We start from the raw sequence: 144,179 nt of genomic DNA, 5'->3' as shown, positions 1-144,179 counted from the left end.
ATGATGGCACATAGATTTTTGGCCTTTAGAGGTTTGCCGCATGAACTTCTGTGTAATAAAAAAAATTCACCAGTCAACCAGACAGCAACAGAAAATTGCCATGTGAAACTTGCCCAAGATAAACATCACTTAGAAATGTGCTCAAAAGATCTACAGAAGTGTTGGTTTTGTAACTATCTCTAGATAATTGTCCAATAAAAGAAGGGCTTACTCTCAAATGATACAAAGCTAAATTTATCATCACTGCTACGATAAATGGCAGTGATCACCGAAATTGACTTTGCAATAACTGGGACACCAAATGATGTGGAGTTGTTTCAGAAAGTTGAAGGGATGTTTTGCAAACAACAAATACTGCTAAAACCAGCAAATAAGTTAAATATATGTATTATTTGTTTTTGCATAATATGTTCCTGTACAAGTCCCTTTGGTGCTATTCCTGCAGTGTGGCAATGATGCTTTCTCTTGGATGAAGACTGCAGTGAATCCAGCTAGACTGGAGCACTGGTGTAAACGTTGGCTTAAGAAAAGGTTCTGAAAGCAGAATTCAGCCCACCGTGGATTGACACTGCATTTTGTTTGTCTGTTGGTTGTACTCAGGCATAATAAGTGTTTCTTACTTGGACTCCTGTTTTTTCTTTTTTCTTTTTAGCGGTTTTTAAGACCTTTAGCTGCAAGTTTTAATTCCTTATTGATTTTTATAAAGCTAATTTATAGTCTTCACAGAGGTAATGTTTAATTGCAGTTTACTTCATGCCTTTTGGCCGAACAGTCTGGGACAACTGAACCACATCATGATTTCTCCAGCAGTGGCTGGCCACAACTGCTGCAGGTAAAAGCTTTGATATACTGCAGTGAATGTTATTAATGTAATTACTACAAAGTCGCCATTGAGGGTAAAAACAAACAAACAAACAGATGCTTAATTTAGCTGGAATGATTTTGGTTCTTAATGATCAACTTCAACATTTGTTGAAGCATTTCTTTGCTGAAGGAGTAATAGTATCTCGCAGGATGACAATGTGTCTATCCAGAGGGAACAAAAAGGTCACAAATCAAAATGATGTGACTCATGCTGTGACCTCCATGGTTACCTGATCTCAATTAAATTAAACTTCTATTTCAAGATAGACATTTTCTGAAGCACTTTGTAGCACCAGTGATTGAAACAATGAATGAAGGAAAATACTTTTGGAAACAAATAGTAGTTCCAGGGAAGAGGCTTACTTAATCATTTGATTTTATTGCAGCAAATAAAGGAGGGAATTAAAAACTGATCAGAAAATGATGCATGGATTAAATAAATACATTCAAACTAATAAAAGGTTCAAATAAGTAAAATATACAGATACGACAGATTTTTTCTTCATCTGTTCCTATTTCCTTTTCTCTTTTTGTCTCTGAAAAATTCCACAACTTTCCGATGAGCTTTCAATGTTTGGTTTAAAGATGCTGCGGATGCGTTCCCATCTAATGGTCTGCTAAGCACGGTACCATTGGGGACTTGGTTCAACTGGGGGTTGCAACATTCTTTTAATCCACGTTTGCTTTCATACTGAAAAACAGACTAAAAACTTGTTCATTCCTGTTCTTGCTAGAAGTGGTGCTACATCAAGAATTACTGAAGGAGAAGACAAACAACAAGGAAGAAAACTCACTCATCTATTGGTTAATGCAGGACAACATCGGTTTCCACCACATGAAAGCACAACAGAGCTGCATCAAATCCTAGTGGTCTTGGGTTGACCACATTTTTATATTATCATATGCATATTTGGCTTTGTTTACCCACAAAGCCCTGCATTAAATACATATTTCTTTTGCATTGTCATTGACTTCATGTATTTGGTTAACTTGAAGGGAACTTAGACTTAAATCGCCTTCACAAATAAGCAAACTCCGGTTCGCTTCAAAACCGGGGTCTCATTTTACCTGGATGTTAACCCTGGTGCGGTTTGCTTGCAGTGTGAAAGCCAACGGACCATCCAGCTGCATCCAGTTCATGGTTTTAATCATCATCTAGAGAGTATTCTGGTGGCTTAGGAGTAGGCAAGTATTTGCCATGAGGTATGGGATGCAGTATAAATTAATTGTTTGTTTATTCTACTTCTTCTTTCTTTATTGAAATCCCTTGTGCAAGTGGGAGTCTAATGCTAAAATGACAATCAGTCCTATGACTGGTGTTGCTCCCTCCACACCATTAGATCTACCAAAGACATTAGTCTTCTTGTTCAGCCAATGATGCAAATAAAATGTACATGCAATGCAACAATAATGATTGGCCCAGGTCTTGTCTTGATCCCCTATTTTGCATACAAAATATAGATGGTAGGCCTTGCTGTTAAAGTAAGACCTACTACCTACCTACTGCTGTCATACTGCACGGTGAGATGCAAATGTACCTCCCCACAAATGTAGTAAAAATTATTTACATTTTTTAGAGTTTCAAGGCATCTAGGTTTCTGAGGAAAAATATATAATTTTCCTTGGAAATGCTACTTAGGTAAAGCCACATGTATAAGCCACCAGATGTAACTAGTTAGATCTGGCCAAAAAGATAAATATATAAACTTTCAAGTGGTGCCATTTTCATTGTTCTGCCATACTTTATCAAAAAGTATATTTGTGAAGAAGTCTAATATGTCTGCCTGTGTATAAATGATTAGAAATCCTTGTCATGAAAAATCTTGAAAACCTCAGCCATCTAGCATGTTTATCACCTGTTTTCTAAATCATTGAATGGGAATCTATGAGAATGAACACATTTTTACTCATTTCTAAGAGTTTGTAGACCAGTGTTATCAATGTATGTGTATGTGATTCATTTTGACATGTAATCAATATTTTCATTCCCCCAAATCTCTTGATATTGTATTATATAGTAGAGTATAATATTTTAATAACAGCTGTCATGAATTTTTAAGACATTAGCCCCTAGCACTTGCTAGCTGCATAAGGCTTTCTTGACTGTATTGTTTTGTTTGCTTACATTCTCTTAAGGGTCTTTTTCTGAATATGTCGACGGGATAATAACCATCATAAAACCCTACAGGGTATTTTTAAAGGAAGCTGTGAGTGTGGTGCAATGAAAAAGTGGGAGCAAAACTGTATTGATGGGTAGGTGGTTGAAACAGCATTACCTATCATGCTGTAGAATGGAGAGCTCTCAAAGCCATTTCTAATATTATATACCAACACCTCAATCCCCTCTTGGTTCTGAGCATCACTCTGATGTTCTTTCCTCGAGATACATCACAGGAAAGACAAGGGTGCTTTTAAAGAGTAATTTGCTGTGCAGTCTATATTTTTATTATTATTATGGTGCCTACCTGCAGCCTTCCTGGCCTTCTGCTTCTTTCATCCACACTGTCTTCTTATTTAGGATCCTGATAATAAGGGGAAGCTGGTCATAATCTGAAAGTGAACAAATATTTCTCATCTCCTGTATTAGTCATCTCGCTTTGAATGCAGCTCCTCCCTGTTAATCAACCTTGTTCATGCATGACGCTCCATCACTCAGCTGCCGCACTAAGATAGGATGTGTAGAAAATAGCCTCATTAAGTTTTACAACAGTCTCTATCTCTGGCAACCGATTCACTCACTTTGTTCCTTCTCCTTCATCAGAGGAAATGGCAAACTTCTCATCGAAGCAGCGAAAACTGCTTGGACAGAGTGTGTGGATTGTATGGGCTGTATTGAACCGTTCAACATACTGTACCTGTTTGAAAAGTTTTCAAATTCTGCATTTGATTCGAAGTTCAGTGTGGCGTTTCCGCCTTTCTGTCTGTGATAATCAGATGCAGCAGGTGGTGAGGAAACGTTCATCTCAGTAATCATCATCATTGACATGTGTTAATAGCTCATCAGGCTAGATTGTACTAATAATTGCTTTTGCGGATCATGATTGCATCTACTTCAGGGTCTTGCTGCCTAATAGGAATATGTTTAATTCCTGAGTCGTGCATTTATAAAAGCTGATCTCTGATAGATGATTGACGTGAAACCAAATACAGCGAAATATGTAATTGGTACTGATTTTGCAAATGGTTATGTAATTCTCTTTAGCTTTTTCACATTTATACACTATCACAACAGATGCAAGCTAAAATATTTCAATGCCCTACAGCTGTCGTTTGAGTTGTGTGATTTAGTGAATGTTGCTCCTAAATTTGAATTTGGCCTTCGGGCTGTTGTTTTTGGCTGGATCCCTGCAGCTATGAGCGTCACACACACCTGTTGTAGAGGAAGTGGAGAGGAGGTACAGTGTTGCCACATAACATCATTTTAATAATTCAAAATGAACCTTTTAGCTATTTTGTCTCCTCCCTCCAGAAAAGGGAGTTAGGGATGAACTGACTGGAGTTAAAGTATAGGTCGGAAGAATATGAATGAAATATTCACACATATAGTGCTGACTTTGGTTTGTAGCAGTTGACAATTTTAATCTGAAGCAACAAAATGATCCCAGTTGTGTTTGTCACCTTGTCTCTCTAAATAGACCCTTGGTTGATGCTGATGTATCTATTTCCGAAAACAGGATTTTGCTGACATTGGCAACCAAAGTAGCTGAATCTAACTGTGAGAATTGTGAGAACGCATTAAAATGGTCTCCTTTAAACCGAGAGTTTGCTTACCAGAGAGTGCTAATAAGAACAACTGTTAACAGTAAAATGTCCCCAGCAGTATGTATGCAGTCATTTAGGATTTAGATGAGAACTGTTATTAAAAAGCAAATAGCAAAATCTAGCAAATTTTTCTGTTGTTTCTAAAAGCAATGATGGTACCAGAAACAAATGATAGATTCCTGAACTTTTGGCAATGCGTTATGTTGATGATCTGATGTTATATGTATTTAGAAATTTGACCAGATGAAGGGTGCTGTTCCTGTGTCTGATCATCAACCCAAATCATCCTCCATCAAAAATAAACTAGGCCAACGTGGTTGTTTTAACAGCAAAAGCAATCATGTTCCTGATATTACTATTCCCTTGTTATGTGCATGTGATAGGATGACACTCATTTTAACCCAAACCATTTGTCTTTTTAACTGCATTAGGAACGAAAATTTAAATGTGCATTAATAACATGCAAAGTGTGTCAGAAAAGTTGTGCTATTTAAACATAACCCCATAACCACATGCTAACTGCAAACATTTGAGCTGGACATATGCACCTGGGAAAATCTATGCAAGCATCATGCTGCCATCTGTGGTGTTATCCATGGGTCAAGGGACTCCAAACATAGACAGAGGATACATTCTAATAAGTATTGCTGTGAAATGAGTTGATGATATCTGATTTTCAAATTCTTAGACATATGTGCACTTACGGTGCTTTATAGTTATCATAATACATGATTTGGATATTTGATAGGAATAAAGGGGCAATGACTTGAGAGAGGTCTGCTTTGTCTGATTTACTTTTCTAGTTATTTTTAAATTATGACAGCTGTGCTTAGAGTATAGTCAACCCATAATGTTTATTAAAACTAACATACAGTATATTGTTTAGATTTGTGATAGCTCTGAATGTGAGCTGCTCATCTAGTTAATAAGATACTCCAATTTCCATGCTTCAAAAAGTATAAAACTAACTTTTATTTATTTATTTATTTATTTATTTGTCCCTAATTTTGCAAATCAAATTAGATTTTACGTGTTTATTAAAAAGTGACTGGTTTGTTCCATGTTAAAACAGAACTAAAATTGTGTTTCCTGACTTTTTATCGATAGTTTACATCTTTTTATGCAGTAATGCTAAATATCTACATATTGTAATAAAAAAGAAAAATATATATTTGAGTTTAAAGCTGTGTTTTAAAAAAAATTGATCGATTTAAATCGATTCAACTTTAATTAATCCAATATCAATTAAAAAAAAAAAAATGGAGATAATTCTTTTTCTTCCAGCTCTTTTCCAGCAACAAGTGACCTTACTCATGTGTGACTCGGCAAGATCCAAGCATGTAAACACAACTTGTTGCCTGTGTTGCTTCTGTTCATAATCAGCTTCTATTGCTCTATAATGCCAAATTAAGATTTTTAAATTCACCTGAAAACTATTTTACAGCGTATTACCACTCACATTAACAGCTAATGCTAACACTGCGGACACCCCACACATTTAACAACAGGAAGTGACACACACTCGTGTAGTACTCTATTGTGCCCTGCCAAGTTACAATAGAAGTAATTTAAAGTCACATTTCCTGTAGAATAGGTTTACATGTTATCCTTTTATCAAAAAACTAAAAGGTCTAATGTTATTTATCTGATCTATCTTTGTGTCCACAGTGGTGAGCAAACACACTGTGCACTTGTTTTCAGTTGTAAAACTGTTACACAATACAGAAATACAAATATGCATCAGTTATATGTGAAATTAAGCATGTGTAACACAACATCAAGTTTCAGACTTATCTTGAGCTCAGCTGCCATTACTGTGACTCACAAAAAAAACTTTTGTAAAGCTCTCAGATAAGCTTGTGATATACTGTGCAAGAACTGAGGACTTCTTGTTATAGAGGCCATGTTTGAGAGTAAATTCAATAGATCTAGCCATAAATCTTGGTATCATTTTGGACTCTGAGCTAATTTTTAGAAAGCAGTAACCAAATCAGCATCTTTTCCCACCTGAAGAGTGAATTTAGAATAAGCACATGGGTTGCCTTATGTATGAAAAGTGCTTGATAAATAAATTTGCCTTGCCTTGCCTAAAGTTCTAATAAAGTAATCCCTAAACTGAGAAATAGATTTACCCCCAAAATAAAATAATTCCTGTTTAATACAGCAGTCTTACATAAAAGATTTAGCCTTATTGTTTTTATTGTAAATCATAAGAGCTCACTTTCAGCTGACACTGTAATCATACTACTTTACAATTTTATTTAATTTACGATAATCGCTAGGAACACAATTTCCTCAGCAACCTACTTTCTCAGTTCCTCAACAGCCTTTTATATTAGCAGCATCAGAAGCAAACTGTTCAAGTCCTCAGCCCATCTGCTTTCATTAAGACAGAGTGGTGCTCTCTCCTTCTACAGTAATTGACATGTGGGTGAGCAACGACTTACAGAGGAGAGTTTCACAGACAGGCCAGCTGAAGGGAGTATCAAGGGCTGATCAATATCGATAGCAAATAGCCCAAATTAGAGGAGCTGACGGCAGGGGTGGGGGGGTTCCTGTTTAACAGTCTGCAGGCGAAGACTGGGAGGCTTCGTTAGTAGCACTGGGAGTTTTAATAACACAGAATCAATGAGCTCTTCCCACAAACCTTTCATGGTGAAGTTATTAATTGGCAAATGAACAATGCAAAACTGTCAGTGCAGAGCTGTGGGCTTCCAGCAATTTAAACAGGGTTCATTTACCAAGATAGGAGAGATCCCTGCATGCTTTGTAATCATATTTTGTGGTACTTACTTTGCCAAGTTTTTTGCCCCCCCCCCCCCCCCCCCCCCCCCCCCCCCATTCTCTATGTTAATAATGTCCATGGATTTGAAGACGTGAAAAAATTCAATTCATGGTCTCCAGTGTAAAGTGTTTTGAAAAAAATATATCCAGCAGTATCTTGTTTGTGCTTTACTGGTGTAGAGGTTACAGAGTATGGGGGCTTTGTCCTCTGTTATCCTGTCAGCTCAGCATTACTCATCAAACAATGCAGAGTAATTTATCTGAAAATCTATTATCAAAATGAGTAGTCAGAACGCAGGCTCATAATTCAGTCGACACTTTATGGTGTTTGTTATTAGGAGCAGAGGGTGGGAACACATACAGATGCTAAAATATTACTGCTGGCAGAGTCACTAATAGAGCTTCTGGCCTGCAAAATAAATAATAAAAAGAAACACTGCTGTCATTTTCAAAGTATCCATCTAATTGTGAGGAAGAGTGACAAACTAAACAATCACCCAGCATACATGTAAATTTTGATTGGAGCTTATAATAGCTATTGCAGGGCTACTCAGTTTGGTCCTACAAAGGCCACAGTCCTTTGGGTTTTCAATGTTTCCCAAAACTCTCAAATGAATAATTGTGCAGAACTTCATAAGCTGTTGGAACCATTTAGTGTTGGACCAGGGACACACTGAAAACCAGTTTATTTTTGGCATGGCTGTCAAATTGGAAATAATTGTAAAATATTAAAAATGTTTTCTCTAAATTTATACAGTTGAAAAGTTAAATGTTTTTCAGGGCTTGTAATGAGTAGATTTTGCATTACATTATTAAAAAAAACTCACGTTTCATTTATATCTTTTGAATTAATAAAGTGTGTGGAGCTGTATTGCTCTTAAGAGACACTCTCCTCTCTTTGTGTTTTCCTTGTTTATTTATTTAGTTTTCCATGTGTTTACATGGAAAACTGTGCATACCACATGTGCTACAACACTTTGGCAGAGGCCATGTGGACATCAGCCAGCGACAGCTATAAGACTATAAGAAAACATATTTCTCTACAACAAATCTACAAATTTAGGCTATTGAAGATTGATTAATGATCCTGAGTGTGAGTATATTAATAACATACTATGGACAATGATTATTAAAAGCAGCCATGTTAATTAGATTTTTTTTTATCCTCTAATGAAAAGCAACAGTGAAAAAAACAGATTTTATAATACAACCACAAAAAAAATCCGATATTTGGTGAATCTTTACCCTTCTCTAATTTTTTTTATTGTACAACTGAATGAAAAACATGCTTTTTTAATTATTACCTAGAAAGTCAGCCTTTAAAATGTAATAATTTTTCAGGCAGAGCCCTAAAGTCACGGTGATATTACCTGATTGACATTTCCCACTTATTGACGCAATCATACTAACATCACTCGCCTCTATAGATAACTCTTTCCCCTCTTTGCTTTTGCTATATCTAAGTAACCAAAAGAGCATCATGTTCTTAGGTTGCTGGAGGTTCAGTTTTCAGGTACACAGATTTACTCAGTGGCCATGTACAGAATATTTCTGGCTTTTTATTTATTTATCTATTTTTTTTCTTATGCTTCAACTCTCCGTGTGGCATGCTTTGATGTCAATGTAGTGTGTAAACAAAGCAGGCACTTCTATAAATGGAGCAGACACTCCCATCTGGGTAATTTTACTGACCGATTACAGATCTGTTATCTCCTGTGAGTTGGCCATTAACATTACAGATGTTCTGAAATAGAAATTGCTTTGCAGTCTTTCTCCTGGCAGTCCAATCTGTTCAGAGAGGACTTAAGATCATTAAGTAAAGCAGTGCTGGAGTTGAGTGTTTGAGTTGTTGTGTGGTTGTGTTGCTTCGTTTCCTGACTGAGGTAGGGTACACCATCATGGTTGAACCCATTAATCTTCTTGAGGATGGTAATGACTGCAGCCTTACTGGCCTGAACTGTTTGGTGATTAAATAACTAAAAAAGGACTCTGCCTAAAGTTCATGGGGCTTATTAGAATCATAACATTGAGAACATAGGAACCAATGCTCTTCACGTTTCATGAACGCTGACACTTGGCATTTCGTCGGAGTGACATGTTCCAATCTGGAGAGAGTGCAGGTGTTGCATGAGAGCTGCTCAGATGGCAGCCGCGACCCTGTCAGCTGCTGCCGGAAGCCTGATGAACTAAACAGGCTGCAGGCCTCTTTTGTTCAGTTGATTTGTTGTTGGGAGTGGAAACCAACAGAGGAGAGATGGGGTTGTAACAGGAACAACTGAGTTCAAGTCCTGAGCTTAGAATAGAGTTTCAGCATGAATTAATGACACTCCGCTTGAGGTAGTATAATATAAATGGTTTTCTTGAGGGCAGAAAAGGTCACCACTCAAAAAAGTGGGCCAGCTGTTTGAGGTGAAACTACTTAAAGTGGTATTTTCCTGAGAGACATTGTCTTTTAATGCAATGTGAATGTTCAGATACTAAATGTAATTGCATTGGCAGATTTAAAATGACTCCTGTGTAACACAGATGGCTTAAAGGTCCCAGGAAATCTTTTCTGTGGGTTCCTGAGTGTTCTGCTTTCTAACATATACCAGCCATATTACATGTTTACATTTTTATTTGGTCTTAATTTTTTTAGCTATTGTCTCGATCAGATGTTTGGAAAGATCACAAAGCTCTTCATGTCTGCCGTCATTGTGAACTTCTTAAATTAAAACATTATAATACCAGGGTTTAAATGAACACATACTAACTCTGGGTTAAAATTCTGTTTGGCAAGCATAAATAAAAACTTCTATCAATGCATTTCCTCTGAACGCTATTCCATGATGTGTAATACATCCATTGGCTGCATGGTTACTTTACTGTGTGGTGTCAGTACCTACCAGAACACAGTGCAGATGAGTGAGGAGTGAAATATTCTTTAAACTTTTATATTTATGAACTTTTTTATTAACTGCAGGACAAAGCAAGTGGTGTGCAAATGCAAACACCAAGCTAAGGGAACTGAAAGTATCCAAACGCAAAGATTCAGAAAGGGGCTCTGAAGACTTTTCATTGTGTGTCAACTGAATTTGGATATGCTGGTTAAAAAAAACAAAACAAACAAAAAAAAACAAAAAAACAAAACAAAACAAAACAAAACAAAACAAAAAAAACAAACAAACAATTAAACCAATTAAAAAAAAAGTGATTAAATACACTGTGTTGCACTTAATTCAGCTTATTTTCCTTGAAAAAACATTTGGATAGTTGACAACCTGATTGGCTGGTAAGTTCAGTAATCTACCAGCCAAGCTGGCTGGTGACACTTAAAAACAGTCCTGTGTATTAGCCTAAAAAGATAATTTTATTTTAAAAATAAATGAGTCGTGTAATAGAAAGGTTGTCTATACCAGAGCCAGTAAGAAAATATGAAATTATTTACAATATAGAACAACAAAGTAATGTTATTGCTGTTTAAATCAGGATACTTTAAAAGAAATACTTATATTGCTTTGGACAGTTCAGGGGTGAGAACTCAATCATGATCACAAGCTGTGGATTGTGACCAAAAGAAAGAATGAGTTTCCTCTGCAGGTGGTTGGGCTCTTCCTTAGAGATAGGGTTGGGAGCTCAGTCATTTGAAAGGGGCTGAGAGTAGAGTTGCTGCTCCTCTGCATCGAGGAGTGCCAGATGAGGTGCTTCAAGCATCTGGTAGCGATGCCTACTGGAGGCCTTCTTGATAAGGTGTTATGGGCACATCCCATTGTGAGGAGATTCAGGACACAGTGAAGAGACTTTGTCTCTTAGCTGGCCTGGGAATACCTCGGGAATGCCTCTGGATCCTTTTGGATGAGCTGGAAGAAGTGGCCAGGGACAGGAGAGTCTGGGCTTCTCAGCTTAGACTGCCACCCCAGAGACCTGTCCCCTTTTTTTACAGAATGAATTACAAAATAGTATTATCCACACCTGTAGGTTTTATAAGGTCCATATTCACAATCAATTTCTGTTGCTCTGTGTACTTTTTTAACAAATGACTTTTCATTCTAATAGAAATTATACCATTTCTTTCAAAGTCTGGTTGTCTAAATTAGCTATAACAACACACTTTTCCTTAAAGCAGTGTTAAACTTCACACTCACTCAAAATGACACAAACATTCACACCTTTGAAAAGAAAAAAGAATTTGTATTTTCTTCTCTGCTTTAGGTAAATTAGCAGCTTCACTGGAGCAGTTAGGGCCAGTAATATGTTGGTCAAGGGTGCTTCGATGATAACCACAGAGGAAGAGGTGAGAGTGTCTTACGTTGCTCTTTATTTTGTTTTCAAGGCACTGTGAGAATTTAAATGTACAACAGTAGCTGTCTGTAACTTCCTGCCTCTTCTTGATTTATTAGAGAATGTTTGTGACACAAACAAACAACAGATACATCAAAAGCACATTGTTTTTTTTTCTTGTTTTGTTTAAGACTGTGTGAGCATGCAAAAAAAGCAATGCTACCCTTCAAGCTATTTACAGAAACACTTGAACAATGAAATTCTCTCAGAGCTGCAATGAAACAAAACAGTTTCTAACACATTGATCATCAGCTAAGTTTAAAACAAATCAAAATTCTGTTGAAAGTTTCACTATTGTGCAATTTTTCACTTCTTTTTGTAGCAAGGCCTTGATTGTCTCGCTCTCCATCTTGTCAGAAAGGTTTACAGCAGCAGAGCTGACAGCAAGTGTAAGAAGTGCCACTAAAGCTGTCAATTGAGTGAGAGAAAATACAGCAGCCTGCCAGTTATTGTTCATGTTTTAAACTGCTCTGCAAATGCACACACCTAATTCAGGCCTATTCTACTTTCAGTTGAAGTAAAAAAAAAAGATAATTTCTGAAAGGGTCTTAGGGGTGTTCAAATAAAATTGTGCCTTGGAAATGTTTTGATAGGCAGCCTAATCAACAAAAAATGATTTCAGTGTCTAAAAATGAGATCATTTCAGTCTAAGACATATTGGCCTGATGAACTGCATGAATCTGCATTCACTGGTGTTGATTTGATTAAAATATTTTTTTTATTTTCCAATGGAGTGTCACTGTGTGCGATTTCCACAGATTCTGTGATGGTACAGGAGGCAGACTGGTCAAATGCACACTGATTTTTTTTCCTATTATGAAACTAGCTTGAAACTAGCTTTTTGGGGAACCAGTTTATTATTATTATTATTATTATTATTATTATTATTATTATTATTATTATTATTATTATTATTCTATTGTTTTCCATCTTGCACATTTGCAGACACATTCTAAATGAAGGCTAAATCTGTGCTCACATTCTAAGCAATCATTTTTTTCTATGAATGTGGGCAGCGCAAACAAGTTCAGCCCAACACACTTGTTGGGAGTGGGAATTTATTTCTTGCTAGGTTCACTGTTGCTACAGTTCTGAATAATCATATTCAAAATGTTAAAAAGTTAAATTTTAAGAAGACCTGAAACCCAAGAGGACACCTCAGGTCAGATGGAAACAAGAACTAAACCAGCTTTATAATCAGATCTATTCATTCTCCTCACTATTTGCTTTCAGCACGTCTTTTCTTCCAACTTTGCCTTTTCAATATCAACATCAGGAGCTACATAGAATGATCAATCCTATTGTTTTTCTGGAGAACAGAGGCACATGAAAAATGAAAACTGCTGTACCTGGTCATAAATCTGTGCAGACATTTGTCTCAAATCAATTCCTGTTCACAGCTCATCCAACACTGCCCCCATATTACCAGTTATTCCCATCTCAGCCTTTTATAATAGTGGGTGTTAGATTATAGTATGAGAGCACAGGGGACATGTGGGAAGTTGCCACAAAGCTCAAGTTAGGAAGATATTAAAGAAGACAAGTGAGAACCTATCTCACTCTCAAATGGTTCATGTAAGACAAATAATAACAGTCTATCTATAAAACCATCTGTAAATGTCACTTAAAGGAAAAAAAAATCTTTCTGCTTTGGATATTAATGTTTTTATCTTTAACCTGCCTCGCCAAAGGTAAATCTGAGGCACTGACTCTATCAGTATTTAAGCCAGATGGTTAATAATATGTTGTGTGATTTACAGTTGAATCTAAACTCTAATATGTCCGATATTAAATGACATAGTTACAGTTTTATTTAATTATAATCTTGCATCACATTTATGTGAGGATCCCTATTCTTCAGTCACCAAATCTTTATGATAAATATTTATAAGAATTCCTTTTCTTCTTCTTCTTCTTCTTCTTCTTCTTCTTCTTTTTCTTCTTCTTCTTTTTCTTCTTATTATGAGAATGCTGTTATGTGTCTGAAGGTGCAACATGAATGACCAAATGAGCTGCTGTTTTGCTGTTAATGCACAATTCAGTTTAGCTCAGCACCACTGAATGATCCCCATTTAAAGACAATTAGATTTAAACTACAGTGCCTGTTTCAGAGTAGAACTTTAGCACCTGCCACCTTCTGGTAAAAGATGAACATAGCTGATATTTTTTAGACATAATATTGATAAATTTGTATTTTTGGTGAAAATGAAAATGTCATTTTAGTTGGCTGATAGATCCTCCTGTTCTAACCTCTAAGACTTTTACAGTAAATGGATCTGCAGAAGACCAGGCGATAATAATAGTAAAGCTCTTTTTTTCCTCTTCAGCTGATGTCACAGTCTTACACAGATGGTAAAGTATTTTATGTGGACCATATATATATATGTATATATATATACATATATATATATATGATGAGAGACAAGGGAACACGTGACATACCAGCTCAGACGTCGCCCGGTCAAACAAGGTCTGCATCAGGTGCTGGGGAACCAGAGTACCCTGGTGAGAAATAGGCTACTGGAACAAGACGGAAATGGACGAGAGGCGAGAACAAGGCTCTATTGGAACGCTACTACTCCAGTAACCCTAGTCAGAGGGGTTACATGTGGGAAATATGAAATCTTCTAAACCCACAATCAACACTCACTGCCAAACAACTAATAGCTCAAAGTTCCAACATCCACAGACGGCAACTGCCATCACAGCTTGAGATTAACGAGATGCAACACAAATGCTACGGTAAAGGGGAGCCAGGACACCAGGTCAAGGGGGAGTTAACAACAACTCCCCATCCAGACATTGGGTACGAAGTCCCAATAACCACAATTACGCTGTGCAAGGCAACGACTGACCTAAGAGATAAGATCATGGAAAAAATTAACATCAGGCAACCCCGACGCCAATTACAGAGGCTGAGTGGAGCACCATCGGAAAGTCTCCTGGAAGATGTGAATGCAGCTTTGAGAAAGATTCCTACAATGACCATCACTGAAACCAATGAGCTGATCTACACCTCAGCAGCAGTGATCCTTGGGGTGCTTGGCTATCAACCAAAGAGCAACGATAAAGATAGATATCCACCATGGAAGAGGAGGTTGGAGGCTAAAATCAAGGCAGCTTGGACTGAAGTGAGCCAACTATCAGAGCTCCAGAAAGGTGCAATGAATAAACAGGCACCCAGGAGGTACAGCCAGATGCCCATACCTGAAGCACTATAATATAATATAATATAATATAATATAATATAATATAATATAATATAATATAATATATTTTTTAAAGGTTTTATTGCAATACATCATACCATATGTCACTGATTCGCTTCTGTCTTTTTTTCTTCTTAATGTGTTGAACCAAAGATTAAATCCATAACATAGATCGTTTTGCAGGCAGGCCAAGGCTTTTGTTTGTTCAAGGAGATTTAATCAAACCATATAAAAATAAACTAGAAAATAAAAACTAATAAAATAAACTAACATTTTTTTTTATTTCTATCTCCACATAGCTTTTAAAAGTGTCAACCATTACCCCTACTGCACTATGACCAAAAGCAATACAGAAGGAAACATCTGTGATGATAACCACTGCTTTCTGTGAGCTTATTTTAGAGCTATAAGACTGTGTTTATGGGTGCCCAGTAGGGCTTAAAATTAGCACCTGCCCACCTTCCATGGTTAAAAAATAATTGTTGTGAGAAGTTACCAAGCAAATTGGAACCTGAGGAATGACTTACATTAAATATATATCTGCAATATACTAGGTGTTGAGGGCTGAGTAGATGCCAGTACTTTTAAATCAGTATTTCCCAGACTTACACATTAGTCCACAGGATCTGCATCAACCTGATGGCTTCAGAGAATGATTACATCACAGTGGTGCATGAATATCAAATTGGGCTGAGACCACTTTGTTAAACTATATATGCTGTTATCTGAAATTAATCAGCACCCCTCGAGTCACTCAAAATGGAGAATTCATCGCAGTCACAGTTTGAAAGTGTAATGAAATTTATTAGATCTAAAATGGCTATGACCATGCAAGAATAATACCAGTTATTGAGGTTTTTTTTGCTCATCTCAAAGGATAGAAATGACTTTCCCTGCTCACACAGACATTTTCTTTTAATTTGCTGCTGTGCCACAAGCTTTGATGTACAATGTGATTACCTAATATTTCCCAGTGGCCTCTTGGTGAATTCAGTACATTCAGGAAATTTGGAATGGTTCCATAATAATAATAATAATAATAATACATTTTATTTATGAAGCACGTTACATTTGTGAAACAGAGCTCAAAGTGCTACACAACATAGAAAAAAAGAAAACACACAAAATCTTAAATATTAAGAACAATTACTTAATTGCAAGAACAATTAATTAAAAAAGACCATTGAAAATATATTAAAATCCAGACATATATATGCTACTGATTCAGTAGCATGTTCATTGCACAATGTTCAGTGCGTTGCCACCAGTACTTTAAGTGGAATAAAATAAGTGGTGGTACTCCCTTAATGAACATGGGAGATACTTATATGTAAATGTATAAATTGATCTTTAGATCAATAGTTTTATTGCACAGAATTGACAAAGAACAAACTAACAAAGCAAGTTCTAAATCAAATATACATTTGCCAAATTCAAAGTGCCATGCAGACACTTTCATTTACTTCAAGCCTCATGGCATTAAAATGGACATCAAAAATAGAACTGAAAGGTAAATACATAAAGTAAAAGCTCCTTAAAAACATAAAGAAGTGATAAGTCCCATTTAGACTTATTTAGCTTATTAACAGGCTTATTTAACAGTGTATTACTATTAGAGTTTTTCTGAAATATATATTTTTTTTGCATTATGCCTGGACCATGCCACTTTAGCAATATTAGCTTATCTTTTATCTGAAAATAATCTTCAAAAACTCAAAATGCTGACCAGCCACACAATGAGTGTCTGCTTAAACATGTTGAATATCAAATTGGTAATCAGATAATACGAATTGTAATACAGAAACGTGTGAAATGCAAAATGTCATCAGGCCTGAACTTGTGGAGTCTACTGTAGGGCAACAAAAACAAGCAGAATAAGAATAAGAATAAGAATAAGAATAAGAATAAGCCAGTTATTCTGTGAGCAAAACTTGATCCTTTGACCAACAGTCTGGTCACTTCTTATCTTGTCTTATGTTATTGTTTATGTCTCTTTCAGTGGTGACGTCTACAGGAACAGAGGTTTGTGTAGGAGCAGGCTAACCACTGGATGCTCTAATGCTAGCTTGCAGCATCCGACCTTCATTGTCTGGTGTTGTAAATGACTGTTCTCTCTGACTCTGCTCCAGTAAGTGTCCTCTTTGAGCCCTTTTGGAGCCAGGCTTACATTACAGCCGTGATCATTTTTCTTCCGCTTTTCCTCTCTCATCCAAAGCACATCCACTTGAATATAAACACAGAAGCGAGTGAACAACGTGAAGTGTGGCGTGAAGTCGTACAGCAAGCATCAAAACAATAGATTTCTTTTGAGGTGACTTTTTTTTTTTAAATCAACAAATACTAGCTGTAAACTGTGGTGAGGTCAGAAGAGGGTATACTGACTGCTGAGGAAAGTCGATAAAAGTCCTGGTATGCACTATACTATAGTACCGGTACTGTGTACCGGTGGATACCGGCCCATTTAAAGCAATGGTTGCCATAGATGGATTAAAATGTTAAAAAGGGCGTCAAGACAGCAAGTGGTGGTTTTCAGAAGGCCAATGATCTCATCCAGGTTTGTAGAACTGATTGGAGAAAAGCGTGTCAAGGTGTTCATGTCTCTGATTGGACACAGGGACATATGTCCTGCCCCTGGCATGGAAGCACTGACTGACTACCTGATTTTCTAAATTTTGTCAGTAAAGAAAGAAGCAAACTCATTACAGGCACGGTTGGATAGAAGTTCTGGTATTACTGACACAGGAGGATTAGTTAGCCTGTTAACAGTAACAAACAAGGCATGAGCATTATTGCTGTTCTTAGCAATGATGTCAGAAAAGAAAGATTGTCTTGTATTTCTAAACTCCAGTTTATAAATCCTCAGTCTCACTTTATAGATGTCATAGTGAACCTGCAACTTTGTTCTCCCCAACCTGTGTTCAGCTTTTCGACATTCTTGTTTTTCAGCTCTTACCAGTGTGGCATTTTTCCATGGAGCTTTCTTTTTGGGAGCGATCACTTTAACCTTAATGGTGCCTATCAAGGTGTCCTCTGTTGTGCGTCTTTTCTCTGACATGCTTGTAATTTTACCATTGAAATGATCCACAAGCTCATCAACTAAAAGCCAGGGGATGCGGGGTGATGGAAAGAAAGCTTGTATAAACATTTCAGTGGAATTTTCATTAATATACTGTTTCTTGATAACCTCTGTTTGGGCTTTTTGTTGACAGTAACAGCACTCTCAAAGAAAACACAGGAATAATCAGACAGAGCAACATCCATCACCACAATCTTGGAAATATTCAGACCTTTACAGATGATCAGATCCAGACAGTGTCCTCTGTTTAGCAATTTACTCTAGTAAATCTGATAGGTTGTTAGGTGGACTTTGGCTCCTGAAATATCCACAACCGGAGATTTAGGTGGAAAAGTGGCATACAGGCAATGCCAGCATCCTCTCCCCATTACGTAACAATTGGTTACAACCTGCAAGTATGAAGTCAGCATACTTACTTTCAGTCTCTATCTCATATATAGGATAGAGTTAAAAATGCTTTTTTTGGGGGTTGGGATTTACTGAAAGCAATAATCTTAATAGTTAAATTTCATAAGATACAGGCGACGGAAAGATTGCGAGTTCATTGCATAGGCAAGGCAAGGCAAGGCAAGTTTATTTGTATAGCATATTTTATGTACAAGACAATTCAAAGTACATAAAACATTAAAAGCCTTGCGGCAGAGTGCAGGACGCATTAATAATGACAATGAAAACAAACTTTAAAAAGAAATTAAAAAGACTTAAATAAAAACAAACAAAAAAAAAATCAAATAAAATAGATAAAATACTAGAAATAAAGTTCCAGTGTGAGCAATTAACAATTGTTTTGATAAAAGGTGGCAAATAAAAAAGGTTTTAACCCTGATTTTAAACAGCTGTGTTTCATAGGACCTGCAGTTTTCTTTGAGTTTGTTCCACATATGAGGAGCAACAAAGCTGAACACTGTGTTAAAGTTGATTCTTTCGTTGGAAGCTCGAGAACAAAAAGACAAGAGAGAATCTTTTTATATTCAACCAAGATTTATTCTAATTCGTGTCACAGGTAAAGCAATGCAGCGCTGGGCTCAAAGGACTGATTCTCCTGCTGCGCCTCGAACACTGGATGCGATCACATTTTATCATCTATGAGGCCAGGAGACTGCCTCGAACAATGGGATGGGTTGACATGCAACCGATTGTAATCGGCCAGTTATCATAGACGTAAACAGGCCACCCACTGCTCATGCAATAGATTTGGATGTGCTGTTCATTGTGTGTGAATGTTGAACTGAGGTGTGTATCTAATGCAACAGACCTGACTGACTTGCCATGTTTAGTTAGCCCTAGGGATGTGCAATGTCACCTCTCTGGCGGGGAAGAAGCCTGAGCTGGTGCGCGAGATTGAACGGTTCCGGCTAGATATAGTTGGACTCACCCCGACGCACAGCTCAGGCTCTGGAACCACTGTCCTTGAGAGGGGCTGGACCCTCTTCCATTCTGGAGTTGCTCCCGGTGAGAGGTGCCAAGCAGGTGTGAGCATGCTCATTGCCCCCCGACTTGGCGCCTGTATGTTGGGGTTTACCGTAAGGGTAGCCTCCCTATGCCTTCGGGTCGGGAGATGGGTCCTGACTGTTGTTTGTGCTTATGCACCAAATAGCAGTTCAGAGTACCCACCCTTTTTGGAGTCCTTGGAGGGGGTGTTGGAGAGCACTCCTTCCGGGGACTCCCTGATTCTGCTGGGGGATTTCGATGCTCACGTGGGCAATGACAGCGAGACCTGGAGGGGCGTGATTGGGAGGAACGGCCCCCCTAATCTGAATCCGAGTGGTGTTTTGTTGTTGGACTTCTGTGCTCTCTGCTCGTCATGGACTGCCCATAACAAACACCTTGTTCAGACATAAGAATGCCCACATGTGCGCTTGGCACCAGGACACTCTAGGCTGCAGTTCGATGATTGACTTTGTAGTTGTGTTGTCGGACTTGCGGCCACATGTTCTGGACACTCGGGTGAGGAGAGGGGCAGAGCTGTCAACTGATCCCCACCTGGTGGTGAGTTGGCTCAGATGGTGGGGGAGGATGCTGGTCAGGCCTGGCAGACCCAAATGTGTTGTGAGGGTCTGCTGGGAACATCTGGCAGAGTTCCCTGTCAGAAAGAGTTTCAACTCCCATCTCCAGCAGAGCTTCAACCATGACCCGGGCGAGGCAGGGGACATTGAGTCCGAATGGGCTGTAGAGTGCTCTCTCCCGGTCTGCAATAGGGTCCTGCCCCAAGTGGAGGAGTTCACAAATCTCGGGGTCTTGTTCACGAGTGAGGAATGGATGGAGTGGGAGATTGACAGGCGGATCGGTGCGGCGTCTGCAGTGATGGGGACTCTGCATCGGTCTGTCATGGTGAAGAAGGAGCTGAGCCAAAAGGCAAAGCTCTCCATTTACCGGTCGATCTACGTTCCTACCCTCACCTATGGCCACGATCTGTGGGTAGTGACCGAAAGAACAAGATCGCAAATACAAGTGGCCGAAATGAGTTTTCCCTACAGGGTGGCCGGGCTCTCCCTTAGAGATAGGGTGAGAAGCCCAGTGATCCAGGAGGGGCTCAGAGTAGAGCTGCTGCTCCTCTACAGCGAGAGGAGCCAGATAAGGTGGCTCGGGCATCTGGTTAGGATGCCTCCTGCACGCCTCCCTGGTGAGGTGTTCCGGGCACGTCCCACCGGAAAGAGGTCCCAGGGAAGACATAGGACATGCTGGATGGACTACATCTCTTGGCTGGCCTGGGAACGCCTTGGGATCCCTCCGGATGAGCTGGTGAATGTGGCCAGTGAATGTGAGAGGGAAGTCTGGGTTTTCCTGCTTAGGCAGCTGCCCCCACGACCCGACTCCGGATGAGCAGAAGAAAATGGATGGATGGATGGATGGATGGATGGATGGATGGATGGATAAACTAACAGCAGGATTTCAATGTCAATTCTTTTCCAGACAAAAAACCAGTGTAAAGACCTGAGGACTGGAGTAATATGATCCACTTTCTTTCATAATGTACATATTGAAGCTCAGTCTTCCTACTTTTGTTTTAATCTTTCCATTTGAGAAGGTTTGTTCCAAAAGCTGAAAATTGTGTCAAAGGCAAAAAGTTGAATCAAAGCTCTTTAGTGACTCATGATCATTTGGTTTTCCATGGCATCGTTTTGTGAACAGTCAGCATTAATAAGGTCCCTCTCTCAGTTTCATTGTTCTTACAGTTATGCTACAGCGGTGCTTGCATGTTATTTGAGATTTCAGTACATTTGTGATGCGTCTAGTTGAGATGAAAAAAAATCTTTGATCTATAAGTCTTTTTAATGGATTTATAATTTAGATTATATAGCTTTAAAAAGGCCACTGTTACCCATGCTAATTATCCACAGTAATAACAGTTAAGTTCTGAAATATTTTAAATGTAATTTTAAGCCATGTAGAATCTAACAAAGTGGAGAGGAGTTTGGAGGCTCTGGTTGTGCTTCTGTTAGTTTCCTCCTTGAGTCAAATTTTCAGTCTAATCTATCCTCTTGCCCTCAGATGGCAATGTGAAATATTAATCTTTATTAGCTCTGTCACAGACTGTCAGGGCATGTTTCCATCCTATTGCCTACTTTCAGCACACAAGTAAAGCTTAAACTGAATAGGTGGGGAGGAATAGTATCATTTTATATTGTCTTTCAACCTGAGAGGATTTATGTTTTTACTGTGGAATGTATTTTGGGGCCAGATAAGAGGAACCCATTATATTTGAGAGCAGACAAAGCAAAAATAATTTGTCAAACATTAAAATCACTAACCTTAATAAAGATCTTTGTTGTCAACGAATTTTGGAATGGGAATTTTCTCTGTGCTCAGTCTGTATGAGTATAGAGTATCAAGATCAAACACTTATAGGCTTTGTAATTTGTTCAGGCTGCTGAGCATATATATTCTTGTTCTTCTTCTTATTATTATCATTTCCTTTTTTTTTTTTTAACTGATCTTGCCTACACCTGATAATCATCTCATTGCTCTCTATCCACCTTGTGTGCAAATCTATTTTCCATTACTTTTTTCTTTCTGAGAAGATAAGCTGTTTCACATTAGTTTGGACTATAGCATCTGTATGTGGGCAGTCATTGGTTTGATCTGGGACAATGACGAGACAGTGTTTAGGGGGTAGGTGGATAACATCACAGAAATATCACCTGAAACTCAACACAAAAACAAAAAAAAAGAGATTTTCAAGGACTTCAGGAGGAAGAAACAGCTACTGATAACACCATTAATATTTAAGGGTGTGGAAGTGGAACGGCCGGGTTTTTTCTTTTAAATACCTGAGGGTCCACATTTCTGAGAATGACAAATGGACCACTAGCATATCCTTAATTTCAAGGAAAGCACAGAAGAAACTTTTTTTTGCTAAGAGCCTTGAGAAAGACAAACATAAATAACAAGCTACTGGTGTCCTTCTGTTGATGTGCCATAGAGAGTGTGCTCACGTATGCTATCACAGTCTGGTATGGAAGGTTTTCAGTTGAAAACAGGAAATCTTTACGGGACATCATAAGAACAGCGGAAAAAATCATTAATATTCAGCTTCCCACCCTAGAGCAGATTTTTCACTGCCGATGCATCAAAAGGGCACACAGCATCATGAAGGACTCCTCTCATCCTGGTCACCACTTGTTTATACTGCTGCCCTCCGGACGACTCCACCAAACAATTAAACAAGAACCACTAGATTGAAAATAGCTTTTGTCCCACAGCAGTCACAATACTGAACAGCACAGAGTTTTTACAACATTATTTGCAGTTTTTTTCTTCACTATATGTTTTAGATTTGTGCAGCTTGTGTTTTAAACGTTTATTCAATGTGATAGAGGTATTTCATCCTTACATCTTTTCTTTTCTTTTCTTTTCTTTTCTTTTCTTTTCTTTTCTTTTCTTCTTTTCTTTTCTTTTTTTTTTATAAAAAAATGATCATACTGCACATGCATGTCCTAAAAACAATCTGTATGTGAATATTGCACTGTTTGTTATATTGCTAAGGCTTTTTTTTCTAAACCTGAATGTTTTTTGGTTTTAATCTGTTAATTTCTCTGCACAATTTTTTTTATATATATAAGGGTTAAGGGGTTAAAACTCTTTTTAAAAACTGGGTTAAAACTGTTTTTTATTTTTAATATTTACCATATGAAAAATATAAAGAAACTTCCTAACTTTTTTTTTTTTTTTTACTTTATATAGAATGTAGTTGTCCTTTAAAAGCCGTTTCTCCATTTTTGTCAGGCTGTCGTCGTAAAAATCATTCACTCACGTGCTATAAAGCATTTCGGGTTTTGGGATTAACAAAATGATCCATTTGACTACAATTACACCAGAAAAATATATTTTACATAAAACCTTTTTCATTAAGGTGGAAAGTGAATTTAGTCCAAAGTAAGTTAGCTTCATATGAGTAGGTTTATTCTTTTTATGTGTGCCCGCTCTATCCCAACATGATAAATGCCCTCTAATGGGATTTGAAACAGTGCTGCAGCAGCTGAGATTGCAATAAAATCGTTCATGACCAATATAAAAAAACTAACAAAAACAACTTTTTTTTTATTTTTTGGGAAGACACACACACAGACTATTAGTGTAACCCCTTACATTTGATTGATTATAAAAAAAAATGGTTTGAACTTTCTGATCTGGACTAAAACGATGTCCACATTAAAATAAATAAATGGAAACAAGCTCATTTAATTATCAGTAATGCTGAGGGTGGTGTTGGTGAAAATTGTTTTTAGGTGTGCAGTGGAAATACACATTTTGCTATGGTCACAGCTTCTGCATCAACCTGCTGGACATGTTTTCAGCAGCTGTTTATGGACAGCAGGAAAATGAAGATCTATCTGTAAAGTCAGACACAAGGCGATGGTTTTGCCAGCTCATATGTAATACTAATACCTTCTTAGTGAATTTATAATATACAGACCATCTCTGACTCTGGAAGACATGTTTCTCTAAAGAAAAGCACAATTTAAAATCATGGTCCTTTGTTCAGATAATCTGTTTCAATATTATCCTCTGATTACACAGCACAGTTCAGTTGAGGAACAGGGTCACAAGGGACCAGAGAGAACAGGTGGATCTAATTGTCTTAATCGCATCCTGTAGCATCCCAGCAACAATAACAATGACTCAGCTTTAGTGTTCACAATATTCTTTCTTTATGTGACTTTACTTTTTAATGGGTTTTGTCCATTTCTAAAATACACATTTATTAATTTAATTTTTCATTTTTTTCACTACACATGATTACATTTTTTATGATGTAATTTAAGTGTCCCAGTATGCTAGCAAGCCAGCCTTCTCAATACCAGGAAATTTGAGTCAGATTTGCTATGAAACAGAGCCTTGATAAATTTATTAGGTCTCATCAAGAAAGGCATATTTTCTGAATGTTCTGCCATTGTGCATTATTAGATAGTTACTAAAAATGTTCTCTCCCTTAAGATTAAGATACAACATTGGCACAAAATAAATAAGTAAAAAAGAAAAAAAGAAACTTCCCAAGACTTCACCCAACTTTTAAAAAACAATGTGGCACAATTTGTAGTCACAATATTAATCAGTGTTAATGCTCATTTGCTCATTCTTCTATGGAAGATAGTTCAAGCTCAGTCAAACTGAATGGAGAGCATCTGTGAACAGCAATTTAAGTCTTTCCACTCCACAGATTGTTAGATGGCTTTGGTCTGGAGTTTGACTGGGTCATTTCAACACATCAATATGCTTTGATCTAAACTGTTCTATTGTACCTCTGTCTGTATGTTCAAGGTCATTGTCCTGCTGAAAGGTGAACCTCAACCCCAGTCCCAATAACTTTGCAGTGTGTAACAGGTTCTCCTCCAGGTTTGCCCAGTATTTCTTTCCATCATTCCTCCTATTAATGTGGTAGTAGGCAGATCTGTTCTGGTCTACAGGTGGTGGTGGTGGTGGTGGCAGACTGGATCCTTGTCTGGCTAGCGCCACATTGGGGCTGCTGGTACTGGGGCTGGGGTTTGTCTCCAGCCAGATTTATATCCTTCCTCTTCACAAAAAAACATTAGAAATATCTGACTTTCTCTTAATTCTTATCTTCCTACAGAACATCACAGTTGTTACAGGATGTTTACAGGATATAGAAGGGTTTTAAAATCTATTCTGTGAAGATTTTAAAACTAGTGTGATGTGTTCAGATGTTATAGTCCTTGTTAAAACTCTAGCAGTATCTAGAGATTTTGGGCCCCATGAAAAGAAACTGAAGTGGGCCCCCCTCTGAAAATTGTGATAGTGTAATACATCCAATTAGAAATTTTAATGCTATTTTGACCATCAAAATAGCATTAAAAAAAATTTAATTAACAGAAATTAAAAGAAAAACATGACAGGCTACTTGGTAGCGGAAGCACTAAAAATATAATAAAATTGATTTAGATTCAGTTATTTGCTGCAAGACGGATACTTTATAGTTAAAAACCCATCTATCTTTTTTTATATACTTAAACAATTAATTATATCATTATTACAAAACAAATTAGAAATGCACACCTTAAATACAAAATAACCACTTCCATGAAAATGAAATGCATTTATAATCTGTGGAGAAACAAATCAAATCTCAGCTAAAACACCATCAAAAACAAAATGGCCACTCATTTTCTATGATTTATTGTATTGCAAGCATTATCATCAGTAAATCAGAAGTAAATGGTAAAATAAATTAAGTAGGCGCAGAAACAGAAAATAGCAGGACCTCACATGGTTTATTGTATTATATGAACTGAATGTAAAATGGTCATTTTACATTCAGTTCAGAGATTTACAACCACTGTTTGGCATTGTTTGGAGCCACAGTTCCATTCACAATCACTGGCCCTTGCTCAGCCTTTTTCACCAAGAGCCCAACGTGAAGCTTTCTCCCTGGAAAGATCACTTATCAAGTCCTGAAGTCCAGCTTTCTATTCTATCCAGCTGTTCTATTATATAATATCTCTGGCAGCATCTGCTTCGGCTGCTTTTGGGCCTGTGATTTGTTTTTAGCAGAGCAGCTTGCTAATCGTTTGCCAGCCTTGATTATTTGATTAAAACAACAGTGAAATTAATAAAATCCAGAGTTTTCTTCAGAAATATGAACTAATGTGGGAGCAAAGTGTGCTAGCTTATATGAACAAAGTTTACAAGAGACAACAACTTTCCATCAGACCCACCTCGCCTATGAAAGAACTGGGTGACTACTGTTCACTGTAAGGGAAATATAGAGGAGGGGGGGGGGGGGGGGGTGTTCAGAAATGTTTCCAATAAACTATAAACTTAGTGATAACAATGCATTGTAACTAAAATGTTTGCGTGATTGTAAGTTTATCATTGAGTATTACATAATTTTGTTAGTATTACATTGCAATGAGGGCCCTTCTGTGCCCCTGTCAGTCACGGGCCCCTAGAATCCTTTTTCTTTACCCCCCTTTTTTGGTGCCCCACCATGGATGACTCCTCTTGGTCTTTCGGGGAGACTAAACTTTTAATTCTTTTGATGTTTCTGAGCTGGGAAAAAGCTGTCTTAGTGACAGCTTTGATTTGGTTGCTGAAAGTCAGGTTTGAGTCTATCAACACTCCAAGGTTACGAATTTGGTCGGTGATTTTAAGAACCCTCCTCTCTTTGCTACCAAAACAGAATAATCTCAGTTTTGTCTTCATTTAACTGTAGAAAATTCTCCCTCATCCAGGTTTTTATTTGCTTCAGACACTGACAAAAGAAGTCTGTTGGGCTGCAGTCGTCTGGTGACAGAGACACAACAAGTTGTGTATCATCTGCACAACTTTGATAATTAAAGCTGTAGTTCTGTAATATTTGACCCAAAGGGAACATATACAAGTTAAACAGAAGAGCTCTAAAGGCTGACCCCTGGGGGACTCCACAAGTCACGGCCACTGGCTCGGTTTCTTTGCTAACAAACTAACTCCAGCCTTCTAAATAGGACCTGAACCAGTAAAGGACTGCTCCAGAAAGTCCAACCCAGTTTTCCAGGCTTTGCAACAGGATTCTGTGATCTACAGTATCAAACGTAGCACTGAGAGCCAGCAGAACTAGGACTGATACTTCAACAGAATCAGCATTCAACCTAACCAGTATCTAAAAACTAATTTACCCTGTAAGCAAATTAGCAGTGCTTTGTAGCTTTATGCTAATATTAGGTTATTAGCCTTAAATAACATTCTTAATTGTACTTGCACAGGGACAAAAACTCTTCTAGAAATATGTCAATATTTTTAAAGCATTACTAGTTAGAAAACTACTTTAAAATTTAAACTACACTTCAAACTAGTGTAGTTGGACTGGTCATCCATGCAGGTCTAGAAATATGTTTTTGTGGCATCTGGAGTGTCCAATTAGATTTCAGATGTGGTCAGTGCCACCCTGACCACCCCTCTAGCTACGCCCATGTAAGTGACTTCTGAAGGCAATTGGTTGCTCAGAATTTTACAAAACCTTATCAGAGTACAGGGGGCTGAATGCAAATGCATGCCACATTTTCATTCATAAAAATAAAAAATAATAAATAAATAAAACCATGTAAGATTTTCACATCAGTTAGCTCTATCCTATTGCATAAAATTTCAATATAGTACACATTAGTTTGTGTTTGTAATGTAACAAAATGTGCAAATGTTCAAGGGGCATGAATACTTTTTCAAGACACTGTAGATATAGCTCTATAGAGAGAGGTAGAGAGCTTGTAATATAACATTATTTTGTATTTTAAATATTTTATGTTGTTATATTTAAATGCATTAATTCTGAAGTATACTTTTCTACACTGTCACTACACTGATGTCTTTAATTATGGAGTTTTTTATGCTCTGCTTGTAATGATATGAAGGAGCTTGTATGAGCTTGTATGGTTAAATTTGAATTTAAATTAAAATGTTTAATTCTTTCATTGCACATTTACTGGCTGGCTATTTAAGGTGGATCTCATCTTATTTTTAGCATGGGGGACTGAGTCTGCCCTAGCATGCAATCTCTGGGAGTTGAAAGGTCCTGCTGCAGAGGTTGCCAATCTATTACAGAGCTAATACATACAGGCACACAAACACCTTTACTCTCACATGCCTACAGGCAATTTTGAGTTTTTTTTTCTTTTTTTTTCACCTGAGCTGCATCTCTTTGGACTGTGGGATAAAACCAGAACATACAGAAAACATAAAATCCCAGGTCTAGGTATTACTGTTGAAATCCAGTTGACTTCCTGTAATTCTTGGTTCTTCTTGTTCTTTAGATAATTGCACTTTTCTGTTGTGTTTTATTTATTCATTAATTTTTTTTATTAATTATGCATTTTAATCTCTATAGCTAAATGAAAAATATGATCATTTTTTATCTAAAATATCAACAAAATATGGGAATTCCAGACAACACTTTTACACGTGGCAATGCATTTATTCACAGCCACCTACTGCAGCTATATCCATGCAATTCAGATGTCTGTGCATACCAAGAAATTAAAATGAAGAACAAAGCTCAATTTCATTCAAAATGCATACTGAAACGTAATTCCCTGCTCTGATGCATTTCATTATCTATTCAGCATGTGTGTTGTGGGTAAGTGGGATGCAGAGATGGTTCTATCCAAATAATCACTGTTTTTGTTTTTTACACTTTCTCCTCAAAACTATTTTGTGTTTCCGTGACAAAGCATTTCTTTAGGCTTAAAGATAATAGTGTTCAGTGACATTCAGTGGCAACAGCATGCATTTCTTTTCTAATCCTGTGTGAAGTTTTCATATTCAAAGTGTTTAGAGGAGTAAATGCTAGCAGAAGCAGGTCCAGAGGGATGGCCAGAAGTGGGGGCAGCTGAGTTAGACCACTGTGATTGTGATGCAAGAGGACTAAAGTGTGACACAAAATAACCACAAAGTGTTACAAAGCAGGCAAAGACAAAGACATACATGATCACAAAGATCCAAAAAAAACAACACAACAAAACCAGCTAAAAATCAACAAGTAGGTCCAAAACAATAAAAAATGACAAGGGAATAACATTTGAAACAAAATAAACAGAAATTCCAAACATTTCTTCCATCTGCCCTGATGAGAAATGTGAAGTTGTAAGCCAACAAATCAGACGAGCTCGAAGTGCTAACATGGACATAGAAGAAATAGAAAGAATGCAGTATTTACGTATTTTACCTACAAGCAGATGTAGACAACAAAAAAAGGATGAGATTGTGCTGTGCTTTTCAACTTAAGACGTCACAGTAAAATAAAAAGATCGAATCAAACTGTTAGCAGTGACTTTCCGCACATATTATCTTTCCAGAATCCAAACAAAGAAGTCTAGCTTTGTGCTGGGGACTGATCTATAATACTAATAAATCAAAGGATAAAATGGTAAATGGTCCCTATTTATATAGCGCTTTACTGTACCTGGGATGATACCCAAAGAGCTTTACATTATACATCACATTCACCCATTCACACACTGATGGCGGAAGCTGCCATGCAAGGCGCTCGACCACGACCCATCAGGAGCAATTAGGGGTTCGGTGTCTTGCCCAAGGACATCTCGACATGAACTCAACTTGGCCTAGGATCGAACCGGCAACCCTTGGGTTACAAGACGACCGCTCTACCTTGCTGAGCCACGCCGCCCCGGATAAGAATTAATAAATATTAGAACTTGCTAAAACATTGTTTCCCATCATGGAATAAATACCATATTTAATTCTCATTTGTAATAATTTTATGTGCCCCTCTGTTTGTGTTGCTTTTAAATCACAAGGTATTTCAAATTTTGGCTGATTGCACTTACAAAAAAAAGCTACTGTAATGCATCTGGCAATCATTCCTTACACGGAACAAATACTGTTACTATTAGCAAACACTTCATTAATGCCAATGTAATAGGGGTGTGAATTTAAATGTGAGTACATATTTTTTACCAGTTCAGCAACAGGCTTCAAACCCCATCCTAATCTGCATCAATGAGAAACACAGAAACACAAATCTAACAGTGTGAATCTCTCTCTCTACATATATAACAGCTACATCACATCTGCTATAAATAGAAAGTGTCTCTTTATTGTTACTTTGTGCAGACGCTCCATTCATGTTCATCAGCTTTATTTTTAATCTCCTACTGATGTTGAAGTGCAGACACACAATGATATTTGGATTCATATGTTAAAATCATAGAAGCAAAACAGAAACATTGTGTTTGTGAGGAATGTGTGAAAGCTTCTCCTATGAAAATATGCCACTTCATTCTTTTTTAAATTTAAACAGACACCACATTGGACATGATAATAAATATCTTCTTCCTAAAAATAGATAATAAAATATTCACATAATCATAAATAGGTTTTAGGATAGTATAATGTATATAATGTAATATAGTGTTATAAATGCATTTCTTCAAAATGAAAAGGGTTTTAGGTGCCTGTGTTTACAATTCATAAATAATTTAAATTCTTGCTTAGTTTCTTAGACAACTGCAGTATGCATCACTGCCTCATCCAAGAAAAAAGAAGTACCTCAGGAAGCAGAGAGGTGCTCCCTGGTAAAAGAAAAATAAAATATAATTGCAAAGTAGAAGATTACATGACATCCCTCTACGGACATTGTTGCTGTGACAATTCCCTGCTTTGTGAGGAGTACAAGGTGTGACAGAATAAAATCTTACTTTGTGCAACATTATTACTCAAGATCTTGTAGTGACTCTAAATACAAGTGCAATACATTGTTAAAAAATGCAGTGAACTCCTGCACAGAATGAAAAGTCTTGTGCTTAAAATGTTTTTAAGTGATTTGTTCCCTCAAATAATACAGGCTTCAATGAAATCTTGATTATAGAAAACTACTTTTTAAATTCTGTGTTTGTGATGCTTTATGAACATTTTAATCAGTTCACATCCTAATGAGACATTTTAAAACCTCCATTGCTTTAATTCATGTTACATTCTTTGCTGCTTTCCTGGTTGACTGTGTTCTCTTTTATCTTTATTTATTTTATATTTTATTTATATTTTGGCATACTACCACTAACTGAATAGTGAGAAAAAATTGGCGGGAATATGTAAATATATAAATCGGTACTTGTAGATTGCCTTATTGCCAATGTGCAGGAAAAACAAACAGGCTAATTATTTATGAAGCTCAGTAATGGATTTTTTTACCAGTACACCCACACATATTAAAGAGGATAATGTCCTAAAGAGCCTAGCATTAATTCAAAGTATAGATTGATTTTAAATGTTTGTTTGTATGAAAAAAGCTTCATATTTGCTAAAAAACAAAAAACAAACAAACAAACAAACAAAAAAACAAAACAAAAACAAACAACAACATTATGAACATAGATTCTAGTTTATTTTTCTTATCTATTATCAATAGATTTAGTCAATAGTCAATTATTTGCAGTAGTGATGGTCTCACATGCCAAAAAGGATAATAAAATTCCTTAAATTTAACAGTAAACTAGTTCTTTATTTATTTATTTATTTTACTTTAATTCTGGATGAAAATAAATATGTGGACTGTGTAAAATGAAATAATAGATTTTAAATTAAATTTGTATGATGTGAGTGAATCAAATAAGCAAGGCTCAATGAATATAGAGCAGTATTGATCTGAAGTGAATTATTTACTGCCACAAAGATATACCCACGAGGTTTAGAGCAGATTATCGCAATATTACTTTCCAAAACCTTCAGTTCATGTGGAGTTACCCCTCATATGGTAAGCTTAGTCCTTTTGAAACATTACAAATCCTATCCATCCCTTCTTAGCTTAGGATGTTTCTGATGTCTCATGCCCTCTGCAGTCAGCTATAGATCCAGTCACCTAGCAAAGGGAAACCATTCTAATATAGTACTCTAATTTCTGCCAGTGTTTTAATGCCACATTCCTTTCTGCTTACCTTGCAAAGCAGTTTGATTCTCATGAGGTTGAGCAGTCACAAGACAATCCATCTCATTCAAGTGATCCATTAGTGGTCAAAACACAAAAGTAAAAAGCAATCAGCATCCATCCCTATCAGCTATACTCCAGGTGGAAGGGCGGATGGAGAAAGTTTCCTCATGATGGTGATACTGTAGGTTCTTCATCAAAATGTTTAATAGATAATTAAACAAGATGACCTCATCTGTCAACCCATGTGTTTAAGCTAAGTATTTAACAGTAAACATGTATAAAGAAAGAATGAATATCACAAGTCCCATAACAGAAAGAAAATATGTAATTCTTAAGAATTGGGGTGGTTGAAATGACCTTATCCCAGTCTCCCTCTGCAAATGAGTGGGTGGTCATGTGTGGGTTAAATTCACAGACACACTCTTTATTATCTCCCACAGCTCTGTGTTTGTCTTCCTCAAGCTTGAGTCCTCACAAGATGCTCCTACAGTTTTTGCAGTATGGTGCTGATCATTGTTTATGTTGGAAGAAGCTGTTACTGTTACTGTTTTTTACTGCTATGGTCCAGCTCAATTCCCATCTTAAGACAGAAGGAACTAAAGATTTTGCACATGCAGATGCGCTTACTAGTTCTATATCATTATAGATTAACTCTTTGTGGTCCTGCTCTATCATTTAGAGTTATTTTTTCAGTGATTATAACTCATTTTTTTAAAAACATTTGTCAAATGTTGTCAAATTTGTACCAAAACTATTTTGACCATATATCATTATTATTATCTCAACCGTATGTTTCCAAAGGAAAACAAAATATGCAAGTAAACATTTTTCTCTTCCTTTTTTCTTAGTATGAACTTTAAGGGGTAAACCCACCCAGCTCTTTATAATGTAAATATACAGAATTCAATCAAACTGCAACTTTAAATGAATCTGCACATTACTTGTCTGTAGTGGGATGAATATACACATACTTTTTACACTATATCATGTGACTTTTGTAAATGATACAAGTACTTCCACCACTGCTGAGTGTTATTATCACGGTCTAAGCTATCACCCAATACTAGTTTATCTTTGTAGTTAGTTGCAGTAAGCCCTGTTTATCCCTTTTGTATAGGCTAGTTACGGTAAGCTCAATCCATTCTTAGCTTGGCTTACCCTTTTCCTAATCTGTCTCTCCTTGACCATTTCAGTATCACTGTGTGCCTGTGACAAGCTTCAAAGATGCCAAAGGATGCTCTGACATATACCCATTACTGAAGGATTAAGAGATGTTGTGCATCAACTGCACAACATCTATTTGCTCGTAATTGGCTCTACCAGCCTTAAAGGTAGACTAAGCCATTATTTCCGGTTACTGTTTGTAAACACAGCAGTCAGCGCCCTGTCCTCTGCAGTTCAGCTAACAAGAGTCAGGTGGAACGGTAGTGGCGCCTGATGGACAAGCATCAAAGCAAAAGTTTAAATGAGGGAAATGTAACCTTATTCGTCTGATCTTTCGGAGTGGAAACATTCAACAGCACCTATTAACATGTTCACACCTCCACACACTGGACAGAGAGCAAGAAGGAGAAATATTTAGTATTGTAAATATGCTGAAAGACAATACACTGATACAGCTTTTTGTGTGTTGAAGAGTGCTATTACCTATGATTTCAGTGGTTAGCAAATTCATAAAAGCAACAAGAGGGACATAATGAAAGTCTAAAGGGTTTTATCTTTCAGAAGAAGACATTTTTTTTCTTTCATTTATTCAGCGTCCTCACGTTTGTATTCTACTATGATCAGATGAATCTCTGTTTGGCTGAAAAAAACAAAAAAAAAACAGGAAAAGAACAGTGGATCTAAGAAGAGAGGAAGAGACAGGTTGGCTCATTATCGCCAGAAGCAAAAGTTCTGTGAAACAAAAGTCATGTGGTCTGTGTGGGCACATGTCTCCTGTTTTCTAGTGTATGCAGACTCTTTGATTTGCGCTCACTTTTATATCTTAATGAGCCATTCAGCCTCTCCTGTACCACATGTAGTGTGCTTAGCAGTTCCTCCTTCCTTCACTGGCAGCGGTGTTGACTGCTGGTCCTTGTGACCTGCCTCTGAACATCACTCATTTGAAGGATCATTCACTTGCTCTGCTTGGCGATCACTGGGGTTTTGGTCTTGAGCTGCTGTGCTGCGTATTAATGAGTGGGTTCTGGGTCTCTTTGGCTTCAGAAACATCCATCAGCATAAAGCTACTTTAACAAGAGTGAAGAGTTCCAGTCCATCAACAGAGGTGCTCATAGATCATAGGCTTCACCCCCCTTTGGTAAATAAATGATAAATATAACCACAATGCTCTTTCTTAGGCAATCAGTCATTTTCTGTGGCTACATCTGAATATGAAATGCTGTGAATGAAGTACTTGGATCATTTAGGTAAGTTAGGTGGAGCTAGTTAGATTATCTTAGGGTTGAGTTTGGGTTTGCCGTTTCGTTTTTGCTTGGTGGCTGGTTTAGGAAAAGATTGTGGTTAGGTTTAAACTTCACATTGATAAACACTTCATATCTTGGTGTGAAAATACACCATGTATTTTAAACCTTACTCTAACGACCTGCCTAGGGCACTTATGGAGGAAAATTTTGCGTAGGACAGATTCATTAGTAGTGCCTCAAAAAACAAAAAGAAAAATGAAGAAAAATTGAAGCGTTTTTATATATTAAAAAGGCTTAAAAAGGCATAAAAAAAAAAAGTTATAGTTTTAAATTACAAAATGGTCCAATGGCAGACGTCTCTTCTCAGGCTCAGTGACCTCACTCATAGTAATGTTGTTCCTTTTTTTTTTGTTTGTTTGTTTTCTTCTTCTTCTTCTTTTTCCATTTATGGAACAGAAATTCCTTTGCAATCACTTACATTTGAATAAATTAATAACTGAAGTATAGGATTCTAAAATATCCAAATCTATAATGTAGACTATATTCATAACAAAAGTACAATTGGATTTAAATTCTCTATTATTTGTATTGTTGCATAGTTTACATATTTAGTACATTTTTGTTTCCATTTTGCAATCTATACCTGTCAAACATTGTAAACTGTTATTTTGTAATAACAATTGGATTGGATAATTGGATAATAATTGGATTTTTACAATATTGTTTGAGTTTAGCTGGAAGATTAGTTCTCTTTTTTTCTTTTCCCATTTTTCATGCAATTTGTTTTATTTGTTCTTCATATCTTACATGCCCTTATGTGTCTTTATTCACTTTATTCTCAGAATCAGACAAGTATAATAACTTCCAAACTGTGATTAGTGTTAGTAACACCTGCTTTCCACAAAGTATAGATTTATTATTTTAGAAATTGCAGGCTAATTCTTTTCACCTGAAGTTATTAAATGATTTCTTCACCCTCCAAAGCAGCTCTATGAACTCAGTCTATTAATTAAACCAGCTATTGGAGCTTTGATCTTAGGAGTTGATATCATGTTTGAGCCGGCTGCAGATGCTCTACTCTTAGTCCATCACCCATATCCAATTAGAGACTGAATTTGTCAAGAACAGGCGAACTTTAGTGTTTCCTCCTTTCAAATACTGTAACTCGTTGATGTAGAGCTCTGCAGACAGCTGATTAATCCATTCTGCTTGAGATGGAGGATCTCCTAGGCTGAACTTTTTTGAAAGATAACAGGAAGGGTACTTATGTGTAAAAAGCAACTTATCTTTCAGTGAACACTTCATATCACACACTTTCTTTCTTTTAGTGGTTTATGTTCCCTTGTGTGGCCACAACTGAACATGATCTAATAGGTTTTAACAATATCCCTTTTCCAGAGAAGAAAGATCATGACAAAATCTGTCTAAGGATTAGATACTTTGTTTCCCAAAACAAATTTAATTAAGCTCGCCCTAAACCTTTTATCAGTGCATTGCATTCTGTGTTTTATTTATTTTATTGCAAGTTAACTGAGAAAAGGAAACAGCAATTTGTTGTTTGTTGTGGACTGTTAGTTCATAATAGAGAATTCATCTCAAAGAAAAAGATACAGATAGGCAGTATTTATGCTAAAGCTTTGTCGCTTCTTAAAAATGTGCATTCGATTCTGCAAACCACTGCAAAGCAGCCCACCCAAAATTTTCCATGCCAGTCTCTATCTATAAATAGTTGAGAGTTGCTTTAGTGTCTTGATCCAGACCAACATGTCCCACATGAACTTTATTTACTGCTTGTCTTGTGTTAATTAATTGAATATAATGACTCTCCTAGATCAGTCTCTCATGTTTTTGTTTATCCCTAAAACGATTTTTAGTATAGTAAAATGAAGATTTTGAAGGTCTAACAAATTTCGCCGAAGCTACTAAATCATTATTAATATTTGAATTTTAATCAGTGACTTAGTGATTTTAATCAGGTCTGTGCTTCCAGCATGCAAAGATAAAAGGAGGAATTCGGGGTGGAGTCTGTGTAATGTCTGCCTTAATTCCTCTGTTGTTCAGTAAAAACAACAAATCAAAGCTGACACCTTCCACAGTCTCTCCCGCTCATTTCCCTCCAGGCTGGCCAAACTAGCAAACTGCAATGGAAAGGCAGAAAAAGAAGCACTACAAACAAGCTATTGATAACTGTGGTGAATCGGGCAAAGTACACCTATATGGTCAATTCTCTGTTGCACTTTACAGGGAAGTAGTTATGAGTAGTTCCAGATGGTTTACAATAAATGAGAGGCTGCTTGTTGATGGACTCCCTTCTGTCTTAGACCTATTTCTCTGAGGAATTACCAGATGAAGAAGTAAAATTTGTGAGATACGTTTAAAAAGCTTAACGTGCAAAGTCGTCCAATGCACTTTTTTAAATGGCCTGCATTATCTGTTTTTATTGACTTGCAATATTTTCTTTTAAACAAAGCAACACTGACTTCACCTTTATTGTGATGTTTTTATCTTTTGTGATGCTTGAGAATCGAATAGTAAATGCAGTAAATGCTTAAGGTTTGTGCAAAAAATGTATGTCTGTATTTGTCATATTTTAGCATCGGAAATATCATCTCTACACTCAATATGTTTAAATGATGCTTTACAAAACAAAACAAAGATGTCCAATGCACCATTCAGCATGGTACCAATTTGCCATCAAATAGACTTTTTCTTTTTTTTTGTGTGTGTGTGTGTGTATTTCATTGGTGTAATGGGTCAGCCACAAAAAGCTCAATAATAATAAACCTCAGCTTCACTACATGGGTGCATATATATTTATTTAACTTATTGAAAAAAGTAAGGGAAAGTGCATTTGGTTGATTATATCTCTCACCTTTAATGTTACAAATTCATGTTGTATTATATATTGTTGGAAAGCCTGATTATTCATCTTTACAGGTATAACTTGTAAAAATTGTGCATCAGTGGGATGAATTGAATAGCTAAACCAGTGGGTGGTGGCCCCAAAATATGTGCCAAAAAACACTGCAATATTCTCCTGTTTTGAGATTTAAGTGCTGCTAGATGTGTTGAAGTCCAATATAAATAGTACCTGACTGGCACATAATGTAGCATTTCTCAATCCTTGTCCTCAGGACCCACTGCACTGCTTGTATTAGAGGTCACCCTACATTGACACACCTGAATGAAATTAATGGCTCATTAACAGACTTGTAAAGGATCTGCTGATGAAGTTCGCTCATCTAAATCAGGTGTGTTGGAATAAGAACACAACATGCAGGGCAGTGGGACCTGAGTAGACACAGCTTCAATAAATAAGTAATTGATTAGCATGTAGGATTACTTCGGGCTTGTATTTCAAATAGAAAATGTCAAACTAGCTTACAACATTCACCACTCAGCTAACTTATAATAAAAATAAATCATTTTCTAAATTTATTTATGTTTTTTCCAAATATTTGGGGGGTGGGGTGGGGGTGTGTAATGCTAAAGTAACAAAAAAGAGCGCTAGATGTCAGCTGATAATGATTTATTGATTATTTGTCATGTTGACGCCTCAATAATGAATGATTGCCGATACCCAAAAAGTAATAAAACACTGCAACAGACCATCTTCTAGTTGCAGCTCAATGTAAATACTGGCTCTGCATCTGTTCAGGGATGTCTAAACTTGGTCCTATTGTAGACACAGGAGCTGATAATTTCTTCCCCATCTGAGTCTCCCTCATTCATTTGCTGGAGTATAGCCAAAGCTTATTCTGCATTCATTCTAATGCTTCTGTTAATTTTTTTCTTATCATGTTTTGTTATGCAATGTTAGTTTGTCTGTCTGTTTGCCACATAACTCAAAAAAACAGGGATGAATTTTAATAACATTTTTGGGAATAAAACAATAAGGAACAAGTGATTACATTTTGGGGGTCATCCAGATCACCGTCTGCATCCAGGAATTTTTGCCATTATAGCTTCTAACCACTCAGATAATACCCAATATAAATAAATAAATAAATAACACAAGATGACATCATGACAGATGTTAAAATCCAATATTATTTGACCTGGATCATGTTGATATTTTGGAACTGGTGATCCAGAAGATTAGAAGTATAAGGGGTACTGGGTGGGCTACTGGGGTTTTACTTAGTAACCCTATGGCTTAGTGGAGGTCTGCGCTCTCTGAGTGTTTCTAGTGTATTATGCTACAGCAGGAAAACAGATTCAACAAAATACAAGAGTCTGCAGAAGTTGTTTTTACAATTCATTCTTCCTCCAAGAGTATTTCTACTCTATTAAAGGTCTTGGCCCAGACCCTTCCCAGCCAATCCTTGCTAGTGCTGAGTGTGTGGACAGTGCATGCATGAAAACAGTGTGAAGTAGTCTAAACTAACTCTCACCACAATAAGACTGCAGCTAGTTAGACTAGACCCTAAACTAACCTTCGTCTGGAGTCAGACTGGGTCCTGCAGAGTCTTCATAAACAAACTTTGAGCGGTATCTGTCTCGGATTACTCTCTAATTAAACTTAGCCTTTGCATTAATATGAATCATAGCAATGATATAAAGATAATGTAAAAATGATCAGCACATACATTTTCCTAACAATAAAATCCCATCCCTGTACCAGTAGTGGATCAGTCTAGCATGTACAACATGCCCTAGCTAACTCCACGTGTTTTCAATGAGGTTAATGTCTGAACTCAAAACAAGCCATTCCATCCTTTCCACCCCCAAATTCTGTAGGTACTCTGTTGGTGATCCTGTCTCTGTTGGTGATCCTGGAGGATGGAGTTGGCTCTCAGAATGTGTAGATATGGGATTGCCATTGGCTCCAGAATCTAATAATTAAGTGCCAGTCATACATATATGACTTGAACACACTTGGCAGCACATGAATCTCAAAACAAGAATGTATACCAACAGGAGGATATTGCAGAGAATTTTGGAACATATTTTGGAGGCATTACCCACTGTTTGAGCTATTTTGTTCATCCCACAGAAATACAATCTATCTAGATTTATCAAGCTTTCCAACAATCAATAATACAATACAGTATTAATGGGGGAGAAATTATCAAATAAACACAAATATCCTTACTTTTTCTGCTAAGTTAATATTGAGCTATTTCCACAAGAAACATGTATTAATTTGAGTTAAAATCTAATTGAATTGAATTTGATTTAATTTAAAAAAATGGTATCTTACTTCAAATCCTGTTTCTAACATGCTACATTCTCCTAAACTGTACAGTACTCATAGCCCAAGTAAATGCAATTTTTAAAATAAAATATAAATAAATAAATAAAATGTGTGCAAGCTTTACCACAAAATATAGTCATTCTCACATCTCTGCAATAAGGACTGAGATGAATTTGCTAGGCAAGTAAGTTTCAGTTTTCCATGAATGTGTGTCTTCAGCAAAAGAATAAAGTTCACATCAACCCTACCTAAGTCAGCAATGTGTGAGAACTCTTGTTCAGGAGCTACAGATTTGACTTGTCCGACTGCAAAACAAATGTTTTCCATTAACCTCTAAAATGGGAATTCCAAACATACCTGTGACTAAAAAAACCATGAAAGGTGCAGTCATTTCTGTATCTTTGCAGAGCTGCAGCATTGATGTCTCAATGTTCTCAGCTTTGTTTTGTTTTAACCAAACTATAAATATGAACTATAAATGTTGGCTTCTGTCAAGTGTATATTCTTCTCACAAATATCTCATTTCTTATCCATTTAATAAGTTCTTTACTCACAGAAGAGAAACGTTTTTAAACTGAACATGCAAAACCAGCAGGATGATCCAGAATATACAAGGTAGGTTATTAAGAAGCTTAATTCATCACTCAGTGCTGCTGTCATTACTACATTAATCACATTAAAAAGTGTGACAAGGTTTGCATGGAGAATCAAAATGAGCCTGACAAGCATGACCAACTTGAAAGGAAAAGAGGTGTTTTTAGGGGAGGGTTCACATTAATGCATCATTTGCATCTGTACAAGTCCACCAGATTTGGAAAGAAATTTTTAGCCTTTGTAAAATAATGAGCTGCAAGATGGTTCAGGGTTTGCTGAAAAAAAAGAAAAAAAAGACATGACTTCTTAAACAAAACAAACAAACAAAAAAAAAGAAAAAAAACAAGGTGTAGGAACATATTTAATTTGTGGCATGTTTGATATAATTAGATAGCAGCATAAATTTATTAAGTTTAATGGGGGTTTTCCAAGATGGAGCATTCATGTGGAACACAGTCTCACAAAACACATCTGGAGCTTATATACAGTACATGTGGGATCTAAAGGATTGTTAAATCTCTATTTTAATGTGTTTCTTTTTTCTCATCAGAAACTTTTCATGACCATTTCATAGGTTATTTTCATGACAGCATTGACCCTCTGCCTAGTTTTAAAGCAGCTGTTGCTCCCATTTCGGCCCCTGTCCTCACCAAAAAACAAAAAAAAATTCACTACTGTAAAAGTGCATCCGAGCTGGAATGTCCACCCAAACATAATAAGCAATAATGAGTTATACTGTAAAATATGTTGTAAAAAGTATTTACCTGATGGGCTTTGTATGAACCTCTTTGGTGAGGGCTTGAATGCAACAAATGTCCATTTATATACAAATTCTGCACTAAAGCTTTAATGCCTGCTTCACTCCTAAAACATAGCACGTGCAAACTGTGATGATTTTTATTTGGTACCCATGATAACAGTGCTGACTGGCTGCATGAAACACATATCTGAACTACAGTATAATGGAGCCATGCTGTAGCTAGAAAACATCTAAGGTTTGGCATAGTGCATATTTTTTACCCATGAAGTAATTATCATATCGATTTCATTTCAGCAACAATACATTTTTCATATAGTTTCAGTGTAAAGAACATACTGTATGTCACAGTTATTAGATACAGCTATGATGGGGCTTGTTGATGATTTATATTTAATTTTGGCAACAGAAAATGTGTATGTATCTGCTTCTTGAGTCACGTCGTTCATCCATACACAGAACTCTATGTATTTAAGCCCATTAGCAAAGAGACATTGTGTTAAAAGTCCTGCACCAAACCAGAAAGGTTGTTTGTGTGAATGTGCAGCAACTCGTCAAAGTACAAGACTGCACTAAAGACTATTCTTAACAGTCAACTAATATTTGTTAGTCAGCAAAAGAGTTATGTTTCACAATGAGGGATGCAGATTGAATGTTTACAGCACTGTTTCAGTCTATAGCTGAAGCAACAGACTCAAGCAGACGTTGTCAGTGGCAACAAAACGAAGGGAGACGCGGCATTATTTCACTTCACTGGACAACAAAGTTATTGCACATTATGTGGGATGAAGCCAGCTTACCATGGATCTACCAAATGAGGACTCACTTACAGAAGCAGAGATCAGCAATGCTCGACTATTATTCTTTAATTGTTATCGAGGTGAAGAGTTCATTTTCTTGCTAGCTTGAGATAACAAGGACCATTTTCTCATAATAACTGGATAATTTATCTTGTTATCTCGAGAAAATTAAGCTTGTTTTCTTCAAATTTGCTTATTTTATTTATTTATGTAGCACATTTAAACAACTTCAGTTGACCAAAGTGCTTCACAATACCAACTGTAGTCAATAAATACATAAAACACAAATAAAAAATAAAAATGTTGAAATAAAATCATAATTTTTATTTATAATTTTTCCTAGCAATTGAAGGCCAGGAAGAAGACATGGGTTTTCAGTCTAGACTTAAACTGACCTACAGAATGAGAGGAGCTGACAGACAGAGGGAGGCTGTTCTACAGTCTGAGTGAGGCCATGAAGAAGGCTCTATCCCCTCTATTTTAGCCTGGCTTTAAGGACAATCAACAGGAGCTGGTTAGCTGACCTCAAGACTCTGGGTGGAGTGTAGGGCTGCAACAACTCATTCAAATAAGATGGACCCTTAGTGTGCAAACACTTAAAAACAATCAATAAAACCTTAAATTTGACACAAAAACAGACAGGAAGCCAATGTAAGGGAGATATGTTCATGCCTCTTAGTTTAAGTCAGTAGGCAGGTTGCAGCATTTTTTATGCTCTGTAGATCCAACCCAACATACAAAACATTACAATAATACCAGACGCAAAGTTACAAATACGTGGATTGCTCTTTCAAAATCAGCCCGAAAAAGATAGGATTTGATTATCTTGAAATAAGAAGATGATTAAGGTGGGCTCAAAAAGTATTTCTGTGTTACACCTGATTTCATTGATCAAAATAGACCCATGACAGCTGATGGGAGGGGCTACGGTCATGGTTTATATATGTAATTCTGTGAAAGAGTGATTGGTAAAACTAATATTCAGACACGTCATAATTTGTCAAACCTGATAGAAGTACAATCAGATGTATTGATCATTGATGGATGTTCCTTAATCAGATGTTGGCTTGCATCCGTTGCTAGAAACCAGCACTGCGCCCAATAGGGCACAACCACAATCAATAAAATCCAAAATCATTTTTTATTTTAGTGTACATATTTAATTTTTTCTTATTTTTATAATCCTTATATAATAACAACAAGTTTTCTGGGGAAAAGCTGTGTGGAGTTTGCATGTTGTCCCTGTCTTTGCATGGGTTCTCTTCTGGCTTCCTCCCACAGTCCAAAGACATGCATGCTAGGCTCATTTAAGTCTGTAAATTCAAGCAAGGAATAAGTGTGAGTTTCTCTGTGTTGGTTCTGTGATGGTCTAGGAACAGCTCCAGTTCCTATCTGACCCTGCATTTGAATAATCGGTTATCTCGAGAAAAGAAAGTTTGTTTTCTCAAGGTAACGAGATAAATTATCTCGTAATCACTAACTAAACCATCACAAAAATGTTGCACTTCAGGAGCAAAAAGACTAGATGGAAAGACAAAACATGACTGGTCTAAATGCTCGAGTTCTGAGGGTATGTAGCTCTCCTGATACTGCATGTGCCTCATATATGCAGTTGGCCGTGGTTGGAGCCCTGGTCTGAGGCCTTTTCCTGCATGACACCCCTCTCTGTCTTAAATCCCTTTTTCTGATTTTTGTTTTTTCTTTTAAATCTTGTGAATGGGAAGAGCACAAATGAATTATCACATCATTACTAATCAATTTTAAAAGTCATTTAAATGTCCGTTCATGTTACAATTTATGACTTCATGGCATTGTATAACCATGCCATTTCTGCTACATTCCATGTAGTTCATTTGCATGTTGCACTTTTTGAATGTCATCTAGAGGGCCTTTAGGAAACGAACCTAAAGGGTAAAGTAGCTTGACAGAAATCCATACATTAGTCATAATAAAGATACTGAGTGTATACCATATGTGCACCCTTAACTTTATTTCACAGTACTTTGTCTGAAAGCAGATAACATAGTATTAAGAAATTAAATAATAATAATAATAATGATAATAATAATAATAATAATAATAATAATAATAACATTTTGTGCTCTTATTTGTTTTGATGCACTCAAATAACAACTGTTGATCTTTCTAAAGGTTTTATCAACACTTTAAACTATTATTAGACACAGAAGTGCTACAATATGCAGTATAAAAACATGTTGCTAAGTAGCTAAATGAACTAGAACCCTGACAGCTCTCAGAAGATACAGAAATGCTCTTATAAAAATAACAAATGGAGACGCAAGAACAGTATCAACATTGGAAATGAAATAAAAGGAAATTTACTCTTGTACACAAATTCGAAAATCTTAAGGCGGTTAACATATTAAGTGAGACAATCCAGTTAACACTGAACATGGTGCTTACATAAGACATTCACATCAGGCTCATGAATGTTTCATTTCACATTAATGAATAATAAAAGTGTCACGACACACATGCATGAGATGGACAATATTATGACAAAAAACAAAAACACAAATAAATACCTGCAATTATAGTTTACTTAAAGAACATTTTCATCTGCTCAGCTCACAATCAGACCCCAGACTGAGCTGTATATATATATATCACTACTTTTCTGTCCTTCTTTCGTGTTGTCTGATTAATAAGCATAACAGAATGTCAGTTCTACCACTGGTGGAGAAATAGTTAAAGTTTCTTAAAAAAAAAAAAAAAAAAAAAAAAACTGCAACTGAAAACATAATGTTTATCCTAGTTTAACAGTAGAAAATTTAGAAATATTTCAGCTGAAGCATCCTCTATATGTCACGTTATGATTGCTTCTCCAACCAGCACAGTTTGTTTTATTTGAATGTAATGAATTTTTACATTTGTCTGATTTGGAAAGGTTAAGGAATCAAGTGGAGCTGAAACAGATGAAATATTAGTGATGTACGTGAAGTATGTGAATAGAGTTTTATAAAAGTGGCAGACAAACACAAAAGGTTTTTGTGGAGCAATGTGGAAAGTTCAGCACCTCAAAATAATAAACAAATGCCATATTTCCACATTTGGAAAAATTTTCTCCTTGGCTCTCCTTGATGGGATGTTGTGTCCTCTTCTTCAGCACTGCTTAGTGGTCCAGACTGGAGAACTGGTGCCACCAACTTTTATCTTTAAGAAAAAAAACACTTATCATAACAGTAATTAAAAGAAGTGTGCATTATTTTCTTTCCAGCTTTTCAGATTTGATAAAAATCTAAGCGAAAGACCAGTTGCTATACTTAGAATTGATTGTATATTTCCTCCAGATTTATTCTTTATATTTGCAATAATGACTTAAAAATGACTGATGTCAAGTAAAAGTGTGTGACAAAAAAGATGTGTTTTTTAATAAACCCAAATCCTACTTAAACAATACATCTTTACATTGTTACAATTATTTTGATTAGTAACAGATTAGATATTTATCACTCATTCGTAAATATGTGATGAATCATCATGAGCCTGGTTGGAATAAAGTATATAAACATCTTAAAAAGGAAACAAAATCATCAATTATTATATATAATAAAAAAAAAAGAAAAAGTATCATGATATACAAATTCACAGCCAGTAAGTCAGAGGATTCAGTTTCACATTCTCAAATTTTACTCTAGTAATGTTGATATTCGCCTGGTAATAAGCTTTCATAATATACAAAAAGACTGAGCAGCCTAAGCAGATAAAAATAACATTAAACCTCTCAGCAAGCAACAAGGCCCATCTGAATAACAAACTACTTTCCTCCATTTATTGATTCACCAAGTATGCAATATAATACACTGGAAGAAATATTGAAGCAAGATAAAAAACCAAAAACACAGTCGGTAATAGCATGAAATAAATATTTCCTTGAAAATATACATAAAAGCTGCCATAGACATGTCAGAAGATGTATCTGTTTACATTCATCCATCGGGCTCCCCTGCAGGGCTGAGCAGCTGTCTGTGTACTGAAGCAACAAGTGACAAAGTACAGCTGCCTTCCCTTTGAAGTACTAGTGATTAATAATAGGCTTCCATATATTATCCTGATACTATACTTTTCATATATATATATATATATATATATATATATATATATATATATTAGGGAATTTCTAATAGAATAAAAACTACATGGACTTCCTGTTGTATATTAATACGACCTCCCCAGGCTGTGCAGGAGTATTGTAAACATTTCACCATTTTTTTTTTTTTTTTTTTGTTTTTGTTTTTGTTTTCTACTTTGGTACTAAAAATACAAATGTTGGTTGGTGAAACCGATGAAAGAGACGCTTATCACACCCTGAACTATACTGCACTTTTGCCAGCAGGAAGTGTGTCAGGATCCATCCATTGAATACTGCACAGTGGGATTCAGGGCACTACAAACTGAATCCATCTGAATCATGTAAAAGCTTTTAAAAAAGAAAAAAAAATTTTAAAAACAAACAAACAAACCAAAAAAATTAATAAAATAAAAAAAAAGAACAGGCGGTAATGGTAGAAATGACTAAATGCTCCCACAGGTTTACAGTAAGACTTGCTGTTCTTTAGTAACCAAGATAATCTCAAAGAACAGCGCTCCATTTAATAAACCTGATTCATCCACTAATACTTCACCATTTACACAGCAAACATTTCAAATATAGAAACCCATATCTGTACAATTTTGAATTAAATATATGCAAGGAGGGAAGAAAAGTGTTCTGTTATAATGGGTCCAGATAGTTCTTCAAAAAATATTGAGGTTTCAGTATCTTCATATTGTAGTTTCATATTACACAACAGCAAATCCACTATCACAGGACTTGGCCATGCGATACGCAAAAACCTATTATCCATTTTAACATATTTATTATTAATTTGTAATACCTTTTTTTCCTGATGATTTTTTTACATAAAATGACAAATTTAAAGAATCTTCACCCATTTTCTTCCCAGTCAAAATAGAATGTGACACACGTGAATGAGTTGTTGAATATGATTTGGAAGAATCCACTAATTCAGTTGCCAGATGAGGTTCCTGTGTCACTTCTGCAACGTCGGGTCCACTTTAAAAACAGCTAAATGAGTTAAGATTTATGTTGGGCTGAAACTCCTTTCCAGTAGTCTAAAATATCATGCAGGTCCTCATCCTTTGCAAACTGGACTTTCTTACGCAGAGCATGCCCCGCAGCCATGTACTCCTCATCTTTATGCCGTTTCCGGTGGAGTTTGAATCTCTCCCAGATGCTGTGTGAAGGTTTGCAGTAGTATTCAGGACTGGAGGAGTAGCTTAGATTGTGGTACTGAGATGGCATCTGGGAATATGCTAAGTCTCTGGAGCGGGAGTGAGTAAGGGGCTCCAACAACTTGTGGCTGTCAGGTCCTTCAAGCTCCTCTATCTGAGCATCGGGATATGAGTGCCGGTGGTCACTGTACTGGCGGATTTTCTCTGCCTCAGCCCTCAGGATGGCAGCAGCGGGTGTTACAGTGAGGATGGTCTCTCGACTTGGGGAAGTTTTCTCTATGTACTTGGATTCAGAGCGATAAGGCCTTGGGCTTCGCATAGGCCCCCCTGTGGCAGTACTGGGCCTCTTTGGCGAGACATCAGCCGTTCGATGCCTCTGCAGGGAGTGGTGGTAGCTGTCCTTATACACTGGGGTTAGAAGGCCAGATTTACTCTGCGGGTGCTCTGATATCAGCACAAGCTGGGGCTCTGCAGTGGACACTGCTCCAGATTTCCCCCCTTGAAAAGATGTAGATTCTGTCTTTAGAGCATCTATACAATTGTTAATTATCTGATTCACTTTATCCACCTCTTTTGCAATTGTGGAAATCTCTGCCACTGATCCCTGACTGTTCCCAGCCATACCCATACCCATACCCATGCTCATGCCCATGCCCATATCACACTCCCTGCGCTCATGATGGTCCATACTTCGCACATCCATGTAATTTCCCTTAATCATTTTTGGAGTATCACTTATCTCCTGAAATTTGTACTGCTCCATTTCACCTGGTAAGTATGGCATGCGAGCCATGCTGTCCCCAGCCAACAACTGCTTCTGAGACATTCGAGATATAGTCCCACCTTCTAGTTCCTGTCCATACTTAAGTTCCATTATATTTTTCTTCAGACTGCCTGATTTTTTGTGCTTTTCATCTTGTTGACGCTTTCTTCGCAAGCAGTAGTAAACAATCCCCAGAAAAATCACCATGCCAAAGAGGCATCCTAAAATTGTCATAATGTAGTGAGTAGCAGTTGCATTGTTCACATTTCTGTCTTTTCCGTTCCGAGGGCCAGTGGAGATTGTCAGACAAGTATGATTGTGTCGAAGAGAATTACGTATTGAAGCAACACAATATGTGTAGTTGGTTTGGGGTTTAAGGTTTTTTAGCTCAATGTCCTCCTGTATGTCTTTCAGGTTTTGGATATCTGTGAAAAAGCTATTGTTGTAAAGAACCAGGATGTACATTTTCTTGAAGGGATGGGGAATCTGAACTGAGATGGTGGCACCTGTGTTTGTTACTTGCTTCACTTTCATCAAAGGGGCTACTTGGACGTCGTTTTCAGTTGTACTGATTGTAATGTCTTCTGGTTCTGTGCCTGAGGGACAGTCTTCCATCCCACATAGAGTTGAGTCAGGTGGTAGTGTTGTAGATTCTATCGAAATGGGGATAAATGGGGTCACGTAGTCATCAGTACAGACAGTAGTAAGCATGTGAAGCGCATTTCGATAAATTGGATTATTAGGGTTCTGGCTCAGTAAACTATAACCCGATACGCCAGGTGGGGAGTCGCAGACCATTCGCTCATTCGTCCGGTTTGGGAAAACTGAGAGCCATTTCACAAATCCTAGCAACTCACATGAGCAGTTAAAAGGGTTTGTGTACAGCTCGCAAGTTGTAAGTTTGGTTAAACTGGTAAATGTGGATCCGTCTAACTGCTGGATTCGGTTCATGGAGAGATCAATGTTCTCTATGTTGGGGCATTCCCAAAAGGCATTAGGTGTCACAGTCTCAATCAGGTTTGCCTGGAGGTAGAGGTACTGCAGCTTTCCTAAACCCCGGAGGATCCCCTCTGTTAGGTTCCGCAACTTGTTGAAGCCCATCTGAAGGACTTGTAAGTTAAACTGAGCAGAAAAGGCCCCGTCCTCTATGTATGAGATTTCATTCTTGGTCAAGTTCAGGTAGGTCAAGTTGGCAAAGCGACTAAGAGCAGAATAGTGGATACTTTTGATTTTGTTCTCATTCAAACGAAGGTCCACAATGGTGCTGTTTATATGCTGTGGGATGGCCTCATAAGGTGGTTGGTTTTGGCTACAAATAGCAAGCCATACAAAGCCCTTTTCACCCTCAATTAACCAGCAGTCGCCACTGACTCGACGGATTTGAGTCAAATATACAATGGCTACAGACCAAAACAAGGCACTCATCACCATGCCTAAGCTGCAGGCCATTGGTGCTTCTCTGAAAGTCATGAGCTGGGCCAAAAAATGATAGGTAGGTGATACCACTGTTGTTTCAGTACCTCTTACACAAACCTGTCAGAGAATCAGCTGGGTATTCAACTGCTCTCAGAGCCAGAAACAGTCCTTTAATATGTCCCCTCTTCATTGATGCATGGATGATGATGGATAATGTCCCCATGTACAAATCTGAAAAATGCTGGGTTTCTTTCTTTAGTTTCTTTTATTGTGATTTGCCTGCATTGAACTTCTTGCAGTGTCCAAAAAGAGATGTCACTATCTTAGCTTGACTTGTGCTTGTTTCCTCAGAGGCTACCATCATTAAATGGTTTCAACTTGGTGATTCTGCCAGTTCCCTCCTTCCTCTGTCTCTTGCATGTGCACAGATGAATAACCTGGAACATAGAGAGAAGAGCACAAAGCTGACATTAAGCCCACTTCATCAAACTTCAAAAACATATTTATGTTGCATGTGTTAGTACTAAAATGTTATACTCCAACAGAGGATACATGTTTACTCAAGCCCTCCTTGTTTGTCCTCTACCAATTATTTTGTACACAGTTTAAGAGGTGTTTGCAGCCCCTGTGGCAGACTGCTATTAAAGGAAACTGTTGGCCAATTACCACTTGACAGGCTGAGAAAAGCAGGGTCCCTGTTTTCACACCATTAACCTGAGGACTGTCAGACAGGAAGCCAATGTTAAGAAGCTACATTAAATCACACATTCAGCACCATGTAAAGTGACAACTTGGATCAATCTATTTAGCATTTTCCTCAAAAATCCTTTATGCGTAAAGTAAAATCTTTTTGAGAACTGGATTATATAAATGATGGGAATCATTGACAAGGTGCTGTTTTGTCATGAATTTGACCAAAATCATCTAAAATGATGTCCACACTAACGCACTAAAGCTACTAGAACTGTTACAGTGTGATAAAATCCAGTAAAACTGATGAAAAGTTAACAAATAAAACATTCATTTTGTTTTCAGTGTTTATTTTATTTTATTAATTTTTTTGGTATGATTTTTTTATTTTTAGGTAGAAAAAAAAAAAAAAAAATGAGAGAACGCCACACAAGTGTGTGGGCACCCCGAGGTATTGACTTACAATCAATGAAAAATCCAGTAATGCACAATTCTAAGCTTTGTAAACGTTCTCAACACTGTGCACCAACAATGAAACAATGAGCTACTATAAACTCTTCTAAGCTGCTGCATTAAAATAACACAGCAAGCTTGAGTAAGATAATGTTGGGTAAGAAATGCAAGTAATGGTAATTAAAAGGAAAAGTGGGGGTTTAAAATGAACATGAAAACATTTCTATAATGTCAGTAAAAGTAATATATTTTTTATTTATTTATTCTGAAATTCTATAATCTTTTAAATGTATTATCCTTATAAGATAATATCGTATAAAATTGTGTTTGAAGCAGTTAAACAAGTAGCACATAAATGGCTTTTTGAGGACTTTTACATGTGGTTTGTCAGTTTTCTTTTACGTTAGAAGCTCCTTTAGAACCACAAGATACTTGACTATCAATTACATGTAGGAAAGAAAATAAATTAACAGTACATAAATGTTCACAGCCTCCATCTGTAATAAAAGCTGCATTCAACTGTCGTTTTCCAGAGCATTAGAATTAGCTTGACAGAATGCTTACATTTGTGATATCTCCTTAAAATAAGCTAATAGTAGTTTGCTGAGTTACTACTGAGATTGAAAAAAATAGCAAATATTTCTTAAGAGGACTTTCATGTTATTTGGAAAGTTTAGATTTTAAACCATTACTGATAAAGTAATGGAAGGTTATTTGGACAAAGCAGGCATTTATTCTGCCACAACTTTCAGCATTCAGCTGCTAGCTTGCAAGGTAACGGACGCACCACATACAAACCCATACCTATAGAGTATCTATATCTAAAACACACACACACCTACACACACAAACACACACAAACACAACACAACATAACTGATGTAAAAGAGTATAGTAGCCTCAAAGCCTGACACAGACCAGAAAAATCTTGCTAGCTTAAATTGGATATTAGTTGCTGATATTACAATGAGGATCTTGTACAACTTTTACAGTCAAACACCAGCACGTACGTAAAGGTGTGTTGTATTGCTGACATATTTTGTGTTTAATTTGTAATCAGTGTTTAATTGCTGTTAAGTGTAGATACTCAACCACACAGAGCTCAGGCAACAGTGATTCTGTATTACATTCCCATTCCCTCATTATCTCAGCCTTCATTACAGCATTAAACTGCTGGAGGGTCAGTGTTCTGCTGCTGACAGGAAAATGAAAAATGCTGCCTGCTGCACAGGTATGCAGTTGTGACTGAAAGACTGCAATCACCATTAACAACATGTTATTTCAAGTAATCTACTAAAATGATGTTAACAAGCAGCAAATAGGTGTTTGTGCTTAATTACAGACTGAGTTATGTTTTTATAGAAATGGGATTGCTTATCTGCAATGTTGTCAGATGAACAATTTCATTCATAGGTATCTAGATGTTTCCCAATGCCTCTACATAATGCATTTTATTAAGTCTAAACTCAGTTTATAAGACTAGTTAGATGATTTCTGATTGCTGATTGAACTGATTGCTTTCTTTTACTCTTTAGAACTTGTTAGTGATCATTTTAATTAAAGTATCAAATGTAGCCTAAATAAATTATCTTAATTAAAATGCTGTTTGTACTTTGTTTAAGAAGTTAATAGAATACAGACAAGCTTAGGGGACATAAGAAGCTAATTTTGCACATTAAAGGACATGCCTCTTTAAAACAGAGATAATCACACTGCTGAAAGAGAGTAAATGTGACACATCATGACAAAGGGAATACACTTCAAACTGAAACCAGAGATGCCACCAAGGATCTAAAGACCATTCATGTTGTTGTTTGACCTTTGTGTGAGTTTATCAAATTACAGTAACATTAATATTGTAGTTAAGCTGGTCACATTCAGGGGTAGGTACAGGTTCACGTCTACATTTGATCATAATCCTTAATTTAACATATTTGTCTGTTATTAGGATCAGCTGGTGACCACAAGTAGCTCTGAGAACCAGTTTTCCTGATAGCAGGATAGTTCCTGATTCCTCACAGATGAGCCTTTTGCTCTGGGTCACTCTGCAACCCTAAAAAACTGCCCCCTACAAATTTTAGACAAACATGCATTCAAGTGCTGTTAATTTGATTTGGCAGTTTTTTTTTCCCTGATTGCATATAGAATAGAATAGAATAGAATAGAATAGAATAGAATAGAATAGAATAGAATAGAATAGAATATATGTATAATTGCATATCACAATATTTTTTATTTTCTTTATTTATTTATTTTTTTTATTTTATTTTTATGTGTATATATTTTGTAGATTGTTTGACTATGTCTAAGTTGTAGATAGGTGTCTGGAGTGGATGGTATGCATACCAAGCTCTGGACAGTAACACCAGAGATCAGTTCTGCTTTCTTAGCTGTGTTGTAAGATTTAAGCATTAAAATCCACATCTTAAGGTCAGAGGCAGAGAATGGTTAGACAGTATTGGCTGTGTTAGTCTTTAAATAAGATCACATCTTGGCTGTGGTGATTGCACTACAACGGTTTTTACCCATGCAGTAGGAGATAGATGCTGAAATGTATATCATACATATTTCATATGCTGCTGTTGGCATCCTGTGCCTAGTGCTCACCACTTAGCTGTGTGACATCCCTTTTGGTCCACACATTTTATGTTCAGCTGATCTTAAAATTTAAACAAAAATCTACAGGACACAAGATCTTTATGCAGCAAGCTACAGTATATGTTACAACTAGGAGAAATACATCCTTAGCCAAGACCCTTGGCAAATCCTACAATATTAAGAAACTTAATGGGGCATTTGGTCCAGCTCCCGACCAAAGCTCATGAGAGCTGCCCAGGTGCTTTTTAAATATCCATGCTGAGATGTAAACAAAATGGATAATTGGATAATTCATGAACTTCAGAATAACAGATAAAATTAGAGTAATTCTGCCACATGCTATCAGTTATCAGGCGTACCAGCTCTGAATTGTGCCCAACAGCAAACAGGCACAGTATGCTGATAAACTGATGCTTGAACATTGATATTGTAATCTGAGGCTTTGTGTGTTTTACATAGATTTGAGTTGGGCCAAATGGTGAAACTGTTTGCCCATCCAGTGCCTATAGAGTTGCGTTTTTGTGCTCAATATTTCAGAAGCCTACAATAAATAATGTAAATGTTTACACTATCAACTCTTTTTCTGTTTCTACTCTTTAAATTGCTGGAAATTAATGTGGCAAGCTGGCTTGTAGTTATACAAGTAAAATATGCTGAATGAATTCAGATATCTTCTTGATGCCAGTAAGTATGACAGTTTTATCTGCTTCACATCTGTGATCTAGTTTCATGCTTAATGGTTACTGTCCATAGGTCAATTGTTCAAATGCAAATTTTCATGAATGCAAACAGTCTTTCTGTCAAAGCACTACGTAATTACCTTCAATGATACTTCGATAATCAAGTAAAAGCACTGGTCAGCTTTTCAAGTACAGATAGAGTGCAGGAATAAATGCTGTGGTGAGCACTGCAACAGAATGCCAAAGGCTGTCATTACAAAACCACCTTCATGATGACAAAAGAGCAGTGGCACAGGAACACTGAAGAAAAAGAACATTCTCAAAGCCCCTAGGAAGAGTGAGGTTGCAAATCAAATGTTCCATGAAATGAATATGAAAAATACCATGCCAGAGAAAATCAAGCCAAGCAAGAGATCTTTTCAAGAAAAAAAAAAAAAAAAACTTGTTGTGCTATTATTCCTTAGTCTATGACCTTTATTGCAAATACTGCTCAGCAGAGACTGAATTCATCTGACCTAACCTCCGCCCGCTCAGCGTGGTACTAGTTTTAGATGTTTTTAGCCATTAAATGGATGTTTAAGTTAAACCCTAGAAGTCCCCCCTAATTTAAAATGCATTGGCTGTGTTACGTTAGTCCACACTGACTCACTGTGTGATTCACTGCTTCACCACTGAAGCTGTTACACAAGTTAGAGCTAGACTAGTTCCTGTTATGGGAGTAAATACAAATGCACGAAGATGCCACCGCTGATAGGTAGAACTATTACATTTGGGTGGGAAAACACAGACTTTTTAATATTTTATAACATTTAACCCCTGCACTTGGGTCTCAATAAAGCCACAGCAAATGCCAACAAAAACAGCACCTGCGGTGTTAAGTTGTTAAGGGATAAACAAAGCAGCCAGCTACATTAAAATTAATTTCCAGAGCGTCAGTTTCATGCAAATTACTCCATCTTGTATTTTCAGATCTTAAATTAACCTAAGGCAGTCAGTTTGCATGTTTCCTTGTGAAAAGCTTAGGTCTATTTGTGACTGTACGACCACTTTCCATGAAAGTAGCAATCTGTACAGCCCAGTACTAGGCCTTATGCAGCAGGCCAGAACACCTAAGGCATTAGAGCTGAGCATATATCTCTATCAGACACTGGCAGCTAATCCACAAACTCTGCCATTTAGGCTTTATGCGCCGGGTAATGAAAGCTTTTCTTTTTCTTTTTCCCCTTATGTGGATAACCTATTGAAACCCTGCTCTTGAAGAAGGATTCAAACATAGCTTTGTAAATGTATGTTTCAGTCCTTCATAGCCCGTTCATACTGCACTTCTACTCGACCAGTCATTAAGCCCATGAAAAATTTTCATGAAAACTTTAATTAAAAAACTGCAAATGCAGAAAAATTGAGGTCTACCTTACTTCAAATGAGTTTTGGCATCATGTGACGCATCTAAATTTAAAGAAAGAATTTAACTTTTACTAATGTGTCGAGTCAAACGTGACATGGCAGGTAAAACATCATAGAAGGGGGTTGAAGTGGGTGTAGTGATGGTGACAGTACAAGAAATACTGTGAGGCACAACTTGTGCACTTTTAAACATCAAGAATAAGAGTTTCCCTCTCACTCAGACCCCCAGGAGTGCTGCTCCACCACAAGAGCCAAAGCCTCAAGGTAAACTTTGACAGATCCTCTAGAACACCATGTGGAGAAAACAGATAGAAAATTCTGCTTATTCTTCCTAACAAAGACTTTAGTGTATGCAAACCAACAGTGCTCCACCTCAGCCCCCTTTCTGGCTATCTCCACCTGTCAGTCCCCTCCTGTTTTTTGTCATCACATCTATCCAAAGACCTCACTGTGCATACTAAATCACTATTCTTCTGTTCAGTCGCCAAGTGTCTACAAAAGCATTATATCAAAGAATCTGTTTTCACACTTTAAGGCTCTGCTGTTTCTTGTCTCTGCCTTGGCTTCCTATCTAGTGCTTTGTGGTGGTGAAGGTGTCTCAATCTCTTAGGATCATCCTCATCCATACCAATGACTGCCCTTTATTTGATGTCATTGAAAATGCATGCACTTCTAACTTGGAACGAAAAAAAGCTAGCGATGGGAAACTAGAATAGGAGAATCAATTGAGTTGAAATGGAAGTACTTCTCTTGGGGAAGGAAAACATTGTGCTCGTAGAGGTGCTGAATTGTTTTTGGAAATTGGGAGAGCAAGGTCACACAGGTTTGGGTTAAATTACTGGATATTAAATGTGTACATTAATTACTCTGAAAATATTATTTGGATAATGATTGATGCCTCTGTCCTTATTGAATTATAGAATTAAGACAAATGTGCAGCACCCTTCATAGTTTGTTCCTGACACATATTAGATTTTGTATATATGCATGACATTTAAGGGGGTTTCCACTTTACATGATCTCACTTATCTTACAAGTGAGGTATTTGTTACTTCAAAGCACAGGATTCACTGGTTTCTGGACTGAGGCCTTTTCTTCACTCACAATAACCAGATTCCATCTTTCTTTGGTGAGTGTCAGAGCCAGAGGAAGCTTCCAGTACAAGATTTCTTAAATACGACTTGCAAAGGTTAACATAATGATAAGATAGTCAATTACATGATATAAATTATACATGCAGCAATGAGGTCATGTATTGAGTCTCAAAATATGAACGATGACCAACTAATTACATTGGACTTTTTAGATACCTTAGTGTCACAATTCTACTGTAAGGACTGTAAGTTTGCCTCTATCTCTTAGTCTTGTCACTTCCCAGTAAACAGTAAAAGGAAAATCTTTCCATGTCTGACACAGTATGCCTCCCAGCTCTTGGTAAAGGCTTTGGTTATTTCTCCCACTGACCAAAGTTATGTTCTTTTAGCAGGTTGGCTGGCGTGCAGAACAAAACATCAGCAGATGGTCTAGAATGAAGCGACACATGGATTGACCAAAAAGGGTATGTCATGCCGCTTCTCATCAACTTCCATCAGCCACCCACTTTAATCAAATTCAAGTTACTCAGAGCAACTGTGGGGTCTGCACTTACATATCTGAACTAATCAAAACAAGCTCATGCTTGTTCTCATTTGTTGTTCCCCGCTGGTGAAATGAACCACAAAATGTTATCAGAACGAGACAAGTCTCTGCTCTCGGGCTTCAAGAATCTCTGATAGAGGTATTACTTTTCTTAACATCGCAGATACACCAGTATGTCTAAACTGTACTTAGCACATGTGATTACACTGAGATTGTTGCTGTACTGAAGTTTGAAAATTGTTCCTCACATGTAAATAACTGGGATAAAATCATGTGGTTAATATAGTAAATGTAAAGCTTGGTCAGTAGATAGCTAAATACGACAACATTTCTAATAAAGTGAGGTAGTTATTTGTATATTTGTAACAATCTGAGTAGTCATCATACAAATACACACATCATTGATTATTTTAAGAAAAAGAAATGTGCAGATGGAAAGAGGATTGATGATTTTCTTCTTAAGACAAATAGTTAAGTGAACACAATTAACATCCCATGTCTTAAAGCAGGATTTGTTATCTATAACTACTTTGTGCTTGAGACCTATAATATTACTGTTGGATTAAAAATAGTAATCAAAAAAGAATATAGTTAAACTTTCATTTCCATGATATTCCCATGTAATCCATCCCTCAAGGTGCATTAATATTTAGAAGGGACATGATAATCCTACTGCTACCAATTAGTACTTGTCTCCCCTAATTAACTCTAAATTACCATCAGGATAATAAGTATTGCTGAGGTGCTGGTTTATCTCAATTAATGCTGATGACACATTAGTCCTAAATGTCAAATAACAAACCCTTTTTGGATAATTAAGACCATGAGAGCAAAGGTTGACTGATACATATATGTCATCAGGCACTCTGAATTTAAACTCTTTCTTGGTCTGTTTTTACCCACTTTCTACTTGGTATTCCACACAGGTGTAATACTTTGTAAAACTTTAAATGACTTACTGCCCAGTCATATCTCTTATATTCTCGATATCTCTCTTTATTGTTCTTTAGTGTATCAAGAGTCCTTTAGTGGGCTCATGACCTAGTGTGATTCAAGCTTAGACGAGAGTCCAAAAATCTCATTACAAACTAAAAGCTCTTCTTTGGCTGACACCTCTTATAAAGATGATAAGCTATGGAGAATGGTGTGGACTCACTGCACTGATGGAAACAGATCACTGAAACCTGTTAGCCATAAACCAGAAAGCAAAGAGTCCGTCCAACACAGTTCCCTACAGCTACTTAACATGTGTGCTGTGATCTCTGCACTGTCGCTTTAAAGAATAACATTCAATAATAAAAACCAAAGCAGTTTAACTCTACAGGCTGCATTCTGAGCAGAGGAAAAACAACTGGAATATAGAAAGCATTTATCAAAGAGACAGGAGCAAAGCAGAGTTTAATTTAATTCCGTATATTTGAGAGTAAGATACAACTTCGAATAACACCTGAAGGTTTAAATGCAATTTTCCAGGCCATCAACTGACCATCAACATGCCACGTTGTTTTGCCCTCTGAGCCAAAGCGTCTGCCAGCAATGACTCTAGCTGCTGACTCATGACATATTGAGCTAAAGTTGGAACTGCTGCACAGCCCCAAGCATGATGGAAAGTTGTGGAAAATTCATAGTCTGGCAGGATTTAAATGAGCTGCGAACAATGTGAAAGCATTAATACCTTTATAGTCTTAATATCTGATCTTTAGTGATATGATAAAGTTCACACATGCTGAAGAAATCAGCGATAAGACAGCCATCCTTATCTTTGTCAATTACCTTGCCATGCTCAGCCAAGGTTTCTCCACCAATTAACCTTCAGAAAAAGACTGGAGCTAATTCAATTACAGTGGACAGCAGAACTGTGTTTCTGACTGACAGCTCAACCTGCGTTGGTGTCCTGATTGACAGCTGTGAACAGTAGCGTTCCCTGTGCTGAATGTTTATATCTGTCTGCCCCAGTAGGACTATCTGACACATTTAGGAAGAGGACATTATCACTTTGAGATTAGCTCCACAAAGGCAATGTGAGACAAGTTTAACCCACATAGTCAGACAATGTAGGTGAACAGACACAGTAAGAAGAATTGGCTTGCTTTCCTGACAAGTTCACTTAACCTTTTTACCCAGGTTTAATCTGCTAAACTGACTTTTTTAAAAACATGTTTTCAGTCTTTTAACAAAGGCTTGGTGGCATACACCCGGTAGTCCGGTTAAATAAATAAATTTCTCTGAGAATGCTTAATTTAAACAGGTGGTGGTCAGTGACAGTAAAAAAAGACCATCACCGACAGATTCATTAAACAGATGTTATATCCTGTTACATAAATATGTGTGTTTACAGCAGGGCTAAGGTAGATCAGCTGATGATTATCTGGCTTGGTGGAAGTAAGGTCTTCATATTCCTCCCCAAACCTATGGACTATACATAATTTTAAAACAGCCTATTACAACTAGACAAGGTGACAAGAGGTAAAATCAGTTCTTGCTAGTAGGGATGTTTGAAAAGTCCAGCTTGTGTTGCAGTTTGATCAATCTACAATGAGTACAGGAGTGAAAGGGAACACCAGGATGGCAAATGGAAACAACTTCCTTGTGTGATAGTTTTGCTACTAAAATTAAGCTGTCTTTTACCTTGAAAAGAAAAATTATTGTTTCTGACAGGGCAAATTTGCTTAGGCTTAATAAGGGGTGAAAGATGCAACAGAGGGCTTGTGCTTGGCCATCAGTGGAGTGAAAGGTATACTGGTCCACTGCTGAAAGTGTAGACTTGAAGGTCATCTCGACAGGACATGACTGGTGCACTACTAGGAGGGCTTTTGTTGTAGTTAGTTTAGAGGATGCAATAGATAAATGCTTTAAATCTTGATGCACATCAATGCAGAGTAACACACAAATGTTTAATTAGAATTAGCATTTGTTTAACCCTTAAAACTCTGCTAGATTGCTGGCGTCCCCAAACACTGTTGTTTATATTGTCAACAGTTTCTTAGGAATGCTTGTGTGTAACTCTATATGGTAAATCCACAATGAATATTTTAATGCATGCATAATAAACTTATTTTGTGGTTAAAAAACATTACGAAGTGATGTCATTCATCATTCACATTTGATGTACACGTGTCATGCCAAGTTATTATTTAGACCACAATATTCCCAAATTACAAAGAAGTCATACAAGGATAATACACATTCATCCATCCATTTTCTGCCGCCTATCTGGAGTCGGGTGCTTAGGTAGCTACCTATGCAGCGAAACCCAGACTTCCCTTTCCCTGGCCACATTCACCAGCTCATCCGGAGGGATCCCGAGGCGTTCCCAGGCCAGCCGAGAGATGTAGTCCATCCAGCGTGTCCTGGGTCTTCCTCGGGGCCTCTTTCTGGTGGGATGTGCCCGGAACACTTCACCAGGGAGGCGTCCAGGAGGCATCCTAACCAGATGCCCGAGACACCTTATCTGGCTCCTCTCGATGTGGAGGAGCAGCGGCTCTACTCTGAGCCCCTCCTGGATCACCAAGCTTCTCACCCTATCTCTAAGGGAGAGCCCGGCCACCCTGTGGAGAAAACTCATTTTGGCCACTTGTATTTGCGATCTTGTTCTTTCAGTCACTACCCACAGCTCGTGACCATAGGTGAGGGTAGGAACGTAGATCGACCGGTAATTCGAGAGCTTTGCCTTTTGGCTCAGCTCCTTCTTCACCACGACAGACGATGCAGAGTCCGCATCACTGCAGACGTGGCACCGATCCGCCTGTTGCAGACCTGGAGAGAGCACTGCACACTTTTCTGGCTAATGACCATGGTCTCGCACTTGGTGGTGCTGATTCTCATCCCAGCCGCTTCACACTCGGCTGTGAATCGCTCAATCCTGAGGCCACTGAACCGGATCCCCTCAACACCTCGGCTGTGCCTAGAAATTCTGTCCATAAAAGTTATGAACAGAATTGGTGACAAAGGGCAGCCTTGGCGGAGTCCAACCCGCACTGGAAACGATTCTGATTTACTGCTGGCAATGCGGACCAAGCTCTGACACCGGTTGTACAGGGACCTGACAGTTCGTACAAGTGGGTCCGGCACTCCATACTCCCAGAGTACCCCCCCCACAAGAGTCAATAGGGGACACGGTCGAATGCCTTCTCCAAGTCCACAAAGCACATGTAGATTGGTTGGGCAAACTCCCATGACCCCTCAAAGACCCTGAAGAGGGTGTAGAGCTGGTCCACTGTTCCACGACCAGGAAGAAAACCACACTGCTCCTCCTCAATCCGAGGTTCGGCTATCCGACGGACCCTCCTCTCCAGCACCCCTGAATAGACCTTACCGGGGAGGCTGAGGAGTGTGATCCCCCTGTAGTTAGAGCACACCCTCCGGTCCCCCTTTTTGAAGAGGGGGACCACCACCCCAGTCTGCCAGTCCAAGGGAACTGTCCCAGATGTCCACGTGATGCTGCAGAGGCATGTCAGCCAAGACAGCCCTACAGCATCTAGAGCCCTAAGGAAATCTGGGCGAACCTCATCCACCCCCAGGGCCTTGCCACAGAGGAGCTTTTTAACCACCTCAGTGACCTCAGCCCCAGAGATATGAGAGAGCCAGCACCATCCACCGCAGACTCTGCTTCCTCTTTGGAAGACATGTTGGTGGAATGGAGAAGGTCTTCGAAGTATTCCCTCCACCGCCTCACAACGTCCCGAGTCAAGGTCAGCAGCCCCCCATCCCCACTGTACACAGTGTTGACGGAGCACTGCTTTCCCCTCCTGAGTCGCCGGATGGTGGACCAGAATCTCCTCGAAGCCATTCGGAAGTCATTTTCCATGGCCTCTCCAAACTCCTCCCATGCCTGAGTTTTTGCCCTAGCGAGCGCCGAAGCTGCGCTCTGCTTAGCCCGCCGATACCCATCAGCTGCCTCTGGAGTCCCACAGGCCAAAAAGGCCCGATAGGACTCCTTCTTCAGCTTGACGGCATCCCTTACTGCCCAACGAGTTCGGGGGTTACTGCCACGACAGGCACCGACGACCTTACGGCCACAGCTGTGGCTGGCCGCCTTGACAATAAAGGCATGGAACACAGCCCATTCAGACTCAACGTCCCCCGCCTCACCCGGGACATTGTTGAAGCTCTGCTGGAGATGGGAGTTGAAACTCTTTCTGACAGGACACTCTGCCAGGCCTGACTAGCATCTTCCCCCACCATCTGGGCCAAGTCACCACCAGGTGGAGATCAGTTGACAGCTCTGCTCCTCTCTTCACCCGAGTGTCCAGAACATGCGGCCGCAAGTCCAAGACACAACTAGTCGATCATCGAACTGCAGCCTAGAGTGTCCAGGTGCCAAGTGCACATGTGGGCACTCTTATGTCTGAACACGGTGTTCGCTATGGACAGTCCATGACGAGCACAGAAGTCCAACAACAAAACACCACTCGGATTTAGATTAGGGGGGCCATTCCTCCCAATCACGCCCATTCAGGTCTCGCTGTCATTGCCCACGTGAGCATTTAAGTCCCCCAGCAGAAGCAGGGAGTCCCCGGAGGGAGTGCTTTGCAACACCCCCTCCAAGGACTCCAAAAAGGGTGGGTATTCTGAACTGCTATTTGGTGCATAAGCACAAACAATAGTCAGGACTTGTCCCCCCACCCGAAGGGAGGCTACTCTTTCATCCACCGGGGTAAACCCCAACATACAGGAGCCAAGTCAGGGGGCAATGAGCATGCCCACACCTGCTCGGCACCTCTCACCGGGATCAACTTCAGAATGGAAGAGGGTCCAGCCCCTCTTAAGGACAGTGGTTCCAGAGCCTAAGCTGTGCTTCAAGGTGAGTCCAACTATATCTAGCCGGAACCGTTCAACCTCGCGCACCAGCTCAGGCTCTTTCCCCTCCAGAGAGGCGACATTCCACGTCCCTAGAGCTAGCTTTTGCAGCCGAGGATCAGACTACCAGGGTCCCCGCCTCTGGAAGCCTCCCAGCTCACACTGCACCCAACCCCTATGGCCCCTCCTGCAGGCGGTGAGCCCACGGGAGGGGAGGCCCATGTCACCTTTTCGGGCTGAGCTCAACCGGGCCCCATGGGCAAAGGCCCGGCCACCAAGCACTCGCCTCCATGCCCCACCTCCAGGCCTGGCTCCAGATGGGGGCCCCGGTGACCCAAATCCGGCAAGGGAAACCTTGGTCCTTGCTTTCTCCTCATCATAGGGGTGATTTGAGCCGCACTTCATCTGGTCCCTCCCCTAGACACCTGTTTGTCATGGGTGACCCTACCAGGGGCATGAGCCCCTGACAACATAGCCGCTAGGATCGTCAGGACGCACAAACTCCTCCACCACGATAAGGTGGTGGCTAAATAAATATAACACCTTGTCTTTCATCCTCATTATCTTTTAGACACTTCTTGTAAAAAAAAAAAAAAAAAACATAGATATAATCAATAAATGTCATCTGTGCTATAACCTGCTTAGGAGATGAGGAGATGAGGCATAGCCAATTATCGTTGTACGACAAAGTCGAAGATGATGTGACCAGATATTTTACAAAGTGGGTGGATGCTTTATGTCATGTGATTATTGACCAGTGGACTTGAATTTTTACTCTCCACTGCAGAAATGACTGAATTCACTCAGGCTTTCCACCACAGCACACTGTATGCTCTTGAATAAATGCATATTTCTGCTCATGGTGCAAGTTTGAGAGAGACTGTAAAATAGTGATAAAGTGAAATACAAGCTGACATAATTTGTAGCCTTTAAAAGTGGGCATTGTTTCATCAGTAATGTCTGCTAATCACTGTCAAAGAGGGGGAAATGCTGAATACAAAAATATATATAAAAGCAGAGAATAGAAATAAATTTTACTATAGATGGGGCAGAACTTCAATCCTTTTGAAACTTGGGTGCAAGACATTAAAGTGTCATGTAGAAAGAAATCAGAAAAAAATGTGTATTTCTGAGTTTCATGATATTAAGCATAAAAAGAACATTAGAGGAAAGATGACAAATGTAACTCATTACGATCAAAGAATTCAGCTGTGTTTAGAGTATGAAGCCTATATGCATCTCTACGAAGCAAACCAGCCTATTCTCTCTTTAAGTTTGCCACCGCTGACATGAGAGGCACCTGATTCAGTTTTATGTTGCTACAAGATTCACGACTGACATATTTTACATAAAAGCAATGTTATTCAATTCAAATGAAAGAGATGAACATTATTACAAAGATTAAGAAAACATGTATAACCCTATACTGATGCTAACAGCATCCTCACTAGTAAATGTAGGCCTGTAAATTTCAGTTTTTCTGTGTAAAATGGCCCTGACTTCAGTAAGCTGTTACAGATATCATATCTGGGGACATATCTGTGCACTATCCTAAAACCTGTTCAAGTACTTTATTGGGGAGCTGGATGTGATATGACAATTGTTATAACAAGCAAATTGTTAAGCTTAAACCTCCACAGCATGTGCAGAGTATGAGCTTGCAAAAGCATAGCTCTGAAAGCTATCCACAATTGAACATTGAACTGACTGCCAGCTACAAGCTAGTAACCAAAATATGAAATGTTCTCATTAATGTTTCATTCCACAACCTTTACTAGTTTCTATTTTTGTAAAGCAACAGCCTCAATCTAACAGGGGCTAAAACATATAGGAGCAGATTTGTGCTGCTTGCTACTTAAGATGGATTTCAGGTGTTATTTATGTAATATAATCATCATTTTGATGTGCTTGTTGAAAGTGTAGTTGTTGAACATTAATGATTTTTTTCCTGTTAATTCTGTACCTTAAGATATTTTTTATGTTATCATTTTATTCATAAATGAAACAAAGTTCCAGAGTATTACAGTCAGCTATTATGGTTACTCCTTTAATCACTTTGATGGTGTTGTTGAAGGTTAATTACAAACTAAATATAGTGGCTACAAATAAATGTCGACCTTGCACGCTTGATGACAACTGATGTATCACCAACACATAGTTTTCACATTGTATATTAATAACTCCTGAAGCTACTGTAGGTTTTCAAAATGTCCCGGACAAGTGATTCTTTGTGGACCCTAAACTGTAGTCCTGACAAATAACCACCCAAGTTGGACAAATACTGATTCTAATCTTTAATCATTTTAAAATGCAATTATCAGTTTTATTGTCCCCTTCCACAAGAAACAAAGCAGCCCAATAGTAATGAAAAACACATCAGTTCTGAAACTATGGGGTCACTTCATTTTAAACAGAATAGTCCAACACAGCAGGGTATGATAGGAGATGCAGAAAATATCTTTTTTTTTTCAAGCTCCTGGTGAGTGATGGGAAAGGATAGGGTATTTAACAGACCCTGTGAGCTCATAAGATGAAAACTTGCAAATGGTTTATCGAACAATGCTGTGACAGTTTTCTCATTTGAGAACCATGCTGTCTTATATCCTGGAGTCTTTTTGTCTTTCAGACTAAAGAAAACAAACAAAAACTAAATAAATAAAATAAAATAAAAGTCTCAAGACTTAAAATGCCATGAGAAGCCTACAAATCAGATAGTTTTCATTTCACTATTTTATTAACAGTGAGTCATGTGGCATTACCACATAAGTGGAAGATAAGGTCACACGATTACATGTTAGTGTCTCTAACGGCTTTTATGATATTTTTGTTTCTTACATTATTAATTGTCATGAAATTTATGATTAGTCCAGAGCTTAAAAGTCAGAGCAAATTGGCTAAAGTCTTAGAAAAAGAAAACAAATGGAAAACATTGCTTTTTAAATGAAAGCAGAAAAGCAGATGGTCTGAGATCTCCTTTAAAGGTAAGTGGCCTCTGCATTCAAATCCTATTCTGTAGGTGTTAAACTAAATCCTCACTTAACTCCTCTTTTTCTACGTGTACCCTCGATGGAATTTGTGCTTGAAGGCTTTATGTTGTCAGGTGGTCTGTCACTCTCATTTACCTGGAACGCAATATCTTAGAAACCTCTAGACAGTTTTATTGGTTGTAGCTTAACTACAGTTGATTTGCAAATGGCAACATTTCCCCATAAATGGACCAACATGGATATAATATAGCTGCAACTTGATTGCTTGACAGATTTGTACAGCCTGAGTCTAAATTTAAAGCAGAATGCACATTAAACATATAGTTTTTGTATGTTTTGATTTCGTTTCATTGCCTAAAGTCCGACTGAGACAAGAGGCTTTGTTTCCTGCTGCCTGACTGAATGAATGGCATTTAATAAGAGGGAAGAATTGAGGTGTCATGATATTAGAGAAGTATCCTGTCATAGAGAGAAAGGTGCCACAGCGTTTTATCAGTGGTGTGGAAAAAAGTCATTAGAGAGTCTGTAATGAATGGCTGACAGCTGTCTGTCAAAACTGCCTTGCCATGTTTGAACTTTTATTCATTTTCTCCATGATTGCCTTTTCATTGCAAAGTTGCTGCCTGGTTTCCTGTGCATGTCTTTACTAAGAAAATACAGAATTTAATCAAAGTAAATAAGATGAAATATAGAAAATTAGCAGAGACTTTCTTTTTGGCTCTTGTTAGTCACTGGCGTCCCATTTTTATTCTAATTACAGTATGTGCTTATATGTATGTAGTTACAAAGGGTGATGCAATATTCTGCACATGATCAACAGAATGTGAATTAAATCTGTTTTAATAACTTGTACTTTTCATGACAAATTAAGCCAGGTTATTAGATTTGCATGAATGTAAGTATGATTGCAAACTGGTATCTTTACAATTCTGATATGCGCTGTTACAAAATATATGCTGTTGAATACCTTAGCCTTACTGGAAATAGAAAATCAATAAATATGTGGACTGTACATTACCCAAAACATCATTATGTGGGATGAAGAACTATTAATTAAGACCCCTTTGCTTTGTATTTCTTGCTAAATGAATGTAACATTTTTCATTGTGAGCTATCGCCTTAACAAATTGAGTGAATAGTTATACATGAGTTTTTAGACTTACGTTATGGTCTTAATTTAATGACTAACCTGATAACCTATGTTATCTCTACAATGGTTTGGAAAAATTCCTGAAAGCTTTTAATGATCTCAGTAATGACTTTCTATATCAAATAGCAATAATATCAACACAATGTGTGGTGCAAGTACATGTATTGGAATTTGTGGTGGGCACAACAGAAACAATGCCAACAAAAAGTCAATTACAAGTTTTGGCTTGGGTTATTGTTTTGGGAGTGGAGTGAATGGCAGTGGGAAACAGATGCATGCGTTTAATTACTCTGTGGAAATGATTCAGTCCCTTAGATTTTTCTTTGTTTTCAATTTCTGTATTTTTAAGTAAAAAAAAAACATGTTTGGGTACCAAATAATACTTGGTAAGGGTTGAGAAAATACATCGTTTAGCCAGCCCAGTGTTACATAAAAAGCAACAGAGGAACTCAGCTCCTGTTCTCCTTGAGATGAATGAGTCTCCCACTCTTTTACAGAAGAGATGGTGTGATAAATAAGCAGGCAGGCCTGACTGACATATGATAGCATAATACCTTTAAAAAATAGTCTATTTTTGAAGTGTGTTTGTTTGAGGAACGTATGAGTTGTCAGTGTCTTACCTTCAGTAAACAGCGTTCTTTGAAGTCTTTGAAGAACAGGCACAATTTGATTCTGGTGTTTATTACAGAGAAGCAAAAGATCCCAGACTTGATCATTTTCTTGGTCATGTTTTACTACTGACACAACCAAATATCAAGTTCTTTCCTGTTTGTCATTCTTCTGTCACTCAAAGATCTTTGAGTCATCAGTAGAAATGACTTTGTTTTATCATTAACTGTGACATGCTGATGTGTCTCAGCCCTTTCCAAGTGTTTGCTTGGTTTTCCTTAAACATGATTTAGAGGCTGATACTCACTATCAGCCAATCACAGCTTTTTTTTTCTTTTAAAAAAGACTTTTGCTGATTGAGTCTTGTGTTCTTTATTTAGTGCATAATTTAGCTGTGATGAAGTTGCTTTTGTTACACAGTGAACAAGTCTTGATGCATTGATTTTTTGATCGTGTGCTCAGTTTTGCTCAGCCTGATCATGAGTTGAACTTCATTCATCTAGTTCCCACCAACATGATGTGCATGCAAAGTGGTTATGTGGTTGATACCGTTGTTCTTGCCCCATTATGTCTGTTTGCTTTGTTTGTTAGTAAATTTTCTGAAAAAGTAAAAGATAAGTTAACATTAAAAATGACCAGAGATGCAACGTAGCACAACTTTGGCTTAGACATTTGTTTCCTTGGAGACAGTGAAGTCACTTTAACTTCTATTTCTCCTTGTTTCCTAGAATTTAACTTTATTTTTTGTATGGTTTTTCAAATAAAAATGACTAAAACCTTGGCTAATATAAAACTGCAGGCTGTGTTTCTGATGGATTCGATATGGATATGGAAAGGTATCAAGGCAGCATCAAGGGAGCAAATTAATAACTAAAATGACAGCACATACTGTAGACAAGTGTGCCACTGAGGATGCAGAACTGTTGCGGTGTGTGTCTTTTATTCAGATTTAGAACAGATCTCTGTAATAATGTCGCAACATGAATCATTTATCAAGATGTGCAAACTACCCATTTAGTTCTTTAAATATGAATGATACTGTCATGGAAAATCTATAAGTTGCATCAATTTTGCATAAAAGATAAAAAAAAGCAAACATTGTTTAGAGAGATTGGGTTTTATATAGTCTCTGCGTAAGTTGCCAGCAAAATAACTAAGCCATCAATAACAACAGAGCTGTTGTGTTTCCTACTTCCAGCATGGGTATGCATCGCAGCTGTCATGAGGTTTAACAGGCCAAAGTGATATTGATGCTTTGAACGAATGATGAGGATGGGTTGCATCGCTCTGATGAGGAGGGAGCCCAATAATTGCCAACCATACTGATGTTTTATAATCACTTCATGTGACTAATTTAAGGCTCCCTGGGGATCCGTGTCTCTCGCAGGCTAATCCATGATGCTCTTTACAGAAATCCATTCAAAAAACTCTTCTTCAGTGTCATCGATTAGAAATCTGGGTTGATAGAGAAGCTCAGACTGTACAGTTTGATAGAGTTAAAACTGTGGTGACTTAAACAGAAGACTGGTCATTGCAGTGATCAATGATTTGATGTTGTTCTTAAACCTGTGTCAAATTTCATTCTGATTTTAGATGTAAAATACTAGACTTCATTAAAATGATATAAATAACACAAGCATATATAGCACATAATGTAAAAGTACAAATTTCTTGTAAAATATACCTCTCAGAAAGAATAGATTCTCTTTCCAGCAAAGAACAAGTTACTTAACAAAAGTTTTAATCAAAATCATCCAGTTAATCTCTGATACAAATGTCTTTTCTTTTCTTTTTCCTCACTTCCTCCGATAATTTCCTCTTGCATTTCTTTGCTGAATAAAATTGAATGTCAGCCATTGTAGTGATATCCAGTTGCAGGCATGTTATGCAGTGCTCTAAAGTAAAGCTGTTTTGCATTGCTCCAGGACAGAAAAAAGTGTGCTTTCTATACCTCTGTATGCTACAGGGCAATGACAGCTCTAGGAATGTGCACGATGAATGTCATCATGCCATCAAAATGGGCCAGAATCACAGAGTCTTAAGGTCAGAAAGTTATGTGTTGAAGCCATTAGTCGCCCCTGCCATCAGCTCTGTGTTACAGGACAGCTAAGCAACTCGTGACTCAGATGAGATGAAAGGTCATGCAGGTTATAAAAATATTGCAAGAAAGTGAGTCAGTGGTGATTCACAGGGTCACATCCCTTCTGTAAGACCCACTTAATTAGCAGTAATTGTTCAGCGTGCACATGCATCTCCTGTCACTGTGCGGACATCAGCTGGCAAAAGCAGTCATTTGTTGCCAGGTTACCACCATTATTATTATAAAAATCCTGTAAAAACCCTTCCCATTGAAAAGAAAAAAAAAGAGAGAGAAATTTTTTTTTGTTTTTGGGAGAGAACAAAATGATTTCTTCTTTTTAAAAGCTCAATATTTAGTTCACGGAGGTGCTCTGACTGATTACTAAAGAGGTTTTTCCCTCATCATAAAAACCAACATAGCACATTAGAGGTTTTTGTTCAATAAAAGAAAAGAGAGCAGGAAAAATAAAATTTCTCAGTAATCTTGATAAGCTGTCTGAACAGGCTACAAAGTGACCAATAAACCACTGATAAACAACTTTAATCAAAGTTTATGTATAAACCTTTTTATCTCCATAACCAACCTCAGTGATTCACATTATTTTTCTAGAATGGAAAACTGTCATGTGACATGTGAATCTTTTTCATTAATGCTGATTTATAAGAATTAATGAACATATTCAGTTATTTATTATTAATTTTATTTTTGCTTTTATATTATCTCCTTGAAGTTTTGATAATTAAAAGAAAATAACTTAGGAATTGATATTAAATAAATAAAGAAAATAAATCTAGTCAAATATGGACCTGAAAGTAAGACCATATACACTTTGTGGTGCTTGTATAAATTGTTGACAGAAACAGGAAATCCTGAACTCAAAAACAGCTTAAATCCACAGAGGGATATTTATGCTGTCCACTCTCGGAATGACATGTCCTTTGAGTGACTTGCCTTTGGTGCTGTACTGTTCTTGTCGTGTGTATTGACCAGTGGATTAGCGATGTGATCCTCTTAGGGGGTGTTTGCTCATGCAGAGTCTCAACTGAGTCAAGCTACATGCACAGCTGTACCAAACACCTGCACTTACCACTGTAATCTAGGTTGAAATCCTCAGTGTGAGAAAGCATCCCTGGTGGCCTCCAGCAGTGCAGATGTTCTATGATTTCTTTTCTTGAAGTCTGTGGAACAATAAATGATAAAGATGCATGTAAATATTAAAATGTCCATGATGAAGTTTGTTTTCATGCAGCAAAGAAACGCTTTTTGTGTGTAACTGTTATGTCCCCAACTGAACATGCCGATATACTATGCAAGGATTTAAGTCAGCATGGTAAATCCAATCCATGGAGGCTGATCTGAAAGATGCATGTAATAAAAAAGAAGCTGCTTGTTCAAACAGTAACCTCCTTTTTCCATCACTGTGTCTAAAATGAATTCAGAGCCATGTTTTTTTAATTCTCCACCCCCTTTTGTTTCAGGAACGAGAACCACCTCATTAACCTTATCTAACAAGTGCAAGCTAATGAAATCCTCTGTTTCAGTTTCTGGTCTTGCCAAAGTTAGTTTTACTAATTAATCAAACATGAGCCCCCCCACTGCCTTTCCATCATCTTAATGACTCCCTATAAAAGCGAGTGAGAATGCATACACTGCCCAGGGGGAGGCTACTTTGGCACATCTTTCATGCTTTTTTATTGGAAGTAGAAATAACGACACACAGAAAAGCTTTACACAAAAAGAGACGGATGCTTTCTATTCACAATAATAAGCCTAATATAGATGAAACATGATTTCTTCATCGTTTGTCCATGCTTCTTTCTTGCTGTTTTGTTGTCTGTTTACAGTCTCTGCAGAATGCAGCTATGCAAGGCTGCAATTTTCCCACCTACATACATATTAATGTCTGCATAACACAAGCTCCAGATTACAGCACACTAAGTATTCATACTGCTCCCCTTTCAAATGAAACAATTCAGTGCTCTCATCCCTTGTGATTTAGAGTATGACATGTTGTACCAGATAAAAATGGGCAAAATTCAATCTTCAACAATCAGTAATAGAAATCTTCAAAATGGGTAGATTTTCAGTAGATGAGGAGACAATAGATAATGTGACTTGATTAGCTGGTGAGGCTGATATTTGCATTCCAGTGAAAAGGGTGGTAGTTAAAGTGGCCCAAGGCAGCTGCCTGTCAGCAAAGACCCATGACAACAAAAAACGCAGCGGAACCAAGAGAAAAGGGGAGTTTAAGAGTCTTCAGCTGTATTCTTTTAATTACTCATCATAATGACTCCATTTAGCTGTTCAATGACCCAATTCACAGCATTGAAAAGGCATGGGAAGCGCTCTGTCCTTGGCAGGGTCAGTCCTGCAGCTGCCCCTGCTGCCATGTTTCAACCAAGAGTGATCTTTATTTATTTATTAATTTTCCTCCACAGTAGGCTTTAGCAGGCAAGCTGCTCTGGAATTTTCCCTCCAAACTAATTCACAAGTGCACACCAAATTCACCCTCACAAATTAGGTATGAACTAAATGTCACTCCACAGGGGGATGCAGTTCAAAGATGCCCTCTTTCTTTAGAATAAATATGATTATTCCTCATGAATGTTACAGTGCATCAGATAAAGGCAGGTTGATCAGGTTGGCTGCAATCTACTACTTATGCAGAAAGCCACTGTGCACAATTAAAACGTTCGCTGTGATTATACTGACATTTTCTCATCTGCAGTGGGGACTATATTTTTTTTCTAAAATATTGACTTCAGCGTAAGATAAAGTCAGCTGAAAAACATTCATTGTGTTTGCTGTGACACACATAAAAATAAGGACTGACCTGAATGTGTCAAAGCTTCAAAGCCACAATGGTTGCTTTGGTAATCAATGTCAAAATGAGAATTTGAATAATGTCATCTGAATGTTCAGCATTTGACTGCAAACATTCTGTGAAATGGAACATAATTCATATACCAACATAAATTATTATTACTCACCTTACACCTTTTTTCTAACTCATAATGTGATTGTGGAATACGACTTAAGGACAGGTTTCCAAGCTCTACTTAAGAATGCAAGAGCCTGGATAAAGTCTGTGGTCTGCAATAACTTCACAGTTTGTCAAAAAGGACAACGTGCTGGCTATCACAAACCAACAACAACTTCAGTAAGTGACCTGAAAACTGTAAATGACAACTTAGCTCCCCTGCAACTGTGAGCTGTTTTTTTTTACAACATAAGTCCCCACTTGAATAGTACATTTGTTCTGATACCCAACTGAGGCAACTCCACATTTCTAGTTTTTTTTTTTTTTTCTCATGGACCATTGACAGGCAGAGCTTACAAAAGTGTACTAGATGTTTGGAGAGGGTCTGTTTTAAGGCACACCACAATGTTTTCCTAATTTTAACAGAGTTGTCTTTAATGCCTGAACCTTACCAAGTAAGCAAAACCAAAGACAGGTTGACAACAACATAAAGTTTAAAAAGTTTCAAGCCTCCAACTACAGACTTTGGTTTCCTAAAACTAGTACTCGTCACTTGTGACAGCTGATGTAAGATTGTATACCTACATGTCATTATTTTCATGAGCACATACACAGTGATAAAAAGGAAAGAAAAGTTTTGCTGTGAGAACTTAGGATGTGAGATGGATGCATTAATAGCACTCAAAGTATTTACAGGTATCAGTTCAGGTTAAGTATTGCCAGGAAATACTTGTAACTTTCAAATCAAACTTTCCCTTGATCATTTTTTAAACCTAAAGGCTATACTAGTTCCATAATATAGTATTGGAAATGTTACTCAGTCCCTTTTATGGTTAAATGCCTTATGTGAGAATATGTTTTTTTTAACCTGCATAAAATAATTTATACAGGCAAATTCAGCCATCAGATAGCAAAGCAACAGTCAGAGGTATTTTCATTCAATGCTGATCTGCAGTTATTCTTAACTCATCATATGCAGATGCTTGGTTATTGCCCTGTAGAGTCTGACATCAAGATACAGGATTTACCTTTGACATCAGTTTCCAACAGACAGTGTTGTCCCATAGACTTCAAGTTCTTGAAGATCTTGTGGTATCTGAGCAAAATGTTTAAGATCTAACAACATTTTCTCAGGAGAACACAGCAACTGTCATGAAACTTGTCACCTTAGAAACCAGCAGAATGAGGAAAACAGTGTCCCCTGGGTCTAAATTTGTCTCCTGGGAGCTGCTTGTGTTTTATTTATCCATCACCCATCCAACTTCCAAGTGAAGACTTTTTCTTTTCTTTTTTTTTAATCTTTAAACAGCAGCAAGTGCATGTAGATCAGAAGCTTGCATACTAAAAACATGACAAAGGTATATGTGTCCCAACATCCCAATCAAATGTTGGTATGTGATGACATGGTCGTGATAATCTGTTAACAACTGAAATTTATTTATTTATTTATTGCAAAATTGCATAAAAGTGAAGACCCAATAAAGTTGTTTTGCATCATCTTCCCTTGTAATACAAAGACTTTTTTTTTTTAATCCTCATGACATTACAACAACAAACCTACATTAGTTTAGCTGTAGAGGTCAAGTTTCTGCTTTGACTGCTGACTTGTTATCATGCAACATTATTGATTTTTAGATGTACTTGTTGGCTTTATTTTCAGAGTGGTTCACAGCATAGTCAGGGTGAAAATGGGAAAAGGCTGTATTGCCACTGGTCACCCATTTGCCAGATGTCCTTTAGTCCAAGTCAACCAAAAGCAGAAAATCTATGGTTCAGGCTGAAGTTGGTGAAAGTAAAAAAAAAGTGTAGGGTATAGTTTGAGGTATTTTTCTTCCCAATATAAAAATGTAGTCATATTTAAAAATAAAAGTTTTAATAGGATTGCTTTAAATATGACACACATTTCTGGAAAAAGTCACTTATTCAGTCTTTAATTCTGTTTATATATCTAAATACTTTCATTGCAGTGACATATAAACTGTCTTCTGGAACTAACATTATATGAAACACTGAATATAAAACCTTCCGAAAAAGCTAAGACTATTTAATATGGAGAGAACAAATTTTTTCCTACTTCAATCCTCTTATCTTTTGTGTTGCTTTTAATAAGACATTACAAATGTGAGGGTGGGTCAGGTTACAGCCTGTGGAGGAAGGGGCACAGGAGGTGTAGGAGGGTTGAAGGTTGCAAGGAGCAGCAGACCCAATATGGTCTTGAAGTGCTGGGATTTCTGGCACATGTCCATGATGCTGACCCATAGCACTGAAAGGTCGAGCATTGGCACAGATCAGACTGATTCTGCTCAGCTGCTGAGGTGCAGAGAAGCACACGTGGATAGGAGGACAAAAATAGCTTCCTGTGGTCCACAGCTTGATGCAAATAATCATGTCTGATGTTAAGTATAATTAAATATAGAAATTAAACTGCCTCAAGAGAATGTTACCAAAAACCTGCCACTTTTTAACGTGATATTACGGGTATTTTCACTCTGTTTGTCTACAGCCTAATGTATTCAGTAAAAAAAATGACCCCATTTCAAATTATCTGTGACCCTTTTTATCTCGTGTATAAAAAGGAAAACCATTTTGTTGTGCATGTTCCTTAATATAAAAGGTTAGTGTGCTTAAGTGGTTTGAAGATTAAAGGTCTTCATATTAAAATAGGAGAAAAAACAAAAATAGAAGACAGAGAGATTACTGGAGAACCCAACTGGTGTTTTTGGTGTACAGCTTTTAAGAGTGGTTTGGAAACTTTTAGTTTTTAGTTTAGCTTTGCAATGCTGCTGTCAGCCTCCTAAGATATCCAGCTTGAAGATTATTCTAAATTTAAACCAAACCAAATTATTACATTCTGTTTGATTTCTTATCTCTCTTTCATGATTATAAAATAAGGTGACAACACTGGCAGGGTTATTTTATCTTGTAATAAAATGTGCTAGGTATCGCTGGCCAGTGGCCAAGAAGCAGAAATAAATCCAAATTCAATGTTCAAATGTGTCAGAGGCACTGCTTTTCCTAAACTGTACATGTGGATCAGTGTGACAGATAATTTATATCAAATTTAGACATTTCTGATTTTGGCAATGTGACAAGGTTTTGCTTTTGAGTACATTTCATCTCACGTACTTCACTGATCTGGAGCAGTCAATCAAGAAGTGCCTAGCTGCACTTAAAAGCATGACAGCTGCAGTGGAGGAGGGCGTACAAATGCGCAACAAATCTTTAGAGCATGCTGCAGTCGCGAGCAACAGACTGCAGAGGGTGAGGAGCAAACCGGCTAAAAGTAACACTGCTCTTTGAAAAGTCCAGTCTGATGTAGAGAGTGTGTGATTTGATGTGTCTCACGAACATTGCTTATTTGGCTTGTTTTGTTAAGCTTGCTGATTCAACCTGTGCAGGCGCCTCAGGAGTATTGCATTGGGGGGGGAAAAAAAAAAAAAAAAGAAATTGAGGAAATCACCACCTGAGGTTGTATTGGAATCCTAACTTGATTTTCCAACTGAGCATGAAATGACTGAGCTAAGGTTATTAGCATTACATATTGTCATGTTGTCTGCCAATACTACAGAGGTACAACTATTTGATTTCAGTGTGAGTCATTCTTGTGGTAAACAAAAAGGAAGGAACACAACTATGTGCTGCCTATTGAACCCAAAAGCAAGCCTTAAATAAAGTAACACATATATGTGCAGCAGGCACATACAGACAAGTCTTTCCATTTAGAGACATGCCCACGAGCATGTATATGCAAACAGTAAACTTAAAAATGGCTTTTCCATAAATAAACATACATATTTACTGTACCCTGGCGACAGCAAATGCAATGCTTAGTTTAAAAAAATATGTAAGAGAATGGATTTCTTTATAGGTTCATGAAAGCAAGACAGTGGTGTGCTATTCCTTCACTCATACAATATTAAAGTGGCATGGGATGCCTTCTAGAGCACACATAATGATGTTGTAATGGTGTTACAGGAAATAGAAGATGGCTTTCCAGCTAAAATACAAAATGAGCATGCAGCTCAGAGCTTGTATGAAAGCAGTCCAGTTAACAGAAAAGAAAAAAAAGATTTAACATTATGAGACGATCATTCTGTGGAGATATAAGGAAGAATCTGACAGGATGAAATTCAGTTTCATGCTAATCAAATTTTACATGCAAATTTGTGAAAAAACTAAATGAAATATAAAGTTTTTGATTATCTATAGCGATAATCTGTGTTGTAGCAGGTGTTGCTAAAACAGTGCTAATCCCGCTCTCAGCCTAGATGAAAAGAGCTTTAAAGTCCCATTGTGATTTACTCAACGCCCTTTTTTTGTATGAATTTAAGTGTAAAAATGTATTATTTAATAGAAGTTGTAATGCTATGGTAGAAAAGGATCCAGATTTGTTTTCCATTTAGATTAAAAATGTTACTTGACAACAAACTGCATTTTCTGCCTTTTACGCTGGTCTGTTCATGATAACATCTTCTACTTTAATTAGCAGAGAATTTAAATAGTAAATGAGATTTGAATTTCATGAAATTTTAAATCCAGTGTACTATAGTGTTAAATTTAGTCTGCTAGATTCTTAGAGTTAACAGGTGAGTTGGTACTAGTTGGTACTGCAGCCAAAACCTGTGGTTGAGCTTAATGAGAAAATAAGTAAAGCAAACATGGTCTTCTTCTATCCCAATTTCCTGTTAAATAAATGTGTTGCACAGAATTATGATTAGCATCACTTTCAAGATTATTATTAGAGCACAGTATTTAGTCTGATACATAATTTTCTCTAGTGCAGTGCCTAAAGAAAGGTGCCTGGTAACATTAAAAAGCCATGCGGTGCCAGAATGAAAGAACTCTCATTGTTGACACTTTATTTCAGAGGTGCATTCGTGGTCTTTTATTAAAGCCATTCTGCCCTCTGTGAACAGACTGGACCCTGGGGTATGGAAGCTGGAAAGCTATTAAGTGACACAAACTCTGAGGCAGTTTTGTTTTGCATTCATTTAATGTCTGATCCTAACCAGTTTCTTCTCCTTTGCTTGCAGGGCAGCTCTGAATAGCAATGAATGGTAACAGTGTGGCAGTGTGTGTCAGAAGAGTGGCCCAGCAAACATGATTGTGACAAAGACATTTATGTACTCCCATGTATGTTTTTGTTCTCCAGGATTATTCATCAGGAGCATCTTGTGAAGTCAAAGACAGGTCTTATGAGTGACATGGGTTGTAATTTGTTTTTATCCGGAATAAGTGGGGTAGAACGATAAGGATGGCAAGTATATCTCTGCGTGGTCTTGTACCGTCACATTCTTTGCTTTCAGCAGATTTTCTTCAGGGTAAGATCAGCATAAGAGGGCATTTGTGCTGGTACTCTAGGATTGCCTGAGAAGATCAGTGAGGGACATGTGCATGTGAAGAACAGACTAATGCACGGAGGATCCTTTTAGGAAAAGAAAAGAGTCACGCTACATTGTGCACTTGTAGATTCAAAGCACATACTGTGTTCCTGTGTTCCTTGTCAGCACTAGTAATATTTAGTAATTCTGAAAAGTGGAAATTGAAGAAACTCAAAGGGACAGCACAGAGGCTGCTTCATGTGACATGTTTTCACTGATGTTCCCATGCTGATGGCATCTGGGACAACATATGCTGCAATGGGGCACTGTTCTTTCCTTGACACTCCAGTCCAGCACCTTTTCTAGATAAAGCTGTTCCTGTGTTCCACTGCAAAGAGTCAGTTAAGCTTTCAGCAGAACAAATCATCAGCCTCAGCAATAATTTAAGATGAGTCCTGTCATCAGTGTCATTATTAGACCTGAATTCAAGCTGTGATTCAGAGTCTGGCAAAGAGAGTCAGTCTATGATGCATGTCATGCTTCACTCAGAGCATTTAACGCCCTGTCTAATTAATTCACTCAGTTAAAGATTAAGATTTATGGACAAAAATATCACGATATTCCTTTTCATGAACCGCTGTAGTTTAGTTCAGCTGGAGTTGGGTGATATGGTCATAAAATTAATTACCACATTTGTTCAGCCTCAGGGACAATTCATGGTTTCGATCACCAGTGTTTCCCCTACAAAATGCTACTGGATTTTTTTTTTCCACCAGTGCCCTGTCTCTCATACAGAGTCTAATTACTGTGATTTTGTAGCTGTGGTTTCAGAGTGTTGACGAGAACTATCTCATTTTCAACATCCCACCTAACGGGGATTTATTTTTGTTTTTTTTAGTAGGAATTAGTGGCAAATGGCAGCAGAAAAGATAAAAGAACAAGACTTCCACATTTTGATCTTGTTCGTCATCGTTCTTAAGTAATATAGTCATTTTACAATTTAGGTATTTTAAGCAATGAACAAAAGAAAAAAAAAAAAATAATGTAATTCAATAAATGGCATAGCTCCAAGTCTGTCCTTTTAAATATATGCACTTACTCTTAATGAAATTGAATTTCAGTTCATATTCTTTATTGAGAGTCCATGTTTTAGTTAGTATTGTAAAAATTTAAATGGATACAGTTATATCAATATGCTGAGATTGGCTAAGCTGCCATCAGGTAATGTGGACAGCTTTAAAGGCAGGCTTTTCTGTATAAAGGACAAAAGGTGTTAGGCCCCTATAAAAAAAAGCTTGCAGTTTAATTGATGGGATCAGAGGAGACTTAGAGGACTGTGAGATGTAAAAGCCTGGAATTGCTGCATCCCTTGTAAGCATCTTTAAGGTATTTAAGTTGTTTGCAGCAGGATGTCAAGATAGCAGACTGCTGTAAAAACCTCCTCTATTTAAGTTTATTATTACACCCGAATCCAACCAGATTGAAAAGCTGTGTAGAACTTGAATGCCTGGAATAAGTTAAAAATTAGACTGAGAAGATAACACACATTGACTGCCAGGTGATGCAGATCTTGGACATGATCTAACATGAAAAATTGCAAGTTACCTTGCAGTGTTCAACCTGAGTAGCTCAGCATGCACATGGGAGAGGGATTGTTGGGCTCATGTGGCTGCATTGTACATGTGTTAACAAAGAAACCTGCAAGGCCACAAAGCAGCAAAGACACAGCATGCAGAGGGCCCGTGCACTGTGAGTGTACAAGCAGTTTACACTGCTCTGTCCCAGGCTTTTAACTCAACATGCTGGAAAGAGATGCACACATTCTCTCCATGTTCATTATTTAGAAGCAGTGGTCAGTGCTCCAACCGCCTGCTTCACTTTCTTTTGTCCATTGATATATTCAGTACTGATAAATGCTGAGAATTAAATTGCCGGCGCAGACACGATTCCTGCAACTGTTCATTAATCCACTCATGAATATGGAATCATTCAGACCTCATTGGCTCTTTTTACAGTAATGTGAGCAGTGAAGCCTCAGGAAAAAAGCCTCTCCAGACCAGAGTGAGCCTTACTTTCCAGGTGAGAGCACTTTATTCTCCTGGCTTCCCTCTGCAGTAGGCCCACTCAATAAATCACAGTGCAAAGCGCTGCCTTTACTCTGCAGTTAAGACACCGATGTCACTGGCTGTGAGGATGAATTGTCATGAGTCAGCAAACTCTTGGCTGAAAGAGGTTAGATTTTGCTTTATATTACAAGAAATCTGGCAAAACCAATAAAAGTAAAATTAGTCAAATTCTGTATTAAAACTGCAACAAATGAGTGCGTTTGCCACTTCACTTTTACTGTAACATTAGAGACAATTAATGTAATTTGCTCCTCTAAATGAATTGAATTATTTAAAAGGGAAAATGAACAAACAGCATCTATTATACAAAGAGTATAAAGTAACTTGAGATACATGCATGTACAGGTATTGTTGTCTGTAAGAGACCTGCTCAGAAATGGGTGTTTCATTTCATGGTTTAATTTACAGTGTGCCATCAAGGAGAAAATCATTTCATGAAGCATTTTATGTAATGCTGGCCTCGGATTATGTAAGTAACCCCACGTCATTTTAAGGGTGTCGATATGAAAAATTAATCAAATTAATGATATTACTATAAATGCATTTAGGTTGACACCATAAATGAGAGCACTGCAGCTATACAGTATATTCCCCAGTTTCCACAATCAGCACTTCTAGAACGAATACGGTAACAAGCTAAGTGTAGCACTAAAGGCATTATTCAGTGCCTTCATATTGATGGCTCTTGCCAGTGTTGATTCATTAAAGAGCTTCGGTGTGGCTGGTAATGCACTTTGAAGTCTGATGAAGCTACAGGCAGAGAGTACAAGTCTTAGCTTTGGGATTTTTCTTTCTTTTAACAATCATGGCAAATTACTGAACAGGAAGCAGTAATAAAACAAAAAAAAAAAAATATAGCTGTCTTAAATTATCTGCAGAATCTGAGTCATCCAAAGGATTTAACTTATTAAAATCTGAGCAGCAGCCAACTCACTGGCCAGAACTATTCATTGAGTTGTCCAAGCAAAATTTATGTGATGGCTAAAATTTCTTTTGGGTATGCTTATTACAGTATTAGATTCATACAGTATATTAACACCAATGTGAAATATAGTCTTAATGAGCCTATCTGGAATAATAATCTACCTATGAATGTATTTATGTCTATCATATCATATCTATAAATCTATAGGAAGGTAAAAGGACTAATCCACACACTGATGGTCCATTAACATACATGATGTTTTGAGCATGTTTTTGGTATGTGGCTTTGTAAACATGCAGATTTGTTAGCATTCAATATTTCATCCTGGTTCAGTTTTGCTTCTGTCATGACCAAAGTGAAGTTTCCAAATCATTAATCAAGCAAGCAAAATAATTGGTGAGAATCAAACCTCATTTATCTGTACTCCATACACAAGCAATAGAAAGAAAAGCTTCCCATTACACCAGAACCTCCTCGTTCCCTGCATCGTTCTTTTCAGCTACTACCATCTGACTGCAGTTATAAAGTACCCCCTATTAAGAAAAACATATACATTAAATAATTTATTCCCTCTGTCAGAACCTTTGTCACTTTCACCTTAAATAACAGTTTCCATAATACAATTCCCTCATTTTTCATTGCACTTGTCACTTTTTACCCAAATATAACTTAAATATGTCTGAAGTGGATGCTAGTGTTCCATTGTTGTCTGTTATTGTCTCTTGTATCTGCGCCACGCCTAAGATAATTTTCTGTCAATGACAGAGAACAAAGTTTTTCTCTTTCTGACTCTGAATTAAGGCTGATAAACATTAAAATGAGACCAAGCTATTTCAATTTAAGAAAACTGAGATTAAATTTGCTTTGCAAAAGAGCGTAATTCTAACATTTTATCCTGGCAAATAGTGTGAAAATGTTTCCTGGCAAACTAAATGAACTTGTAATTCTGAATCACACACAAAAGGCCTTGTGTTACATGTTGATCTGCATCTCAACAAAGCTGTCATGAAAACACAATGAGGGCATAAGAACTATGCAGAATATAAAAAGTTTCATTTATGAAAAATAGATATACTTAAGTTAATTATATGTAGTAGGAGTCATGGCTGGTAATGATACTCATTATGTGTATGTGACTTAATATAGTCCATAATCCTTGATTTCTCTCTTTTTTTTTTTATTGATTTCTTTCTAGGTATTAGACCGCAGTAGTCAGATCTGTTATTTTCCATTAGATGACTTGCTGCTTTGACTATCTGACAGCTCCATACACACTGAGGCTAATGTCTCATTAGTAATGCTGAGGCAAGAAGGCAGACCCATTTCCCCCACTATTCCCTCTTCCTCTCATCTCTTCTTGATCTTGTTTTTAATGTGACTTGAGTGGTGGTGAGAAAAGGGGAACACAAGTGAAATATTTAGTGGCATGCTTTCATGTAATCTGATGTGCTGATGTGATATGATAGACATGTACATACTATGCTGCATGTATACCATGTATACCATGTATACCATGTATACCATGTATGCAGAATCAGAAAGACTGTTGATAAAGATATTTTCATCTGTCAGTCTAATGTAATATTTCTCAGGTTTGGTGATCAGCACACCATATTTTTTTTAACTTGTGTTTTGTTTTACTCTTTGCGTGCCGCTTACAGTCAAAACATAAATACCACATCACGGAGCTCACACTCGGATCTTAATGCAGTGGGTTTGTCAAATTCTAGCAATTGCATCAAAGTAAGAGACGACTGCTATGTTTGCTGTAACTGGAGCTGGGCTGGATGTTTTTCACTGTGGGGAATATCAAGTCCATTTTTATCCTTTATTTGTTATCATTTATCATATGTAGTTGAACACAATGTTTACATTAAATTCATTGTAGTAATATTTTACCTCTAAGCTCTATAAGAATACTGGCTCATCTGTCATATACTGTAGGATTTATATTTTTTTAAGTAAAATAAAGCCCTCTTCTTTTTTCATAACATTTTTCTGGGCTTTTGGCAATAATGATTTGGTTTTTTTTCACCTAAACTGGCAGAATTTTTTTTCATTTTCATTCTGTACCTGGCCTTTTGCACTGGATTTTAGTACATGTTCCAGCATCTGTTTGTGCTGGCTTTGTTCCTGGGATTTGCTTTTCTCTGCCTCCAGAACTCTCTGGGTCGGTCACTGATTGGAAACATCTTGTCCGATGCATGCATGTTTTTCCTACTGTTGATTTCCTCCCGGTAACCTTTACATGCTGTGTCATTCTATATATATCTGTTTATACTATCTTGGCAATCTTACCCTCAGCTCCTAAAGATTAGGTTTGTAATATGTTTCTGAGCTCTTCAATACTACACAGGTTCAGTTTATTGTGCTGTTATGTACATTGTTATACAGGCTGGTCTGGCACTCATTTCAAACTTTAACCATTAGTAGAGGACAATCTAATTTATTATACAATGTTGATTTAAATGCTGCTTGTGACAAATTTCAATTAAATTTAATTTCTTTTGATTATTGCAGTTTGTGGTTAATATGTCTTGTAATCAAATCAAATGTTATCATTTTGTAATATATGTTCTTAGTTTTTTTTATGACAGCCTTTATAGTCTCCTTTGATAAAGAAAATGATGTCCTATGTTTTTTTCCCTTAAAAGATAAACCATTAAGTTGGTGTTTCTGATGCAAAAGACACCAGTGATGGTAGCCTAAAACAACAAATTCACATTTAATGAATGTGCAACCCTGCTTGGTAGAGAAGCCAAAACAAATGTAATGAAGTTTTAGTGCATCACAATGCAAAATAGTCCAGTTACAATGCTGCCACAATGCTCTCATTTGCTTTATTTTATTTTATTTATTTATTTTTTTCCCTTTTTTTGGCTTGAGATCAACACTAGGAAGGATGGTAGTTTGTTCATTGCATTTATTTGGAAATACAAATGTCTTGTGTAACTGAAGTCGTTGGGAGCTTACATTTAAAAGACTGCAGGCTAGATTTAGAAACCAGGAGATAAAAACACACACAAAAATAGATAAAGTAGCTTTAAAACACGGAGGCTACATGTTCAGAAACTGTGTCAGTCAACCTGTTATGATGGAGTACTACAAGAGTGTGTTGACTTTTTAATTCTTCATGTCTCAGTTAATTTATGACCACTCCATTTAACTGCTGAGCTCCTGCATAAAATGTATTCATAAAATCAACCATATACTCAATATGCCAGTATTTTATCATTTGATAACAAGTTTTGGACAGTGCAAACATTTTCTCACATTTCTTTCACCGAGCAGAAAACGTCCGTAATGGTACAAACATCTTAAAGTTTGAACTGCAATCTGGTAAATACAAAAGCTAGGTGTTTAACAAATCTATGATTTATTGAGAAGAATCACACACTCTGTCAAGAATCTATTTTTATGCAACATTTTGAAAATAAGCTCAATGCGTGATGTTATGGTAATATATCTGTCATGGGATATTTGCAAATCATATCAATCTTTATTGGTGGATTGGTTCTACATCTCACATCAAAATATAATTTAGGATTGCAATGTCAAATTTACACGTGTAGTTGAGGCCCGTGGTGTAGCAGTGATCCCAATATGCACCAAAATTCACAGGATACACCTTTTGCCAATCCTCAAATCCACCATCCAATTTGATTTAAGTTTTTACAACACCATGTTAATTGTCAAACATTAAAACTACCAATAGCATAACCTCCTTGACTGAAGTAAAATTATTTGTCTGTGCACATTACTTGCACCAGATAAAGTCCTGTTTACCAAGGGAGAGACTTTACAGAGAAGTAATTTTATTCAAACCGACTCAGACACCTAAATACCATTAAGTTAAGAAAGAAAAGAAAACATAAGAGCAGTCCAAGATTGCATATCTGCCAAGGCTGAACGATTTAATTCCCGGATTCAGATCCAGATTTGGATCAGCACCCAAAGTTAATCGCTTTAGAGTCGGGGTAAACTTTCATTCAAATCTGTCTGCAACTCCAGGTAATCCTGCTCAAAAACATACAAACTGTATTAATCACATACCTTCTTTGAACTGCTACTACAGATAATTAAAATAGAGGAGAAGGCAGCACTGGGATATGTTAATGAGAAATAACAGTCTCTGCATCAGGTGTTTGGACCTAACGTTCCCAATAACCGCACTAATGCCTGTCACGGCTGCAGCTACCAGGGTTAAACAGGTTTTAAAAGCACCATTTCCAGTCCATCCTGTTTAAAGCTTTTAGGGCTTGCATGAACAGTGCTTCCGCTCGATATTACTCCACAGTTGCATTAGTGAAGTATGATAATAAATGAAAATTTCTCCTCAACACCTCATTAGTGAACCTTATCTTATCACTGCCAACAGCAATCACACAAAAGCCCCATAAGCTGTCAGAGTTGGAAAAGCCTTAATTCACTCTCTTTTTCCTCATCCGTCTTTCTATCTCTTCCTTTTTGCTTTTCCTCTCATTTGGTCATTTATTTGTTTCCAGTGCAACAGTGTGATTGTTTGCAATACCTCACTCCTCAAATCCAAATGCAACTGAGGTCCATATGAGTTAGGACATGCAAAATAGTTCCTTAGTCCTGAGCGGTGAGGTCTGAAATTATGGGTCAATTTTTATTGTTCTATGATATGTGAAGTGTGTCTTTTTTCATAGTTCCATTGAGAGGCTCATTTTGGTGTTTTCTCTTGTATTTTTTAGAGCTCATATGTTCTTGGATTGCTCTCAGTGTCAGTGTACTTTGAAGTCTGTTGTTGATGTTGGATTCAAGGCTTCTAGAGTGAATCTAAAATATACCAATTTAGAGTGTTCCTTCAACAAATTACGACGTACAGTACCTCTGAAGTACCCCTTCATAGAAACTAGATCACCTGACAAGGCAAGGCAAGTTTATCTGAACAGCACATTTCATGTACAAGACAATTCAAAGTGCTTGAGTGCTGGCATTTTCTGTTCCCTAACATCCTAACACTGAATATTTTTATTTAGTAACGCTACATAATCACAGCTGACTTTTGAATTTGAGTTTAAGCTCGTTTATATAAAATGTTAACTTTAGCATCACTTATTATTCACAGAAAATGCTGTAGTTTCTCCTCACCCACATTACAGATGAACTTTGAACTCTGACCTTCGGCATGGATTTGACTCCTGTAACCTGACGTGGCCTGTCTAAAAACCCAGACCTGCTTGAGGTGGATTTATGTCCTGCTTTAAAATAGATGCGTGTTTTTCAGGTCAACGTTAAACAAGCCAAGCAGTATTTTCGGCCTACTTCTCTAAATGCTTGGACAGAGTTCTCTACTACCTATAGTGACAGCCAACAGGAATATTTCCTTTATTTTTAAGTGCACTTAAAAGTGGGATTTAAAAGGCATTTGTCTTCGCTCCTGGGGAATCCAAATGTTTTCTTTTGCTCACACTGCATCATTTATGAAACCTGAAAGTCGAGGCAGAGATTGTGTTCACCTAAGTGTGATTTGCTGCACATCTCTCATGCCTCCTTGCCATATGTCATTCTACCTGGCTGCACACCAGGCAGCTAAAAGCCTGAGTGCTTGCATCATCGTTCTGCTAGGAGGAGATGTTTGAAAAATGTCCTAAACTAGCCTATTGAGAAGACCTCTGTAGGACAGAAAAATACGGGCAAGGTTAATACATGTGGCTGTAAATACAGATTCATCAACCAAGTTATACAATTCGCAGTAGGTCACATGAGTAAACCTCCATGTATAGGTATTATACTGTAATATAACATTTAGCTGCCCCGTACTGAAGTTAAATATTCATCAGGTGCTTTCAGCTTTTAACGGTTGGGATTTGCATAAGTGGCAACAGCAGTAAGTGTAGTAAAGCAAACCGTAAAATGTATTTAGGATTATTGCTTTTCAATAGTCAGAAAGAAGATCTGTTACTAAAAAAATTCAATTTAAAATTTGAACTGCTGCATTAAAAAGTAAAACGTTTCTCTATAATAACTATTTTTAATTCTATTTGACAGTGCCTACGGCTTAATGGGGGAAAAAAAATCTCCCACGGCTGTAATGTTTGTCTTTTTTCCCTTCATATAGATTCACCTTGTATGTGTTAAGAATTGTTAATATGACTAATTACATAAAAAAAGGTTACATAAGATATCAGTAGACTTGGTTTTTGTGGTTATATGTAGCACTTGCCCTTTCACTTTTCTATTTTATTTCTAGGGATAAAAATGAATAGTGCATGATTGCAGGGGCCAATCTATCTATGTGGTTTGTGCTAAATCATGCATTTTTATGCTCACGGGTCACAGGTTTGCTGATGTTGCTTAGTACAAAATAACACCCTGCTGCCATCTAACAAGCCTAAACTTTAAATTGTGATGCTATTGTATTTCCCATATGTTTATATTATAAGACTGGGCTGCTCTTTTCCCAAAATAACTGAAAAAAATTCCCTTTACAAACACAATTAGATTTTATCAGGCTTTGTTGAATTAATAAAGTCATAAATATTTTAAAAGACAGATATGTGAGAGGAGTTACTCTTTGAGAACATTTGATGTAAGTTATGCTAGGATGGTTCAGTGGTGTCAAAGGCAGCAATTAAATCTAAGACAATCAAAATCAAAGTTTCCCTCTTTCTGTTTTCAACAGTAGATCATTGGTCAACTTAGCCATGGTTGTTTTTGTGCTAAGAAACCAGACTGAAAGCTGTTGAAGATAAATATATTACGTTTCATTCATAAATGATATAAACTGTGCAGAAATGATTCTTTCCAGAGCCTTAGGTAGAAATGAATGTTAAGCAATAGCTCATTAGAGAAGTGTGGTCTAAATTGGGCTTCGTCAGCAGTGGCTGCACAACAGCCAGCTTAAAAATGTCTGAAAAAGATCCAGAGGTCAGAGACAAATTAAAAATCTTTAACAGATTAAGGCTGACTGTGGGGAATACTTCTGTCAAGGGGGGAAAATACCCAGAGTGCAGGAGGAAGATATCATGCAGGAGACAATGCTGAGTTAGGATATTTTCCATTTATGTACTCAATAAATCTTTGATCTTTGACTAAAATAATAATGTATTAATAATATTTTATTGTCAAACAACACCTAATGCACAGGTGAAGAATTGATCATTCATCACTTTTCAAAGATGTGATTTGTTGAATTGTTTCTTGGTGCCATTCAGCACTGATACACAACATATTTATAATTCATTTTTATCAGGATAGATTGGAAGAGACATCCCTGCTGACCTGTAACATGAGGGTTAAACAATGCAGGTTGAACTGCTCTAACTTCAAAGATAATTACGTTACTGTGTACTGTGTCAGGGCAGAGGGCTTAGTAATTGCACTTCCCCACATAAACCTGAGCAAAGTGGTGTTTTCAAGCAGCTCCCAGAGGACTGAGTTAGAAAGTCCTGCCTGGCTGAGCATATGCAGATTTCACTGAGCTGAGATGCAGAGACCCCATTAAAGAGTTCAGTCAGATCATAGAGTTGGGGTTATAGTACCTAACTTTCATCACCATGGCAACTTTTAATCAGTCCATTCAATCTGTGGAGGTATACTTAATGGATGTTTTAGAACAATGGGTTTACAAGTGTTGTCAAAGCCAGCAAGACGCCTCTTTCCTCAAACGACTCACTTTCTTAATGACCGCCCATTTGGTGACATTAATTAATGATCTCCCATTTGTGCAATCAGTAAATACGCCTGAAATTTACTGATTAAGCTAATGATGAGCGCTGAATATCCCTTTGAACATTGAGAATAATTGGTATTAGCTTTAGATAAAAGCTTTGACTGTTATGAGTGGAAGACTGCAGGAAAACACAATGTCTCCACTGGAATCGGACCTCTAAGGAATCAGATTGGAGAGTCAATATCTAAAAAATGGTATTTATATCCGCTTTTAAGCCAATCTGCTGATTTGAAACCAATCAAGACCGCATCATTTTTAATAACTATTATAAACGGTTTCTTTTTTATTCAATTAGGCAATTTGTTTCCTGAAATAAAATCATATTTGTTTAATAGAAAGAATAAGAGCAAATCCCCAACCGCTCTCAGTATATCGTCATGTTATCCAAACTTGTGCAACGTGGCTGGTATAACATCTGCTAGATTGTACCTCACAGGCCAGCCCACCCTCAGATAAAACATCTGCTACAGTGCATAGAGGGATTGTAATGAATGACTGCACAAATTGTCAGAACACTCAAGCCTTTTCTACAAACCAGTGGAACACAAAACATTCTCTAAATAAGAAATATCCCCAGAGGAATGCTGTGCAAGAAACACTATCAAAAATGGAATATTTTCACACCAGGCAGACACAGACTACAGCTTCTTCGAGGAAGAAAAGAACTGATTTTTTTTTCAGCTCAGTGAGTTTAAACAGCTGATCTGTGGGAAGAGGTCTGTCCTTTCCAAGAAAACTAAGCAACACTTTACCTCAGTATATCTTTCCTTTTACACAAAGCCGTTGAACTGCCAAGATGTCAGGTTGCACATGATTGGTGTAAGTCACTCGACTTTTTTCTAATCACCTTACGCGTCTGTCACCGTAATGCATTGAAGGTGTTGAAGGGAGCTAGGACATGCAGAGACATCCTGTGCTTAAATGTATGATTGACTCATGCCCCTGCACCCTGTAAGGTGCAACACATCTGTCATGGGCTAAAAAAAAAAAAAAAAAAACCCATACATTTTTGTGACAGTTTGCTGAGTTTTATTTTTTCTCTGCAGCCTTTCTTCCTCAGCTGTGTCTATTCGGTGTGCACTCGTTGACTTAAATAAGCATCAGAGGGCAAGCATGTTATCTCAACATGCAGGTCGTAGCTTAACATATAGAGGTTTAGAATCCTCTAAAATTATAATGCAACAAGTGACCGGGCAATGTGTTTCCTCTGAGTCTCAGGGCAGGAGTGCTGCTCAGTGATAACCATAAAGGTTTCCTGCTAGACTTCCTAGGCTTCAGCATATCTGGTGAATTTACTTGCACAGTTAGAAATGATAAAAATGATTTTCTTGAACTGAAAATGACATGCTCCTGAATGACTGACTAGTAATAATTTGCATTACCCCACTGTGCTGGTTTACACAATGGCATAATAAAAAACGTGAAGGCACACCATGTTGCATGCTGGGATAGGAGCACCATCTTGAAAGGCAGTGGTTCTCAAACTGGGGGTCGAAATCCCCATGGGGGTCGCAAGATCATTTCAGGGGGTAACCAGATAATTGTAAAAAATATATATATAGCCTACATATATTAAATAAATTTGGGATTTTTACAAGGGATGTCAAAATTAAACCATTAACGAACAGATAAATCTTTGAAATTAGAGCATTAATTTTTAATACAATGACTCATAAATACTAAAGTTAGTACACATGCCATATAAAAATTTTAATTTGATATCTCGTGGTTCTAAAGGTTTGAGAACCAGTGTTGCACATTCTAATACTTCCAAACACGTTTGGTATTGTGTGCATTCTACCTGATAATAAAGATGTGTGTTATTCTTCAAACTCATTAGAAGTTTGTCTTTTTTGTTTTTTAAATTAGAAATGGACAGATATGTTTAGCATTTTGTTATGAAGAGTAAAAATGGACTGAAATATTCTAGAAGCTCATCCTGTAATTTGGGCATAGAAACAATTCATGAAATCATATTTTATGGTATATGTAAACCAAAAAGAAGCAAGAATACAAAATTATCAGTCATAATTTGGTCAAATATATATTCTAGCAAAATGCAGCAAAGTCTAATTTTACAATGAAAAAAAAAAACGAAATGGGAAATCCGCATAATGCTAGGTCAAGAATTGACAGTAGGGATATTGTGTTTTGTCAAATAGAGGCCAAGTCTTTAATTTGCCTTGTCAGGTTAGGGTGCATGCATTAAAAAACAGACCTTCATTTCTAATTCCCACTGCTATGAGTATAACTTCTGGTAAATACTGTATAATACTTTATTTCAATGCCTTACACCATGTTTCCACATAGCTGTGTGATCCTATGTGAATAAATCAGATGTCCACTCATCCCTGAACCTTCATGAACTCTGATAAATGCTCAGCACATAACAATTTTTCCCTCTCCACAGTTTGACTTGAGTACTCAGAAAAATGTAAACTTTTGTTGTGAATTGTTTCGGATGACCGCATCGTGTTCCAGGAAGTTGGATAAACAAAGCAGGAAACAGGCTAACAAACTATTAATTTGATAAGCTGTACATATTGGACTGTTCCATGCATGCCATATCCTACAGCTGAACAGACTGATGTGAATTGGTTCCAAATTAAACATTCACATAGACAATTTCCCCTGTTCTCATTTCTCAATTTTCACACACTTGATTCCTCCTTTTCACTCCTCTTTCTGTATTTGTCAGCCCCCAGCAGATTCAAGGACAGACATTAGGAGAGAGAAGCGAGAGAGTTGAGAAAACAAATTAAGACAACCTTGCTTTCAAGTGCTACTTTAAATTGATCTTTAACCCTCTGAAACCTGAAATGTGAAATAGAAAAAATTGTAAATTTAACTTTTAATTGGACATAGGAAAAAAAAAATCTGTCCAGGCAAAAAAAACAAAAAAAAACAAAACAAAGTTGTATATTGTGGATTTTCAACCTCAAGATGCTGCTGGTCAGCGACGGCTCCAGAATTGTGCCTATTAAAGTCGGTGGTGGGCAGAAAACATCTGCAAAATTAGATACAAAATTATTTAAAGAAATGTTGTGACAATATAATGTTGCAAAGGTTATAGAATAGGGATGTACCAAATTTAAATATTAATGGGCTAAAGTTTAGGATAAACATACTATACCCAATCAGACAACACACAAGTCCCCAAAATGTACTAGTGTATCCTAATATATGAGTCCTCTGAAAAGCCTCCTGTCTCCTCAGTTCTCTCTCATCAAGATGCAGTCGAATTTCCATTAGTTAGAATCAAATCTCTTTAGCTATAATTTGAAGTAGAGTAAGTAAACAGAGTCAGAGTTTTTAGGTTGCTTGTGTCTTGTCAGACAGACAGTATTTCTGCATTCAGATAGCAAAACTGATCTTACTGAGAACCTGCAGCACTTTTCCATGACCTTTTACTTCTCTTGTTAAACTTCTCTGACTTCAGGAGTTGTCACACTATTCCTCTGTAGCTACCATAACTATCATATAAAGGCTGAAGGAAGGATTCTTTATAAAATAAATTAATAAATAAACATTTTTGGGAAAAAAAAAATTATTTGTTGAAACGTTTTTGACATTGCCCCCTTAGAAAAACAACAGGATCAGTGGTGAAAGCAAATAACCAAAACTGACATTTCTTTATATTTAAGTGACAAAGCCTCCAGCAGAAGCAGGGATAGTAAATCGTGTCTGTCAGGCAGTGGAGGAAGCTGGGTGATCTTAATATTGAGTAGGAGAGTGGATGAGTACCCACAGTAATGGATGGTTAACTGCTGTTAGTTTCATGCTTTCTAACCAACATCAATGTTTCCCTCGGCTGTGACTTTGCTCAATCCTGAATAATAAATGTTTCCAAGTGTGTCTTCATTTATATATGTATATATATATATATATATATATATATATAGAGAGAGAGAGAGAGAGAGAGAGAGAGAGAGAGTCCTTAGTATTAATCTATCTGTTCCATTGTTATTATTCTATTATTTAATGTTGTCATGTGTCTGTACTGTGACGTCTTTTTGTTTTGTTCTGTTTCTTTGTATGGCTTTGCAGCCTGCTTGCACTATAGCCCACAACGAATGTCCCCTAAGGGAAGTATATCTTCTCTTATCCAGTTCAAGCATGCTTTCCCTTCTCCATGTAAAGATTTCCAAGCAAATTTCCAAAGGGGTGATTCTACAGACCAGCAACAGAAAAGGAATAAACTGTGAGCATGATCACAAACAATATACACTAAACGCTTAATGAGATCAGGTGGATATGGAAAAGTCCTTCAAAAAAGAAGCTCAGCCTCAATGAGTTGTAACAAGCTTTATCAAACATCCTCTCTGTCAGCAATGGTGAAGGCTTCCTTTACTGAGGTGGGAATCTAGACCGGCTGGATAAATACTGGGAGAAAGACTGCCTGTGGAATAAAGTTGAGGGTGTATAGCCTGGAGGCAGCACAGAGGAAGCTTAGGTCTAAACTTCATCTTAACAACACCTGGAAACCTTATACACCTAGAGCAACTCTAGCCTCTGGCTCAGCACGTACAGGCGCCACACCCCTCAAATGTGGCGATACCCTCTTATAGCACCTGGCTTTCTCTCCCAGTTTGGGCAGCATTTGTGAACATGGTGTATGTAGTGAAATCCCAAGCTGTTCAAGATCATAGAGATACAACACTGAGACTGTGCTCTGCTTTGTTGTGGATTTTCTAGCTAATCCTCAACAAAAATACCAGATGCAGGCATAAACTACAAAAAGTCACTTCTGGATATTATTGTAAGTTGTGTAGTTATTCGTGTATTTACTTCAGGCCAAAAAGAGAAAAAATGAATCATGTCCACTAAATAAAAAAAAAAGGAAAAACACTTTGTTCTTAGGGGTTAAATGAAAAGACAGTCATTATAATTTGTGTGTAAGATTATAATCTGCATCTAAATTTTCCTATCTTAGCACAAAGACTGTTCCAGGTTGATATAATCTCCGTTATCAGTAAATTTGAAGATAATTTATTAACATGTTAATTTAAAAACAAGGAATTCATTGTTTTACACAGTGCTGGAATACATAAAGGACTGTGCTTGACCAACAGAATGTAGTACAAATAAGCAATAAGATGTAAAAATGGTTGTTTTTTTTCCATTTTATTTTGGTTACAGAATAAAAACATATTGCATAATAATTACTGTAGATAGCAAATTCTGGATGATTTGCACATTTTTATCTAAGTGCAAATCAACTGCACTTTAATATAATAGGATTTTTAACATCTTACTTCCTAAGTGGAAAGAAAAGAAAAAAGAGAATACACACACACACACACACACACACATATATATATATATATATATATATATATATATATATATATATATATATATATATATATATATATATATATATCATACTTTCCTATTCTGATCATTTTGAAAGTGCTTTTTAGACCACTACTATGCAAACAGGACAAAACCTTCTGGAGAAATCTGATCATTGTGACTGAGCTTCATGGTGTCTTAAACCTTAAATCTGGGGGTTTTGTTGAATATCAAGCCGCTGGCTAATGTATCCACTTAACTATATAGCTGCTAATAGGATTTAAGCATCATGGTGTTTTCTGCTACACAGGACCTGTACTATAAAATCTTTTCTGTAGTTGGCTCGTGATCTTCCCCTCAGTCGATGTTGACTATCAGCTGTTATCAAAAGCCACTGAGTTCTCGAGTCTTTACCAGTGTTACTTGATCCTACTCAAGTTCAAATACAGGAACCATATTCTGAGCATGACAAACATAATTAGGGGGATTAGAGACTAGCAAACATGAAAAGAATTGTATGTTTTGAATTTCCTTGTGACCTAGATGTATGTTTGCACAAAGGAAGAGATAAAGCCCAGTGTGCTTGCATGTGTGCAAGTGAGAGAAAGTGGGTGCTGGACGGAATGGTTTTATGTGCCCGTGTTTGATGTGCAACTTGGTGGGTGGCTGAAATCAATTTACAAAAGATAATTGTTCATTTCCAAGGGGAAAGGTGGAAGCAATGAGAAGCAATGAAAGACTGAGTCTACATCACCGTACACAAATGGGACTAATGGGGACGATGATCATCTCCATATGAATCCAATTACAAGGCTGCTTTTCCTTTTCCTCACATGTTTACACATCTTCATATGGGCACAGTCAGTCTATCTTAGCTAATAAAAAAGAAAAATTAATCCTGACCACCTTAAACATTGATAATAAACTCATATTTGCCCTAACAGTCTGACAGTAAAATAGCAGCACATGACAGCTGTTCAGGAAAGCTCAACCAGGGAGGTTATGGTTGTGGTGAAGTCGATGGGATTACCTGAGGGGATTAGGGGCTGTAAGTACAATAACAATATGGCTGGACGAGGACACAATTACTTTGCCATGTTTGAGACAAGCTGATAAAGACAGGGAATAGTACCTGAGTCACTGTCACACTTGAAAATGGGTTATTGCTGGGAAGTGAAAAGGAAGGTGGAACAGAAAAAAACACGATTTCATCCAATCCAATTGTTTGACCTCCTAAAAACCTAAAAAAAACTGTGTTTACCTTTGCTTAACCCCCAAAACTATACTAAATATATGTGAAAAAAATTTGAAATATTCAGAAAGCTTATCTCTGATATTTTGAGTGCCACCTAGAGTCACACCTCATCTCTTCTGGAACCAAAAAAGCCAATCAGTATTTATGAATCTGAATTCTCTCTTAAGAAACCTAAAAATATATCTTCCCTGTCTCTCCTTAACCTACCACAGAGAAGAGTCAGCTCACTATTGAGAGTGTAATCAGGCCTCAGCTGAAATGATATTAGATCTGACTCCCATCCACAAGACTCTCGTCAACTTAAAATTAGGCTTGAAGCTGTGCAAATTATGAAAAGCGCCTTTTTAAGGACCAGCTTCTCTCCTCTGATTAAACCTTTTGCAATGGTTTAGGACCACCACAAAGACACAGATCATTTGCATTTCAGATTTCTTATCAAATATTATTTTCTGATTGTGTGAGAAAAAATAAAAAAAGAATCCATGAGGAGGAATAAGCCCCTCTCCAAGCCAGAGAGTCAGTATTTTGCTGTAGTGTCACTGTGTTACAGAAAGACCTCCTGCACTGATAATAAATAAAAAAAACAGACTTGACTGACTCATAAATAGTTAGAGTAACAGCATGAAGAGCTTTTTATGTATTCTGATGGTAAGAAAAATGTTTTATTACTGCCATGTAACCTTTTTCCATCTTTACTTGCCTACTGTAGCATTTCTGAGCTTTAAGGTTTAGCGTGTGCTTAATAATTAATAACTGATTTTTCATTTGTTTACATGGTAAATAACTGTCTCTGTTCTTATAATCTTACTAAGAGTTGCCTGTGTTGTTACAATCACATAAACAGTGTGCACTACATGAGCAGCACTAACATACTTTCGAGGAGAATTAGGACTCATTTGGGCCAAAATAGGAAATAATTCAATTTGCTTAAGCTGCCATTTAAACAATTTTTCTCATTATCGCAAATGATTTTGGTGCATCAAGATAGTGAGGTTATGTCTGATGTCCAGTGCTGGTAAACTTATCTATTCATATATTCACTGAAAACATGGTGACCAGTATTGTGCACCTCAACTGTCGGGGATGGGGTCCATTTAAAATAACATATCTCCAATCTCACAAAGCAGAATGTTTTATTTCTGCATCAATAAAAGCAAAAGAAGCACACTCTCTTTGGAATTTGCTGTCAACGAGCTGTGGTAAGAAAGAGATGAGGTTGAATAAGAACAGACAGAAAGCTTAGCAAGAGGGGTTAGAGAGGAAAAACAAGGGCTGAAAACAAAGGTGAGAGGAGATACGAGGAGCAGGGGCGATGGGGAGCAATGGAACAGATGAAAAGAGTGAGTGCTTCCAGCTTGGCATGAGTGCATGTGTGTGCATAACTGGAGGATAATATGGCCAGAGTGGCGGCACACACATCTCACATCACACTCAACAGGTGGGTCAACAAGGGGCATCTCAAACAGGCAGGCAGGAGCTTATCTTAATTCTGAGGGAGAGAAAATCCAAGATCCCATCCACACAGACTCTCTGTAATCGATGCTGACAGGTAATTCAGAGGAGTGCATGGGAGAGCTCACAGCTTGCAGGAGTGGTGCCGCATTTGTGTGGCCTTGGTGCAACACTCAAGCAAGTCCTTACATATGTTCATATATGCACAAATGTTATAGAGGATTTAAAGTAAATTGCCAAAACCCAAATCTTCTTCCATTTGGGTAATAACTAAATCTAAATCATAAATAAAATTTTGTGATTGTTTTAGGAGGGGTCTTTATCTTTTTAGAAATTAATGGTACTACAGTTTAGCTTTTTGCCAATGTTGTTCTGTCTTTCTATCCTACTTTTTTCTGGTTTTGCTAAATTACTGAAAGTCATAGATAGGAGTGCCACAGATGCTGTCATCACAGTAAGATTTTTCCAACTTTACATAAAGGTTCAATTGTCCTCATTGAGCTAAGGGCTTTTTATTTTGTTTAATTGATCTTATTGGTGTTCTTTTGAAAGCCATCAAAAACAACAGCAGTACAGTAACTAATTTATGTAATTAATTGTTAACATTTTCAACACATTTTATGCATGACAGGCCCCATACATCTCACATTTCACTGTTATGAAGGCAGGACATGGAGGAGTCTAGAGGCAAGATGGAACAAGATTAGCTGGCTGGCTCTATGGATGGATTTGATTATAAAAAGAACATTGATGGAACAACCAATGAACAAAAAGTGATTTGCACAATCTGTAAGGAGTTTCACTTTCACTGAAGCTGTGTACCAACAGGTGCAAATTGCAACAAAAACCCAACAAAATTTTACCAAAGCAGGGAAATATAACAACCAGACACACAACATGGTTGTTAAACACAAGAACAAACCAGAAAAAAACAGAATCATTTCAGAAAAAATGATACAATTGATGCATTTGTCCATAATAAAAATAAAGAATCATTACCATCTGTGGTTGATGGCAACGCATCATTACAATGTTTTTGGTGTTTTTCTTTTTTAATTGATTGTTTTTGTAAAGGTCAGCATTTACATGACCTCACATGAAATGCAACACATGGGTATTAAAATGTCCAATTTTAATCATCTATTCTTAATTTCTAAACCTAACCATGTACTTTACATGCCTAACTCTAAACATTCAAGGCTAAAGGCAAAGCAGAAATGTGAAATGAGAAAGAACAGGATAATTTGTACAATATATAATGAGTTTTTCAGTAATGAGATAACACAAAAACTACCTCCAGTGGTATCTGACATTTAGGTTTCTTCTTTAAGTCTCGCACCTTGTGCTCTACAACTGTCTGAGTCAATAAAAACAATATATGAAGGGAAGAACTCCTCCTGTTTGGCCATTTAAAACCAATGTTGCTGTTTTGGGGAAAATCAGAGGAGATATAAAACAAACTCCAGAGAACGATAAATGGAGGAGTGTGTATGTAGGCTAGCGGGGGAAGTGTGAAGGCTCATGGCTGTGTATCCAGAGCACATTAAAAAGAGAAGAGAAGCTCTGTCTAGCTGCTCCCTCAAAGCTGCCACTGGCATCTTTCCAGGTTTGCGAGAGGACTTATTATGTAATTTCATGAGAGGCCGTTTTCTCATACTTGAACATTGCAAAAAACCAAAACTACTGACAGTTGAGAAAAATCCATCCACTAAATGAAAATAATTGATTATGTTCAAACATGATTTTTCAGATTTTTAACTTTTGTGTCAAATGTACGCCAAGATACACCACTGTGTTTGAACAGTGATGGAAATACAATGCTTTAAGAATGCTGTGCACATAGTGGCAATCACTTGGCAGCTGAACTGATTTTCCAAGCCATGCATAAAATATTTTTAAGGCGCTCTATTTTATGACAGCAGATTCCAAGAAAAAAAAAAAAAGAAAAAGAAATGAACAATGAGTGTTTGTGTCTTCAAAGAAACCCAACAACAAACATTCAAAGCAAAAGAAGTGGAATACTTCCTTTGATTCTCAGTTGGCCTGTAATTTTAGAGTATTCAGTCCCCGGAGGCTTTAAACACCAACTACAAAAATCAATGTGTTGCTTTAAGAGGAAAATTTTATTTTGCCGCAAAACCACAAGAGTTGTACTGTAGATTACTCTCTTCTTTTACTGAATCTTTGACAGCTACATCCCTGTTGGTTGTCAGTTCTACTGTAAATAGCTGAGCACTTTCACACGAATAGCATCAGTTAAAAAATCTAAAGGTCCAACCTGACAGAACAATGACTGGATTCAACGTGATTACCACACACTCTGCAGAAAAAGCTGTAGATTTTAATTAGAATTCAATTCAAAGAAAAAAATAATAATTTCATACAATACCTGAATATCATTATGTTATATGTTGCCTTTATTTGACATTTTAAGGCAACTACTGACAGAGAACATGACATGACAAGTGACAAAGCCCCACTAGATTTAGTCCTCAGAGAGGATGTTGTAGTCCTATGGTATGTGTCTTACAACACAGGGTCACCAGTAAGCCCCATGTGGTCAGAGCTTGCATGTTTTGTGATGCATATAAATGCAAATGAGTCATGGCAGGCCACTTCAGACTGCACTGACTGCAGTCTTTATGCAGGAAAATACATGGAACAAAGAGCGACGATTGCTCTGCAGCAAAAGAATTTAAATTTGAGGATCAAACCAAAGGATAAAAGGGAAGATTATAGTCAGATAGAGATAATAATAGAAACAGCACAGAGGTTACGATCTGATAGAAAATGTACTTTGTGAAAATAATCAGGTCATTAAAAAAATTAAGGTTGTGATGAGTTTTACAATTTATTATGCTAAATACATGACTTCTTATTATTTTATTTAGTTTTAGAAACAATATTTTAATTAGTAGTAATCAAAGAATCCTGTCCACCTGTTTTAGTCTACATTATTACACGAGTACCAAAAAAGATGGCATGAAAATCCATGTTTTTTAGAAAGTCCAGGGAAGCTAACTGACCTCTCCAAAGCTTTTGAAATTGTACCAATAAAATAAAATAATAATAATAAAAAAAAGTTATCTCCTATCTCTTTGTTTGCACACAGTGCTGGTGAAGATCCTGTTTGACAAGGCTTTTGCTCAAAGTCACACCTCTGACTTTTATGTATTTTTCATTGCTCGATAAATCTGCAAGTTTGTCATTGAGAAAAAAAAGTGCTGATAAAAGCTGGAACAACAGGTCAAAGTCACTTTGTTTGAAGAAGTTAATTTCCACAGAAACCCCAACTTTGAATCAATAAAATAGAAAGTTCATATGCGCTTGTCTTATAGGAGGTTCCTTCAATCTTTCGAACCTGCCATCTTGGGAGCAACCCTGGCTGGAGTCCAAGCTGCAGGGACAACAGCCAAGATCGCCTGCAGCACCTGCCTCCTATGTATCAGCTTTCAGTGACTGATGGATTCAGATGCAAAATCTTTAAATGCTTCAATATACATGTCAGCACCTATGCTTAGTTTGTAACCATTAATAAACCCAGTAATCTTTGTATAGAAGCTGCAGAGTCATCATTGAATTGTTGCCTTCATGAAATGTTTGTGTCACAGGCCCTGTTTTATTCAGATTTTATGCAGAAAATGTAATTGATATGGGACAGATAGATGGTTTGAACTACATTCTGCCACATAGCTCCATAAGTTTGTCCACTTTGGCCTTCACACATTCAACACAAGTCTTCTTTCAAACATATTTATTATAGTACAGTATTTAGTCTCTGACAGGTGCTGGCTACTTATTCTGAAGCACTATTGGCGACAGTTTTAATCTAGATTTTCCAATTATCAAAAGCCCAAGTGAATTGAATATTTAAGTAATCTGTTTTCTGTGTTGCAGTGCTCTGTGTTTCCAACCAGAATAAGACACACTTCTTGTTAATCAGATCAAATGGGAATCCTGAAAAACCTTAAACAGCAAGAAAAATCCAAAGTGAAAGACCTAACACTTTTAATTAAAAGTACATTGACACTGAGACATAGAACTAAGCATAAGCATTTAGCTGTAAAAATCTGATTAGACAGAAAAGGATAGATTTACTCAAACTTGCACTGCTAATAACAAAGTACAGGGTTGAACATTCACTACAGTGTAAGCTTTTCCTCATGGACTTGTCCACTTCGTCTGATGTGGATTTGTATGCTGCTCAAAACGGATTATACTTTTTAATCAGGCTCGTATCTTTGAGGACTATCAAGAAAAATTAATTGAAATTTCAGCCTCTTTTATGCTCTGATTAAGGTAGTCATGATAAACCTAATTTTACATTGCATGCTGCACTGATGGGTTGTCTCACACGCATTTTAAGAACATGTTTATTCCCATTACTAAAATAAATGATGGTATGCATAATTCATTTATTAAAGCTGAATTTATTATTGATTAATAGGAAGGCTTTTGAGCTCCCACGTGACGCTCAGCTCAAATTTATGCAGTATAATTCAAATTAGGCAGCAATTACGGTTGGTCATTTTGATGCATTCAGCAAACCTGAAACTGAAAAATTCCTTCTGATGCTTTTTTTCTGATGAAAAAAAAAAACAAAAACCAAAAGAACAAGTTTATCTTTGTGTTATCACTGACATTCCTGTGACATAACAGATGTACTTCTTTGAGAACTTCCCTGGAGGAGGGACTGAAGGCACAGCACAGAGGAATTGACAGAGGGAGTGTGCCTGCGGCAGACTGAAGTCTGAGCAGGCACACCCGCAGGGCTAATAGGCACTGTGGCCCTCAAGGGAAGCCCTGTCCTCAAATAAAACATACAGCATATACTGTAGTAACTGCTTAGACTTATTTCTACAAAGTATCCAGTACTCTATGAAGCACTCCAAGGATGTGAGGTTTTTGTTGATTTTGATAAGGTAGGGAGTTGTATTGTGTTTTCTATACTGCAGAATGCCATGCTGCAAAACTATAAACTGATGCCCACCTGATTATAGTGCAGTACCTAGTACCTCATTTTATCTGCTGGTGAGCTGATGTACTAGCTTCAGTTTTTAGTAACCTTTCTCAAAGTTACCAGTTAATAACATCAACTTGTTGATCTACAATTATTAATTGTAGGCATTTTAAATTGTGAGAGGCTGGGTAAAAGGCAAATGTTCTGTATTTATATAGTGCTTTGACTGTACCTGGAATGACACCCAAAGCACTTTACATTATACATCACATTCACCCATTCACACACACATGGTGGAAGCTGCCATGCAAGGCACTAACCACGACCCATCAGGAGCAATTTGGGGTTGTCTTGCCCAAGGACACCTCAACATGAGCTTGACAGGCCGAGAATTGAACTGGCAACACCCAGGACAAAGATGACCACTCTACCCACCGAGCCACACTGTGCCCAGGGTACACCCTGGACAGGTCACCAGTCCATTGCAGGGCCAACACAGAACGAGACAACCAACCATTCATAATCGCACTCACTCCTAGGGAGAATTTAGAGTGACCAATTCGCCTTACATGCATATATTATATATTACATATACATGACATATTACATATTACATATATAATAATAAGTAATATATTACATATTATTTTGTTTACATCTTCTCTTAAAAAAATCATTTAGTTCTTTCTCATTCGACAGCAGTTCAATCCAGAGAAGCTGTAGAGAATTTTAAGAGAAAAAGACCCAAAAGACTACATTTATGAAGCTTTTCTGTCTTTTTTATTTATTCATTTTTGTTTTTTCTTCCTATGTTAGCTACATCTTCAACATCATTTGCCCAACATCTTAGTCTGGCTTCTCTACCTTTGGTCTCCAAGCCACTCAACCTGAGCTGTGCCTGTAATAAACTCATTTCTAATCCTGTTCATCCTGGTTAATTTGCAACAGGTCAGTGAATAAAGTGGCTATGAAACAAGCACCCCAAAGAGGCTTTCCACAGTAAAATGTGACATAGCTCATCTCTTTTGGGAAGACTGTAAATAGTTTAAGAATCTAAGAATGACATTCAAGTGTACGAATTGAAAAGGAATTTGTGATTTTATTGTTTTAAGCATAAAATATGAAAAGATTAGAGGAGATAAAATTTAACTGACAAAACTGAAAATAATATTTAGTGGTTATGACCTTTGCTCCAGTTAAATGGCACAGCCATATATATATATAACTTAGTGTATGTGCTTTGAAGCGCTTATATGATCTGCCTTTGTTCAAATTTTACACAGTAGCTGCATTTCCATTACCCCTACAATTGCACAAAATCTAAATATCACAGTAAAAAACTGGTAATGGAAACACTTAAAAAAAAAAAGAAATCTCTGAACGTATCGCTAAAACTTTTATATGCCCTCATGAGGTGGTTTTTCAGACATGTCAATATAGAAGTATATAGCAAAAGTTTAATGGAAACACTTTTTTCGCATTTACATGTCGCTGGACTTGATGTAGGGGTTAACGTGACCAGTTAACTTCAAGTAAAGATGGCGCAGTATGTATATACGGAGGAGGAGACATTGTTTTACAAAGAGTTAAAGAGAAAAACACAACTGCCATCCCTGAGAGCAAACACCAGCGAAATGCAGAAGGAATTAGACATCTCCATCCTCCTCAAAGTGGAATCTTGTGAGACGAGATTTTACGAGAGTTACACCTTATGCGCTAAACACCATTTATTGGAAACACCTGCAAATCGTAATTGTACTTTGTTAAAGTTTTAAAAACATCATTTTTATTTTGCTAAAAACTGTAATGGAAATGCAGCTAGTGTTTCAACTTTTCTCTAAAAACAGGTTTGCATATATATAATTAGCTATAGCTTAAAACTACTTTAATTTGTCTCTACTGCGCCACTTTGGCTGCCTGTGCAATTTTTTAGCTGAAAACTTTCTTAAATGGCAAGTTAGAAACATCTCTGGGAGCAGCAGAAATCCCTTTACTGAAATTGCAAGTGATCACAGCAGACACTGTTATTATTTAGCTTTGGCAAATCACTGAGCAAAAGCTGGCTGATGATAATAATTTGCTTTTAACACTCCATGCTTCAATTTTTGATCAGTGCTTCTGAAATCTAAAGCCCGCAGCTGAATTTTGTGATGCATAAATGCTTGTTATAAGGAAAAGTCACCATCTAGCTGTTTTAACCCAGATTTATGTCACATTATTTATCTTTAAACAAGCAACAAGAGAGAATATGTTGCCATAATAATCTTTAGATGTGTGTTTTGGTTTTCAGTAAAACCAGGCTTCATGCTGAAGACTGTAATACCATATTTTGATACTTTTTTAACTTTCATATGCTGACTTGAAAACAACAATTCATTGTTCATCACTCACAGCTGGATACCACTTTATTTAAAGACTGCATTCACTGCAACCATTTCTGTATCTTTCTATATTGTGGCATTTAAAATCTTTAAAACTTAACCCAAGAGACTTAAACCATTGATTTTGTCTGTGAGCATCAATGGCAGAAAACCAAGATATACTTTTGAATATGCAATTGCTTAATGTGTGGTAAAATCCGCTGAATATCCAGAGCTCTAAGGTGAAGTAAAAGGTTTTTTCAGGCTGACTCAGGATGACTACCTTTCAGGAAGATGTGTACAGTGTATAAATGCCAGCTGACAAACACACACTTCATAGCAACAATGGAAGATTAAATAACAGATAATAGTAATTTATCCTATAGAGAGGCATCTTGATGGTGAAGCAGCCTTCACACAAGCTGAAGAGCGAATATGTGAGAAAAGGGCACTTTTGTGTACCTCTGAAACAAGACGGAGCCACACAAAACAGCAGAGGATTTGGAAAAGCATAATCATGTGTTTCATACCAAGAAGAATGCAATGAAAGAACTTAATGTTATACTTTGCCCTGGTTCCATCGTATCTCAGGAGACTAAAGCAGCATGTATTCATTGTGCATAGCATCACACAGAATCCAAGTGGTTTTACTAAAGAAGTGGGAAAGCATAATTGGCACACGGGCTTTACACATAATCTCCATATTTAGTTAAGGAATAACACCTCACAGGCCTGACAATCTGGCACCCCAGATTCCTTCTCTCTCTGTGCTCTGCTCTCACAGTGGGTGATCACCAGCCTGAGCTGATTCGGCCTGAAAGGCAGCGCTGTTTAATGAGCAATGGAGGGCATGAGTGAAGAGACAACAGGTGGAGTGTCAGATTGATGCTCTGCAGCTGGGGATGGACCACTTTTCTTGCCAGCTGTCAACCTGGATAATAATCATTAAAAAAAGCATGTTTGCAAAAGTGGTTATACCATCGAGCCAGTTAGTTAAGTTAGATTAGATCCACAAGATGTTATGCATCTGGCTGGTGTTCACAGACATCAGCTTTCAGCTTGGCAGTTATCCAGATAAATATAGATATGTTTCTGATTTGCTGCCATAAGCAGCAAGGAATTTGCCAAAAAGAAAACTAAAAAGGTCATGTATTCTTTTGGAATTATGATCGGTAGTATTCAGTAACAACACTCTCAAAAACTGGCAGAGAATTACACTGACTTTATTGCTCTGGGCACACCAAATATAGAATTTTTTTTCAATTTTATGTGACTTGATTCAATTATTGCATTAAAAGTCAAGTGTGCTTTCCAGCCACTTTTTCAAATACTGCATTGTTTCATCAAACAAAAATAGAAACACAAGTTGGATTCCTCACAAACACTGTGGCTTGTAATTAATTTATCATTAGTTATAATTCAGCACTTACACCAGAGCCTTTTTAAGACTTCACTGTGATGGTAGTGTAAAAATCAGCCTCTTTGAATAATTTGTATCATATTGAAGCCTCCTAAGAGTGTCAACGAACAGTAAGTCAAGTATGCACTGCTGCTCTCCAGTATGAGTGTTATGGTACACTGTGGCCTGCTAATGGTGTGAATACTGGCACATTTTTATAAGTAGATGCTAGTCTGTTTGCTCCAAGTTTGGAAGCAGTTTCTATGGTAACAACATCCAATCACTTGCTCTCTGACAATCTGCAGATTTAAGCAGTATCTCTGTTTAAAAGCAATTAACTCAATTCAGACGTGTCAACATTTGGATTTAACAGTATGTTTGGAGATTTATTTACATGTGATCAAGTAAGCATGCAGCCTGCCAGCTAGAGCTGAAAAGCTTTAGACCAGCTTCAAAACAGTCATTTTGAAACTGCTTTGAACTTCAGGTGAGAGGACACATTACAGAGGAATTCTGGCAGCCTGCACACTCTACATCACTAGCTCTGAAAAGACATTTTAGCCATTAGACATTTTATTTTAGCGAAGAACTGACCTATGATCCCCACAGTACAGCAGGCAGGTCACACACGGGTTGTAAAGGCTAGACATATGGCTGATGAAATTATTGATGAGTCAGTCACCCTATTATTTACAACTTGCCCTTCAAAGCTGGTCCTTAAAGCAGCCATGTTCTCATTTGGTGCAGCCTGACTTTGTGAATCTTCTCTGTGTGATATTGTAAGACACTGACCCTCAGTTAAAGCTTAGTTAAAGCCCAGATGGTGCCTAAAGTATTTCTGCCCAAATTTTCTCTTTAATCATGTCAATCTGACAAAAACTGTTAACTGGGCTAAAAATAAACTTTATTTATTTATTTATTTATTTTTTTTACGTTCCTTGACAAGGAGACAGAGATGCCAAACTTCAACAGTCAGATGCTGGGTGAGATGGGAGTCATTTTATTTAAAATAGTAAAGTCAAACGATCGCAACTGTGACATTATTGTTCATTATTATTAGAAGTTACATTTATTTCTCACCCTGTGTATCTGTGGATAAAAGGACATGAGTGGAGGAGAGGTGCAAAACCTTTACCCAAGTAGAAAAAACCCAATTAAAAAGATAAAACTTATGTAATGTGTCTAAATTTAAAAATTACACATGTTCTTACTTTGATACGTAATTAGTATCTTTTATGGTAAATGGTCTGTATTTATAAAGCGCTTTTCTGTACCTGGAATGATACCCAAAGCGCTTTACATCATACACCACATTCACCCATTCACACACATTCACACACTGATGGTGGAAGCTGCTGTGCAAGACACTAACCACGACCCATCAGGAGCAATTTGAGATTCGGTGTCTTGCTCGAGGACACCTCGACATGAGCTTGACAGGACGAGAATTAAACTGGCAACCCTCAGCCTACAAGATGACCACTTTACCCACCGAGCCACGCCGCCCTAATTTCATGTACTTAACGTAGGTTGTACATTTGGTTATATGACAATTATTTTTATTCATAGAATTATAATCAGAAAAATCACTACAGTTGTCACATAAGCATCAACCATTCCACAGAAATGCCAACCAGCTTTTGTATTGAAAAGGGTAAGAGTTTATTAGAAAAGAACCCGTGTTGGAGTTATGTTTACAGATCTTAAGAAGGCATTCGACACAGTCAACCATCAAGTTCTTCTGACTAAACTTATTATAATTTTTCTATGGATGCCTTGTCTCGATTTAAAGGGATACTGTCTAATAATTTCTTCCATCTAACGTTGGAATCGTGTATCACATTTTAATGTGTAGTGCATTCTAGCGCCTCATTTTCTCAAACACGTATTGCAACAACTGTTGCCGCCCTGTCTTAAGAAGCCTCAACAACACAGATGAAAGCATGTCATCTGAAAGTTCATGGACTGTTCACTCAGGTGTAGAGGTTTGTAATTTCATAAATATTGCAAACTGTATCCCATGAAACTGACAGATATCGTTACTCTGTGTTTAGAAGAAAAAGTTGTTCTCACAGGGGGAACAGATCTTGACGGGAAACTGGCCTCGCCACAGCACTGCCTTTTTGTCACAGTAAAAGCCAGCTTATAAAACAATCTCACAGGCTTTTAGTCCGGCTTTGACTAGTCAGCATTTACCATGACGATAAAAGCCACTGAAACCACGTAAACATGCACTTCTGTACCGAGACTGGTGTAAGTTTTTTTTTCTTCTATTCAGACAATAATAGTAGGATGTTGCAGCCTTCCACAGACATTTCTGCTGACATGTTATCAGCAACATCAAATCACTGCAGCAGGTGCTGGATCCTGTTCAACCTGCCCACTGTCAGCCACGCCCATAGAGTCCAGGGCCAGGTCTAAAGGTGGATTTATACTCGCGTGGCATCTGCGTCACCACCTTATGCGCTGCATAGCACGGCGGTCGCCCAGCACGCACCTCTTCCAGACCTGACATGCACCCCTGCTACGCAGATAGTTACATGGAAGTACTCCCTTATGATTGGTCAATTTGGGATTACGAGTTTCCAGATTTCTGGATCTTCTCACTGAATTTGTGTGGTAACCACCATTTTTAAAAACAACACCCAATGGATCAAGTTAATGAGAGGCTAATCAAATTATTTCTTCATTTTTATCCACAAGCTAATAAAGACACTGAACCATATTAGACGCCATTGTTGTTTTAAAACAGAAAATGTGAACCGGAACTGAAGTGAACAATCAAAAGAACTCTGTTTTTTACCAGCCGATACCATACCTGCTACCACCTTCAGATTAGGAGGAGAAACTGCAACACAGCACCAAAACGATGCGTAACCCCAATGCTTGAGTGCACGAGCAAACTCACCAGCGCCAGCTACGCCATAACCAACCTCACACAGCTGCCACATGAGTATGAAGCAACCTGAAGCAGAAGGCTTGCTGTGTTGGAAGCAGAGAACTTTTCTCCTGGTTTATCATTATGCTCAGTACCTCGATGTGTCTGAGTGGAAGGAAGGTGAACTGGTAGACCTAGCCCTTAAAGGTGAAGCGAGGTACTTTCTGCGTTCCGAGCGAATTGGAACAGGGAACTACACATCCTTTAGATTCATCAAGGTGAACCACTCCCCTGGTGAGATGGCCTGAAGGAAATCTCTCGTGCAAAGCATTCAAAATGGCAAGACCTTTAGAAACTTGTTCAGTCCAAGATTCAAGATGTGCCTAAGGGAACCTAGAAAGTATGTGGAATAAAACCCATCATTCCATGAAGGACGGGGAACCAGTGAGATGGTATTTTGTCCAGAAGAGTGTCTATCTCCTGTGCCAAAATTTTGGCCTTTATGGAGTGTGTGACTGAAGTCCATATGACCCCTGAGGCAAGAGAGGACCAGCGGAGGAACAGCAACCTGTAACCCTGGGACATTGTTTGCAAAACCCACACATCTGTCAAGTTGCATCCACCCAGCAGTCCAGTTACTGCATTGAAAATCTGCCCCCTGCTGCCTGGAACCCTCGGGTTGGGCGCCCATGTTTATTTAAGGGCTTGGAAAGGTGATGAACCTATGAATGTCTCCACTGGGGCTGGCAAGCCAGTAAGCTGTCAATCCGCCCTTCAACCATGTGCACAGCCAGGCAATCCAGGCAAAAACGACCACCATCAGAACTTTTGCCATCTTATTTTCTTTATTTTTTTTATTTTTGACAACCAAGCAATCAAATAAATTTGTTTTCATACCATACTGATTGATTAAGTGAACTTAATTCAGAAAAGTCACTGTGTTCCTGGCACACAAGCTATTGTTACACAAAATATTAGTCTGCAATATTGTCTCCTGGTGGACTCTATAGTCTCCAAACTCTGATCAGCTGCATTGATCAAATTAAAGATTGGATGTTTCAGAACTTAAATGAAGACAAAATTGAAATAATAGTTTTGGAGCCAATGAAGAAAGATTACAAGTCAGCACTCAACTTTGAACAGCTAAGTTAAAAAAATAACAACTAAGCCAGAAATCTGGGCGCGGTCATGAACTCTGACCTAAATTTAGGAGTTACATTAAGACGGTTGTGAAGTCAACTTATTGTCACTTAAAAACATATCAAGGATTGAAGGACTGATGACTCAGCAGGATTTAGAAAAACCTGTCCATGAGTTTATATTTAGTAAACTGGACTACTGTAATGCTGTCCTCACAGGTCTTCCTGTAAGGACAGGGAGACTGTAAGGAAAGGAAGACATGTCTATCAGACAGCTGCAATTAGTCCAGAACGCCGCTGCTTGAGTCCTCACTAAGACCGGAACATGAATCATATAACTCCAGTCCTCTGATCTTTACACTGGCTTCCTGTCTGTCAAAGAATTGACTTCAAAACCCTGCTGTTAGTTTACAAAGCACTGAATGGTTAAGGACCAAAATACATTCAGGATCTTCTGGTTCATTATGAACCAACCAGAGCCCTCAGGTCATCAGGGTCAAAAGTACTTTCTGTTCCCAGAGTCAGAACAAAACGTGGAGAGGCAGCGTTCAGCTTTTATGCTCCTCACACATGTAACAAACTCCCAGAAAACTGCAGGTCTGATGAAACTCTCAGCAGCTTTAAATCAGGGTTAAAATGTTTCCATTTGCTACCTATTATTAAAGCATAGTTTGTTTTAATGTACTTTTAATGCTTTTAATGCCCCCCCTCCATAATATTTCTAATGTTTTATGTAAAACATTGAACTGTTTTGTACATGCAATGTGCTTTCCAAATAAACTTGCCTTGCCTAAACAAAGTGATTAATTTGTTGAAACAGCATGTCAGCGCCTGTGCTTATAGGTCTCCGCACAAGTTCATATGCAGGATGTTTTTTCAAGTAGTTGTGGCAGTAACTATAAATATGTAAGTGATGATAATCCAACTAATTTATACAAATAATAGTAGCAATGCTAGCATCTGTGCTGTGCATTACTCTGATCAGCAGAACACTGATGCTGGCTCTGGTCACCTCACTGCTTAGGTCAGTAAGATGGTTTTAAGGTTGCCCATCACCCATCAAGCTTTCACAGGCTTTGCAATATGTCGCCTGTACAGCTTGTATAGCTCAACAGGAAGCTATCGACTGGCTCGAGTCATTCATCAAACACTTCTACAATGTGCTTGGCTGACGTGGTGAGGAAGATTAAGGGATGACCTTCACACAACATCAAAGTGTAGATGAGAACTGGGATGATCATCTGATTGCTCCTGGCCTTCTTGTCATTTACTTGATTTTGGTTGCTTGCTCTTTTATTTTACGTGCAAAGAAAGAACAGCTCCATAATTATTTTGTTAATTATTATCCAGATGAACTGTGTGCTGCATTTTGAAAAGACTTTGCTTTTTTAATGCGATAGGACAGTTCTGGCATGTTGATCACTTTAGAGGGCACACATTTTAATCTGTGACTTCTTTTTCCTTTTTTTTATATATATATAGAGAGAGAGAGAGAAATGAGGAGTGGCACCACTGGCCAATTTTTGTTTCTGCTTTGGTGTTTTTATTTAAGTGTTAAATATCCAATGTTTGTATTTACCAACCACAGCAGCCACAAAGCTGTTACTAAACAAAAGGGAAAGTTGAAGTTGCTGATGTTGCTTTAAATGGATGGTGATTGCCAGGAGTTCTTTTTACACATTAACTCAAATTACTTTTCTGGAGAGAAATGGGACACATACCTAGAAGCTGTGAGACTGCTGATATGTGGAAAACAGAGCTCCCTTGTGTCTCATCTTTGCTCTCATGTTGTCCATGAATTAATAAGAAATGGTAAGCAACTTGAGTTTCCTACTTAGCTACACGAGTTATCTTGACTTGCTAAATTAAAAATATTCAGAGTAGTTTTCTTTGCTTTGGGAATTGACTGAAAGAACCTCTGAGTGGTCGGCAAAACTGAGGGCATGCAAAAATAAACTGCGAAACAACCTTAATGGGATTTAAAGGTTAAAAGAAAAACAAGAATGGGATTTTACAACCTACTGTGTGATGATACTGGAAAATCAGTCAGTTACAAAGCAATACTGGCAATGAAAGAAAAAAGTAACATTTAGGAATTTATATTCACAGAAGCTATTTAACAGGTTAATTTCCTCAGTTGCATCATTAGTGTACAGTAGAGCACAGACCAAAGGAGGGACATGCATTGATCACCATCAAATAAATATAGTCCCCACTGCTTGATGACAAGCATTCAGTGTTGCATGTGGGAGCGGCTCCATTCACCAAGCATCCGTCACAAGCTGGTTTGAATTTCAGAACTGATAGAAAGGCACAAACTGCTTTATCACACTGCATTGCTAATCAGCGATCTAATCAGCTGCACATTCTCACGCTGCGGCTGCAGAGCAGATTACTGCAAAGCAGAATGTGAAGACCTCACTCTAAATTGGCTTTAGTTTGACAGACTGGCAGCTCAGAATCTTAAATACATCTCTTACTTGGACTTTGAGTACATTGGCCTCTACAGACTTACTCTTTGCTTTCTATATTTCCCAAAGGATCCAATTAATAGGAATGGTGTACTGTCTCATTTCTGTCTTCACTGATAGTTTGTTTACCTGTGCTTTGCACATGTACACCTCTTTTCTTGCCTCAGAACAGAGCACGAGGACTTCCATCAACTTCATGTTCATTATTAAAGTAATGGCCAATTACATTTTTTTATGTTTAAAGTTTTAAGCTTTAATTCATACTGGACTACGAAAAAGCCTTTACATTAGTGTTGTTCGGTTACATACATCATCATGGCAGATTATTCAGTTATACCTGGTGGTGCATTTCATATCCATCCAGTTTAATTTAAATCATAAAAAAATACTTTCAAGTGTTCATGTATGCTGTGACTGAGCAGGAGAAATGCAATACCATTTCAGCTCAAGACTGCAGAAAAAAAAAAAAGAAGAAGGGATATGTCTTTGCAGGTGCAGCTGATGAGGATTTATGCAAGTGAAAAGTGCTTTTCCTTTCCATCATAAAGCTGCAGAATAGCCTGCACACCTCTTTATTCCATAGCTGCTCTGCAGTTGCTAAATGAACCACACAGTCTCCTGGACTAAACCTCACATCCTCTCTGTTTGTAAGACTGTAACACAAAAAAGAAAAGCCTTTGAGTGGAGTCACACGATCACTTTTACTTTCATTCTTTTCTTACATTAAGACAAAAAGGAATAATAGACATTTTAATGCCTGTATATCTCCAACCCGCATAAGTACCTTAATGACAGCTTAAAACAAATTTTTCACTGCTATTACTCTATGACTGACAAATTATGTGGTACTCTGTATAGACTGCTGATGTTTGATAGAGCTGTAATTTTATTTAGTCAAAACTACAATCAAAGGCTCACACAGCATGATTTACAATAACATGTCCTCTTGAAGCAATGAGTTTTGAAATGCAGTTCACGTTGAATCATAAGCTTTGGGGTTTATATTGGGGGTACAAACAAATGCAAATGCATCCACATTCAGCTATGCACAGATAATATGCTTTGAAAAGATGTGGAAAACACACCAAACACAACATGGATGTTATGATCATTTTCTGCTGTGGGGTGTGAAAACAAAAACAAAACAACACAATTAATACAGCTTGACTTTTGCACAAACTGGGTTCAGCAGTTAATTATTAATCATGACCCATGTCACGACCTTTTCTCAACTATACAAATACAGCATATTGATGTGCCTCTCTTCTACGAGTTAAGAGTTTCATAAAATAACATAGATGAATAACATTGATGAGAGTTATTTCTGTACCAAAGCTTTGTGTGTTTGTGTTCAATGTACTTGTTTGAGCTGTTCACAGTGCAGAAGTCACAGAGGAAATATACAGCACACTCTACAGAACCTCAGCAGCCCTGTATATATGAGCCGGCTCTTTGTTTGCATGTAGTGTCTAAAAATTCTACTATGGTGGGATTTTTTATATCTAAAAGTTTCCCAGCATCTCCCTCTGTGATTTGTCTGCAATAAAATGGGGACATACATACATCTCATAACATGCAACATGTTCTGCTATGTCCATCATCATATGTATAATCCATTTTGACAAATAGCATTTATTGGCTATGCTTAAGGTGCTGCCTGTAAACTGAGCATTGTCAGGACTGTTATGGGCCAGATGTATGGGCTCTAATGTACAGGATATCCTTTAAGCAGTGCAGGTGCCTGCAGAAACACTGCCATGCAACCCAATATCTAATTACTTTGCAGAGAAGATGGTAAATAAGAAGCACAGCAATGTTCTATTCACTTCACTCTGCCATTTTATGACGCTTGTTTACTAAAGGGTTTCGTGCATCATAAGGCAACCAGCAGGTGGCTGAGGAAACTACACAAACGTTTGCTGGCATTCTGTGGTGGATTAATTTTTGTTCACTCCTAAATGAATGATGACTGATTCACACCCTTGAGTGAAACACCACATCCCCAGGTTGATCCCCACAATCTGTCAGTAGCACAGTCTGGTGCACTTGCCTCATTTATAATCCCTACAGTGATCAGTTTTTTAAGGGAGATGTGAAAACCTCCTAAAAAGGCATCCCATTTTCTTCTCAACTGTAATCAGCAATAAGATAATAGGAGGTAGGCAAAATGAAAGTTCTGAGAGATAATGGCTGCACCTGCCCCATCATGTTATTTTCTTTTTTTTTTTTTTTTTTTTTTTTTTGTTACTTCAAACACGCCTGGAATTCAAAGAGCCATTGCTGCCACTTTCAATAAACTCCCCAGAGTAAATTCAAATACATTCTTTCCTGAGATGAGACCAAGCCGGAGCTCTGTAAATGCACGGTGCAGTTAATGACTCATGAGGTGCTGATTCAAGGTGAAGTTCGCTAATGGTTTTGCAAGCACTCAAGGAGATATCATCTCAGCAATAGTGCATCTTTGTTTTGCATTGTCTAAGGAAAATGTGCCCAAGGGCAGCTGCATTTTAGGAGCAGCATGTTACTTTGTATTTTCAGCCTTACCTGTTCATTACAGCCTTCTTTATACATCAGAAACCCTTAACCAATAGTTTCCTCCCTCTTGAATGCTAAATTACTGCCAATACCATTTTCTTTAAATGCCTCGCATCTGAAAGCAAACTCTGCTAGTGTCTATGTCTTGTCTTGTTTATAACCACAAAAAGAAAATTATTACCTTCATTTATATTACATACATTAAATTTGTGTGGCTGATAAAATGCAGACTGCATCTAATATCATCCAATCTTAACAAACATACATAGAACTAGAAAAATATTTTATTTATGTTCAGTCTAGCTATAACTCTGGGCTTTTTGCTTCGTTTATCCACTTAGCTCTTGCTGTAGAAGAAAATAAATTCTTGTCTTCCTTTGATTTGTTTTCCCTCTGTGACTAATTTCACGATCCTTTCATTCTTCAGCATGAAGGAAAACCATCTCATTCCGCTTTTAATAAAACAGCTGAGCGTCACACGGGACATTTGCAACTGAGGTGGTGCAACAGCACTTGTAAAATGGCACGCACTACTCACAGCACAATAAGTTTTAACGGTTGTCAAGAGCTGTGGCACTGAATTAAGCCATGCTGTTGTACCATATGTTTCACAGCTTTGTCTACAAACCCTGGCTGGTCCCTCTGATTACACTTTACACATTGTTAACTATACAACCAGTGCTTCGCTGTTGTGGCTGATCCCTGGTAACTTTTCTTCAACATGGTTTAAGTGTGATAAATAACCATATTTACACTGGATGTATGAGCTCTATTTTTGTGTTCAGAAAGCAAGTGCAATATGCTAACTAGCAACAGTGTGATGAACAGTTGAAGCTAGATTAAAACCTGCATTTTAGTCATGTTGTAGGCCACAGTGTGTTGAACTACATCAGAAATGGCAGGAAAATAAAAAAGTCAGGGTTTCTGTATCATCCCAGATTATTACAATGTGTTTGTTCGCGTTCCAAATCAAGTTTTCATTTTTGAAAATAGGATGATATCAGGCTAACTTGGTTATAAAGAGTTTTGGATGCATCAATTCAAGTCATTGACAGTGTATAGCTGTTGAAAACTGTGAGGCCCACTGCCATTTCCATTTAGAAAGGTTGGTCACATTTCCAAAACTGCTGTCCCCCTAGGATATCTGTCTCTCTCAAATAGCAATTTATCAAACAGGGCAGCCTCGTCTTTTCTGCTCCTCATGGTCATGAGACGCTGTAATTCTCTCTCAGTATCCTCGGCACGATCGCTTTCTCTCTCCGCCACAAAGAGCCAAGCTAAGGCAACTTGCATACAAAATAGCTGACTCAATCATCCAGCTGTATAATCAAGATAAGGGAGATGGGGGACAGGAAAAGGGAGATGTGAAGCCAAATGCAAGAGACATCTTTAGCAACAGCAGCAAAACTAAGATGTTTTGAAGCTGTCATAACTCTTGAGATCAAAATTTTAAATAGGAAACTGGGATTCACACTGATGGCAGAGGCTAAACTGAGGCTGATCCACTTTATGAAATAACTAAAATGAGAGCAAACGCAGACAAGTAATATCCTGCAATAACTAATATGTCAGTGGAATAAGACAGATTGTTTAAGCTTAATACCTTAAAAGCTTTCCAGGTTTTTAAATGCCACTATGATCATAACACATCTACACCTACACATATGAGTTGATCATATAGGCTTGTCATTTATGTGGCTGTTTGTAACCACAAGGCTAAATCAAAGCACTTTTTCAACATTTTTGAGCCACTGCTGTATACTAAATCCTACTAATGCTTACTCACTGCCACATCTATTTCTGCAAAAGACTACAGAACTGGCATCTAATATCTCTGGAGATTAGATATATGATGGCTTAAATAAAAAGATAGATATCATTCCATAAAGCTATGTGCAATTCCAGTAAATCAACACGTATAGCATCCAAGCACTTTGAGCGCATTCTTTAGACAGATGGCACACAGACAGTAAAATCCTCAGCTAATCTGAGTGAGACCGCACAAGGCTACTAAGTACAAGGCTGTGTAATAACAACAATGGGGTTTATTGAGGCCATGAGGTGCAATAATCATTTTGATTTGTCTTTTAAAGTTTTCCAAATCTGCCTATTTGTCACTTTTAATTTTCAGCTGCAGATTCGTGATACTAGTTGTCATTTTGTGTATGTGGTCTTAGATGTGTAGGCCTGTTGGTACAGAATAAAAGCTTTATTTATAAGTGGTATTAACCGAAAGTAACTACAAGCCTTCATCTACTGAAGTAATTTTCTGCGTCTGAATCTTAAATAAAGTTCAGTCTCTGCAGGTTCAGTAAAGCAGCCCCGAAGCTGTCCGTGGTACTGAAGCCGCATCTCTAGCGTACTATTACAGCTGCAAAGTACCCACTGTACTTATCCGGAGCTGTATCAGATAGTTCGCAGAGCAAATGCAAATATATCGTGTCCAAATGCGCACAAAACTGTTTAGACTCCTAAAATAAATAAATAAAATAGAAGAAAGGATATAAAACAGGAAACTTAAGCTTTCGGCATACTTGCAACATGATTGCAAAAGTGTCCCCCATGTCCCGTTTTTATCAGCCTGGACAACAATTTCGCAGAAACTAGTGCTAAATGCACACACTGGTCCACAAGTTGAGCTACGTATTCTGATCGATGTCTGCATGAGTTAGTTGTTCCACACAATATGCACAACAGCCGAGTCATTCATGCACTCCTTAAATCACATCTGATCTTAAGATATTCCTCAATACCATCTGTAGGTGCAAACGACATAAAGTCGCTTCGAGTAAAATATCTGTAAAGTGTGCGTTATTGAAGTTGGGGGATAAAAATTCAACCGCTTACCTGCTGAACGATCGCAGAGCATGAACCTCGTCCCGATACAAAGCTGGCAGCTCACTGTATCTTAGCGCGATCGCAAGACATTTTCATGGAGAGATGAGATATTTCTGAGAGATGTTAAAAACTATTATTTAAAAAAGAAAAGAAAAGAAATAAAAACAGGAATCCAAAATGTCTGTGGTCGGTTTGAGGACGCCAAACGCAGCGACTGCTTGCGCCAATCTCAAAGATCCATTAAGCGGTGAGTGATTTAATTCAGAGCTGAGCTCCTCTCATTGCTCGCCTTTATGTATTCTGAAGAGACCCGGAGCCCTGCTTGGGTCTTTCTATTACACCGAGAGCTGACACCACAGTCTAAGGAGGCGTGCAGGTACTGTGAATAGGTTTTACTGTATCACTTAGGAAACGGATGGGACGAGCTGCGAAAGGAGCGCATGTTGATCCTTCAGACTAGCCGAGGCAAAGTTTAAATCTCATAATAAGATTGTTTGTCACCGCCAGGCTATAAATGGTGGCTGGTTCAAGACGGATGCCGAGAGGGTCGGGGTAACTCCTTCCGAGATGCAAAAGCGTGATAACCGGTGTCTGGTTAAACCACCACTGTTTCAAGTTAATAACCACAGTCGGAGAGAAAAGTGTGAGTTACGTCACGCTGGCTTTGAGCTTGAGCAGCCGGTTCCTATGAAAGAAAAGAATGAGAAAACTTTCCTTCCGTTTTCCTCTGAGTAGCCTATATAGGCTGCACCGCCGTGCTTAATGGTTTTGAACTGCCCAATTTCACAGTCTGGTTGGGGGTATGTTTAATTTGGTATTGCATGAAAGGAGATGATTTTCCTCTTCAAGAAAAGGTCCACTGGTGCAACCAGCAGGGGGCCTGTTAATAATCAAAAGCCTGCTTAATGTGATCATTCATCACTATTTGGTGACTATGCTTTGAAAAAATAAATGTGTCTAAAGAGACCAGAACTGCCTGAGAATGAGGTACATTGCCTAATATGTTACCCTAACACCACACTCTGAAATGAATGGAATTACTGACTTGTGCTTTGTAATCTATAGCAAACAAATGTAAATGAAACCAATAAAAGGATTCCCTTCAAGTAAAAAATATCACAGTGGAATGGTGCTGGTTTATTAAATTTGAGAGTTAAAACAAGCAATCCATTGAAACAGCCCAGCCTTAGTCTCTAGGATAGTAAATCAATAAAGACAATTGACCAAATATTGATTACTAGAACATCTAGAATGTGTGTTTCAACATGTGTGAACATTCAGTGATGCACAATGATTCATAATTGTGCTTAGGATGAAAAAAAGATGAGATTGAGATGATAAATTGTAAATATATGACTATTTATGGATAATATAGTCTCCTATGTTTTACAAATGACTCATATTCACACCAAGGGTCGTGCTTTGATATGATTGCATCGTCACACCTGCCGTGGAATTTATATTGTAAGGTTTTTGAACCTCTTCTATTAAAGAAGGCTAAAGAAATGAAGCTATATTGAAAACAGAAGAGAACATAACATTTCCCTGCTAGTAAAGCTGTGGCAAAATGCAAATGGTGCCTCAAGGGTTAAACTCAGATAGTCTGTCCCCGTGTAAATGCAGTCCCAGATTTAATTTATGGAGAGTGCAGCCTGATGTCCTCTGTAATGACGTAGTCTGGGGGATGACCCGAGCAAGCCGGGAAACGCAGATGCAGATGCTCTTCAGAGAGGGAGCAAGTGGTTGTGTGAGGACTTGGCACAGATGCGGCAGTTCCTTGTCTCACTGCAGCAGTCATGTCGGAGCTGTGAAATGTGGAGATGGACAGTCAGGCCCAGGAAGTCACAGCAATGGAGGTGCAGCTCAGAGAAAGACAGACACTCTGTATAGTGTTCCCAAATAGCTTTTTCACAGCCCCACATGACTTTACACAAACACTATAGACCTTGTGCCAGTGCACACCATCCTAAATACAAAACTTACAGCTTTAAAGATACCAGGACCTACAGGCAGAATAAAAAAGACCAAGATCACAGACATGAGGCTCATTCTTCTTTTAAGAAGAGCTACCTGAATTCTGAGGCGGCTATAAGCCCACATGTATTTTAAGCATTTCGACTTCACTGCTCGAAAATAGTTTACTTCTTAGAAGATATCAAAGAGCCCTCACATCAAAGCTTACAAAAAGTCTTACTAATCTTGTTTTCTTTGTTTCCATTCTTTAAGTTTAGATACCAAATAGGGACTCTGCACCTTCAAAAGTGCAGCACATGGGGGAGGGGCTTGATGGGTTGTTGTAATTAACCTTCCCAGGCTGAATTTCCCCAGAGACCATGATGGCTCACATGTCATCCATGTATAAGCTTTGACTCCCAATGGAGAACAAGAGCTCTTTTTAATAATATGTTAATAATTCATAATCCACAAGAGAAAGTAAGTACATAAACTGCAGAATATTTCTTATGATAAAAACAAGTCACTTTTGTGAGTACTTGTTGGTGGTCTCAAGTTGATGACACTGTTATAGAATTATCTGTTCGTGTTTCATACACTGATTGGAGAAGAGTAGTGAAAATAAAATAAAAAAACAGTCTTTAAGTCTGCCTGTGATATTTAATGCTTTAATTAAATCTGTCCTGTGGTACTCATCTCTCGTGGGGTCTTTTTAATTTTTCATGTTCTCTGTGGTAGTCAACATGAGCAACACAACCAGAATGTGGGATTGTTTTAAATCTTATATAAAGCCCCTTTTTTTTGCAGTCATTTTTCTTTTTAATGTTTCACCTTCAGTTTTTCTTTATTTAAATTTTTTTGTAATCAGATTCAAATTAAAAGAAAGAGCAATTTTTTTTCATATAATTTAAGGTTTGCTTTAAACATAAATCTTGGCTACTTAGTACACATATGACCTTTCTTTAGAAATTAGATTTATTTAAACAAAAAGTGTCCAACAATGAACACTACGATGGATGTGTAAAAAATCAGAATACTTTGCAGCTTATTTAACTATCCTGTTAAGTTTCTTGTTGTTCTCCATTACAGTGAAAAAGAAATTTGAAGTTCAACACACATTAGATAAACATATCTATGTTTTATGTACTGAGAAAACATAAGAGTGCTGGAGTATGTTATGAAACACCACAATCCAAAAACAAGGTCATGATTTATTGATGCCAGTCTATTAAAATTTTCACCAACAAAGCAACCTGAACTCTGAATTGCAGTGAGTAGATGCTCAGAATGATAATGAATTTGATTAATTTTCTATTTTTTACAAAAGTAGCAAACTGGAAAAACATGTGCCTTAACATCTTTAATAAGGATATAGTTTTAGCATCTGCATGTTAACTTCTTTTTTCTTATTTGAAACTTTCTGGGGTCTGACCAAATGTTCTCTGCAGAGACTCTGGAAAAAGTGAGTAAATTTAGAAGAATATATTTTTTAATTTTGGGGATATAGGCTACCCCACTATGTAGAGTGAGGTAGACTGTTTTAGTGAATTCAACAGCATGCACGACTGTTAATTAGATGTTCTAAAATTCACCCCTACTTCACGATTACTAGTGACAGTAACACTGCTTTCACCATCAGGCAGTATGACTTGTTCTGCATTGGGGAGGGCTACTAATGCTCAGAAATGAAAAAGATTATGATGTCACTCGAGGCAGTCTGTGGACTGCAGTCTGGGTGGAGAAGAAAGGTGGACTGCATTATTCAAATCTTTCATTTACAGGCTAAGCCAATTTGGTGCTGAGGCAAGTGACAGGGGCAGCAATATTTCAGATTTCAGGGGAGGAGACAGTGACTGCTGGTTTGCATAATGGAATATCTGCTGTCAGTGAAGTGCAGGAGATCAATCTCACTGGCTAAGCAGTGGAACATACATCTACAATTACTTCAACAATGATATTATGTATAAAGTGTTTTGTATATCCACAAAGGACCAGTTCTATGTTGCAGAAGTGGAAAAATGTACTTTTTTTACTTTAAATGTATGATAGATGCACAAAGTTTCAAAGCCCTTTCTGTTAATGTAATCTAAGCAAACAAAACAGAGAAAATAGAAAGAAAAAGGTGGAATTTATCCAATAGTGGCCACGCTTGACAAAAATAAAGGAACGTTGTTCAAGAATTACTGCATCTAACATTGGAATTGTGTATCACATTCTACCATAATGCATTCTAGCGTCTCACTTTCTCAAACACGTATTGCAACAACGGTAGCCGACGTATCTCAAAAAGCCTTGGACAACATGGATGACAGCATGTCATCCGATATTTAATAGAGTGTTCACTCAGGTGAAGAAGCTCCCTCTGGATGTTAATTGGTCAAGGGGAAAACATCTGGTGGACGGAAATTCACTGTCAGATGTTGTTCCTCTGTGTTTAGAAGGCACACAGAAGTAACGGAGCTCGACGGGTAAACTGGCCTCGATGGATGGTCTCAACACAGCACCAGCTTTTTGTCAGAGTAAAAGCATTTAAAGCTGTCCCATCGGCTTTTAGTACGGGTTTACCGCAACTTATGAAAGCAACTGAAACCACGTAAACATACACTTCTATAGCAACAAGGCTGGTCTATTTTAGCAGGATCTATTGTTATGCTGTCCATGGTAACAAGCAACACTGTCTTTTATTTTATCTTTTATTTGTCCTGTCCAGCATGGTAGCAAGCAGAATGATGGTCAGGCTGTTGTGTTGTGCCAAAAAAATTTTTCTTTATTTTTTAAATTAATTCATTTATTTTTTATCCTATTTATTTATTTTGAATTATGGAATTTATGTAATCTTGCTGGACCTGACCGGAGGGGATAGAAAAAAAGGAGAATGATGAAGAGTAAACAGAAAAGTAGAAAAAAGGAAGAGGAGACAAGGATGCAGTAGATAGAAGGCAACGACCCTTCAATCCAACCTAACACCAGACAACCCACTGCTACACCTGTACAGAAACACAACGGAGAATTTCATACAGCTTTTACAGGTAAACTAAGCTGACAGTCATTAGGAGTTTCCAAAAAAACAACCAAACAGCAACAACCAAAGTACCAGAAACACACACACACACACACACACAAACCTAAACCAAAGTAGCTCTTAGTGTCTGAACCCACTTCTGAATAAAAACTATATGCGGGTGTTTAGGGCTTGTTGGGTAGTGGGAAACAACTTTACAGCGATACATTACCACTGCCAAACGGTGTCTGAAACTAACGTCAGCTCGCGGGAATGAACTCTGAACTTCACTCTGCCCACTAGTAGAGGAATTGACTTAACTACCATGGCAACAGAAAAGACACATGGAAGTATGAGGACAGCAACGTATGGCAATGTTTGAAACGGACGTCGGAAACGGACATATTTATTTATGTAAGGGAGCATAAATGAACCTTTAGGCTAATTTAGGCAGCACTACTTGTCGAGGAGAGAGCTGGAAACTTCAGAATCCCTTTAAAAACCTTTCTCCTTCTTGAGCTCCTTCTCTTTCTCCTTCTCCTTCTCCTTCTCCTGTACTTTCAAGATGCCAGACCGTCATGGCACTGCACTACCGGCTTACCCATCATTTTTATGAACAAATCTAAAATTTTTCGCTTACAAAAATCTGTCAGATCATTAGCGGAGGTTATAATACACCAATGATTGCACTTATATACATGCTGACCTCAATTTTAGCCAGTAAAAAACAGAAAATGTTTCGCATTGTCCCTTTAACTTTGAGTATTCAAGTGCTTTAATGAATTTAGTTCATTAGTAAATGTAGCAATGTTGCAGTGCACTAAGTAACAAGTCTTGCTTTCAAAATGTTACCTTTGAAAAAGACATCTCTTGAATTTACACTGAAATGACTCATGTCAGTGCATATATATAATATATATACTTTAATTAACTACAGTTGTGCTAAGTATTCTGTATTTAGAGTTGCAATGTACCTTCACCAATCACTACCACCCATTTGTGCACCCATTAGGCAATTCAGCCAGTATGAAGACCCTTATTCCATATACACTACTCACAAAACATTAGGGATATTCAACTTTTGGTTGAAATTTACAGAAAATGTTAAAAGTTCATGCTCACTAATATTAGGTCATGGTTGTAGGATATTTAAATAGAAACATACAAAAGTAATTCCTTTATCACAAATGATTTATTCAAACAAAGCTACACAGCAGGCAGATAGAGGCTATATGGACCTGAAAAAATTACACTTCCAATCAGTCAGTATCAGAATTAAATAAGATCTTCATTATAATATATCATCATAATAATAATTCACTGTTAGGCTTGACAATAAAACTTAACCTTCTTGTGGGTTAAAAACAGTCACAGAAAGTGACAACATACCGTCAATAGTCACCGAGACAGTTGTCATCTTGGTCTGATGATGTCAAAATGTAAACAGTATGATGAGGAGGACTGTTTAAACACAAGCTGTCCTTAAACAAGAACATTTAGTGGTCATTCATAGTTTGGATGTTTGTTTTGTTTGTTTGTGGTTCATGTCCTTATTAGAGAACAGCATGTTGTGTAATAAATACTTAAACACTGAGCCTCACCAGTGAATGCAAATGTGTACATGTGTATAAAAAAATTCAGAGAAAGAAAGAAGAAAATTAAGTTCACCTCTCAAGGTTATATTGTACTTTAAGTACATTCTGACAACTTTTCTGAGTTATGTAATGTTGTTTATAGGAAGACACTTTGTTCTGAAATAATTACAGCCATTAGCTATAGAGTAATTTTGGGTGCAAAGATAATATAATATAGAGGTACCCAAGATTAGGATTTAAATGAGAGGATCAGTCATGTAAGGTTAAGTTTAACATGTTTTTATAGAATGTGCTGAGAACTTTGCTCAACAGAAGTGTTCCTTAGCAAATGTGCAATTCAGCAAATATCTGCACATGCGATTTCACCTGAGGGTCCAACACTCAGATGCAGATTTTTGGCCACATTCTTTGTGCACATACATGTGTACAGATTCTGTCTGTCTCTGCCATTCACGATGAGTGTATTATTATAATTACACCGTAAAATGTTTCAGTTTTAACATCTGATATTTTTCTATATTCAGTTGCAAATAAAATATAGTCTTTAAAAGTCCTTTCATTATGGTTTGATTTGCATTTTGCACAGCATCACAACTTTTCTAGAACTGCGGTCGTATATGACAGAAAATAGATTCGTCCTAAGCTGAATTTACACTCACGGGGCATCTCTTTGTCGGTTACGCCCAGCTCATGCTGATAAAGTGTGCTCTCGTACATGTAGTTTTAGTGTTGTGTTGCAGTTTCTCTTTCTAATCTGAAGGTGGCAGCAGGGGTGGTATCGGCTGGTAAACTAAACAGGACAGAGTTTTTTGATAGTTCACTTCAGTTCAGGAATGTATTTACTGTTCTAAAACAATAATGACGTCCAACATGGTGCAGTGTCTTCATGAGTTTGTGAAAAGAAAGAAATAATTTCATCAGCCTCTCATCAACTTGATCCATTGGGTGTTATTGTTAAAAATGACGGTTAACAAACCCGTAATCCCAAACTGACCAATAACAACTGAGTACATCTGTGTAGCAGGGGTGCATGTCAGGTCTGGAAGAGGTGTGTGTCGAGCTTCCACGGACCTTAGCGGCGCCTAAGGCAGTGACGCCGTAACTGACCGTAAGCAGATGATGCGCAAGTATAAATCCACCTTTAGACTTTTGTAATAAAAAAATTCTCCATAGAACGAAAAAATAAATAAATAAATAAAAATAACAATAAAATGAGGCAGCAGTGCATACTAGTTTAACCTGTTCTGCTCTAAACACAGAGCTGAAATGAATAAGCTAACTCAGAAGAATCCTTTGCTTAACCATTAGGTCAGGCACTGAGTGGGACTTAAACACACATCTCATGCCATGAGTCATTGCCATTTGCACTTATTTGAATTTCTGTTTGGCACAGATATGTAGAATTTCAGGAAGTTCTACGTTGCTGATATGAAGAGGGACTTGCGGTCTTCAGTTTTTATGTTTTGCAGCTCTACAGATCTGAAACATCTTTTGTTCTGCTGAAATATCAATCAGCTGCTGACTAAGACAAGGAGACCAATTTGAGATTATATACTCTTATCGGAGCCTCTGCAGGAGCAGCAAAATGTCACTTAAGCCAAAATATTACCAATGATGATGTTCACTGTCTCAGCTTTTTTTCCTGTCTTTTCACTCACAGACCACTGAAGGTGACAAACTTGTTCAATAATTTCCCCAAGAGTTACAAAAACAAATTTATTTAAGGATCACTTGCTCTGTAATATATTGCAGATTGTGTCTTTTCTTTGGGCCCCTCCCTCTTTGTATTCCCTGTAAAGAGACAGACAGCTTGCAGTGGAGAGTAGAGCGTGGGCAAACTCAGCCAACACTCAGTGAGGAGGGCCGAAGCCCAATGGTGGCTGCCTGAGCGTGACCGGTGGGATAAACACACCACCTACACTAAAAGCTTTACAAAGGAGACACGGCTATTCCAACAACTGTGACATGCAGCCTGTACCTTGTGACTCTGGAATGAACGAGGTTTATTTATGGTTTCGATGGAAGAAAGGCTGAAAATACCTGATGGTGGTACATTCAGCTCTCCCAGCTGAGCTACTCTGGTTTAGGGTTGGCTACCCTCCCTTATAGCACCAAGGGAGAGGAGCTCTAAACAGTGACCAGCTCATTTATACTCACAGGGATTGCATAGTAAGGTTATTTTGACAAGAGATGCAAAACACATATAATTAAAAATGGCTAAGTGCGTATGTACCTACTGGTGGATTTTTCTCCTTCCTCATTATTACCCTGGAAGTAAAATGGGAAATAGGGCTGTGCCCACATTTTACACATAGTGAGGCAATTGCACTACATGCATGATACGCAGGCCTGCTCAGCCTTGTGGGCTTAAATTATCCATCATCTACAACTAAAATGACTTGACATAGATTTGAGGCTCCATGACAGATTAATTTAACCTGAAAGTCATGTCAATTTGACAGAGTTCTTGCTTTGCATGCTTCTCCACACACTGAAGACGTTAACTTTGCCTACAGTACAATGCTGATGACTTCATTAACAGCCTAGCAAACAGAGGCTTTTTATTAGACACTTATTCAGTGTTTATAATGACTTTATATGCAGGAACAGCAGCACAGGATGTAGCATAAACTTTACAATACCTCTGGATTTGAATTATTCAAATTTGCATGCAGCACAGCCCCCTCCTACAGCCTTTTATTAACAAGCTTGGCTGCATGCCTGTGAAACCATGAGATCCTCTGACTCAGTGCCATCGTTTATACAGTCAGCAATCCTCTCACCTGTCTGCACACATACTGGCAGCCGCTTCATGCCCCAGAGGGGTAAAAAAATAACCAGTTAATTATTCATCTTGTGGAACTGATGCCTTCTTTCATCATACAAAATGTCTTTAGAAACATCTCAACTAGACATACATATCAATAGAGATGTAGCAGAGTGGAAAACCTCTCAGTCGTGAAGGATGTTCTGCCCATTCAGGTGCTTCAGGAGTAATTATGTGAGCTAATATAAGAACAGTCCAGGTAATATTGCCTGATACTTTATGTCAGAACCAAAGCCTGTAAAAAAAAAAAAAAAAAAAAATGCTTCTGTGCAGAATGAAAGAAATGCTGACACTTTCACACTAACTTGCTGAATTTAAAATGCATCCAAAACATATGAATAATATTCCCTGAACAATGTGGCAAACTGGTTAGCCAAGGTTAAGCGTTCATGCTTATGGAGATTTAGTTCAGTGACGATTGCAATGTGGAATAGCAACATCAATCCAGCTGTCCATAGATCATATCAAATCACAGTGAATAACGAAAAATTAAGTCACATCCACACTCATCCAAGATTATATTTTTGTTGCAAGTAACCATAAGGTTTCAGTTGCATTCAAGTCATCAATTTGATGTACTTTACCCATCTGGTCCTATAGAGTTTTGAAGAGAGTTTAAGCTTTATTTGTTGAGGTACACCAAGCATTGAAGGTTGTCACTGCAGGGCTAACACAATCAAAAACAGATAGCATGCACATGTAGATCAGAGATATTCACTTCCAGGTCCTGCAGGTTTTCAGTGTATCACTGCTCCAACAAACCTGACTCAAATCTAATGTATCCAACAGCCAATGAAGTTCTACACAATGACTCATAGATTCGGGTCAGGTGTGTTGGAGCAGGGATACACTGAAAACCTGCAGGGCTGCAGCCCTCATAGGACAGAATGGTGTATTCCTGGTGCAGATTCCCCAATTTACTTTGGATACATGTCTTTAGAATTAAACTGCACCCAGCAGAGAAAACATAAACAGGTGAAGAGAGCACTTGTATATTCTGCACAAAAAGATACAGTCCCACATAACGGTTTGAAGCCTGAATCTTTTCGCTGTGAGGCTAATCTACTGCACTGGCTTCATTTACATTCTACCAACCAATGAATGATCTTGTAACTGAATATTTGATTGCATCTATTTAAAATGGCAGCATGTCTTTTAGGCCTATAGTTACAGCAGGTAGGGTCGTCAGGTTAGATTTTGCTGCTACAAAATGTCAATCAAAAATTCCACAGGGAAAAATAAAGGCCTTGATAAGTCAGATTGCACACTTGGGAACACTTATGTTTTCTCAACTCAACTCTCTGGAATGGAGGTGGTTATAAAAGTTATAATTGTTATCTAGTAGCCAAGCTCTATCATATCGTCATAAATCCATATTTTCACAACAAAGCACTTCCCTGTCAGACTGCAAGCTTCCAGTGGCTGAAGTTCCCAAAAGTACTATAGATGACAGAGCCTTAAGTTATTAGGCCCCTGTCTCATGTAACCAGGTCTCAGTTGGGTTTGGGATGCACACACCGCACCCCCATTAAGATTAGGCTTAAAAATGTATTTATTTTTTGTCAAAGCTCATAATTAGGGCTGGCACAGATGATCCTGAACCATCCCTTTACTTATGTTGCTAAGGGCCAAGCCTGCTAATAGGCATCCCATGATGCAACGAGCAGCTCTCTTTTCACTCTTTTGGCATATGTATGCTGTTATTGTTGTCATTATGTCTGTTATTTCTCATAGAATGTATCCTTGACCTGGTGTTGTATTTGTTTGACTCACTGTCTCATGCTCTCACCTCTTACCTATGTGAAGAAGGTCTGGAGGTCTCTTCTGGTTAAAAAGGCTTTCATCCTGTCCACTGTCAAACAACTCCTGATGTATGCTTTAGAAAAGGTGTTGAATCAAAGTGAGGATCTCATGCAATCCATTGGATTCTTTAACAGTTTTTCTAATTTGGCATAATTTGAATACAACTATAACCATCTGAATTGAATTAGATAATGACTGGATTAAAATGGGGCTTGTTTACTTTCTCTTTATGGTGTCTTGAGAACACTTTTGCTTTGAATTTGTGCTATATGGATAAATATGGATAAATTGAATATCTTGTTTTATTCTCCAAAAGACACCACACACATCCAGCACAGTTTTTCTTTTGCCATTCTTAATCAAGAACAACAATATTCAAAGCACCTACAGTAAACTTTGTAGAAAATAACAAAATAAAAAAACACCCTATGCTAAACTAGTCTGCAGCTGATGAGAGCTTCATTTACCAAACAAAGGAGACATATTGATTTTCTCTCCAAAGCTCAACAACAAAGCACACAAAAGTATCTATAAAAACAATGAATTATTCCTTTCACCCTCAATTAATTCTTTCCGTGTAAATAAGGAGACAACAACACAACAATAATTGCAATAATATATGCATATATACTAATGAGGCATTCCCCATCCTACACAGAATTGTTTTCTTCATTCATAATGTCTGACTCACGATGTAAACAGATTGATAGCAGGTCAGAGGCCAGAGAAAAGGACTCAGGCACACATGTGCAGTATACCCACATAAGTCTTGCCGTGATTTCACACTGAGAGTTGGTATACTGTAGCCCCTGTTTGTGCGTCTGTCTGCAGGCAGTTAGCAATGAGGCGCCCACCAGTCTGCATCTGTCAGACTGCAGCCAGAGAGCCTGTGCCTTCCAGTGCCTCATCCATAAGAGAGCTGAGGCCAGCAAGCAGCCCACACAGATGCTGTGCATACTGACAAAAGGACATCCGCCTACACTGTGTTGTCTAAATGATTCCTCAGCTCACGTAACAATAAAAAAAGCCCAACAGATTGTGAAGTGTATGATCAGTGGAGGCTGGAAAGTGTTTAGAGAAATACCTACCTCAGTTCCTCTGAAACTTTTTATTACTGCTCTGCAAAGCTGAATAAAGCAAGAAGCAGAGGGTTAGAGGTTGTGAGCAGGTCTGTGATTTTTTTGACTGATTGTGCAGAGAAAGGATTGTTTTTATAATCTTTGGCTATATCGTCATTCCTTTAAATGCAGTTGCTTCTGAGAAGGTGACAGGAGAGCAAGTGAAGTGCACTCGCACACAGCAGGCACATGTTCAGCTATTATTGCAGGCGGTGTTGTGAATTTTAAAAAGCAATAAAAGCACGACACTCAGGAACACCATCACACATACAGGAATGAAGAGATATTCACAGAGCCACGCACATTTCTTTTAGGCTGACAGTCATGCACAGCTTCAGTCTCAGGGGAAACTTATGAAGGGTCTAATGCACCAAACATCCCTTATAAGCTTATTAGCTTGACATGGCCATTATTACTCATTAGCACAGGAATTTTTTCACAAACTTATTTTACATTGTACAATATTTGTAATAACTTTGTTTAATTTAGCTTATCCATTTTTTTATATTAATACAAGAATGCTAAAAATATCTCACTACAGCAGAACACTGCTTATTACTCATACTCAGACTTATATGGTTTCATGACAGCAGCAAGCAAAACTCATTTGCATTCAGCCTTATATCTCTTATATCCGGCCAATTCAGTCAAACATTAAAGATATTGAAAACGAGCATTTTCTGATTCTGTGTGGATTGCCAAGTCTAAACTTGGGGGTGGGGGTGGGGGGGGTCAGATTTTTAAAATTCTGTCTGAAGCCCTTTAAAAAGAAGTCTTCACTTTAATTTGTGGAAATCAGATGATCTCATTACAGAGGTTCCACTTAATAAAACTATATTAAATGCCAAGAAAATGCTGAATATGACATAATATTTATATATATATAGTGGTGTGAACATTGGCTGCACCCAAAGTTAAACTCCTGAGTAAACATGATACAGCTGCTTACAATGACACACAGTAAACAAAGTGAAATCATGCATGAGCCTTGTGCTGCACAAATTGCTAATTGTCAGCTGGACATTGGTCACAGAAATGTACAAATACTGAGATGGCACAGAGAGCACTGCAGGGTTTTTAGATAGTTCCAGTTGATGATCTGTGACAGCAGCATGAAGGCCATTTCAGTCATGAAGAATAGTGAGTTGATGCTAAGAGATAGACGGATTCATCTAAGTGAGTTCAGATCTCAGGGATTTTTCTCTACAGTGCATGCATCTGAGGAAAATCAGACTTTTCCAGTTATTAACTGACACTGAATATAAGTGTGTTTCTGTGTTTGACAGGAGCTCCATTGTGCAATTATTTTGTTGACACTATCATTACACATTGATCAATTTTCAGGTCCCACCTGCAACTCTGGATTGTTTTATGAGATTTTAACTGCTTGGCAGCCTCTGTCACAAACACTCAGGCGGCTGTGTCTCTCAAACTCTCAAAAGAGATGCTAAACAGTGTTAAAACATTGCCTCAGATAGGGGGAAAAAAAAGTTTTGTGTTGCTACTAAAAGTTTAAATGAGCACTCACAGGCCTTACACCTCACATAAATTTTAAATGTTTTCATGATTTGTTCATGACAGAAGAATGTATTTGTAAGTAAGTGATTCTTGCCATCTGATGTATGTGAGCATCTCCCATGATGTTAGCACCAAAGAACATTCGAACCCTATTATGAATAGAGATATGAGGTAATCATGTGCTATTTTCCTCTCAGGGGAGAATATTTTGGGACTGTAATGAAGATACAATTAACATAGATCAGACAGTCTCCTCTTGCACAATTTAGCAAAAACAAAATGCTCTAATCTGTTATCTTTCAGGGTCTCAGGATAAGTTGAGAAAGCTTCCATATGCAGCATTTACAAAGACATCAAAAGCACAAATCAGCTCAAGGCAGCAGCTGGTGTTGTTTTATGATCTAATAAATGTATGCTGTCAGCAAAAGATAGTTGTAGTTTTTAGGAGCAGACTTTTTCCTGCAGACTTCTGAAAGTTAAATTCAGGAAAAACATGGAGAATTAAGACAGTCATTTAGGCTAAAGGCCCTCTTAGAGAATGAGGGAGTTTATGTGAAACAGAAGAGCGGTGTTAATTCTGTATGAGTTTGGTCCCACAAATGCAAACCCAGGAGCCTCAGAGGCAGAGCAGCATGTCTGAAGAACCACTGAGAACAACTCCTGCCTTGTTTCCAGCCTGCATCTCTTATGTGTGAAGCATGGAGCATATGGGGGCATTCATCTGAAAAGCCCACTGGCTCTCTCAGCAAAGACAGCACAAGACACTCTCCTCCTCTGCACGTATGTAACCAAACCGTTTAACTTTACTCTTAATCATTTCCAAGAAAAGCCCAGAAATTTCTGCAATATGTTTATTCACTCTCCTCAAGTCAAATGATACAACAATTAAAACTGACATGTTTATACTCTACATATGAAGTCACATCGAGCTGCTTGTTTGCATGGCACAAGGATGAGAAATGAGAAGGAAGCAGCTCATCTGGCTCTGTCCAAAGGCAACAAAACCATTAATTAACAAATCATATCTCACACAAAACTGCAGTTGCACTAACACAGATTCATTTTACATTCAGTTTCACTGCAATTATCACTTAAGCCACAATTTAAATGTACATATTACAAACATTCATTTATTGTGATAAACTTTAATTAATCATCAGGAAACCAGAGCAAACCACACGCCTGGATGTGATTCAAAGTAACTAAATAAACACACCACTGAACCAAAGCCCTTTTCAGACAAGATAATCATAACTGTAAAGCTTTCATTAATCTTTTGAAGAGATGACATTCACTCATTCACGGACTGGTCAGTTTTACATTAATGTTCTTTCTTCTATTCAGATATCCTTAACACAGTAATGAAAAGAGGCATTTGGTGCCCATGCAATATCTGTTACCAGAACATGCTTTACTGCCATAATAATCAAATTAGCTTTTCAAACATAGGCTGTGTAAAACAAAACAGTGGTGGATTAAACAGAGCTAAAATAATATTTCTTTATTAAATGTTTAAGCTTATCAAACATTCACTGTAAAAGAAATGTTCTATATGCCATCTTATCTGCAAGGGTTTAATTACAATTAGTTATAAGTTACCAGTTGAAGAAAAACTTGATATTTTATTTTACCAAGTCAGGGTATCTACTGTCATCACTGTGTGTGTGGGGGGGTAGAGAAGCTTAACTAAAAACTACTGAAAGTTTAGGATTTACATTATAATGCTATTTCCAACTTGTTACATACAGATGCTTCATCTACAGTCCTCCACATCATTTTTTTTAGGGCAAAAGGCTGCATATTGCACGTTATCCTTCTGATATTGTTAATTATTCATGATTGTGCCAGCAGTAATAGCAGACAGGAAATGACACTCCATGGTGCTTCCTGATCACCATAAGACACCAACTTTGTTAGAAATTTTAAGGTGTTTGGGGAAGTTACCCAACTTCCAGGCATGGGAGTTTGAGACATTGCTGGTTTTCTGTCTTCTACATTTTGACCTCCTTTGGTCTATAATTACTACTCCATTATGCATCAAGAGTACTTGATTAATGTTAGGAAAACACCATTGTTAGGTGTTAAGACAATAATATTAAGTTTTATGACTTTAAAACTCTTTGCTTCTGACTCGTTTTGATGACCCATTGACATTCATCATGTACATTGGAGCAGTCCTACAGCATCCCGAGGCGGAGAAACTGCTCTTCTTTGTTTTTTTCTAGTCCGAGGCGTAACAGCTGTGGTTTGCTTTATGGCAACACATCACACAACAGCAACTGCATACCAACACACTTGCTATTTTAAATGTACTATGACCGATTCAGCAAAGAAGTGCTTAAACTGATGAGAGAGAGCTCAGAGAAGAGACAGGATGCAAGACGGATGCCAAATTTTCAATCGTCAGGGGGCGCCAAAGTGCACAAATCTGTGGACATCTCCTCAGCTTGCATATTCTGTCTGAACTAACTAGGGAAAGAATGAAGGTACAATACACTGCTTTACTGTAAGAAGGTTGAATGAGAATTTCATATTACAGTAATGCTTCTTGATTTTCCGGCACTGGAAAAATAAAGTTCAATGTTGTAAAATAACATAATTAATTACACATTTATAATGTTTGTCATTCCGACTGATTTCTGAAATAATTATAATAAACAGAGAGTTCATAATTATCTGACTGCTTGTGTTTATTGATGAAGAAAGTAGCAATGTGCAGTGATAAAAAAAACTGAGAATGCGACACATAGTGATGCATCGTATCATTGACAAGGTAATCCTAAATTAATCGAATTATGAGACCAGTGAAGATGCACAGCCCTAAAAAGCACCTATTAAACTAATACGGAGAGAACTTGTGCATATGTAGGGAGAATGTGCAAACTTCAAAGTTAAAATGAATGTTTTCTTGTAAAAAGAGCAATAAGAAAATCTCTGTTGGATTGGGTCATTATATATATATACAGTATATATATATATATATATATATATATATATATATGTCACAAAATACTGATGAACAACAGCATATAAAATTTGATTTGAGTGGAAGTTTTTATGAAGATATTAGGGTTTTTTTGCTTGTTTGTTTGTTTTGTTTTTTTTTTTTTTACCTCAGTGTTAATTGAAATATAGCTCAAATGTGATACTAGCCAAAGGGCTCAACGTAAAATTGCTTTCGAGCTTGTTTTGTTGTGGAAGATAAGTCTCAAATGACCTTGTGCATGTAAAAGAAACTCCTCTTCCCACAGACATGAGTTTTTTGTTTCTTTGTCAAATTCTGCAGCAGATCATTCAGTCACAGGCTTGTGTGACCTGGCGATGCCACCCTACAGACAGACATCAGTGGAGTGGGACAGATGCAGCCTCAGTGATCCTTCCTTGTATGTGTGAGACTTCACATGATGAAACCATTAAAATGATTCAGGCGTCAGGCAGCTCGGAGCAGGTCAGAGAGGAGCAATGACATCCCTGATGACTGACTGCTAGAGATGAAGATGTCTGCTTGCTGCCCACCCCAAGCTAACACCTGGGTTTGCTTCACAAGCTCAGTGTGTGTGTGTGTGTGTGTTATGTTTAGGTCAAGGGCAAAAAACACTTGTTTGCCAGCACAATGAGGAACAGACTACTAATGACAAACATATGGCCTGGTGAAGCATGTTGTTTAACTGATGAATTAGATAATTCATTTTTATTTAACATTTTACTACATTTTCAATTTATTTCCACTGATAGGATATAATTTCAGTCATCCCCCGAGCAAAGAGAACTGAGTGACTACACAAATAAGCCCATTTTATTTCTAAATAAATGGTGGCTGATGAGTAATATTAGCCATTTGTGCTCCTCCCCATTAACAGATGATGCTCCCACATTTTACAGCTGCATCACTTGATGACACTCCAGGGGAACAGATGTGTTCAAATGAATTTACAGAGAACTCTGATGTGAGGGACATTGTTTTTCATTATTTTCCTGTCATTTTGCTGAGCGCAAAGTCATCAGCCGTACAGCAAGAGGTTCAAAGCACAGGAACAGACCAGTCCCTGTGTGGTTAAACAGCATGTACCAAACTACACAATATAACATGCGTATTCATTATTATGCAAATTACTAGGTCTCTTCAGGGGCTTCTTGAATTCATTTTCAATTATACAGTTTCTTCTGACACCTACAAGTTTTCCTTCCTCTTTCATTGTTTTTTGAACATCAAATTCAAAACAACCTGGGAGTTAAATTAAAGTACAAATGGAGGTTTCAGAGGATGCCTTAGAGTCTTTGCTTGTGCTAGGTCATGCCAAATAAAATACTTTCTACTAAAAAATTAATATAACCTGCATTTAAATCTGCAAGCTGCTAGTTAATCACTTCACAAGGCTTAAATTAAAGTAGTTCTATCTAAAAAGAAAGTTTTGTGGCATCTCAGATTGTTCGTCAGCACAAATACCATTTATAAACATTACATTTAAATGCCACTTCCTTCTAAATCTGAATCTGTTCGAACAAAAGACACCAAGCAAGCAGTCCAAAGATAATTAACAGTTTCAAAGCAGCTGACTGGTTTTCACCGAGGCAACAAACAAGTCTGACTGTTACTGTTGCCATTATCTGTGAATTGAGCTCAACATGAAGTAAATACAACTATTTGCTTAGCTGACAATATAAAAGTGCCAAGATACATATTCCAGACTGTTGGCTACATCATCTGGCAAATATACTGAGCAGCTTATCTGTATTTTTTATTTTAGAAATCACAAAGGCATGTGAGGTGGCTTCAGAGAAAAAAACAAACAAGAAAAAATAGAAATATTACTTTAATGCCTCTTGTAAAATTTGCCCAAAGAGCTTTTCTGCATCAAAGTAGTAAATTTATGGATTAAGCATGATTACTCTGCCACTGTTCACCAGCTTTCTTTGTAATTATGCACATCAAATCAGTCAGAATTTGACCATATGGGTGATATTCAATACAGCTATTTCTCACTTATTTCTTACATAAAAAGCATGAATTTGTGTGTTGTGACTGCATTGATGTTAGGGTCACCTTCACTTCACCCTCTGGATTTGTAATTTATGAGTCCTACACCAAGCCAGCTGAGAGACATTGTACTGGTGCACTCAAGTTTGCCTGCATGTGTTGTGAGTTCTTATAAGTGGAATGTAAAAACTGCATGGTTTGTTGCTCAACATGTGTCCTTTCTCAGGCTGCTCTCACAAACGGTTCATATGATTTCCTACAAAAAGCAGTGCATGGATATTTGTACATATTCCTAAAAAATTCTGACCCAAGTTCAACCTGACACCATGTCAGATTGGAGAAGTTAGCTCATACTGACATTGAGCCAAGCAAGATGAAGAAGTACTTGGAAATAAAGTATCCCAAGCACTTTAGAGAGAAAAAACACGTTTAAAATAGCAGGAGACCTTAACCAGAAGCAGTATGGTGCTTGTTGAATTGTGTGAAAGACTTGACAATGGAGGCTGGTTAAATGTTAGCAGAGCTTCTTATGTCAAAGCACAAGGAGCCTCACAGAGTAGCAAAATAACTACTAAGCAATAGTAGTAGAGAGGCTACATCAAGAAAAATACATCAAGAAAAATTTTAGTAGGAAATCTGCAACAGAAAAACATCCTGACAATAAGTGAAGTTTGCACAGTTCCTTATGAATTACACAATAAATCTCAAATTCAGTAAGCGCCCACTGGATCTGATTTGTCAAGCTTCTCTATGAGAGTAACTAACTATCTCACTCCATGTGGTTCAGCAATTATTTTAATTCTGAAGCAACTTTCTATGTCTGGTTTACATCAAAAGCGAAAGGACGTTACAGCTCTCTTTTGAGCTGGGCTTTTGAGTAACCCTCTCTTCACTACCACAAGGGATTTGACAAATCACAGACAAGCACGTCTCACTGGCTTGTAACTTAGCCAAAATATAAAATATGTATGAAACAGGTTATATATAAAGCACTCTCACACACACACCAGTTTGTTTTTCTCTCTGCCTCTTTGTTCGGGATACAGATTTGTGTGAATTTTAGTTCTACAGGAGCTAAAAGGGAGGGAGTTAAAATAGCAACATTTTTCCCTCAAAACTGGACTGAGTGTTTGGTTGATCTTTTATGGTGAACTGCAGAAATATACTGAACAAATACAGAGCAACACTGAAGAGGAGGGCTCACTCCCTATGACCTGTGCACTTATCTGTCAACCAACAGAATGCCTTTTGACCTTGCTAATACAGTTTACATACTGAAAGGTGTAAAAGGTCTTACATACAGCTTTCCTTTCTGTTTTGACTTGTGATTTTTCTGTGTGGTGCAATAGCCTAATACAGAAAATTAAATTGTATAATCTATCTCAGTGAAGGCATGGCAGTTGACAATGATAGAAAAAAAGACAAGCTGGAGCAACATATGCTATGACAATTAATCACCTTGGAAACTGTGAGCTGTCTGCATCATGTCTCCTAACCTGAACATATAACGGAGTACTTATTCATGGTGTGGAAGACTTTTTCCAATATTTTCCATAGCACCTTGAATCTGTTTTTATAGTCATCAGAAGATGAACACCTTCTGAGCACCGGACATTTTACAGGGGATGCATGGAGAATCAGTTCTCGACTTTCTCCACATTTGCATTCCTTCTTCATACTCAGTGATTTTTCAGGTTTCAGGCTGGATAATCTCCCCAAGAATAGAGAATGTTGTAAAGATTTCACACAATACTGTCCAGCCTCTCAGGAACATTTCTAGAAAATGTTAGGACTGTAGCGAACGTGTAAGAACAGTTTATCCATCATCGCTGCACAGGAAGAATATCTTATTGTATTGTCAGCAGTCTTATTCAGCATATGACAGCTTGTTGATATTAACATTTAGCTCAAGTCATCCCCTCAGAGAGGTGACATGGCTATAGTCACTATCTTAGCTTAAATCTCATAATAATTTCTCTTTTCAAACTGTTTAGTATCAAGAAATTTCTCAGTTTTTTATGTATAGACAGCATGAATTGATCAGAGACACGTTTTTAAGTGTTGAGTCATTAAAATCAAACTACGGCATAATTAGAAACTGGATGTCTTCACATTCTGATTCAATATGAGCTGATGCAATTTCTTTACATCTTCTATTCAATATGCCCCTGAGAGGCTATTATTCAGTCTAATGTTTGATGCGAGAAAGCTTTTATTTAAAACCCAGCAAGGAAATCAGTCATCACCACTAACTCCACCCCTCCTTAAAATGGCAAAAAAAAAAAATACTTATTAACCTTTTATATTGCTCAGTGCATACATTAGAGTTGGAGTCCCAGAAATCATTAAGCTACACTCAAGTGGCAGATCAAAAACCCTGCAGTTATGCATGTGCACAAAAGCTAACTTCACCAGTTTCCCTCATATGCATATAATCAAACTGTGCAGTGAGCCATTCTGGGGGATGAAGGTGAAGAGGAAGGCTCCTGAAGAGGTCTCTTGTGTCTTTACCAACAAAATCAGGCTCACCACTGGTCAGGGCTGATTGAGTGAGATGCCTGTTGGTGCTAAAAGCCTCCCTTTCTTCTTTCGGGCAGCTGGTGATGTTGGGCAGGTTCAGACTGGCTCTGGAAACCTCAGGCTATTGCAGTGTTGTCAGGACAAACTGTATCCCTGGAAAAAAAATAAATAAATAAACTAAACTGAGCTTTCAGCATCCAGAGAAGATAGATAATTTTCTCATAAAGAAAAACAGACTCATTATTCTGATGAGACACAGCTGGTGTGCTGCCAATTAGGTGCCGAATTTACATTATTAGTAGGTTTGCTGCAAGCGGTGATTTTTATTTTTTCTTCTTTTTTCTTCTGTGCATAAGTTGAAGAAGAAGATTGGCTCTCGTCATGCAGTTTTCCTTGTCCATTCTGAACTACAAAAAGATATTACTTTGGCAAAAGTTTGAAATTGCAGCATAATGTGTTTGCAGAAAAAACAAGTCAGTGTATAAAAGCTGGCAAATGAACATAGCAGATGGAGTGAAAAATATGGGATATGACTGCTCTCTTCAAAGGCTCAGGAATGTTTTATTTCCAGTTTTTAAATCAATAAATCATTAAAGTTTTGCCGCACAGATGGCATTTTCATTCCATTCAAAAAATGATCATAAATTTCCATCAATATTTAAAGTGACACTTGAAAGTTTAATGTCATCAGATGCATCAAGACCTCAGCGATCTGAACTGAGTTAGTTTGCCAATAATGTTGTAACATGGTAGACTGTGGCAGTCTCAAAAGCTAAATGAAAAATGAGACCTCGTGACCTTTTAACAATAAGGAACTTTTTGGAGCTGATTTAAAATTCAACAGGGCATCTTCATGCTGAGGAGAGGTCATGAAGGTGTGAGGGGTACTGAATAGGAAGACATTTAAAATGATAATTTTATCTCTCAAACTGGGTTGTTGTCATTCACATTCATCATTGTGATAAACTCTGGTCAATTAGCATTCACTCTGTGTTACAGCGCGATAAGCATATTTTTCAACATGTTTCATGAGTCAAAATGGGATTGTCACAAGTCATTGTGCAGATCTCTTATCAGATGCTCAGCGAGCGGAAAAATGTTAGTCTTTGGGATGTTTGCGTGACCTTTTGAAGCTAAGCGTAGAATTGAAGGGTAAAAGTTATTAATAGAGATAAACATAGTGACACCTACCAGTTCTTTTGTAAATAACGGTTTAAGTAGTTCCAAGTGACAATAAATAAATGTTTTTTATAAAGTTTAATTCAGTTATTTTTTTCAAATCACATGTGCTTCAGTTTCTAGATTTAACAAGCCATAGTGGGAATTTTCACAACAGTGTTGCACAAAAAACATTCCAGTATATGTCAAAATACCTTTGTAGTCTCATGTTCAGGGTACCTACTGTATACCTGACCAAGGTCATTTGTTGGAAATGCTTCTCCAAGGTTTTACAGTACATTGGGGGACTGAGAGGCATGAGGCTTAAGTATACCTTCTGTGTGTGACTACAGAACCATAAAACTGAATTAAATGAACTTCTACCAGTAACAGAGCTACAGTTAAGAGCTGAAGGAAAAGGGTGCATTTTTATGCACTTGCAACTGACCTGGGTCTGTCCAAAGAGAATAAAGAAAAAAAGTAGTTGCCTAACAGCATCTGTAGCACTTTTTAATATAAAGAATCATATTTGTAATGTATAAAAACTAAACTGTAAAAGTGCCCTGTTGCAGGGATTTTAGTTTACACTTGCAACGGTCCTGTCACTGCTGTGATTGTCTTGGGCAACTTCGGTAAAGCATATTTCCCAAATAAGTCACGAGACTCTTCAGTATTAAGAATCTAAGGATTGTAGCTGTCTGCTTTAAAGTGAGTATTTTATTTGAAATATCTTCCTCCTCCTATCTGCTAATTCACAGCCAGTTTCTAGACTTCAAGTGGTCCTGTTCTATTACATGAAAATGATGTATCAGTCTAATCACCAAACAAAATTGTTTCAAATTTGACTCTTTTACACGAATACATTTAGGTTTCAAGTTGAATTTGAGTACTGTTGAAATTCTTGCTGTTCTATAAACATATTGTTAGGTGGTACTTCCTGGTACCTCCTCCTTGTTACTTTTCTTCTGATGAATAAAAGGCAGTGGGTGCACTCAAATTTAATAAATTCAAGTTATCAAATCGTTAATGTCTAATCAACTTGTACCTGTACAAACAACTCCTAGTTAAAATTGTAATTAGTGACATTACTTATGTCAACCAGGATATCACTGCTGGATCTGGCAAACAAATAAACAGCCGTTCAATGATTTATACTGCAATTAAAGAAAAAAAATCCAAAAGAAGATTAAAAATAAAGTTTCATAAAGCATTTGTGGAGCAAACGAACTGAAATTTGATGCAGAACTTGCAACTTTTTTTTTCTATACTGATACTGGCAAAAAAAACGTCTGTGTTGTTAATAATGTGGTCGCAGTTCATGTTGTTGCTCCAAATTTTCTCAGCTGTCTCTGTTTGGTTTGTGTGTCTTTGCATCAATAAGACAGAACCCATATGCAAAAAGGGGATACACTGTAAAAATATTCGCTGCCATGTTGCTTAAAGCCAACTAGTCATATAGTGTATACACTACAATTGTTAGGTCTCTCTTTTATCATCATCAGATCATACAGTTTCAGCCCTAACCTTGTGGCATGGTGTTGTCCTCGAGCAATAAACCACATTGCACTGTTCCTAAACTTTTTTGAGGAGGTAAACAATTTCAAATATTACCAGACACGTCTGTGTCCAATAAAAAATGGAGTTGAAGTGCATGTGACCTTTTAGTTGGGAGTGGAGCAGTTCTTTCTGCAGGCAGAGCCACATGGTGCACACTGCTGCTCATCGCTTTTCAACATGTTCATCTTTGTAGTAAATTTGAATAAAAAATATCTTCATGCACATGAATATGTAAAGAAGCATTTTTGATCATTTTAAAACTTATGTTGTCATTCCTTGTATATTAAAACTGTGTTTTTTTGTTTGTTGCCTCAGGGCAACGCTATGCTTTCATTATGCAAATAACCAGTACGGAGAGTGTAGGAATCAAACTGATTGGATGTAAGGTCACAGGGTTTGCAGTGATAAAAAGTATGGAAAACTTTGAAGACTAGATACTGTGTGCTTGGTTTAGCAGCTTTAAATACCAACTTTGATAAATCTGTTGTTGCTTGTTTTCTGCCGTGATGTCAGAATATCACCAACACCAACCCCTTCAAGTTTATTTTGTTTACACGCTACAAATTCATCAGCTCTATCCAATCTGAGTTTGCTAACGTGTCCCCTGGTGAAATACTCTGATAACAAGCATAGTACACAAACAAGTATGGAAACAATATGCTCAAGATGGAGTCTGTTGGCTACATGGATGCAAGGTTGAAAAGCAAGAATATTCTTGGCATTTGAGTTAATCCCACAGACAGTGAGGAAAGTAAGTTGTACAAAGGTGGTATCCTCAAAGATACTGCTGTTTACCACTATTTTACCGCTGGGGACTGTCTTGTACCCTAGTTTAGCCATACTGTTCTTTATAAGGTACAAACTGCAAGGGTACAAATAACTGTACACTACTGAAAGTACAACAGCAGTATCTTTCAGGGTACCATCCCTACAACAATCCTTTGTTCTCCTAAAGCAGTGGTTCACAAACTGGGGGTGCGGCAACATGATGGGGCGGGTGCATGGGATTCGGAAAATGTAGAAGAGGAAGTAATGCTTTGACAACTTGGGCTCAGGATCAGGGTTTACCAATGAACAGCATTAAAGAGAGAGAGAAAGAGAGAGCGAGAAGGAGACAGAGAAACAGGTATCTGATAAAAGAAGGTCGATGTCTCGTTCTTGGTTTTACAGTAAATGTGTAAAAAGATGTTTTCTTATTACACCCCGTATGTCAGTGAGCCACTCCAGCTTTTAAGATGAAACCTTTATGATGAAAGATGAAAACCTGCCTGGTTACCACCAGCAGGAAATGCAGCTAAATAAAACGACATAGGAGCTCTGAACTGAAGATTATGAATTATGTTAAACTGGCCCATCTCAGCTATTTGGATAGCTGACCGAATTAAATCTCCAGCTTCCAACAGAGTCCTGCACTGATCCAGTGTCTTCAACCTGAACCCAGGTCGTGCATACCCATTATAATAATTACCAAACAACCAATTACCCATGGTATTCTCTCAACCACATCTGGACCCAACCCTTTGAAATATAAGCCGTGCCTCAAATTTTAACATGCACATAACACAGTACTGATCTTTGGAGGTGGTTTTTATAAGCTGAACTTAAAATGTTTAATATAACTTGCATCATACTGCAGTGAGTCATATTATGTTTCTAAAATGCTGATGCTCATGGAGACATATTTTTAAACAGATTGTTTTGAAAAAGCAAAAACCATTTTCTTCCTTAATCACAAATTCAGCTCCAAAAAAATGCACGGTGCCTGATACTTGTTATTTAAATAACCAAAAGACATCATGGCTATTTAATAACTATATTTAAAGAAAATAAATACTATTCTTACTCATGGGTAAGTATTTTTGCCAAAATACAGACACATTTTTGTTGTACTTACCAAACTTGTTGTTTTTGGGACAGAAATGAGAAACCTGATTTCGTTTTATGTAATTTGTCAGCCTATTTAAGTTGTCTCCACTTTGGCTCATCAGCTGTCATTTACGTTATAAATAAACACATTTTATTGGCTCAGGTTGCATAAAACCTTTTCTAAAACATATATATTCATTCATGCTTCCATTCTAGACTTCAGGTGGTCCTGTTCTATCACATGCTTAATGCAGAAGACAGATACTCAGATTGACGGACAGTTTCTTCTGTCTTCTACATCGGTTACGCAAGAATGAAGACGAGCACAATGACTGTAGAAACTGCGCGAGTTTTTGAAGAAAGGATATGCAAGTGTTTTCCGGTATGTTGGGCGGTTGGAAACAACTTCATACCTGTCCATTAGCACTGCCAAACGGAAATGAACTCTGAAATTAGCACTGCCCACTAGTGGAGGAATTTACTTAACAACCACGGCAACGCAAAAGATGCATGGAAGTATGAGGATAGTATGAGGACATGCATAAATGGGCCTTAACCCACAAAATAAAGTACCCAAAAAATAAAGTACCTAAGTGTACTTTTAGGTATAAGAAAGAGTGGATGTTTATATCAGGTTTGACACACAAAAGTTAAGTGATGAAGGGTCAAGCAAGCGTCAGTCAGCACAATAATATGTGTGCAGTATGTGTGCTTATGGGTATATACAAGGATGAAGAGGGGCTCCTGTATATATATATAAAGTACCTGAGACCTAAAACATGGTATTGTAACATCCAGACCTTTAGCTAATAAAAACCTGTTTTTATTTACTGTAGATATTGGTATTTCGAAGTATTAAGGTTAATCTCACCAGGGTCTGACCCTGCTGACACCTGCGCTCCACTTCAATATAATCTAAAACAAGATCCTCAGGTTTTCCTCAAATCCCTCTTGGACTTACTAAATTCACTGACCTCATCCAACCTTATGCACTTCTACTCTACCTTTCTTCTCTCTTCTCTTCTTGATCAACTGCTGCCATTTGGTCAAAGAGCCTTCAGGTTTTCTGACCCTTAGCTGTTCAGGGTAGCTACAGAAATTTTTAAACCTCTGATTTTTAAGCTATCTTTTGAAACTTTTAAATTACTTCCCACTTGGCAGCTCTTTTGAAGCATTTATTTCTGTATTCCATTAGCAAAAAATTATTTTCTTTTCATAAAGCTGCACTCCTTTCAAAGTCCTACAAAGTCCTTTCTATAATTTGATCCCCCTGTGGGCCGGATAATATTTTGTTTTTGGTCTATAAAGCTCACTTATTTCAAAATATGACACCACTTTGCTTAAGTTTGGTTAGAGACAAACAAAACACATTAACTACAGAGTATCAAAGTTTTAACCGACTAATTAATGTTTGAGTTTTTGTCTATACACTATAACTTTGTGTACATGATGCTTTGTAACTCTATAGCCTAACTTCCT

At 37.5% G+C, this 144,179-nt stretch overlaps 1 protein-coding gene across 2 annotated transcripts; it reads right to left on the bottom strand.

Moving 5' to 3' along the window:
- Positions 1-45,777: 45,777 nt before the first annotated feature.
- Positions 45,778-117,469, bottom strand: elfn1a (extracellular leucine-rich repeat and fibronectin type III domain containing 1a). 2 transcript variants are annotated; one of them, XM_041977412.1, is made up of 3 exons: positions 116,816-117,469; positions 70,258-70,348; positions 45,778-49,519 (listed from the first exon to the last, which is right to left on the bottom strand). In XM_041977412.1, exon 3 carries the CDS (start codon positions 49,134-49,136, stop codon positions 46,746-46,748), a length of 2,391 nt encoding a protein of 796 aa, XP_041833346.1. In that variant the 5' UTR covers positions 49,137-49,519; positions 70,258-70,348; positions 116,816-117,469; the 3' UTR covers positions 45,778-46,745. The 2 variants fall into 2 exon arrangements, with proteins under 2 accessions (XP_041833346.1, XP_041833354.1); XM_041977420.1 differs by lacking the exon at positions 116,816-117,469 and adding an exon at positions 73,179-73,310.
- Positions 117,470-144,179: the final 26,710 nt, after the last annotated feature.

Source organism: Melanotaenia boesemani, chromosome 2 (genome assembly GCF_017639745.1).
Source record: "Melanotaenia boesemani isolate fMelBoe1 chromosome 2, fMelBoe1.pri, whole genome shotgun sequence".
In the NCBI taxonomy this organism is placed as follows: Eukaryota; Metazoa; Chordata; class Actinopteri; order Atheriniformes; family Melanotaeniidae; genus Melanotaenia; species Melanotaenia boesemani.
This window is presented reverse-complemented; position numbering and strand designations above follow the sequence as displayed.

What these genes read in the sequence shown, in the direction of transcription:
- elfn1a (XM_041977412.1), bottom strand. Translation starts at nt 49,136, where the DNA reads ATGACTTTCAGAGAAGCACCAATGGCCTGCAGCTTAGGCATGGTGATG.